At 39.7% G+C, this 144,179-nt stretch overlaps 8 protein-coding genes and 1 long non-coding RNA gene across 9 annotated transcripts; 4 read left to right on the forward strand and 5 right to left on the reverse strand.

The window, feature by feature from the left end:
- Positions 1–3,544: 3,544 nt before the first annotated feature.
- On the reverse strand, positions 3,545–14,953 carry usp44 (ubiquitin specific peptidase 44). The gene is made up of 6 exons (XM_044343279.1): positions 14,855–14,953; positions 8,214–9,924; positions 6,946–7,144; positions 6,011–6,119; positions 5,647–5,900; positions 3,545–4,326 (listed from the first exon to the last, which is right to left on the reverse strand). Exons 2-6 carry the CDS (start codon positions 9,771–9,773, stop codon positions 4,202–4,204), a joined length of 2,247 nt encoding a protein of 748 aa, XP_044199214.1. The 5' UTR covers positions 9,774–9,924; positions 14,855–14,953; the 3' UTR covers positions 3,545–4,201.
- Positions 14,954–24,947: 9,994 nt separating this feature from the next.
- On the reverse strand, positions 24,948–54,004 carry ntn4 (netrin 4). The gene is made up of 10 exons (XM_044343268.1): positions 53,469–54,004; positions 51,327–51,880; positions 45,063–45,341; positions 38,655–38,781; positions 37,146–37,331; positions 30,626–30,839; positions 29,054–29,148; positions 28,513–28,581; positions 27,731–27,904; positions 24,948–26,166 (listed from the first exon to the last, which is right to left on the reverse strand). Exons 1-10 carry the CDS (start codon positions 53,512–53,514, stop codon positions 26,027–26,029), a joined length of 1,884 nt encoding a protein of 627 aa, XP_044199203.1. The 5' UTR covers positions 53,515–54,004; the 3' UTR covers positions 24,948–26,026.
- A 5,858-nt stretch (positions 54,005–59,862) lies between these two features.
- On the forward strand, positions 59,863–62,829 carry snrpf (small nuclear ribonucleoprotein polypeptide F). The gene is made up of 4 exons (XM_044343864.1): positions 59,863–60,000; positions 60,990–61,115; positions 61,862–61,926; positions 62,525–62,829. Exons 1-4 carry the CDS (start codon positions 59,998–60,000, stop codon positions 62,589–62,591), a joined length of 261 nt encoding a protein of 86 aa, XP_044199799.1. The 5' UTR covers positions 59,863–59,997; the 3' UTR covers positions 62,592–62,829.
- A 195-nt stretch (positions 62,830–63,024) lies between these two features.
- amdhd1 (amidohydrolase domain containing 1) lies at positions 63,025–69,716 on the forward strand. Its single transcript, XM_044343862.1, has 9 exons — positions 63,025–63,240; positions 64,501–64,607; positions 64,721–64,785; positions 64,860–65,137; positions 65,222–65,447; positions 66,029–66,153; positions 66,244–66,337; positions 66,432–66,592; positions 68,931–69,716. Exons 1-9 carry the CDS (start codon positions 63,104–63,106, stop codon positions 69,034–69,036), a joined length of 1,299 nt encoding a protein of 432 aa, XP_044199797.1. The 5' UTR covers positions 63,025–63,103; the 3' UTR covers positions 69,037–69,716.
- On the reverse strand, positions 69,507–75,456 carry LOC122975429 (tetraspanin-9). The gene is made up of 9 exons (XM_044343863.1): positions 75,232–75,456; positions 73,006–73,047; positions 72,688–72,767; positions 72,343–72,534; positions 71,928–72,002; positions 71,739–71,840; positions 71,317–71,448; positions 70,036–70,119; positions 69,507–69,933 (listed from the first exon to the last, which is right to left on the reverse strand). Exons 3-9 carry the CDS (start codon positions 72,748–72,750, stop codon positions 69,862–69,864), a joined length of 720 nt encoding a protein of 239 aa, XP_044199798.1. The 5' UTR covers positions 72,751–72,767; positions 73,006–73,047; positions 75,232–75,456; the 3' UTR covers positions 69,507–69,861.
- Positions 75,457–77,954: 2,498 nt separating this feature from the next.
- LOC122975514 (endosome/lysosome-associated apoptosis and autophagy regulator family member 2-like) lies at positions 77,955–98,313 on the reverse strand. Its single transcript, XM_044343972.1, has 22 exons — positions 98,053–98,313; positions 92,929–93,049; positions 92,093–92,282; positions 91,827–91,974; positions 91,284–91,373; positions 91,087–91,192; positions 90,789–90,938; positions 89,947–90,035; positions 88,959–89,139; positions 88,160–88,288; positions 86,316–86,406; positions 86,113–86,215; positions 85,802–85,939; positions 84,750–85,022; positions 83,937–84,110; positions 82,822–83,011; positions 82,648–82,744; positions 82,468–82,569; positions 81,957–82,083; positions 80,841–81,019; positions 79,860–80,022; positions 77,955–78,416 (listed from the first exon to the last, which is right to left on the reverse strand). The coding sequence occupies exons 1-22, from the start codon at positions 98,155–98,157 to the stop codon at positions 78,345–78,347; spliced, it is 3,018 nt and encodes a 1,005-aa protein (XP_044199907.1). The 5' UTR covers positions 98,158–98,313; the 3' UTR covers positions 77,955–78,344.
- Positions 98,314–103,263: 4,950 nt separating this feature from the next.
- On the forward strand, positions 103,264–108,286 carry klhl42 (kelch-like family, member 42). The gene is made up of 3 exons (XM_044343987.1): positions 103,264–104,450; positions 105,159–105,352; positions 106,874–108,286. Exons 1-3 carry the CDS (start codon positions 103,687–103,689, stop codon positions 107,326–107,328), a joined length of 1,413 nt encoding a protein of 470 aa, XP_044199922.1. The 5' UTR covers positions 103,264–103,686; the 3' UTR covers positions 107,329–108,286.
- Positions 108,287–110,806: 2,520 nt separating this feature from the next.
- nrip2 (nuclear receptor interacting protein 2) lies at positions 110,807–142,828 on the forward strand. The gene is made up of 6 exons (XM_044343803.1): positions 110,807–111,408; positions 129,606–129,920; positions 136,699–136,781; positions 137,459–137,565; positions 140,863–140,915; positions 142,089–142,828. Exons 1-6 carry the CDS (start codon positions 111,253–111,255, stop codon positions 142,203–142,205), a joined length of 831 nt encoding a protein of 276 aa, XP_044199738.1. The 5' UTR covers positions 110,807–111,252; the 3' UTR covers positions 142,206–142,828.
- LOC122975379 lies at positions 128,842–142,903 on the reverse strand. Its single transcript, XR_006400642.1, has 4 exons — positions 142,822–142,903; positions 134,756–134,761; positions 132,718–132,722; positions 128,842–128,852 (listed from the first exon to the last, which is right to left on the reverse strand). It is a non-coding gene; the product is annotated as an uncharacterized LOC122975379 (long non-coding RNA).
- Between the last annotated feature and the right edge of the window lie 1,276 nt (positions 142,904–144,179).

A 144,179-nucleotide genomic window follows, 5' to 3' on the forward strand; every position in this document is an offset into this window, starting at 1 on the left:
CAATGAAGAAGGACTGGCTTTCTGAAATTGCTGAGTTTTCTATCTATGTGTTTGAACACGGCTAAAGAAAAAGTGTAAACAAGGCCAACGAGTTTCTGTCTGTTGGAGGAGGCGTTGCCGTTTGCTCTCACTGTCCTGCGGACCTCATTTTACAAAAAAACATGAAAAAGTTAACTGTCAAACAGTTAAAAAAGTCTATTTAAGCTGCCGCTGCGTTTAGTGCGACCCCAGTATTCCAACTGATGGTGAGCGTAGGAAACCCCTTCATACCTCCCTGTTCATTTTCAAAGTTTCTATGGCGCCCCACTGAGCCTCCAGTGCTTCGTGCTTGAGTTAAATTAAGCACAAACGCTACTGACGGGTTTAAGAAGTGGTCAGGCCAAAATGCATGGCCACGTATCTCTCCGCAAACAGACAATTCCTTACATTTAAAGCTCGGGGTGTCGTCGTCGTCGTTAACAATAACAAATAAACGCCATCTTCTTACAGACACCGTGCATCTGCAGCTGTATGTTTGGCTTTCTGTCGCTACAGGAGGGAACTCTGCACTCTGGCCCTCCAGTCATCGTTTCTTTGATATTTGTAAAATATCTTTGGAAATGGCTGCTGCCACTGTTCCCAAAAATAAAGAAATGCTTCATTTTGAACTCCCTGAAAATGTTTTTTGTAAGAAAAAAAAAGAAAGATGAATAAAATAATTTTGCTCATTGTCTGCTGTCCTCTTCTTAAGTCTCTTTAATTACAGGGAGGAAATCTAATCACAAGACTGTATAATTAGTGTATAGATATACATTTATAGCTAAAATATAGTTAATTTTTTTTAGTTTATTTGCACATATATATAAAAAAATAGACTAATTTAAAACAATTTGAACATTGTGCCGAGAGGTTTGAGGCCAAAAATGGCTTGTGAAGGTACCTCCCCCATATAAATATCAATAGTCATACTTAGAAAAAAGAAAATTTATTTTATCATTGAAGTTTCAAGACTAAGCAATAATAGAAAATTGATAGAAATGTGCTATTTACATAGAAGTTTGTTTACAAGTTGTGATATTTTACAATGAAGTCCATGAAGTGTTATAAATCTTTGCTAATTAGTCTTTTTCAGATGTTTTTTGAAAAATGAAAATTATTTGAGCAATTAACAAGAGCCAATTTACAGAAAAACTTATTTTTCACAATTTAGGTTACTGAAATATTGTTTGTCCTTTTTGGGGGGGGGGGGGGGGGGGGGGGGGGGGGGGTAGTTTTACATTTCGGGGAACATAGTTAATTCTCTTTCTTGCTAAGTGTTGGATAAAATAAATGTCTGAGTGTTAAATGTGAACATAACTGAAAATGGGGAAACAGCTCGTTTGTCCAAAGACCATCTGAAAACCGCAAATTGTTGTTTTTACACTTCTGTTTTTTGTTGGGTTAAAAATAACAAGATATAACGTTACAGAAGCAGGCTAGCAGTTTCCCCTCGTTTCCAGTCCGTCTTTGTGCTAAGCTAAGCTAACAGGCTGCTGACAGTGGGATGAAAGTGAACACGTATATCAACTAAAATGTCAAAATATTCACATTAATCAATAAAAGGCAAAAGCTCAGAGGTTCTAGCTTCTCACATGTGAATATTTGCTGTTTTTCATTCCCCTAAAGTAAAAACAAACACACTATCTTTGAACTGAAGACTCAACTTGGACTCTGCGAAATTATGCTATATTGAAATTAAATTAGTTACAGCCTTAATGTGGATTTATGATCAACAACTAGCCATTACGTGAAACTAATAGTATTGACGCGGGGAAAAAGCTTTCTTAAAGTACTGTATCGATATTAAGCAATTATATTAAAAATGTTTAAGTGTTTTGAAGCATTTCTGCTGAACTATTGGTATCACATTTGTTTGGATTAAATCTGTGACCGTTAGTCACAATATAAGTGATTATACGGCTTTCCTTATCGTTACTTTGTTCAATAAAGTCTACACTATTAAAACTGATCACTTTTAAACAGTCTACAGCTCTTTTTTAGATATTGAGGCAGATAGAGAAGAAGCTGCGGTATCCAAAAACATCGTAACACCTCTGTGATACGAGTGTGACGTAAGAAGGCCGCGTGTAGGGTGGTGACGTCAAATTGAAACGTTTTGCTGCCATATTTTAGCGCTTCCAGCGTAACATCACTAACTGCTAGTTTTAGCAATTATACATTAATTTTATTTGATTTAAAAACACTACAGCTCCTCAAAATACTGACATATAAACCCCGACTGGCTGTGAAAAGTGACTTATAAATAAGAAAAAACAAGACACCAGCATCTTTTGTAGAAAAATGAAAAAATATTCTCATTTATTGAGGTAATTTTCTCTAGAAAAAAAAAATTGAGGTAACAATTTGCATAGTATAACTTCCATAAATTTACACACACCAAAAAGTAGTAGTCAAAGTAATAGTAAACAGAGTTACTACTACTTTACTAGTACTACTACTAACAAAGTAGTAACCAAATGCCAACAAACAATGTGTCACAATGTCTGACAATGAAGTAAAAAGAAGATGAAGTGTGCTTTGAATTCCTCTCGGATAAATCAGAGGAAACATAGTTGAGGCGGAGAGGGTCTTTTTTCTTTTTTTGTGCAATTTTCTCCAGTATGGAGATAAATATCACAATCTGTATACACTCCAGAAATCCTGTTTAATCTGGCTTTTTTTTTTTTTACTGACAGATGGTAAATAAAATACCAGTATATGTACACATACAGTACACACACACACACACATACACACACACACACACACACACACACACACACCTACTTAATGGTGAATGACAGATCTGTCGTAAACTGCTGGTGGAGTTGAACAATCAGCAAGAAAAGTAAAATCAGCGGTTGTATAAAAACTTTTTTTCCAAAAAAAAAAAAAAAAAAAAAAAAACAGCCAATGGCCTTTTTTTTTTTTCTTCTAAAAACCTCTGAGAAGAATTGTATAAAAATACATTCATTATCTAAATGCTGGTCTGTGTGTGTAGGACAGATTCCCACGTCGCTGAATGTGATATGAACTATAAAAATATATCTGCTTTTCTCAATAGAAGGGCACTTTTTTTTTTTTCTAGTTATCTGTCGGGGTTCAGATTTTACATTCTGGTGCAGAGAGGTGGCAGCATTTCGCTGTAAGAAAAAAACCTCCCGGTAGAAGCTTTTTTTTCCCCTCCTCTTCTCAATCCATCATTGAAAAAGAAGAAGAAAAAAAATAAAAAAACCAACCCAGCAAATGTTAAACCGTTTTTGGAAATGCTGAAACATTTCCCTCCAGGCTTTGGCTTGAGGTCTGCCAATTATTCCTGACAGACCCAGGAGTACTCCAGAGTGAAAAATACACTTCCTGCCCTGCTTTTTGTGCACAGATTTGGATGTTTTAAACCAACACTGAGAGTCTGAGTAAAAAAAAACAACAACAACAAACAAAAAAAAAACACAATGCTGACAAACCTACTCTGTAAAAATTAGTGCATTCTTGGCTGTGAAACCTTCCCAGTTGAGGCCATTTCTAGTGATAGTGAATGATTTTTTTTTTTTTTTTTAATATAACAACCCTACATCCAGTTTTGTGTCGACTATCTAAAGTGACTGAGAAACATTTCAGTTGATTTAAAAAAAACAAAAAACAAAACAACAAACAAACAGCATTAATAATCATCAAGCCACCAAACGCAGGCAGGCAGACACCTGTACGACTTGTAGAGGACACTTTGTTATGTAATGTAGTCATGCCTCGGCCAAAAGTCTGTTGGCTGCTACTGAGACGCATCTTGGCTGATACTCTCTCTCTCTTTATAAAATACGACTGTACACAAAAAATCACAAACATCACCATCTTTTTTTCTTTTAAAAAAAAAAATACCTACATATAAACACCATATACAAGAAGTTCACAAAGCAGAACTGTTTTAAAAAGGAGTTCTTCCTCTCTTTTTTTTTGTTTTCCTTATTTAGAAAAATAGACTAAAAAGACCCATCCTCCCAGGATATAAAATGCCCAAAGAAAGAGAGAGGGAAGAGAGAGGGAAGAGAGAGAGAGAGAGAGAGAGAGAGAGATAGGTGGGGCTGTGCTGATATCTTCTCGCTGAGTGGTCAGGCTGCAGCAGAAGAGGAGGAGGAGAAGGAGGATGAGGAGGAGGATGAGGAGGTTCAGGGGAGGGATTGTGGTCCTATAGCGGCCGGTCCTTGTCCTGAGTTACACGCTGTGTGTAGAAGAGGATGTAGGCCTGGGCACGGCACACCTCCTCCACAGAACACACATTCATCTTAGAGTCATTACAGTGAACCCAGAAGCCTGCAGGAGAAAAAACATGGGAGAAAAAAACGGTTTAATAAAAAAAGGGAGGAAGCTGAGGGGCTTTCAAGTTTCATCAGGAGTCATTAATAACAAAATCAAGCACATCAAGTTTAATTAGGAAAGTAGTTTTAAAAAAAACACGCACACACAAAGGGGGAACATTTACTGCCGTTAGAAACCGAGTCCAATTAGTTGATGATTAACCTAATCAGCCACCGTCAGTAATCAGTACAAACACACGTTATTAGACTGTAAACCATTAATCAAACCAGTAACTAACAACAGTCAGACAAACTTATCATACTGAAGCATTTATTAACCTGATGTTTCTGTAGTGATGACAAAAATATACACATTAGCTGTTTGAATTAAACTGAAGGAGTTGTTTGTGCAGATTACGCTTCACTAAATGCGTCACTTGTGTGCGTCTTGGAGTCTGTTTGGATTGATAGATTTAATAAAATTGAAGTATTTCTGTTCTGTGAGTCAATAAGTAATCATGTTAAATAATCATGATCTTAATATCAACTAATATAATCGTGACTCTGCAGCCCTACTCTACAAACACAAGGCAAAAGGCGTCGTATGTCGACAGTCTTCTTGTCATTTGGCATCAATATAATCCATAAAAATAAACTGTATTTCTGTACAAACTTTACATTTTGGGTTTTGTCGCCTCAACTCGCTACCAGTTTGTTAGCTGCACTATTTCAGCAGGAGAAGACGGTGAGAATGAGAGTCAAACTGTTTCCAAAATTAAGATTTCTCATCAATATATGCGCTGGTTGGTGCATCAGATAAACATTAAACACTGACTCATAACACAGTTTCTTCACCGTCTTATTTTATGTGTGAGAGGGCATTTTGGCCGTTACCTCAGTAACTACATGGTTTGTTGCTTCCTGTTTGGTGCTAGAGAGATATACACGCACAGACGGTAAGAAAAGGGGTTTTTTGACAGTGAGGTTTCAGTTGTTTATTTCTATGATTTCATTATGGATTTGTTGTTCACAACGTAGCGTCATCGAGGATGCATGACACCTACCTATCAGCATCATTGCATATCATTAACAATAACCCAAATTTTAGTGTTTTATTGTGCTAAGTCAGATTTTTGCCATAAAAATGGTAAAGTTTTCACTTTAAGGGTTACTTTAACAATTACGTGTTGTACTTTAAGTAGTAATACAAGTTAAATGGTAGTAAACAAACTTCTAATTAACAGATTCTATCTAAAAACAAATGAACTGCAGATCTAAAAACAAAACTACTTGTTTTAAAACATGTATTTCAGTTATTGCAGTGCTCTCTCCTCACCTCCTCCTGTGTTGTAGCAGTAGGCAGTGTAGTGGCCAGAGCCGAAGCCCTTCCCATGATGCATCACCACAGCAGAGAGTTCGTAGAGGAAGTGCTTGGGGCGCGGCGAGCCTGCAGAGCCGGGGCTGCTGGGACTGGAGCACGGCGAAGCTTTCACGGGTGAAGGCTCTCTGCAGCAGTAGGGCTCCATGTTGAGAAGCTGGTCGAAGCTGACGTGAACTCCGATCTTCTCCCGGTGGTTCCGCCCAGACCACCTGAGGACCAGTCGCAAGTCAGAGAGACAAGTCAGCCACCAATCACAGCACTCCTCAACAGGATTCATTATAGCCAAGCGAGTCAGACTGACTGACTCTGGTCATCATACCTGAAGCGTTTGAGGTGAAGCCGCAGCACCTGAGGCAGTTTGTGGACCATCAGCTGTTTTTGTGCTTCGGTCAGGATGACGGGTTTGGAGGAGGTCCGCCGTCGAGCAGCTGCAGACAAGAGGAGTGAGTTTTGATACAAGATAAACATCTGTGTTGCCAAGGAAGATTTTAAGAGGAAGATACTTTTAAGGAAGATACTTCTTTTGCACAACGCCCAAGAGGAGAGCAGCGTCTGAGACGGAGCTACAACAGATCTGACTATCGGTACTAACAGAGCAAAGAGAAATACAGCGTTTATGTTACATACAAATGCTTGGGGGGCTGGATAGTTGAGCCCAGATGTTCTTTTTTCCTGCAGTCCTCTGCTTTAGCACCCTAGTTGTGCTGACAGACTGGCTTCAAATGAAAGAGGGGGCTGCTTTTATTCACACAGGGCTGAAGTCACTCTTAACGGAGCCTCAAGGGCATCCTGGTAGTCCAGTGTTTAGACCCCTGTGCCCTGTACCATGTAATCACAACCCCTGTGCAATTCCACCCAGTTTGTCTCATGTCATCCCTCTTTCCCTCTAATAATCTTTCAACGAGTTCACTTGTAGCTTGATGATCTTTTCTATCTCACACAGATATTTTACACATTCTCTTTCAAAAAGGGGAAGATTTCTATTTCTACTTTTTCTCCCTGACATGTTTTACAGACATCTCAGATTTGGGATAAACTGCATGCTCTGGTGTTTCACGTAGACTTAGATGAGGAGATAAATATTTGTTTAATCTCCATCACTATCAAAAATATTTCCAGGACATGTTTATCCAAGATCTAGCCATATTTATACAGGGTGTAAATGGGTTAATATTAACTAAATCCTTTGTCTATGCAGTTAATGTAGCTGAAAAGTGTGCGTGTGTTTGTTCATGTGTGCATTACTGGACTCACAGTTACACTGGTCACAGGCATAGATGTTTCCCTCCAGTGCTTCGGTCTCTGTGAACTTGGCCAGCATTTCAGTCAAATGGCACGAAGCCTGTGCAGCCGACTCCCTGCTATTACTGTGATACCGCTCAGGGAACTCCAGGGAAAGATCCCAGAAAGGCTCCACAGTGTTGGAGCGATGATCGCAGGCCAGACACGTCACCTGCATATGTGAGTGAGGGGGGGAAAAGATGAGCGGGTCACAGAGGATAATATGGTGATACATTAAAACTTTAATCTTTATCTAACCCTACTTGTAACTGCGTCTTGAAAGGATATGCAAGTTTCATGTCCCCCCCCCCCCCGTTACGGCTTCCTACTGTCTCAAAAAGCATAAAAAATAAAACACAAAGCGGTGAAACTCCGAGATACTCAAGAAACCCCAAAAAAAACCCTCGCAGACACAGCCCTCTATTCAGCAGGAGCAGGTGTCACAGTGTGTGCTCTGCCTCTACAAGTAGACACTCATCTCCTGTCCTCGAGCTAACTCTCCGACGCTCGCGCGCTCCCTTCGTCCTCTTCTGTTGATTACACGAAGCGATGCTGAACTTTGCTAGAACCCAAACTGTACATCCTCACGCCCATAAATCTGAATAATGTTCAAACTAAATGTATGTGCAAGCAGTAAACCAGGTGTCACAATAACATTTTTAGGACATAAACTAGAGGAAAGTAGATTATTTTTCGTTCATAAATAAGTCCTGTAACTTATTCTTGAGAAACTGAAATGGAATTATTCATGTGATATTATCCAGGTAGTAAATATAGGTATGTTTACATCTTTAAAAGGTGTTTTTGTTAGTTTTAGTAGTTAGTTTTTTTTAAATATAAAATGGGAAATTCTGTTCTATTCCTTTTTGTTTATGTGCTCTATGATTTTGAGGACTCTTTTGTCAAGCAGTTACAGTGAATAGATGACACAATTACCAAAAACATGAATTCAGTTCAAGTTAACCTTAAAAAATAGACTCACAATGTAAAATTCATGACAGTGTTGGAAGCTTAACCTCTACCTTTAAGTGACATATGAACACATAAAAGTCAATTCAATCTGAGTTATGATACAGTTCAGTCGGAGCTGATGATGTTTGTCCGAGTATCAACGCAACTGGAGTGTGTGGGCAGATTTGAGTGGGTGCGTGTGTGCATGCATGAGTGAGTGAGTGAGTCAGCGGAAGCCCAGTTAGTTAATGGTTGGAGAGTAAAGGTGACTGCAGGTGTGTGTGTGGTACCTGGCTGAGGAGCTGGCCGTGAAAGATGGTGTTGACCACACTGAGCACCTGTTTGATGAGTCGTTTCTGTGTCTGCGGGACTCCTGCGGTGGTCGTGTACTGGCCGGTGCTCTCCAGCTCGTGCTGCACCTTGTCCAGCAGCTCACACAGGAACTCCTGAGCGTCCTGCTGAGCGTAGCCCCGGAAAGCCGGGATCAGCTGCCACACCGAGTGGAGCATAGCAAAAGGCGATACCAGCGCCCACTTGCCAGACCACATGACCTGGAACAAGGTGTGCAGCTCGTGGCAGAGAGAGATGTGCTTCGAGCTGGGCTCTTTGGGTTGTATCAGCTCCATGCTGCGGCCCCGTGAGGCCCCGCCGCTCAGCCCGGCCCCAGAGCCCGAGCTGGCTTGGAATCCCTTCCTTTGGGCTAGGGGGAACTGGGACGAGGTCTTGCCTGTCAGTTGGCCGTGGACGGCAGATGCCAGTAGCTCCAAAGCCTGGGTCAGATCCAGGCGCAGGAAGCACTCCCTGAAGACGAGCAGGTGGCTCAACACCTGCAGGATGGAGTTCATATAACAGGTGTTGCCCAAATTCCTCAAGCCCGTCACTCCAGGAGTGACTGTGGGACGCCGTTTGAAGGGTGAACCACCTTGTTTGGTACTCTGCTTGTGGCGGACAGGAGTTTGGGCATGGCGGGGGGTCGCTGATGAAGTTTTGGGTTTAGATTTGGTGGTAGAAGAACGGCTTCGGGTCTTAGGCGTTGGTTGGGTCTTTTTCGTGCGTCCAGTTTTCTTGGGGGTGGGAGTGGCGGGGCTTTGAGTCCTCGGCCTGCGGGTGAGGGACGAGGGCACGGGGCTTTTTGTCTTGTTACGTGGCCTGCGAGATGTTGGTGTTATGACTGCCGCGTCCGCAACTCTCTGGCTCTTCCGACGTAAGCGCCGACTCTTCCTGAGAGGCGCGTTCTCCAGCTCCTCCTGCAGCTGCCTTTTGAGAGCTCGCCTCCTCTCCCTCGCTTCCCTTTTCTGCTCCTCCTCCTCCTCCCTCTTTCTCTCCTCCTCTTCCCTCTTCTTTCCGCATTCAGTCAGTCCAAACCACAAGCGGAAAACACGTCCCATAAGCGCCCTGCGGCGGTGCCAGAGGGCGGTAAACATCCTGTCCTCGTCTCTTAGCTGCAGCTCGCGGGCGCCGGATGGCATGAGGGCATCAGGCGCAGCGCTTGCGGAGCGGAGGGTGCGCCCGCTGCGGGTGGTGACCTCATAGCGTTGGCTCTGGATGGCGCTGAGCGTACTACGAAGCAGCTTGAGGTCTCCGGTGGCATTGTCATTCAGGACATAGTCGTCACATAAGTAGCAAAAAACATAAAGTTCATTAACCTCCATAGCCAACGGGTGGTGTTGCTGCTGGAAGTGTTGCAGAGCGTGTTCCTCGATATAGCGTCCGCACGCCACATGAGCGCAGCCCAGACAGGCCCATATAGACTCTGAGGTGTTGCAGTCCACGCAGTGCCACTTCTGGGGGTTGAGGATGGAGTGGTCTGGGGCCAGGCGCAGCCGCCCCACATGCTTACACCTGTCCATTACACAAGCCTGCCCGCCGAGCTGGCTGGCTGGCTGTGTCAGTCAATAACTGACCGTCTGTATGTGAGTCTGTGTGTGTGTGTCTGCGTTTCACACTGGCTTCATATCACCATGGTGACCATGGTGAGCTGAGAACAGGGCATGGTGTTGTCTACGGGGGGACAGAAAGAACACATTTGGTTAGTCAAGATGAATAAATTGAATAAAAAGCAGGTGATGGGAGCTGACTGTTTAAAAGAACATAGACATAGAGAGAGAGTGCAATTAAGTCCCGTCTACTCTGTAGGGGAAAACAGTTCATCGCTTGACTTTGTATTGCGTGAAGTTGCCTCCTTGTTACTTCTGTCTGCTATCAAACAACAGAAAAATGCTTAAAAGTTGCTGTATGGTAGGATGCACTACCAACAGGGTGAAGAACCTACAACTAAGTTTTTATAAGCTGCCGAACCAAAAAACTGAGCCTTTAAGAAGACAAAAGTGGATACAGGGTTGTGTGCCGTGTGGTGGGAGAGACAGACCCGACCTGAGCTGCAGCCTGCAGCTCAAAAACCTGCGTAAAAATGACACATATACCTGGACACGCTGCAGAGAACATGCAGGTTGAAAGTTAAAACAGAACAGCTGTTTAACTGAAAGGCATGCATTGTTTGTAATAGACGTTTAGATCACAGAATAGCTAACCTGCATACAGCTGAAACTGTAAAAAAAAAGAGCCTGAATGGGAAATGACTGCATGTCTGTGTGTGTAATTTCCCGCCTTTATTAACAAATTGTATTGGTCATATCTGTTGTGAGCAGCCCTTGCAAGTCATCAAAGCATATACAATGTAACAGGTTTCAGGATATGCTATAAACTAGCTTTTCCTCTCTAGTAGACACAGGGTGCTAAAATAATCCTTTGACATGTTAGCTAGCTACAGGCGTTCTGTTAGCGTTTCAGCCCTTGGTTGCTTTTATGGCGCCGAGTGTTTTCTCCTCTGGTGGTTTTCAGACTATGACGCGTTGCGCTCTCTCTCTCTGTGGAAAGAAGTGTGTTAAGACATAAACGCTCTAATACATTTTTAAGTTGATTTTTCTTGTGGTCCTGTTGTTTCCACATTTACCATTTAAAGTCCGACATAAAGAGCATTTGGTGCATTTTCATATCCTAATAACATCCTGTTCTTTATTATGTAAACATATTAATCTGAATAAGAACATTAAGACCCTCCAATCTACACATCTGATTTTTATGAGGCATAGCTACACACAGTAAGCGATGGCAAACTGCCAGGTAGCGAGCAGGCGTTAACATTTCCCAACAGCGACGTGGGCCAACAGTAAAACACCGCGTTGATAAACATGACTGTACTGAGTGTTGCCAGGCACATCAATTCAAAAACAGAAACGGCTAACAGAGACTGTTAGACCTGGATGTGAAAACACCAACAAGAGAAGTCTTGGAGCTTTTCCAAAGATAGTAACAACGAAATAAAAACTCAGCGGGCGCAGGGTGATTTCACAGGGATATGAACATATTTTACTATATAAAGACTGTGATGGACAGCTTAAACGGCACAGAAGCTCCAGAGCCTCTTCGTGAAATCCCGGTCTTTATTCTTAAGCTTCTGGAGAGTCGTTCAAGAATATTTATTGAATTATGGATTTTAATTTAATTAAAATACCGAGGAAACGACAACAATCGGTCTCCACTCAACCTCTTCCTGCTTTTTATTCACATCCCTGGGGTTGGTGTACCTCAGCTGAGAAAGTGGGGATCCTTGAGTGGGCTGAGCCCCATTAAACCCCCCTCCACCCCTCTACCCCCCCACTGAGGTCAAAGAAGAAAGATTATCCAACAAAAGGGGGACTGAGCTTGCAGAGTGGTGCACCCTTTGTCTGGGTACAGGACTACCTCTGCTGGGGAAATGAAAGAGAAGAAACTAACGGAAGAAATCTAACTGCTAGGAAATGGCTTAGATAACAGAGGGGGAAAGTGATGGATGGAATGCGATAAAGGGAGGATGGGTGGTCTGCTGTGAGGAAAAACCTCTTTCAGAGTTCATACGGACACCTGACTGCTGTTTTAAGACACACTTGGAAAAACTGTGAACTCATCCTTTAAGTTTCTTAACTTCAAGAAACATCCAGTTTTCTTCCTGCTCCGCTCGCTGTCTCTTCATTTCATAAACCACTTTTTTTAAAAAAAAAAAAAAAAGCAAAACAAGTGTGACTCAAAAGCGTACGGGTCAACGTAGGCGTTTGTTTACCGCTTATATCGCGCGAGTGGGCGTTGTTTGTTCGATAAGTGCTCATCAGAGTGTGTTTCCATGAATATGTGCAGCCGCTGAGATATATAAATAAATAAATAATCACTGCTGCAAAGGGTCCAAGACAGTCCCCACAGGAACAGATATACAAGCCAAAGTTAAAATAACTAAATGATAGAGCGTTAAATGCTTCGAGCTGAATCTTCAGGTGGCATCGTGATGATAATAATAACGATAATAAAGTTTATTTATTTGTTTTAAATGAAAAAGCAAGAAAACACATGCAGACACATTTTTCTAAATTGAGGGAATTAAGTTAAAATACATTTTCAGAAGCAAGAAACAAATTTTAAATAAAGCCTTTTGAAAGACACGTGTTCTTTCAGAAGCGATTTAAAAGAAGACGCTGATTTTGCAAGTCTGACTTCATTGTTCTGAAGTTGAAGTGCCCTCTAACAGCAGAAAGCTCTGTCCTCTTCAATCTTACATCTGGATGTGGGAACCGCCAACTAGTTCCTGTCTGTGCAGGCTGATAAGGAGCAAGTCATTCAGAAATATAGCCTGGAGCCAAGCCATGAAGCGCTTTAAGAGTCAAAAGTAGAATCTTAAAAAAATCGATTCTGTAATAAACTGGTAACCACTATAGAGTCTCTTCTCTGCTGCGTTCTGCACAAACTGGAGTCTATGAACTGTTTTCTGATTTATGACAGTTAGGAGAGCAGTACTGTTATCTACATGTGAGGAAATTAAAACATGTTTGATAGATTATGTGTCTCTGAAGCTCAGATATGAACAGATTTTAACAATACTCATAAGATGATAAAAGCAAGATCGGACAATCTTACTAACATGAATTTCAAAATTGAGATTAGATCAAATAAGACAAGAATTTGTGCTGCTGGAAAAGACACCAAGTGAAAATTTTTAAATGTACATGCAGATGATAAGGATCTCAGTTTTATCTGGATTTATCTGGAGAAAGTTAACAGATATCTGGTTTTTAATGTCATGATGAGAAGCAGCAGCACTTCTGTTTAAGTCTCAATTCAAAAATCCACTCAAAAAATGTGTTTTTATTCTTGCTCATGCGATCGGATGTTTGAGCTTCACCGTGCAGAATGATGTATGTGCAGAGTTTGACACTAGAAGGCTGTTTTCACATTTATCTGCTGAAAGTGGAAAGTTTATCTTGTGCTCACTGAAAATCCAATTTTAAGGAGCGAGCCTAGAAGCATGATTTGAGACATCGCAACTAGTTTGGTCCAATATTTAATTTACACAAGTGTGATGTGGAAACTTGAAGCCTGCAGTGCACAAACACTGAGGATGGACTTTAAGAGACACCTTGAGTCCAGCAGTTCAACTTTAGAAATGAAATGTATTTGCATATTTATAGATTCTGGAAATTTTATATGAGGGAGAAGGAGAAAATGTAATTTTAAAGAATTTAACAAGACAATTTAAAGATCCCCTCCAGACATGTGCTAAGACATGTCGAAATACTCTGCTTGGAACTATAACGTGTGTCTGTCATGAAGAGAAGGTATAATTATGATCTTAAAATCTTTAAAATTACATCTACTCCTTCTCCCTCATTAAAAAAATTCCTGAATCTATAAATATGCAAATATATTTCATTTAAAAAGTTGAATTGCTGGACACAAGATGTCTCCTACTTCACTGTAAAGTCTGTTCTCAGCGTATGTGCGCTTGAGGCTTCACGTTTCCACACCACACTTGTGTAAGTTGAAGATTGCACCAGAAATGGCGCCGTGAACTGTTTGTGATGTCACAAATCATGCTCTTTAAGGAGGTACACCTCTTAAAGAGAAACTTTCCTCTTTCAGGGAGATGAAAGTGAAAAACAGCCTCCTGGTGTCAAACTCTGCACATACATCATTCTGCACAGTGAAGCTCAAAGACTGAACTGTAAGAACAAGAAGGAAAAACACATTTTTTTGAGTGACATTCAGAGTGTTTTACATATATACTTAAAGCATGTCTGCAGGGGGATCTTAAAGTCAAGGAGTAACTTCAATGAACACATCACAACCTCCCTCACCCAGAGAGCACTGTAATGATTATCTAACTTACACCTTGGAGCGATCACCACTCTGACCTTTAGATATAAAGCGATTGAGCCGATATGTTAAAAGGGAGTGGCGTCAAATATGACAAACAAGTGTTCAGACTCTCTTGGGGGAGCTGTTTCAAGAGTTTATAATGCCTCTGAAGTTTTATCAGCAAGTTAGCGCGCCTTGCCTGGTTTGTCCTTGTGGCTGCGTGGTCTTAAAAGTGGCTGAACACTGCACATTATTGCGTTAACTCGAATTAAATAAACCACTACAAAAGCAGCACCAACTAGTTCACACTTTCAACAATCTGCAAGGCATAACAGCAAACCGAGACACATGATAAACTCAGTGGAAACAGCAGAACTTATAAAGGTTAGCGTGTAATTGATACAAAAATACTAAAATCATGCACAAAGAGAGGCTAAACTGATTAGAAAAGCGCACACAATACGTGTCTAAAATACAAGCAGCACATAGACATACACGACTAAGCGCCGTTAATGCTGGCGCCACCGTTTTTAATGTATTTATTAAAGAGATTAGTGAAGCCTTTAGCCGCTAACGTTAGCCTAGCTTAGCTTCAGGCTAACCGCGATAATCCCCAACAAGTTAGCCGGAGGTCAGCTCCCGGCGCCCGGGTTAGGCTTCGCAACCGACCCGCTGAGTGTGTTTTCAACCGGAACACGTTCACCTCCGGGCACACCGTTACACCTGTAATGTGAAAAGACTTCCATGTGAAATAGGTAAAACAGCCTACCGAGCCTCTCCTTCACGGCAGCAGCTCCTCTGTTTCTTAAATGATCGCCATCTTGTCAGTCCCTGTCGCGTGGTGCTGGCTCGAGCGCGTCCTCGACATGTGACGTCATTGTTGTTGTTGTTGTTGTTGATTTGGAGGATGGTGATGTTCACTTCACATATGAAGTTTAACTATTTCTACCTATTGAAAGTAGTAGCCAGTGGTGGAAAGTACGTTCACTCAAGTACAATTTTGAGGTACTTGTACTTTACTTGAGTATTTCCATGTGATGCCACTCCACTACATTTCAGAAGGAAATATTGTTCTTTCTACTCCACTACATTTATTTGACAGCTTTAGTTGCTTTCCAGATGAAGATTTGACACAATGGATAATATAACAAACTTTTAAAATACAACACATTGTTAAAGATGAACCCCTAGGTTGGGAACCACTGGACTTAACTAGGTAACTGTATATAAAGTAGTGTAAACTATCTCCACCTCCAGCAGCTAAAACAGTAACATGCTGCTCTAACACTGATGCTTCACTATTAATAATCTAATGATGTCATACATAATAATATATCAGTCAGAGGGACCAAACCACTACTTTTACTGCAATACTTTAACTACATCAAGCTCATAATACTTATGTTCTTTTACTTAAGTAGGATTTTCATGCAGGACTTTTACTTGTAATGGAGTATTTTTACATTGCTGTATTGGTACTTTTACTCAAGTAAAGGCTCTAAATACTTCTTCCACCACTGTAAAAAAACTTAACTGTAAATACTGTATGACCCAGTTACACTAGTAACAAGGATCTGAGTACTTCTTCCACCACTGGCAGTCGTGTTTGCTTTTAGTATTAAAGTCAGTTGTTGCTTTGTGCTACTACATGTAGCCTAGTACTCCCAGTTGTGTTTTACTGTGAGTTAGTTTCAGTTAACAATGTCAGTGTCACCTTTTTATGGAAACAGCCAACGGAGGAACAAATAAAATCACTGCTTTGCACTGATAGTGAAATAGAAGTAGTTTAATTTTATACCACTAGATGGAAGTGTCTCACCATTTACATTCACAGTCTCAATGACTTTGTCACCATGGTTTTTATCCACAAACTTGTACACAAAAATGCAGATTTAAAAAAAGTAAGAAGCCTCCTCACATGATGCAAGGTGGAAAGTAAGACCTACCGTAAGTGCATACAAGTACACTTTTGAGGTATTTGTACTTAATCTGAGCATTTAATACTACTTTATACCTCTGCTTCACTATATTCTACTTTATTATTGTAGTTTTTTCTCCACTACATTTATTTGTTACTTTGCAGATCTATATTTTACATGCAAAACAGATGATCAGTTTATTAAAATATGACGTCATTTTATGGATTAAACTATCCAACAGTATATAAAGTAGTTCAAATAAAAAATATCTTTACACATTGATTAAGAATATGATATATATAACACTGACAGGCACCATGCTGCTGCATAATGACTACTTTTACATGTAATATTTTGACTATACTATTTTTAACATATTGAATGCAGGACTTTTGCTTTATATGGAGTATTTTTTACTTGGAACAGCTACTTTTACTGTATCTAAATGCTTCTTCCACCACTTAAGCCACACTTATGGTGAAAAAACAACTTTCACCTATCTTATGCCTATCTTTTGTATGTAATGTGATCATGTAAATCTGCTAGTTTTGTCTCAAAGCCCTTTGTCTATCATTTTCAAGGATCACAAATGTGTGTGTATTACCTGTTGCCCTATGTCCCTGAAGTTGTACTTTTAGGGTAGTAGGTATTTTAAAGTCTTGTGTGCTGGTGTGGGATGCAGGTGTAGCGCTTCATGCTGGTTAATGGGGGCTGGTGGCACTCAGTATGTACAGTAGATCCTATCAGTGTTTTTCATAAAACAACACTTTACTGTCTGCTGTGCAGACTTAAGTCTCAACTGCAACCCTGCCAACCATAACAGCACAAACTATGATCATTATATGCTGTAACGTACATGAATATTGTGTCGCTATTAGGGCAAAAGATTAAGAGAGAGAGAAAAGTTTAAAATGAAGTTTATAGAGTGTCCCTGTATGAATATTACAGTCATTTCTCATTTGGTAAACATCTCTATGAAGAGATGAAGGGAGTAGTAGATTTTCCTTGAGGAAATTCTGCCTGAAGGCGCACTATTAATCTCAACACACGCACCTCGACTGCATATAAAGAATCCCTCTCATGTACTGATTAGTGGGCAACTGATCCACACAAGCCTTCTTAAACCCCCATTGAGCAGCAAGAGAGTGGTAATAGTTGTGTGTTTTAATGCAAGTGTGTGTGTGTGTGTGTGTGTAACGTGTGGTGTGTTATTGGCAAGGAGAAAGACGACAGTTTGTGTGAGAGAGATTAAGGGGCGTTTGTGAGTGACTTAGAGAAAGAGGTATGTGTTGATGTGCCATGCGATGCCTGTGAATGGACTCTAATGTTTTTCTCCCTCTATGTCCCCGGGCCTTTACTGCCGTCATGTCCACACATGCTACCACTCCCTCCCTCCCTCCCTGTCCTCTTTTCATCTGTACCCTCTCCCTCTCATAAACACACACACACACACTTTTGTGTTACTGTACCCAGTGGTGGAAAGTAACTAAGTAAATTTACTCAACCACTGTTCTTAAGTGCAGTTTTGAGGTACTTGTACTTTACTTGAGTATTTCCATGTGATGCTACTTTATACTTCCACTTCACTACATTTCAGAGGGAAATATTGTACTTTCTACTCCACTACATTTATTTGACAGCTTTAGTTACTTTTCAGATGAAGATTTGACACAATGGATAATGTAACAAGCTTTTAAAACACAACACATTGTTAAAGATGAAACCAGTGGTTTCCAACCTTTTTGGCTTTTGACGTCTTATAAAAAGCAGTGTGTAGTCAGGGTCACATTTCACATGTCTATGAGTTGTTAACAGCTCCACCAAATAGTGATTTTTCCCTCTAAACTCCTCACATGGTTTCATTTCAGCAATATTTCACCAAAAATCAAAGATTAGAGAAAAAGTCCAAAAGCTGAAAACAGATTTGTGTATCAGAACTTTGTTTTTTCTTCTTTCCTCTCCCATTAATCATCTCACGACCACTCAGATTTATCTAATGACCCTTTGGAGGGGCCCAACCCCTAGGTTGGGAACCACTGGACTAAACTAGCTACTGTATATAAAATAGTTGAAACTAGCTCCACCTCCAGCAGCTACAACAGTAACATGCTGCTCTAACACTGATGGTTCAGTATTAATAATCTAATGATGTCATACATAATAATATATCAGTCAGAGGGACCAAACCACTACTTTTACTGCAATACTTTAACTACATCAAGTTCATAATACTTATGTACTTTTACTTCAGTAGGATTTTTCATGCAGGACTTTTACTTGTAATGGAGTATTTTTACATTGCTGTTTTGGTACTTTTACTTAAGTAAAGGATCTGAGTATTTCTATATTGAACTTCTAACTTTAAAGCTGCATTAGTCACATTTTTTATTTCAAGATTGAATCAAATGACTAAATCTAACGTAACCATTGTTGATCACAGAGATTTATCACTCAACATTGCAGCTGGATAGCTTTTGAGCCTCTTTTGGCTCATTGTTTTTGTTTTCCGGCACATTTACTGTATTGTTCAGTGTCACTTTTCTCACGAATCCTTGTTTTCAGCAAACAAGGCGATGAACACGCTGTACTCACCTGCTCAGCACCAGACAGCTCCTAGATAAAGTTATCAAACAGGTGGTGAAAACAGTCAAACATTTAGCAGGAAAAAAAGCAAGATATTTTTCCCAGCAGTTGGTGAGAGATTAAAACAAAGATACAGTGCCAGTGAATATTGGACTTATATCTGTCAGCTGGCCAGAAACGTGACTCTTAATGGGATGATAATAATAATGTTGTTGTGCGACTGTTTGCGTGGAGTTACAGCAGTTATGGAGATAACACATGGAGTCCACTAGAACTGTGATTAGTCAGCTTTGGCTGCTTGTGTTTTCTCTCCCACAAGTTTCTGATGCCAGGAAAGAGTGCAAGGCTTGTGCTCAATGTAATTCCTGCTCTCTATCATAGTGAAACAATGTAAATACGGGAACTGCATGTAGAAGACTCATACTGAGTAATCAAGCAAAGCATACCCTCCCACCATCACTCATATCACAAAGTGAATGGAAGATTGTAAGCACGTATAAAAGCACAATACTGCCTGATCATGTATAATACATCTGTCTAGAGTTGTGGTGATGCTATCAACAGGTGAAATCAGATACTGGATTACAAATCAAAACATTCCTTGCTGTTATCTACAGCAGGGCTCCTATTTAATCCCTTGTGTCAAATTATAAATCCAGTTTTTATTACTTGTTGGCACGTTAGCCATAATGTGAAGTTTTCTGCCCCCTAGTGGCCGGAAATTAGGTAAAACACCTTTAAAGGGTTTAGCTGGTGATAATCTGTATTTTTATTATAGTCAACAAATCTCATGAGCCAAACCAGCAATGAATTTATCTACTTACAAGTATTGTGTGTGTATCCAAAGCCTGATATATCTTGTTGATCTGTGCCATAGACCCCCGTCGTTGTCCAAAAACTACTAAAAACACATCCTTCACCATTCATTCGGTCATGTTAGTCATCTCCGCCAGGGGTAAGTAAGCCTGGGGATCACGTGTTTGGTCATGCGTGTGCGTGTATGCAGCTAATCTTGCATACTACTGGACCCATCAGCCTAATATTTTTTGTGCACATTTATGACTGTATGCTGAAGGATCTCTCATGGTTGCGGTGATTCACAATTTTTTGAAAAACCTGTTTTATAACGCTATTGACTCCTCTTAACCAGAGTTTTTTATTCCAGTTTGGAATCTTGTTTCCGCCGGTGACAACCAATCATGCCTCGTTGCCACTTTAGATCAATCGGTACCAAATTTGGTACCTTGAGAGCTAGTTATGTTGTGAATTCAATTAAATATTGATAATATTCCTTATGAGCCTATTGAAGAGCTTAGACTTTCGTCTTTTCAGCAGTCCTCGCCATTTTACGATATGCGTTATGATATAACAAACAGTTGGCTAGGCTAAAAACAAGGTTTAATTAGTCTGTTGCAGGCCACGTTTTTGTAATCTTTGCTGCCATATTGACAGTACACACCTGACGGAGATCTGCCCTCTACTGAGTTTACTCTTCCAGTTTGTTTAGAAACAGCTCCAAAGACTAATAACAGCGATCACATTTCAGTCTCCAGAGAGTAGCTCTGTGAAAGGTGGATGCCACTGAGTATGTGTGGCTCAGTTTCACTAGCTTGTTGTGCTACGTGTCACAACCTCTTGACTTTATACTGAAGTTATATACTGTTCAGTGTAGTAAATATGTGCCCAAAACTCTTTGGGGCCAAGGAACATGTCACCCAGTGCAACAGTGTGCCTTATTAACATGTTTTTAATAATGTTTGGACAATGAGAAAAATATAGAAAATCACCAGCCATATCCTGTAATGTAAAAGTTTTGCTGTTCTCTCTCAAGAGAGTCAGTGAAGAGACGGTACCTGTAGCTGGTCTAAACACCTGGTGTCTGGTGGGTCTTTCTACTAGGATCAAAGGTTATTTACGTCTGCAGCAACTGTGTTTCCTTTTGAGTACATTTTTTTAAAAACTGGCTTGTTAGCATGACTGAACACAATGAATAAATCAACCAACATTTGATTAAAAAGAAGGGACTGTTTGCTTGGGAGGTACAGTAAAAGAAAGAGTCTTGCAAAAGTGTGGACCAAGAAAATTGCATCTAAATTAGTTTAAAGGCTTTGTTCTCATCTTTAAAATATGAAAGGGAAAACCTGGACCTTGTAAGGATAGAAATTCATAAACACACACGCAGGGAAACATGCAGCTTTGCAAGCTGTTTTCATTGAACGGTGGTGGATATTTAAGTGAAAGGAAGCCATTCCGGTGGTTTCACGGTGGTGTTAATGCAGCTGGATACGGTGTTGGTTTTGTGGCGGGTGAAAACACAGGTGCTGATGAAGCAGGGGAAGTGCTTTACAGCCTGTAAATAAACACATCACCTGTAATTTCTGCTTTAAAGATTTTGCGGCCTGCCTGCTCTGGTTGGTGAGGCTGAATGTTACCGTTGGCAACACGACAGCTAACTGATATTTTAATCTGTTTTTTAAAGAGTGTCCCAGCTTGTTGTGATTGCCTGTTTTCCGTCCATCTGCGAGCCAATCCCTCCAAACTGACAATGACATCAGGTCCTTGTTTGCAGGTCCTCTCTGTTGTGGCTTGCTCTGACGCTCCTCTAGTGGAGAAACATTCCTGATACATGTGTGCCTGCATGTGCGTTTTTGTGTGTAATGAAGTACAACAAAAGAGCATGGATGGTTTCTGAGGACAGAGCGTGACTGGATATTTTTAGGGTGCAGGCCCTGAATCGAGGAATTGTGCCTTCAATTCATTTTAGTTTCCTACGACTCAATCTTTTCATTTCCTCTGTAAATGAATCATAGCTGATGGGATAATACTGACCACATGACTCACTTATCCAGCACACACTTCCTCTGAACATATTGCTGAGGAGAAATCCCCTCTTCTCATATTTTCTGCTTTTATTTTCCTCCCTATGTCCTCCGCGGGACCTCTGGGTGCTGGTTGCTGTGTGACACCCATAGCGGGCCTGTTTCGGGGCTGTCTGTCTCAGGGTGATGGGTGCTGCCGAAGAGGGGCATTGTGACTCCCAGCGAGAGGAGGGGAGGGGAGAGGGTTGGGGGGGTTATTGTCCCCAAGCCTGCGGGAGCTGCCATGCACTCCGGGGCCAATAGCAACACAAGAATGCTGACAGGACAAAGGCCATAACTCCATTCTATAGCAACACAAGCGGGGCATTGTGTTCATACAGGCACGCACACACTCGTACACGCACATGCATGCATTTGCCGTTACTACAATAACACACACACACACATACAAACTATACCGGAGCAAACTATGCATCTATGCAAGCATGCCAAACACTCATTCATCAACTAGTTTCCCACACCATGCAACCCCCCACAGGACATCTCCATCACAGGCTGAGAATGGCCAGTCATTCTGGGGACAATGAGTGAGCCAACGAGTAAGAGAAAGAGTGAGAGAGCAAGAGAGCAAGAGAGAGAGAGAGAGAGAGAGAGCGATGAGGTCCCCGGTTCAGCTGCAGCAGTGCATGTGTTTGTGCCTCCCTGTTGCGTCTATGCTTCAAGGCCAGTTCCTACCACATAAAACACCTCCTTCTCTTTCAACCTGAAGGTCTGCGCTGAGCAGTGGTGGAAGAAGTATTCAGATCCTTTACTTAAAGGGGACGTATCATGCACATTTCCAGGTCTATATTTTTGTTCTGGGGCTCTATTGGAACATCTTTGTGTGATTTACAGTTTAAAAAACTCCTTATTTATCTTATACTGGCCCTTAATACAGCCCCTCAGTTCAGCCTCTGTCTGAAACAGGCCGTTTTAGGTCCTGTCTCTTTAAGGCCTTCCTACTGATGAGCCCACTCTGCTCTGATTGGTCAGCTTATGGGGGTTTCCTGGAGGCTACGTGAGCGACTGTAAAAGGATTTCACTTCTTTTTCTCACCTTTTACTCTAAATATAAACTTCTTAAATACATCCTTACATGTTGGAGCCCGCGTCCGAATCCCATAGAACAACTTTAGCGACAAAGACTAAGGAACGGACAGCTGTTTGTCGGCATGTGCGAACAATCTGATGTCATCACGAGGAGGAAGTAGAGGTAACATGAAACCCTGGCTTTTGACTTGCAAGGAGCATTTTTACATAGGTTCACCTTAAGTTTTGGACCTTTAACATCTAACATCATTACAGCATAAAAATAACAGAAAACCCACAAAAAGCATGATATGTCCCCTTTAAGTAAAAGTATCTGTACAACAATGTAAAAATATTGTACTTTTGTTAAAGTATATGAGTATTATCAGCATTTTTGGCATATTTCAAGTATCTAAAGTAACAGTAGAGGTGGAGCGAGTTTTAACTACTTTATATACAGTTCAGTAATTTAATCCAGTGGCTCCCAACTGAGGGGTCGTGACCCTTTCAGTGGGTCATTAGATAAATATGAGGGGTCATCAGATGATTAATGGGGCTGGAACATTTTTTGTACTATTCTCTAAACTTTGCTGTTTTGGTGAAGTAGAATTGATATGACCTCATTTGGCCACAAACCATTATTTAAATGAAACCAGCTGAGAAGTTTAGAGGGAAAATGTGTTTTTGGTGGAACTGCTAACGACTCATGACAAGGAACCCTGTCTAGACACAACTTTTTAGTAAAAGTTGGGATGCACTGGATGGATTTTTAACAATTCATTTTGTTTTATAAGTTTATAAATCCCTTTTTAAAATGAAATCTTTGTCTTTATCTGTTTATCAAATGTAGTGAAGTAAAAAGTGCATTTTTAGAAGTGTAAAGTAGCATAAAATGTAAATACTCATGTAAAGTACAAGCGCCTCAAGATTAAGTGCAGCACATGAGTAAATGTACTTAGTTACTTTCTGCCAGTTGCACCGAGGCATTCCCCCCAGTCACATTCCTCTTCCCTGTATGCACTCGTTCAACCCTTCCTCTGCTGTCTGGAAACAGCCCGGCAGAAACTAGGAGGAGCCGTGACCCCTCTGCCACAAATCTGTGAATGGACCGTGAATGAGGAAATGTGGGTACAAGAGGCTATCCGGCCTCGGCTGCGAGAGAAAACATCCATTCCTGCTCACCTCTCGCTGTCGAGGCGAGGCCGGCAGACAGGTGAGTGACCTTCGACCTGGCCTGCTGCAGAGCGCCGCTCGACGCGCCAGGAATGTGTCCACACCTCTCAGCCAACCACGTCACGGCGAGTGGGCGAGGAGGCGGCAGAGAACACGCACTCCGCCTAAACCCAAACAGAGTGTGTGTGCTCGCCCCGGCCTCTCTGTTTTGGTCTACATTCTGTGGCGCTGTGTGAATGTAGGGGAGAGTGTTTTGGGAGCGAGAGTGATGGATGACTTAATCTGAAGGGACACAGCGAGAGGAAAGAGAGGTGTGTGTGTGTGTGTGTGAGAAAGAGAGCAGGGTGATAAGGATATTTTTGTCCAATTTATGTGAAGTATTTCAAGGCCCGGGCAGTTATATCAACTGTTGTTGAGAGTCGGTGTTCATGTGACTTGAGTGTGTCTGGAAATAGTTCTGCTCAGAAAACAATGTTTCAATGATAAGGAGAGGCTGCTGCAAGCTATTAAAGGATAATTCATTGCAACTTGGGTCTTATTTTCAGAGTTTTGGCAATCGCTACTATCAGTGGAAATCTTGTGCTCATCAAGTTAATTGCTGAGATGTGATCGGATGTAGCAATAAACACAAGCAGTCAGATGATTGCACAGGTTGTAAACAAACTCTCAGATATTAAAGGGGACATGCTTTCTGTGGTTTTCTGTTATTTTCATACTGTTATAATGTCCGATGTCTGTGTTAAACATGGTCAAAGTTCCAAAACTTGAGGCGAATGTGATGTGAATTGGTTGAAAATGCCATCTCTGTGCAACTGGTTTTAAAACGAGAACGGTGTAAAAGGACCAGTGTGTAGAATTTAGTGGCATCTAGTGGAACAGACTTGGCAGAAATGGAACATAATATTGATAAGTATGTTTTAATTAGTGTATAATCACCTGAAAATAAGAGTCATTGTGTTTTCGTTATCTTAGATTGAGCCCTTTATATTTACATAGGGAGTTTCTACAGTAGCCCAGAGCAAACATTGGCTCTAGAGCGAGAGCCTTTCGCGTGTTTTGCGAGTTTCGCTGCCACTGTAGGTTCTCCTACGTGCTAGGAAGGAGATGGGAGGGGCTGCAATCTGCAACCTCACCACTAGATGCCACTAAATCCTACACACTGGTCCTTTAATGTGCAAAATAATGGCTACATACATGATATCATGCTAAAAGATTGACGCTAAAGCTGTGGCTAAACCTTTAAAATATAAGACTAAGTTGTCATACACCGGATTAGTTTTGATATTACCATACACAAGGACAAAGATGAACAATAATATTTATATAGATATATACAAATAATACTGTACATGAGCACAAAGGAAGGAATAACAAGAGTTTTCTGAATTCAGCAGTGGAGTGTAATATGATGAATCAATATACATAACGCTGTATCATAAACATTGGAACGGCTGTTTTTGATGAGTACACAAACCTAAAGAAAAGCTGCAGAGCTGGACTGAATCTGGACTGTGCTCGTAATATACGTCTGCGTTCAAACATTCTCTCTCACATGCACACACACACACACGCACACACACACATTCGCAGGCAAATACATTCACGTTGGGGGTAAAACCCATTCACTCTGATTTCAACACAGGCACACCTGGACTGGCTAAGATTTAACCACCTGTAGTGGCTTGTATGGCTTGTTCAGCGTCACTCTGGGTGCTTTGCACATTACGTCTGCACACACACACACTGCTGCCACTGCTGTGAGTGTGTGTGTGTGTGTGTCCACTGTAACTGAGCACACACAGGGAATGGATGAGCTCCATCCACAGTCACACCACACATACTGTGATTATGTGTGTGTGTGTGTGTGTGTGTGTAAATCCTCCTCTCTTTTTGTGTCCATATGTCCTCAGTCCATCTTCGGCTAAAGTGCTGCAGAGAGGAAGAGAAGTTTTGTGTGTTTTAATGTATGTCAGTGGGTTCTGGGGGGCATTCAGTCACTCAGAATAGAGAACAAATTGGCCATAGCGCTGAATTCCTCAATTTCTTGAGCTGCAGCAGCGACAGCAAAGGAAATTTTTTGCTTGAATCTTACACGGAAATGTAAGAGTGACAGTTTGCTCAGATGTGAGACGGATATGTCTTAATAAAATTACGTCCTGTGTGCTTTTAGCTGACACAATCCATCAGCAGAATCATGCTCTCATTGGACAAAGCAGAGCAAAGGAAGGGTTTCAATCGTCAGTCCGGTCCTCCAAAATCTGCCCCCGCCCAGTGCGACTTAATCCACATCTGGAGGACAAGATAACACGAATCCAGTTTTGTCAAAAACAGTCTCATCTGTCCATGTGTCCGTCCGTCCTCCAGTGCTTTCGCCGTCCGTCTACCAGTTGCAGTCTTTCTTGAGTAGCGCGAGGACTTTGCGCCCCAAGCTGGCTTTCCAAGGCTTGACAAAGCTCTTCATGTTGACCAGGAGGCGACCCTGCTTACGGTCCGAGTGGCCCGCCACCAGGTACTCCACCCCTGAGAAAAACAAGGTCAACAGGTCAGACATACTTTGCCAAGCAGAAGGAATTTAAATTTAAAAAAAGGCTGCCAGATATCAGGATGTTATTGGCCTTGATGCCAAAGCCAAGAAAAACACTTGTTCCTGTTTCTTGTTTTCTCTGTAAGCCTGCACACTGGCAACATCTTGACACCAGATATTGTCCTATTTCCTAGCTGCAGCGTTCTTCGACATTTCATAACATTTTTTTTCTCACAGATACCGACTGCTTTGCCATTCGAGTGCTGCTGGGATGAGTTTTCTTTGGGCTGCATGCAAGCAAACATGTGTCATTAAGAGATGTAGCTGTTTCTTTTCTACTTGTACAGATGGGGGTACAATGTGAATGTGTTTTTTTGTTCTCTGTTTCAAACCCAACTGCCAACAGGAGGTTGTATCAACAAATCGGCTTGTTTGACACATGTTGTCGTGAAGGATTTGAGAGCTTTGTTGGCTCCCCTGAAAGCCTTCATGACTTTAAACTACCTATTACACCCTGTTCTGTACAGATCTGTAGATCTTTAAGTGCGTCTTAGAAACACAAGAATTCCACCTTGACACTTGACAAGTGTGTGAGGTATATCCAGCTGCAGGTATCCATGGCAACAGCAGCTGCTGCGGTTACTACTTGCTGACAGTTAAGCTATTTCCTTTTTTTGACTCAGCTTTTGACTTTTTTGACAGCTAACTTTAGGATCAAACTGAAGGTGATGCAAAATAATATTATTCTGCATTTATCAAATGAATCTTCTCGAACTCTGTTGAATGCGATGAATTCAGAAGGATACGACTGCTGCCAGTTCAGCTCAGAGAAGAAAAGTGTTCATGTAAAGTCCTTCGAGTAATTAATGCAGACAGGTGTTTTTTTTTTTTTACTTTGGTGCCATGTTGTGGACAAACCCTCCGCTACACATCCAAATAACCTACAGAAATCAGGTTAGGACTTTATTTATGGAACAGGGTCACAGATTTATAATGAAATCTTCGACGTCTTTAGTTAAGCTATCAAATTGTCCTTGTTGTACTTAGTTATGTCGATGTAGGCGTTAATATTTTTTATTTAAATTGTGGTGATGTGTTTTTGGATTTCAGGATTTAATTGCTTATTTTGATGTTGAATGTCTGGTGCTTCTTTATGTTTCTTTGTATTTTAAACATCTTGGGACCATGTTGATTTTGTGTTATCCATCAATAAATCATATCATTTATCCTTCTGGTCAAACAGATCAAACAGCACAGGAGTTTTCTTATCACTTAATCAAAAATCTGATATGATCCAGACACACTCGGATACTGTGTAATAAATACAATAAAGCTTGTTTGATTTATTGTTGACCCGATAAATCTGATACCAGCATCAAGACACATTTGATCATATTTTTTAAAACATATACATGAATATATCGTCCTTAATTTGTATCCATTTCAATCCAAAATATCTCATATCTGTCTTTAAAACCTGGCAGCACCTTAATCTTCACATCCGAGCTGCACTGGAGGAGGGTGACAGTAATAATAAGTGAACGTATGCGTGTGTCTCACCTGGGTTGAGGATGGGGCAGGTGCAGCCCCGTGCCGTCCAGGACTCGGGGTAAAGGGTGACCCGACCCCGCTGTATCTTCACCTTGGCGTTCTGACTGAGCACCTTCTGAACTTTGACCTCCACCTCAGCGTGGGAGCCCTTGTCGTGGGCCGACAACACCTTCACCTTCAGCACTGATAGAGGGGGAGAGGAGGGGAGGAAGAGGCGAGGGGAGTCAGGTGAAGGAAGAGCCAAGATGTTAGAAGAATGAAGGTGAACTACTTTTCTCTCCAAGTGTCAAACTAATGATCACTTTCAACCCAAAAATGAAACTCCGTCATCCTGTTTATCACTTGCCAGCTATCGGAGGAGATATATTCTACACAAGAGGATGAATTAAAGGTGGATGAAGTAGAAATACAGCTGCTGTGTGCTTGATGTGTTTGGTAGCTGGACAAGCTTCAAAGGAGTTTTATCTGATAATGACAGCTTTTTTAATTGGAACTGTGCTGTTTATTTATTGCTATTGCTCATGTTTTTATTACCAGTAGCAGTGATGGCCAAAACTGCAAAAGTAAGATCCAAGTTTTAAAAAAAACAACAGAATTATCCTTTAAGTGTCATCCGGGGGGAAAAAAGTTAGTATATTCTAATCACAGACACAGTTATTTACAGTCCAGACAGTATTTCTGAATTATTCCATTAATTAATTTCATTAATATATTTGATTTTTGACACTTATTAAGGTCTTGGAGTGAAATCTGGCTGATGAGTTATGTGTCGAAGTGTGTGGAGTTCTTACCGTACGCATAATTCATGGTGCAGAAGAGTTTACTGTTGGTCAGGGCTTGCTCTTTGCACTCACACTTCTCTGCAGGGGACAGACACAGGAACGCATTAATATTTGTACCATAACTAATGTGTTGTGTGTGTGTGTTACTCTGTGTGTGTGTGTGTGTGTGTGTGTGTGTGTGTGTGTGTGTGTGGTCTTAGATATTGTACATGGTGTCCTAAGGATGCGAGCACAGTGTGTTTGTGTGTCCAGTGAGGAATGTGCCTATGAAAGCTGCAGTTACACGGTGGTGGTGGTGGTGGTGGTGGTGGTGCGGGGGGTCTGAGAGAAGGGACACTTGGAAACAGTCCACACACGCACACACACGCACACACACACAATCTTTGTTCCATGTCCTTCTGAGGCCCTATCAAGACTTTCATTACTTAACCATTAACGCTTAGTCACTGGACTGTGGAAGAGGATGAATACCACCCACACACACCCCCCCACACATACACACATACATACACACACACACACACACACACACACAGTTTCTGTATCTCACCTGAGTAGTGGAGGGCAGAGAAGAGTTCATCCGCTCTGAAGATCCTGACCGGCTCACTGGAGTTTCCATCTAAGTTGTACAGTTCCAGATCAGAGCTGCAACACAAACACACTATTCCATTAGCACACACACAAATCACATCACAAATGTTGAACTACCATATCTATTATATGAGAATGTTTGATAAGGTTTGATAAGATCTAGCCGGTGTTTGGTTTGTCCAACATGTTGCTCCGGAGCAAGATATCTCAATAACTACAGGCTACAATGTCAGATCTATATTTTCCTTTGACAAATATGAATTATTTCAAAACATAATAGCCACACTCCCATGATTCTTCCATGACTTTTGGGGCATTTTATGTCTTAATTAGACACATTAGAGAGATGACAGGAAATGAGGGAGACCAAGAGATGCAACAAAGATCCCCTGTAGGATTTGAATTATGTTGCAGCTTATGGTAGGTGTCTTAAAGGGGACATATCATGCACATTTCCAGGTCTATATTTATATTCTGGGGCTCTACTTGAATATCTTTGCATTATTTACAGTTAAAAAACTCCCTGTTTATCTTACACTGGTCCTTTATGCAGCCCCTTAGTTCAGCCTCTGTCTGAAACAGGCTGTTTTAGCTCCTGTCTCTTTAAGGTCGCCCCTCCTGATGAGCCCACTCTGTTCTGATTGGTCAGCTTCCTCCGACTCTGAGGCTACATAAACTAACAATAGCAGTAGGATTTAACTTCTTCTTCCTTATTTTACTCGAGATAGAAACTTCTCAAATACCTCTGTACATGTTTGAGCCTGAATCCGATCAGAAATATGCGAGTGGACAACGTGAATGACCTTAGCAACAACCTTAGCAACAAAGACTACTGAACGGACGGCAGTTTGTGTGCATGTGCGAACAATCTGACATCATCACAAGGAGGAAGTAGAGGTAACTTTGCAAATGAAACGCTCAGAGAAGGCTGTTTAAGCAATGTTTAACATAGAAATCTGACACCATGACATCATAAAACAAAAAAAAACACAAAAAGCATGATATGTCCCCTTTAATCCCTAAGCCAACGGGGACGCCAGATCTCTGTAAATCATGCTGTGGGCCTTCATAGAACCCAGAGCATTAATGCTAACTGGTAAAACAGTCTCACCATAAGGTCCATTCAGTAACTGTTCTTGAACTTTTGACTGTATCACACAATGTTCGTTAAAATTTGCAGATGTTTACTTTTCTATTTTCTGTCAGAACTTGTGTGGCATTTGTTTTGCCAAGTCCTGTTCCCAACGTCAAGAATGAACTAGCACCACAATAAGGCCAAAATTTCCACTTTTACACAAGCATTATTGTGGTCAGATTGCAATAAATTCTTTTGAGCCTTCAGGGAAAAACCCGTCAGGACAGACTGCAAGAATTTAAGACACTGAACTTTTTGTCTTTTATTTAAAAACACATACAACAGTTTCTGCACATGAGAAACAGCTTTTATAGATTTGCTACTGCTTTTAAATCTCTTTTCTATGTTTTTGTCTCCTATGTAGTGCATGCATCATTATTATTTTTTTTTACTCACCCAAACATGCAGTCTCCAGTGAACGGATCACAGTCTCCTGCACAGTCACATGGACGGCAGCCATATTCGTGGAAACCCCAGTATCCCACCATGCACCTGTCGCAGTGGGCTCCACCTACTCCAGGTTTGCAGATGCAGTTTCCGTTGGAGGGGTCACAGAGCGAGCCGTCGGCCAGGTGGAAGGGCATGGAGCCCAAGGGATGACAGTTGCATGCTGAGAGAGGAAAAAGTTGAAACCGTAAATATAAACTTGTTTCTACATGTAGCATTTTATCATCGTTTTTCTGGCATTTTTGCCTTTTTTTTTTTTTTAGATAGCTGTCAGCGGAGAGTAACAGGAAATATGAGGAGAGACAGACAGACAGAGGGATGGCGTGTTTCCAGGGCGTGAAAGACAACTCCCTTCCTTATTCAGAAGGTCCTGGCTCCGAACGGAAAAGATGAAACCGACTAAAATTTCAAACCGGCTCGAATCCAAACCAACGGCTCAATTTCTCATTAATAAACCACAACTTAGTATTTCATCAGTCATCAGTTGTTCTATTTGTCTTTCTGGTTTTGTTGCCGGAACTTCTGATACAAAAGGTCTGTAATCCATAAATAAATCATATATCCTACTGGTGGAACAGAGCAAACCGACAAAAACAAACACTCTTTTGGCCTGTGGTTGGCGGCTATGATGTACTATAAATGTAATAATACACTCTGAGTGGGGCTGATATTGGACTAGGAGGAGAAAACATCTCTCATCTGCCTTGCCTTTTTTTTATATCAGAAGACCTAGTTGTGTTTTATTACCACTTAATCAATCAGACATGGTCCAGACTCTGATACTGTGTAATTGACATGATAAAGCTTGAGCTATTTATTGTTGACCTGATTAATAGTATACCAGCATCGAGTCTGATTTTTAACATATATGCATGAATATATTGTCCTTAACTTGTGTTAAGCGTTAAGTTTCAAGGTGATTATTTGTCATAAATTATCCAAAATATCTTGTATCTGTCTTTAAAAGCTGGCTGCTAATCTTCACCTCTGAGCTGTACTGAAGGAGGGTGACAGTAATAATAGGTGAGTGTATGCGTGTGTCTGAACTGGGTTGTGAATCTTATTATACCGTTTATGTTTAAAGTTTCTCTCGTCTAAACTATTAACTGCTCCAGCAACAACTCAATTTATCATAAAAACTTTCTTACTAAATCTATATATGAGAAAACAATCCGGACGTAAAACAAAAATCAAACCAGATGAGTCCAAAGGTCCTTTTTAGCTAATAGTTTACTGACCTGCGAATTCTAATTTATCACCACAATTTAGTATTTCATCACTCATCACTTGTTTTATTTGTCTGTCTGGTATTGTTGCAAGAACTCTTAATACAAAGGCCCCTCTCTTTTTCTTATCTCAAACACACCTCTCCAGCTTTCTCCCTCCCACATGTCCCCTCTAATTGTGTGCTGATATGGTGTTCCTTAAACAACCTCCAAAAACAATATACTTGCTCTGCACGCACACACAAACACACACACACACACACAGAGTACATAACACTCATCCGTGTTTCCCCCCCTAGCAGTCTGAGAAAACTAGCGTCTGCTGTCTTTTTCTTTTTTTTTTTTTTGCACTGTTGTGAACACAGAGACCCTTGCAGGAGGTGTCGGGCCTCCCCCATAAATCTGTCCCTATCTCGGGGGCAGACGGGGGAGGGAGGACGAGGGTGGGGCGGGGGGGTGAGACGTGGTGACGGAGAAGCAGAAGACGAGGAGAGAGAAACAAAGAGGGGGTGTTGTTTTGGAGCCATTTCTCTGCAGTTTAATGATGCTTGAAGCCTCACTGGCAGTAAATGACTCCGAGTTCTTACAGTAGACCCAGAGCCTCGTCTCCCTGCGCTTTTAACTCCTTTTTTAAAAAAATGAATGCTCTCTTTGATTTTAGATCTAAGTGGAAAATATAATAAAAAATCAACTTTTAGTCAGACTTCTAATTTGGGAGGTTGTGTTTTATCAAACCAAAGTTCATTAAGTTCACATGACATTCAACTGTAAACAAATAACACAGGCTGAGATTGACCTTGGAAACAGTAGCTGACAAAATAATCTCACCGCAAGGTCCATTGAGTAGCCGTTCTGACGCTTTCATTCCCGTCACACAGTCGTCTTCGACAGATGGAGTTTGCCCAGAAGTCATGAATTCGTAGATGTTTAAACTTTTTTTGGGACACTTTAACGACTTCTCGCACATGTTGGCTTAAAAGCTTAAAAGAGAAACTATGAAGTCTTTTTAATTATTGTTCCTATACCAATACAGTGTCGCTGCATTGAACCTTTACAGTCTTTACAGTGCCTGTCCATGTTTTTCCTTAACATGGCAGCTCAAACGCACAGAAGTCATGAAGGAAACTCATATTTTCTAACATTTGAAAGTTAAGTACTCCTGCAGTGATTCCACAGATAAGTTTCTAGATAAACAGCAACACTTTCGAGCCTATTTTAATACTTTATAAATGGATTGATTTAATGACTAAAATGCATACGAGTCTGCACTGCAGAGCACAATCATTGAGGATAAAAACACAATAAAGCCTAATGCTGTATTTCCACTGTTGTTGTACCTCCAGACTGATCGGCTGATTATGACTTTAGTACTGAAACAATTAGCCGATAAACAATCAATTACCAAACTTACTTTTCTGGTTTTTATGAGGCAAAACCGCCAAACATTTCTTGTTTCTAGATTCTAAAATGTGACTATTTGTTGCTTTTCTCTATTTTATATCATTGTAAATCAAATATCTTTGGGCTTTGGAGTGTTTGTCGGACAAAACAAGACATCTAAAGACGTCACCTTGGACTGTATAAATTAAGATTTTTTAGTATTTTCAGACATTTTATAGACTAAACTACAAATCAGCTAATAAAAATCAGCAGAGTAATCGATCATGAAAAGAACTGTTACTTGAAGCCATTTGGGGGCTGCAGTTTTACAAAATATGTGCAATATTATAATTATATCTCCTGAATTTAAGATGTGCTGTACTTCTGTGTTGTACAGGGTGAGTTGAGGGTTAAACTTTAAAAATATATGGATGTAGAGTTGTATTTTTTTGCAGAACTTCCTCAATAAAAAAGCACTTCTTACACATATAAAAATAAAGAAGTCACATCGGTCCTACTGAGTTCCCCGACTTTTATTAGGCGAATCACACGGGAGAACAAAGATAAGATAAAACGTATCATAAGACTGAAGTGAACAGTATCAATAAAATCATAAAGATATCGCATTTATAGACGAGGTCATGCGCAGAAGCAGACACAGTCGTAGGACTACTGAATACACACTGACCCTTAAAAGGCAAGAATTTAATTTCCAGACTGAGAGAAGCTAGAGGTCTAACATCAGTCTGAAATGTGTGCTTAGTTTGTGTGTGTGTGTGTGTGTGTGTGTGTGTGTGTGTGTGTAGCTATACTATTGTTTAGTGAGTAGCCTGCTCTGCTAATAATTAACAGCAGCACCTCAGTCCCATGTAAAGCCCAGACACGTGTGACTATGTGTTTGGTAAGTATGTGTGTTTACATAACTGTGTGAGCATTTGAAGGGGTCACCACACAAGGACTCCTGTATGCAAATCTGTGTGTGTGTATATATATGTGTGTGTGTGTGTGTTCAAGAAAGCTGCGGGATCTCTGACAATGAAAAATTTATGAGCGTGTCCTGAGACATGACAGGACACCTGCCTGAACAACCACTAAAAAAGCACCCAGTGTAGGACAACAAACTCAACACACACACACACACATACACTGTAACTTTCCCCTGCTTAAGTGTTTTGGTGTGTACGAGCTTGCGTGGAGTATTTTCTTTCCCGGGCCCCTCGGAGCCTGGTATGAAAAAAATGTTCCTCACGACCGAGGGAAATTCCTCCATTGTCAGCGAGTGGCTGCAGTGGGATTTCACAACCTGCACCTTTGTCTCAGGGGTTCTCCAAGCATGCCATCGCTCCTTTTTTTTTCTATTAATCAGACATCAGTGATGGTTGTTAGCACTCCAGCCTCCATAGTTACATTACAAATGAGTTTTCAGGTGCAAAAAAAAAACCCTTCATGGAAACCACCACAACTCTGACAGATAAAAATTGGATGTTTCCACGCAGGTGTTTTTGTATGGTCTGGTGCAAAATGACAGTTGTTTTAAATTTAAAGGACATGTTCACAATTTTTCAAGTGTGTTTTAAAACAACAGTCAGGCGTCCATATGTACAGTGAAAGAGGTTTTCCTCGCTGTAATCAGTCCTCCTGTTTATACTGGCTATTAGAAGATCCTTCAAATGTGCTTTCAATGTAAGTGATGGAAGCCAAAATCCACAGTGTGTCCACACAGTCATTTAGTGCAAAAAATTTAAGTTTAAAGTTGATGTGAGGCTTATATGAGGCTTCAGCAGTCTGTGTTAGTCATATCAAGTGGATATTTGACACATTTACAGTCTTTTTAGCATCAAATTCCCTCTTTGTGTTTCCTCGGACAGTGTTTCCCTGTTGAGCTGTGGTGGAAGTATGGAACTAAAAAGACTGTAATGATAAAATATATCTACTTGATTTAACTTATATGGACGCTGAAGCTTCATATTAGCTCCAGATAAACTTTTAAATACATTTTAGCACAGGAGGAGGACTGTAGATTTTGTCTCCCATCACTTAGATTGTAAGTGCATAATGAAGGGATCTTCTAATGGTCAATATGAACGGGAGGAATGATTACAGCAAGAAAAACCTGTTTCAATGTTGGACTCAGACTTGAAAAACTGTGAACTAGTCCTTTAATGAGACATGTGTGCGCATAAATGAATACACACACACACATTCGAGCGCACAAGTCCAGCATACCTGCAGGACTGAGCTCACTGGGTCAAATCTGACAGATAATCGGAGGGAGAATGTAGCCACTGCTCTGTGTTTATAGATGAGTATCTCGTGTTTACTTAAGACTCGTCTCATCACTGGAGGGCAGCACGCCGCGTGACCCACCCACCCACTCATACACACACACACACACACACACACAAAGAGGACCCTCACACATTTACTACCGATGATTACCCTGAAGCTACTCGAGCTGTGAGTCACACGTGAAAAACGGCAAAACATGCTGAGATGGACAAGCAGGCTTGTGTGTTGAGCTTTGAGTCAAGACGAAGGTATGCCGCCATCTGATGATTAACTATGGTGTAAACCTTGGACGCAAGCGTGGGCCGTCTGCGGTCTCTCTCTCTGTCTCTCACACACACACGCACACACGCGCGCACACACACACACACACAGAGGGCCAGGTGCCCATCAGGAATCAGCGTCATCCAGCACGTCCCAGCTTGCGATCGCAGTCCTCGTACATTCCTTGCGAGGATGAAATTGCTGTGCCAGTGTAGTGTATATGAGGTTAATGTTATGATTCACATCAGCAACATTTTATCAACACTGATATGATTAATTGCGCTTCATGACATTTTACGATGTGTTCTACACGTCACAGTTGTGGGTTTCACAGTTTACTAAAACGTACGGTATGGCAACGTCCCTGCATCTAATGTTACCAGTGAAATTCCTGAAGTGATCTCATACAAATAGCATCTTGGGTGCTTAATGGAGCAATGACTGAGATCATTAATTACATAATATGAGGTAATCTGATGTGAGATGATTTTTTTTTTTTTAGATATGACCGTATTATACATTACCGGAAAAGTTTGCTCACTGTTTGAATGATGAGAGTGGAAATATGTGGCATTTCTGAACATAAACAAGAAATTTCAGCCCACTAAAACAAAATCCTTTCAAAATAAAATTAAACAAAAAACACATAGTTTATCTTTCAGGTTTCCTGTACTCATTGTTTAAACAATAGGAAAATGATGGATGTCATGGTTACAGCAGATGCAATGTACTGCACTACATCTACAGTATATGTGCACTGTCAGTTGTATTTGAACAATTCATTCAGCAATTTATGAGTTTTAAATGCCAATTATAATTGAAAATTAGACAAATTTCAACACTGGGAAAACTGGTCAAAGTAAATTATTTCACAGTATGCCCATTTCTTCCTACTAGACTTCATCACTGACTGACAAATTAACTGTTACACCTTGATGTAAGTTCAGTAAATTTACCACATTGGTGGTGGTCACAGTCTCACACCAGGGATTCCGTTATTGCTGCTTCTCAAAATTCAGACCACATTTCCCATAATCCCACATTGCTCGCTGACGAATTAAGGCTAGGCTATTTTGTCCTCCTCCTTGATTATTTTTTTCTCTTCCTTTATTAAAAAAGATGAATATATAGGAATGGATTTTTCCTCTTTCACTTCTTTTCACTTCTTGTTCTGCTTTGTGCTATAAAACAAACAGCATAAAGATCCAACCCAGATGTATAAAAGGTCAAATTTAGTGCAGCAGTTGGCAAAGGTTTGCTGATTCATGTTTCGTAAGAGGTACATGATGTCTGTTTTGGCGTGTGTGTCTTACGTTTGCAGGAGTCGGGGGCGGTGGTCGGTCGCTGGGGGTCTCTGAAGAAGCCGGCCTTACAGTTCTGACACTGGCGTCCTTCGGTGTTGTGCAGACAGTCACACACGCCTCCGCTGCGCTGGCCGGACTCGCGCCACGCCGACCAATCAAAACGGCAGCTCTGAGCGTGTCCGTTACACTTACACTCTGTGTAGGTGAGAGATCACACATCGTCAGGAATCTGCTGTCAGTAAGTAGTAGTTTGCCATGTGGTGCAATATCCTAGTAGATATTTTTGTTTCTTACAGCTCCCTCTTCTCCCCAAATACATGTCAGGACTTGGATATAACATTATTTTACTGTTACAATAACAGCCCTCTTTGCAGTAGGAGTAGTAAATAGTGGTTGTTGTATTTTGTTCGTTCTCGTATTTCTTTTTGATGTTGATATGATGCAATATTTGCTCAACCAATCATGACTGACAAAACTGCTTTCACTGACTGAAACCTGAACGTTGTATCATCCTGAGCAGTGCTGAGACTTAGCTTCACAAACTTCTCCCCAAAAAAGATTAAATAAAAGCAGGACAAGTAACTATGGCTACGAATTACATAACATTTTATTAAAGGAGACCTATTATGTTCATGTCTAGCTCTATACTTCACATGATTCATAGTTCAAAAAACTCCTAATATATATTATACTGGCCCTTTATGCAGGCCCTCAGTTCAGCCTCTGTCTGAAACAGGCAGTTTTAGCTCCTGTCTCCTTAAGGCACCCCTCTCGATGAGCCCACTCTGTTCTGATTGGTTAGCTTTCAGGAAGCTGTATCAGAGTCGTGTTAAGTTACCGCTGATGCAAACTCAACAAGTCCTGCTTTACTGCTTCATATTAAAAATTACTAAATAATGGGAGACTTTTACTATGAAGAATTTACAGGAAATTAAACATGTTCCTCACTGAATTAGCAGAGCTTTGTAAGCGGTGCTAAAAACCGGGCGACAAAACAACACATGGAGATATTTGGAGCTCTTTGTTCAGCAGATCAGTTAGAAATAATGCAGAGACAAATAGTACAAGCATAAACAAGCAGCTCACCTCCAAGAGGTAAACAACTTATTTTACTTTGCCTTGCTGTGTAATGGAAAAACACTCACAGCGTGCCAGCTCAACTCGAGTCATGGCTCGGTGTGACTACCCTCAAAACAATGGAAAAACACCATAACGTTAGCGGAGCGGAGCAGTGAACTCGTGCGCTGTGTGTGGATCAGATGACCATATATAGAAATCACGAGCCGAAGACAGAAAAAACTGTTGGAAACCGAGTTTTCAGAGCAGTCTGAAGCCGGTGCCTTTTGCTCACAGGGATTACTTCTACATACATTTACCTCATTATTTGCCACTTCGGTCACGTTTAATATGAACATCCGACATTGTAACATTATATATATATATGACTGAAAATAAGGAAAAGCATAATAGGTCCCCTTTAACTTCCTGTAGTGGAAAAGGTGTCAATGTTCGACTCACTCCGACATTCTTGCGGAGCCCCCGTCAGTCCGTCAGCGGGCTGCCAGGGTCGGTCGTTGTAGAGAGGAGCGCATTGCTCGCAGTGATCACCTGCAGTGTTGTGTCTGCACACACACTTCCCATGGACCTGAGAGAGAGAGAGAGACAAAAAAGAGAGAGAGAGAGCTCATTAGCAACAGCCGAATGATAGACAGAGGTAGAGATGGAAGGATGGGAGGAACAAAGAGGTCAGTGTGATGGAAAGTTTCCCACGTGAGAACAAGCCTGTTGGAGGTGAGGACTTCCCTCTTCCTCTTGATTTAACATTTCTTCTTCTCTCTCGCCTTTTCCACGACTCTCTGTCTCTTTCTCTTCTTCTTCTCTACTTCCTCTGATTTTCTCACTCCATCCCTCTCTCAGTCTCTCTCCCTCGCCAGAAATTAGTGAATGGAGATTGATTGTTTGGCTTCATCACTGGAAACAAGAACGGGCCTCTGGTCTGAAAAGCCTGTGTGTGTTTGTGTGTGTGTGTGTGTGTGTGTGTGTGTGTGTGTGTTTACAAGTGTGTGTGTATGAGACGAGTGCAAGTATGCAGCACTGAGAGCACAATAACAATCTCCTTGTCATTCCTGCGAGCTGGAATGCCATGCATGCTGGATAATGATTGAAGGGGGGGGGGCAAGGCATCTGAGGAAGCTCTTTATTTGTTTGTGTTACACCGTGCAACTGTAATGTAGGACACACACACACACACACACACACACACACACACACACAGAGTTATACAATGATTACAGAGGTAGACACACACAAAAATGCTCGCTAATTTCACTAAATTCGTTTCCCACGGTGTGCGTTGTGTCATTACCTCACAAACAGCTCTGATTCACACACACACACACACACACACACACACACACACACACACACACACACACACACATAGAGTTAAACACATCCACATGCTATAGGAATACAACCAACATGTCCTCTGCCTGAACTGACCCCAGATCAGTCCAGCACTGTGCAGGTGAACACACACACACACACACACACACACACACACACACACAAATATATGCACACATGACTGATTTTACACACATCACACACCATTTCAATCACTCTAATAGGGCAAGCAATTGCATAAATGAGAGGTAGGCAGGAGACCTAATGACACATATCGCAAAAAACGGAAGAAGGAGAAGTAATTAATGAAAGTTGAAGAAGTCCAGAGTGGAGAGAGAAAAGGAGGGGCATGGAAAAAGAAAAAAAACATGACAAGAAGGAAGGAAAAGAAGGGGAAAAGGCCAGCAGCAGCTGGCTCAGATCCAGACAGCTGGTATTTCAACCCATTTCACATGTTTACCATACCGTGATACGGGACAATTAACACATGTACACACTGAGAGCTGCACACACGCAAACCATGTAAACTTGGCCATACAAAAGACAGAACAGGGCTGGACTGATACAGGATTTTCAGTGCTGACAGATATATCTCTGGAGGCTGGTGATAGTTAGTATGTTTAAATTTCACCACTTCCATGCCTAAAAAGGATAGTTTTGTACTAACATAACAAAATCCAAACACTCTGGGCTTTTTGTGTGTCAACTATGATACACTACATGGGATGAAACCATAAGTTGTTGTGCCCATTTTGATCCCGACACCCTATATCTGCCATGTTGGGCTCATGAAGTCACCCACTGGTTTGCATTGGAGCCGTTTGAAGCCAAGAGTTGCAGCTTATGGTCGGCATCATCTTTTCCATTTGGAGCCAGGACCTTCCTAATAAGGAGTGCAGGGTGTTGCCTTTTATGCTCTGGAAACATGCCCCGCTACCTGGGACTGAAGCTAACACGGGGCACACTCGGGCTAATGTTGTGCTAACGGAGCAGGTATCATAATCAAGTAACATTAAACTTAGTGAAATATTGCAACAATGGTCCAACTCAGTGCGAGTGCCAGAGCCAACTGTCAATCACAGCTGTCAATCAACACCCACACGGCACACATCAAAGCTAGTGTAAGTCTTCAAATCTTATTAACGGAACAATAATTTCCAAAATGACCACCAGCACACTTATTAGAGGGCCTGGATTAAGCGATTGAGACCACAATGACTCGTTGACTTAGTATTTCTGGAGAGAAGTTGAGGCTTTTTGAATGGGAGTCAGTTGGAGCATCTAGTGGCCGTCGGTGACACTCTAAGGTACTTAAACATTGACTTCAGCCTCGAGCTGTGGTAGTTGCTGCTTGGTTGGGCTATTATCGGGCGAATAGCATGGCGTCTGAACCTGGTACAAGGAGAAGAAATTGAGAAAATTAAGTGCAAATCAAATGAATCAAATAGTAAAGAAGATGGAAAAGAGAAAGAGATGTGGAAAGAGAGGCAGATTGTGAAACAGAAAAACACACACACACACAAAAACACACACATCCTGGCTGAACTAATTGCTGCTAACGCTCCAGTAGCTGTCCCTGGACGTCATTATGTGTGTGTGTGTGTGTGGCTTTGTGGCAAACTAACAGACAGTGTAATCACCCTGGACCACAAAACCCCATGTGGGGGGACAGGAGCGCAAAAACACAACAACAAACAAACTGGTCCCTTCGTCCTTGTTCACACTGTCTGGGCAGTAATGACTCGACGTATCAGGGCCACTTTCACACACACACACACACACATGCGCAGACACACACACACACAGAGCAGACAAAACATTGCATGCTTAAGCACACACACCTCACACATGCAGCAGACCAAACAAACATAGTGTACATATATGAATAGAACAGAATAGAAGCCTGCATTGTATGTTCAGTGTATACACATGTATGAAAAGCCCTGAAATACACACACACACACACACACACACACACGCACATACACACACACATTCATGCCCTTCCCATCCCTTCCTTGAGTAATCTCTGCCCTCATCTCCTGTCTTGTGCTGCTCTGCTTGTTTGGGTTTTGCTAGAAACGTCGGCTCTGGCTCGAAACGGAGACACAAAACAAACTGCTGATAGGCGGGAAAAGGCACTTATATAACCTCTGTGTGTTTACCGAACGCTCCCGCATGGCACATAGCAAAGCGACACTCCGATGACCTGAGGTAATGTTGTCAGCACAGTCGAGAGGGATTTACTGTTCAAACTTTAAGTCTTCTGTGCAGTTAGACTAATATTTGTGGTTGATTTATGTCGAGAAGTGAACTGGTGTTTTATATTACACACAAATAAGCATTAAAATGTTTTATCATTATTATTAGCATGGTGCGCAGAGGAGAGTTTTACAGTCTCGTTGTCTAAATACGGTTTAAGAGGATTTTCTATCCCTCAAAAGAAGGAAATCCTGATGAAAACACTAGTAGAGCTTCTTGGAATTTCTTGGCATGGAAATGCTTAGATTTTAAGATTTAAAGAGCTTCAGCATCCTTCCAAAAACACATATGAATCGACATGTTCATTCATCATGTAAAATACCGAACATATTCCCTGTTTCATATCAGTATAAAATATGAGCACTTCAAGATTTTTCCAGCTGTTGGGGCTGGTCTTTTTTATTGTTTCATACACTAAATGACTGAATATTTGAAAGAATGAGCATTAACAAATTTAAAAATAATCATTACCATGAGCTATATCTGCATTATTCTTCATAAACTGGATGTTATTATTGTTAGGGATGATCCAGTGAAGGTTTTTGGCCCTGAGTCTGACTCAGTACTTATATTTACCTCAATAACACAGCTGCACAGTGCATACTCTAGCTACATCCTGAAAAATGAGATAAGAAAGAACATGACCTGGATGTCTGACAATCTTCAAAGACAAGATAGAACGTAATTCATCCCGAAAGAAATTTTTGTGCCAGAGATGATCAGCTATAAAAATATACATACATTCATAACAGCAGAAGACACGCAACACTGATCGCAGCTGTAGCTACTAAATTTGGCACAACTTATTCTTTACAAGCTACTTGATCCAAATACTGCGAGTCCTGGTTCAAAACTATAAAGTCGATTATCTTAAATTATTGATATGATATCAATGAAAATGCAAGTGGGAGAATGTGACTCATGAAATTGATGTGAAGGCTCCTCACTGTCTGGTCTTGTCAGAACAACAAACACAATCAACTTGCAATTGTACAGCATTGTCAGAACGAAATGATCTTTGGCCGAGTACAGACGGCATCTTGCAGAGAGCAAATGTTTAATTTTGGGCTTCCGACAAGTTACTCACGGAATTCACATTAATTAACGACAGCTGATATAATCTACCGCTGCAACAGTTTTTCATTTTAACCAGTGAAAGCGACGGTAAAAATGAGAAGCTGCAACACTAATGTTTTGCACACTCCGATAAGACAACAGAAAAAAAGTTGGCAAAAGAGGTTAGCTATCAGTAATTATATGAGATATAGCTACTGATAGCTACCAAGGAAAGCAAAAGTGATATCCTCTTCCTCTTTTGTTTGTGCAATCGTTGGCACACTACCTTTGTTTCGTAAATCGAGCCTTCATCTTCCCGAGAGATCGTACCCGGTGGCAGACAGGATTGCATAGTGACGGCGAGATTTATAGGGAAACAATCTTAACGCTGATAGTGTCAGTAGTCTTTAGCCATTACACTGTGCAATCAACATTTACATCATACTGATAAGTTAAAGCAAAACAAAAAAGTCTATTTCCACTTTAATCTGGGAGTACGATGTCATCATAACCAATATAAATGATGAAATGCTGGAAATAAAACCCAGATACTTTTCAGGCTGTAAATTCTGTGAAACACTAAAAAAATATTACTTGTTAATAAATTGCATCAGAATTAGTTCAGGTTGAGAGTTTCCCATAGAGATCCAGCCACAAATTGATCAGTTCTTCACTAAATACAGACTAAAATGAACCTGCATCATATTTGTCATGTCAACTCTGACTGATTTCTCATAAAAGGCCCGTATCCATCCTTCTGTATATTGTAGTACCGCTATTTATCTAATGTCTTTGTTTATAAATGTAAAGGAAACTCCTTGTTGACTCTCACTTTCCCTGTCGAGCTTCACTGATTGCAGCTGAACAGGCACTCTGCTTCAAAGCCGTCCAGCGATTCTGTTTGTGGAGATGGCTGCGATAGGAACCCGGCTCTGAAACACTTATGGTTGATCTCTAGCAAAAACACTGTCTGTTCACACCTTTATCAACGCGCACACACATCAACACCATCATTAGCCCTCAGATGAGTCAATATCTACATCTATCTGGTTTGTTCCTATCAGGAAAGGGGGCTGTTTATCTGACCAGACAGAGCTAGAAGACCAGAGGAAGCAGGAGAGAGAAAGGTGATCCCCCTCCACCCCTCCTTCAGTCTGTTATTAAGACGACTGCCAACACAAAGAGACCGAGAGGCAGAGCAAGCCATTTATTCTGGTATCAAGCTTTATAATCTTGATTTACATAAAACAAGTGAAAAAATCTGCCCATGGGGTGTGATTACTTCGTGATGATTATCAAAACAAGTGAAACTTGAAGAATGGAAAGAAATGTCTAAACAAGGCAGCTTAAGGACAAGTGTTGAATTGTTCAAACTATTTATCCACTGCTGAAGACAAAGATGCAGTTGAAATCTCAGGAAAAAGCGAGTAAAAAGTTTTATTTGGTCAAACAAGTGTGTCTAGGATTACAAATGAACATTCACACTAAAGTTATGACAGATTCAATTGTATTTTTATACTTGTAATTTTTCAAAAATCATTTTTTTAAAGTAAGTTTTCAAAATTTAAAAGCAGTCTTTGACCACTATTGGTGCTATGGAGCAATAGTGCATTCCTATTTCGTTTGTTTCTTGTGCTCTACTAGCATGTGCAAAAGGATGCACACATACTGTACATGTGCAAGTTATGTGAGGGTAAATGTGTACTACATGCTATTCCACTGAGTGCAGTTGGTGGCGGTAAAAAGAATGTAGCAACGTGCTAGCAAAAGGCAGTTAAGACTGCTAGCTGCTGCTAAAATTTTAGCCTTACAAATGTTTTATAAAAGAAGAAAATACATTCAACTGATTTGTTAGTGAGAAATGCAGAATTTAAACAAGTGTTTTAGTTTACATGGAAACTCCACAGTGTACCTTTAATAGTAAAGTACGATTTGGAGAAATATTCTTAACTCAAGGTCCGCTTACCCGCTTTTTGTGGAGCTCTCAACTGCAACTCACAGTCTTAATGAGAGGACGGAGTTCGGATGCCATAGAAATATACAACCACCTTATATCATGACTCACGTTCCATACTTAGGTTATGTGATAATAACTGAACCATCTCCATGACAACTGAGCAAAGTCTATCCATTGATAAAGACCATGAGATGTGGTTGTGTGTTTTTTTTTTTCGATACACTCACTCACTGCACTTCTCTTACCACGTGGTTGGTGCGGTCTCTCATGGGCTGGTACCCCGGCGCAGGAACACACTGCTCGGCGTGTCCGTTACAGAAGCAGCTTCCCTTCACTATCAGGTCATAGATGGCAAAGTGTCGAGTGGGAAGGGCTTCATGTGCGGAGGTGGGGTCTTTGGCCTGGCAGGGACACGACTGGCGCTTCAGCAGCCGGATTCGGATGTTGGTCACCCTCAGCTGTTGCTGACCCTCCATCCCGAACGGATCCAGGGACTCCCACTTTGGGAGGGTACGGTAGATCACCTGTCAGACAAAGAGAGAGAGAGAGAGAGAGAGAGAGAGATCCAGTGTCAGATATCACAATGAATCAGCTACATATGGAGGTTGTTTCATCTTCTGATTTTACGGGAAAAAGTTCTTTGTAGAATTGGTGTTAATTTAATAGACTAAATATTTTCCAGGCATCAAAAAAACACAATCGAGACCTACAATCTCACCAGAAAACACATCACAATTTAGTTCACAAAACCAGACGTCTGTTTTTTTTTTTTTTACTTTGATGAATGTGATTTGATGCAGCCTAATCTGCATTTTTTAGCAAGTAGACTGTAAAACAGATGGTTGCTGGAGCGTGCCACTCACTGAGCCATCACTAGTCTTTGTCTCTCAGTTTCATACAGAAAATGTTTCTTCTTAATTATCCAGCAAATTTGGTTTGTGAATAAATTTGAGACTGGAAACAAGCCGTACAGGTGCAGAATCATGTGTAGCTTTATATAGTTTAAATAGTTCATTAGATTTGGGAGTTTTAAGAGGCAGGAAGTCAGGATCACTCTATTAGATTATTGCTTCAAGCTATAAATTTAAATCATTTCTCAGGGGATGTTTTCCGGGAAAAATTTGCAGGCACATCAGTAGCCAGTTATATCAAATCAGACTCCAGGTTTCTTCAAATAGAAATGAACTGAAACTCACTATAAAGCTCCATAAAGCCGAAGGGAGCTGTTAATTCTCTGTAGGTTCATCACTACAAGCAACATCTCTGACACTACACGTCATTTGAAACCTTGTCAATAAGAAAAATATCAATTATAGCTGTTTTTATAGTACAAAGAGGACATTCAAGGTTCTTCCCACTGCAGCCCCACTTCATGATTTAGAGGGATCAGGCGAGTTTATTCAGTGACACAATTGGTTTCATTGATGCTGCTCATGTTACTACATCTGTCATGTTAATGGCGTTTATTTTGGTGCCATTTGTGCACAAAACTATGGCCTCACACCCCGTCGTCATTGACTACATCCTCACGTGACCATGAGGGTGCTGGGTGTCCTTGAATGAATGCACCCAACCTTTCTCTCTCTCTCTCTCTCTTTACCCTGTCTGGTCCAAGACCTTCAAATCGAAGATCCCTTTATAGGCTGCCATCTCCATGGCTACTGCTGCCACTAGCAACCAACACCGCTGCTGTTGTCGGGGTGAAAAAGTTGGTGTCTGCCCCAACTCTCGCTGTGAAACAAAAGTGTGTGTATTTGCAGTGTGTCTCTTCACCAAAGTGTGTGTTGTTGTCACTGACTGGCTGTCATTGATATTATTGGACAAGTATTGTGTGTGTGTATGTGTATGTGAGTGTTTTTGGTGGAAGGTTAGGGGGAGATGCAAGCGAAGCCCCCATGCTGATCCCTCATTGGCTAGATGACTGGCCGAGAGTGTGATGGGAGGAGCACTATTAATTTCCCTGTTGTTGGAAAAGGTCACGGGGTCACGGCATTGTGGTCTGCAATTAAGAGAACACGACAAATAGGACGAGGGGCGCCGGTCCGCGGGAGAGCACGGAGAGCAGGACCAGACAAAGACAGGGACGGAGATGCAGCTTCACATAACTCAGGGCCGGACAAAAGGCCTGCGACAGCACGGCGACACCACAGCAACACCAGTACACACACACACACACACACACACAGACATACACACATACACATCCACACTGGCCTGCACACAGTAACACATCAGCGTTTTGCATTCCTTAACACAACAAACATTCCACATGAAGCCTTCTTAGAGCTTTTACTACATAATCACATCTCATAGTTTTCTTTTGAATGTGGAAACAAAATATTAGTGTTCGCAGATACGCCGACGACACCCATGTTTATGTAACTCTGTGTGCTGCAGAGATGTGAGTCCAGGGATGCCCAAGAGTTTGTAAAATTACAACTGAGAGAAGTTTAACTACCCTAGGAATGTATGTTTATCTTTAATTTAAAAAAAAATGGGTGACATTTGGATCTAAAAAAAATAAATTATGGTGAAATTGGATGATGAAAGTACCATTTGAAACAGAAACACTCAAATGTTTGGAGGCACTGCTGTTCATGATCAGCAGCTTATTTGTGTTGTCTTGCCCCTTTTTGTCTTTTCTTTTTCAATTACATGAAGCATTTTCTGAGCTGTGTTTGTCGCAAGAGGAGCTAATTTAATAAACTAATGTGAACATTGTCTCTTGTAGCAGATAAGACAACTTTTGGAAGTTTTGTGAAATAAAATCTGGGAGAAAATTAGTTTGAATGAATCTGCTCCTTTCTAAAAAATCTGGATATTTTTGGATGAAAATCTGTAGAAATCCCCAAATATTAAGCATTAAAAGGTACAGTGTCAAGTTTTTCAGCACTAGTGGCTTTATGAAGCGATGTTTTGATGAGCCAATCCATTTTTTGTTTGTATCTCATGCTCTACTAGCATGCACCCAACAGTGCACATGTTCATACATGGATGACACAACACACATTCCTAACAATTTATTGCTATTCCACTACTTTTCCACAGAAAAATAGTGCCACAAAAGGCGGTAAAGACGATGACAGTTGCAAAATGTGGATATAAACTAATTCAAAATGTTCTTTACAAATGTTTTATGAGGAAGAAAATGTATTAATTGGGTTTGTTGGAACACAAAGATTGAAAAAATGCGTTGTGGTGAGAATCACTGAATGTTAACATAAATGTAATTTACAAAGAAACTCCGCAGGGAAACTTTAATTAAACTTTAATTCACTGTAACATTACAAGCAGAGAATACAAAGCGTCAACTATTATTAATCTACCTTCCATCACTACTGTATAACTACTGTGTGTCTAGTGTGGGAGTCTAAAAACATCTGCCCTACAGAGGATATTAATCATTACCATCATGATGGAGGTTGGAAACATCAGAGACACAATGGAGGTGCAGAGTTGAAACCACACGGGTGAAAAAGTTCAAAAATATGTAACAAGTAAAAATATGTAACAGGCTAAATGAGCCATATTTGAATTTAGTCTCACTGAGGCCTGAGGCAGTGGGCTCACTATGGGCCATGTGTTCACTCATAATCGTTCTTCCTGTTTCAGGCTGAAAACTAAAGTAAGTCTGGCTTTAACAGCCCTAATTCCATCAAAGCACTGTGGACTGTAATCTGGTAAACAGGCACAATGGGCATTGATGGAAGGAGAAAAACGGAGAGAGAAACAGAGAGGGGGGATGGGTGTCTAGCCAACAGTACCGACATCCATCAGAGCAACGGCACTTCCTTCCCAGCAGACAGACGGAGAGCCGACTGTATGTGTTTATTTGAAAGGGCATGGATGTGTGTGTGTGTGTGTGTGTGTGTGTGTGCTCGAGGAAAAAAGAGAGAGAATATGTGTGCTGCCCTCGCTCCCTTCCCTAAGGAGGTCAGTCTCTACAACAAACACTCACATTCTTTCAGCCCAGCTGACCTCATAAATAAGACAAGGAGCCCTGCATACTCACTCACACACACACACACACACACACACACACACACACACACACACACACACACACACACACACTCACTACCTTTTCCCCACATTACAGGTGAACATGAAAAGCTTTCAGCGCAAGAGATGACATGCTTTCATGTTTGCGGGAGAAAGAAGAGAGGTAGAAAGCTGAGAATACCTGCTCCCTGTAATCCCCCCCACCTCCTCCTCCTCCTCCTCCTCTTCACCCCGCAACCCCAAACCTTCGCTGCTATCCATCACAGCTCCCATCATCTGATCACGGAAAGCTCAGACGCTCACATGCAACCCAACATGCTTTGATACACGCTACAAAAATGCACGTGAAACACACTCAGCCAACAGCGATCCCACACATGCACGCATGCAAACGTGAAATCGAGTTATCAGTCAGGTGATGCACCTTTTGTTTACTCTGCTTAAATAATTCAGTACATATTGTTAATGCAAAGATATTTTGACAACTTAAGTTTTTAGTCTTTTAATATATTTGTCATAGTGTGCAGGGTAATCTTTCCTAAAATGAGCAAATCTGCCTTTTTATGAGGCACAGAGCTGACCCCTTTATTAGGCTTTGGGATGTACCTTCATAGTTCAAGTTGCCAGTTTTGATCAGTCAATTAATTTTTTACTCTGTATATTGTGAAAAATGTCAATCACAAGTTGGACCAAGAGTCCCAAACACAAAGATATCCAATTTACAATGATATAAAAGAGAGGAAAAACAGCAAATCCTCATATTTGAGAAGCAGAGAGAAGCAAATGTTTGATATTTTTGCTTAATAAATGACAAACAGTTATGAAAATTGCTTTGGTGTCATTTTTGTTTAAAAAAAACAAATTATTGGTCTTCTGATAAATGATTTTCATTGACAATCTTTTGATGGATGATTGTGGTTATGAAACGATTAGAGGTTCATGGTAATGTTGATACAACTCCATCTGCTGATGGAAAAGCTCTGGAATTTTTTGTCAAAATAAGATTTCCAAAGCCAAAACTGAATCTTAAGAGGTTACATGCTCTTCATATTTGTGCATTAAACAAAGAGGAGGTGAGTTATTGTAGCCAAAAAACACTAAAACTCACACTTAAAACCCCTAAAAAATACCATGTTTTAATCACCTTTTGCAGGCCACAGACAGTAAAACTGTCAGCATAAGTGATGTACAATCACAACAATACACAGAGGCAGAAAAAGTGTGAACAGCTGAGCAGCTGCAGCAGCAGCTGTAGCAGGTCTGTCAGAGCACCACTTGACCTCTTTTGACCTCTGGGTCACTGGTGGAAGGGTTGGAGAACAAAGGTTGTGCTCCTAGCACAGGTGGTTGAGTTGTACAGAAACCAACATGCGAAGCTTAGAGTCGGAGAGAGAATAAAAGGAAAATAAGTTGCTATTTTCACACCTTCATGGACAAAAAATAGAGAAGAAATCATGTCGTAAATGCACAAAAAGTGCTGGTTTCTTTCTCAAGCACAAACACAGACGTGCAAACATACACACATATAGAGAAACACAGCAGGAATACATATAGAAAGATTTATGTTACAGCAGCAGAATAAGGCCATAAAAGCTGTCAGGAATACTTGGAGGGAGTCGTAACAGGGAGAGCCCATCAAAGAGGGCGTAAACACACATTACATATGAGAGCACCGCAGGGAGCCCAGAGCTTCACCACGCTTGGCATGCGCCTCCACACACATCTGCAGAGCAGCTCCTGACACACACTGCTTCAATTAAACATCAATGGGCTTCAGGAAGCCCTCTCGTGCTACAGTCAAAGTACGCCTATTAAACACTCACTCATGCACATACACACACTCACAGTGCTACCCCCACCTGGTTGCTCAGTGTGCTAAGTACGTCGTATGACTCTCGCATGTTGCGTGACTTACTGCAGAGAGAACTGAATTTGTTCCAGCAGGAGGGGTGATGATAGAGAGGGTGCACTTTAAATCATCTGTTTAGAAAAGAATGAGCATCCATCTTGCTGTCCGGTAGCATGGTTTACCTGCCATACATTGCGTGTACAGTATGATATGACATCATTTGCAATTTGTAGCACAGCGGGAGAAGTGGTTGCCTACTACTGAACAGGAAACTCCTCTGGTTAGCCCCTCCAGCAATTCACTGCAGATGTGTATCTGCCCTCCTTTCCACCTGCATTAACCTGCTTTCTGAGGGATCTGACTGTGTTTGGATTGAGGTAAAAATGTATAATATCCAGATGGGAATGTGACTAAAATAAATCGGATCATGGCACCTCTAGAAGGTTACACGCCCCTTCACAGCTCATTGTTTGGGAAAGTGGTGAAGAAAATCTGCTGTTGCAAGTTTAAGTATTATAACTTTAAAGAGTTTCTTGTGAAGAAGGTGGGAAGATTTTAAAGCTCTTTGACACAAATTTGTGATTTTGATAAATAAACTTGACTTTAGACAGACTTTGACATCACACAATCTGGACCAGACACACAGCTTCCACCTCACCTCTCCACGGTTGCAGGGATAAGCCCCTGAATATTTGGAGGTGCAGGTGGCTCCATCCCGGCCCGCGCCCGCCTTTCCCTCCTCCAGCCCGAAGGCGGCGCTGCAGTTACTGGCGTAGTACTGCAGCATCTTCCACGTTCGCCCAAAGTCCTGCGAGCGCTCCAGGGTCATGGCTGCAGGCCGCGGCGAGCGAAACACTATGATGAGATGCGTGAAGTAGAACTCGGCCTCCAGGTCCAGCTGCACCGTCTCGGACTCCACCCCCTCAGCTGACTGCCACCAGGTGTTGGGGTGACGGAAGGAGGAGTCGGACATGGCGCTGGCCAGGTGGGACATGAGGGGCAGGCCGGCGTTGCACTTAGCACACTTGGCTGAACCGCAGGCCAGGTTGGCGTTGGGGTCGGCGTAGGAGCAGTAGAGCTCGGTGCCGTTGTTACCGCAGACGGTCTGGGTGAGGACGCGGCGGCCCAGAGCCAAGTTGCCCATGCGGGGGTTACAGGCCCGGCTTTCACAGCGAGGGGCCACACCTGCGCGAAACACGTCCCCCGACAGGCCTGAATGAATGGATGGAAAGAAAGAAAAAAAAAAAGAGAAGTTTACACAAGTACTTTGGCAAATATGGGGTGAGGTGACATAACGGCTTTGTAGAGAAAACAAGAAAAAAAAAAAAAAGAGTGAAAGTGTGGGTGCGGCAAGGTGTGGCACTCAGGATGCCTCAGCTTAAAGGGTCAGTTCATCCAAATCACTCATCTCTACTGGAATCTAGCCAGGCAGATGGTTTTGATTTGCCCATATTTTGTCTCTGAGATGTCTGTCTTCAATGGAGGTGAATTCACTTCAACCTCTGGTGTTCACAGAATTTCTTTTTATATATTCAATAGCAACATATCTTTCCAGACACAGCACCCTGGTTACTCTAGATAAACCAGAGGATAATTTTGTGACTTACGTCTAATAATTGGCCATATTAACCAATAAATGATAACTTGTTAGAGAGAAATGATTGACTTTCTATGCAGGTTTAGAAGTTCTGGAGATGTTGAGATGTTCCAATTCTGTGAACTTTAGTGAACCGAAACACCTGAGTTATAGTAACAGGATGTTAGTGAGAGTGAGTGGGTGAGCTGTGAATAAGAGTGACTCACTGTGTGTGTGCATGCGTGTGTGTGTGTGTGTGTGTGTGTGTGTGTGTGTGTGTGTGTGTGTGTGTGTGTACACAAGTCAAGTGATTTACCTCGATCGGAAATGTTATGCAAAAAAGGATAATAGAGGCATTGTGCACCTGCCTGCCACAGACTGCAGCCAGCGTGGACTCTGACACAGATAAAGTTTGGCAGCTCTGGGAAGATGAGCAGCATTCAGACGCCTTCCAGACGCTTTGCAACCGCCTCAGGGCCACAGTGTCATCTTCCACTGTGGATTTATTATCTTAAACCTGGAGCTCTATTTCTTTTTTCACGTCAAAGACCTCACAGATGGACTCATATTAAACCACTGGGCCTTAATTATGAGGTTTTGTACTAAGGAGCTTTTTCTGATGGTTTTCTTTTTTTGTTAGACTGGAGTTCATGCTGAATTACATAACTGTCTGTAGGTGGGTAGGTCACACTAGGAAGACTGTAACATTTCATGTAATTTGTAATCACTCACCCATTGTGCTAATTACAAGGGAGTAAACAAGTGATTAAGATAGTACAGTAATGTTAAATTAGGGTATATTCAATTTAACAGGAACTTTGATACACCTAATTTGGAAACTACTCATCTAAATATAAATTCAAATACAAACCACGACTCTTACAATGTTTTTTAAATACCAAACCTCCATTAAAATCTGTGGCAGTGAACAACAATGAGACTCAGACATGTTCCCTGTTGTTCTGTTCATCCATGAGGTTAATATGAACACTGGAGCTTGATAATTAAGTGTATTATCGTATGATAAACTTCCAGCTTTTAATATAAGCGGCCTCGTGTGTCAGGAATCTGTAACAAACGCTCTTCTAGGCAGATATTAAATTGCATAATAATTCAGGCGAGTTCTGCACTGCTGCACTTGTCCCTGAGGTGGAGGATCAGCGACAGTAACTGTGACAATGGGATGTTTACGCATGTGAGTTATAGATGTGAAAACACACTAACCTGCATCTGACAACACGGCCAGACTGATCACAACTAAAACCAACATACTGCAGCTCCTTGTTTCTTGAATAATCCAAAATATGTGAGGAAAACTTGAACCGGAGAATCCGCTGCTGTTATTCAGACATCAAGTATGCAAAGACCTCATCCACAGTGGCTATGGGGGAAAAAACAAAAAAAACAACAAGTGCGCAGGTTCAAATCCAGTGTGGACTTTCTCTTTCACTCAGCTGCGATCCAATAAGGCAGAAATAACTCTGTCTGAGGAAAAAACATGATCCCGCACGGTGTATGGTGTCCCGCAGAGAGAGGAGGAGGAGAAGTGAAGTAGTGAAGGAGAGGTGGTGAACGGCTCTGCTCAGCTCGTCTGCTGTTGCTGCTGCTGCTGCTTCGGGACCTGCAGCGTGTTTCATTTCCCTGCAGTGTGAGCCTGCCGCCTGCTCTATCCCCGCACATCTATTTCTAAGGAGCGCAGAGAGAGAGCTTGTGTAGTGACAGCGCCGTGCAGCAGCTCCGCCTCTCCTCCGCCGCTTTTCTCGGACTTAAAGGAACATTCCAGTTTGTGCAAAGCTGGCATGGATGGAGCTCACATCCTGCTCCACAGGGCCGTAATTATAATATATAGCCTGTAGAGGGCCCCCCAATATTGAAATATGCTCAAAATTCCCCCCTCCCCCAATATATTGATATAAAAAAATATGAATTAAAAAAAGTTCTCTGCTACGACAGGCAGCCACACACACCTGTCTGAAATACTAATTAGCAAATGTAGTCATAATCATAACTAAACTTAAAGGACCAGTGTGTAAGATTTAGGGGGCTCAATTGGCAGAAATGGAATATAATCTTCATAAGTATTATTGTATAATCACCTGAAAATACAAATCATTGTGTTTTTGTTACATTAGAATGAGCCCTTTATATCTACAGAGGGAGCAGGAACCCGCCATGTTGCACTGCCATGTAGAACGGACAAACCAAACACTGGTTCTAGAGAGAGCCTTTTGCGTTTTTTTGCAAGTTTCACAGCCAATGACCAAAATGCATCTCGCTTGTTAACCTGCCGAGTTCAAGTTCAAGTTTATTATTTGTCCCAAGTGGGCAGTTTGTACTGCAGCAAGCATAAAAACACATAACAAAACAAAACACAACAATATGCCACAAAAACACACAACAGTTTACATAGACAGTAAGTATCCACCGTAACCCCCCAAAGACATCGGCGGTATTAATGATTGAGGTAGCAACAAGGTAACACCAGCAGCAGTTACTTCCTCCTGACAACAACGTTTATGGGAATTCATAGGAATGAAGGAATTTATGCACCCATATTCTGTGGCCATAAGGGCACTAAAATGTAGGCCAGATGGTCACGGCTTGTACTCTGAACACTTTCTAATCGAATTCTCATAGCTTTATTAAGCACATGCTTGTTGAATATATGATCCAAACTACTGAACTGTAGCCTACTCCCACTATCTTACTTGCCACCTTCACGATCTTATCAAGGGCATTCCTCTCTTTGGTACCAAGGTTGCCATACCAGCAGATAATAGAAAATGAGATAACAGACGCAATAAAAGCTCTATAGAAACGGTGTCATTAGAGTCTTATCAATCTGGAATTTAGTAAGTTTCCTTAAGCAAAAAAAGGTGTTGCTGACCTTTCTGACATTTCAACATTTCAACATTTCAGTATTTGAATCAAGTTTCAGGTGGTTGTCAATCATGTTGCCCAGGTATTTATAATTGTTTACCATATCCACTGCCTGACCTCTGACAACACTGCTCTGGCGAGTCTATACACATATCTTTTGCTTTAGAGATATTAATTTGTAGAAATGCATTTTCACACCAAGAAACAAAATCGTCAACAACTGGGCCATGACCAGCTTCATCATCACCAAGAAGGCTGACAATTACAGAGTCGTCAGCAAACTTAACAACGTGTCTGTTGGCATAATGGCTGCGACGGTCGTTTGTGTATAAAACGTACAAGAGAGAGGAGAGAACGCAACCCTGAGGCGAGCCGGCGGTCTCTTAGCCCTATAAGCAAAAGCAAAAGGGTCCAGAAGGCACTCAGTTTTAGCTAAGAGCTCTCCTTTAACTAGTTTTTCAAATGATTTCATAACCAAGGGAAGTTAAGGCAACAGGCCTGAGGTCATTGAGGGCTTTAGGGTGGTTACCCTTAGCAACGGGCACCAAGATGAACGCTCTCATAAAGATAGCACCTTCTGCTGAGTGAGTGACAGTTGAAAGATGAAAATAGGACCTCTGCACATACTATAAGCAGACACCTACCTATATTATCTGGGCCTGGGCTTCTCCTCGTTCTACAACCTTTAAAACACTTGATCACACTGTGCTCATCAAAGGAGGGATTAAAGGTCAGGAAACAGGGATTGATATTTCTCACCATTTTCTGGAATTTTATACACCAAACAACTAATGATTAATCAAAAAAATAATCAACAGATTAATCGGTAATGAAAATATTTGCCAGCTGCAGCTCTAGGAGGAAATATTCAGACATTTTATTTGATTAAAATATTAGGTCGCAACAGTTTTCATTACAAGTAAAAGTCCTGCATTTAAAATATTCCCTGAATAAAATAAACAAATTAAATAATATTAGCTGAAATCAATATTTCTTATGTATCAAATGTGATGTGTAATGTCAGAGGTGTTGATCGTAATGATGAAAACAAACTGAGTGTTTTTTCGTCAGAGGTCAAAAGCTAAAAATGTCTGGAAGCACTAACCCTGCCAATACATTACATTTTATAAGTGTATCATATGTTTTTTTTTTTTTATTTAAAATGCTACATAACTAGTAAATACAGCTGTCAAATAACTGTAGTGGAGTAAAAAAAAGTACAACCTTTCCTCTGAAATGTAGCAGAGATGAAGTATAAAGTAAGATATCGCTCACTGCAGGTTTTGTGTGACTACTCAGCTTTATGAATGTATGTTTGTGTTTAATACCACTAGGTGGCAGCAGAGCACCGTTGACGACAAACCTGTGAGCATCAAATCACATTTCCCCCCTCCTGAACAAGTCCTGAACTCAAAATGCAAAATTCCCTCACTGACACTCAACCAACAATAAACCTCTGTGTATTAGTTGACATACTATTGTAAAACAGTTCATATTCATTTTGTTTAGAAAAGGATGGATCAGACATACATTAAACTTCTTTCCCAAGCAAGAGAGGACATAAGGTGTGATATGGATGAGAAAGCTAAACATATGTTATGTTACATATTATTAATTAATCACAAAACGACAAATCTCTTAAACAGTACAATCCTTCAGAGCTGAGCTTCCCAACCTGGGTCCCAAGATAAAACTGAGGAGTCACAGGATTATTACAGTAAAGAGATAAAATAAATTAAAAAAAAAAAAAAAATCAGCTACAGAAAAATTTATTTTCCCTAGTTTTCTGTAATTGTTGATTTTTTTGTGAAATACTGGATACTTTTAATTCTTCAGGCTTCTCAAAATCACTTCAAATAAGAGAAATACTGGATTCTTTAACTTCTACAGGCCTCTAAAAACCTTTAAATAAGTGAAATACTGAATGTTTTAAGTCAAGTCAAATCAAGTCAATTTAATTTGTAAAGCTGATTATCACAAATCGTCATTTCCAACTATAATTTCTTACTGAAATGTGTTGGTTGTAACATTTTTAATTAAAAGCTCATAAATCAGCATTTGCAAACCCACAGTCAGTGTGATCTATAAGGTAACGTATCGACTCCCAGTGTTTAGTCAGTAGTAATTGAAGTAGTATTATATTATATATGAGGGAGTTACAACAATATCAACAAAAAAACACAGCCAGAGTCAGACTTTAATGTATAAAATACATCAGGAGAAACTCCTCACATTGAACCACTAGCAGGAGACAAAAAGCCATGAATTGTAACTCATTTTTAGAAAGATTTTGACCTTCCTAATATTCAATCTGGATATGGGTTGCAACTACCGGTTACTCTCTTTATTGATGAATCTATTGACTATTTTCTCAATTAATCGATTAGTTGTTCCCAACCTAGGGGTCAGGCCCCTCCAACGGGCCACGAGATAAATCTGAGGGGTCATGAGATGATTAATGGGAGAAGAAATCTGTTTTCAGATCTTTGGACGCTTCTCTAATCTTTGCTTCTTTTGTGGAAGATTGTAAATATTAGACATCTGAAAAATGACAGAGATCCCCAAGACACAGCTTTTTTTTTTTTTATAAGAGGTTGAAAGCCAAAAACGATGGGAACACTTGTATAATCTTTATAAGCTTATCATTTGTTTTTATATGTGAAATCTTATCTGACAAGTAGCAAATAACTATAGCTGTAAAATAAATGGAATAAAAGTACAATATTTCCCTCTGAGATTTGGCATAATGGAAGTATTTCAGTTGTACTTAAGATACAGTACTTGAGTAAATGTTCTTAGTTACTCAGCATCAAATCTGACTTACAGTTTTGAAATATGATTAAAACATGCATGTTGATATTTCACAGCACTCTTAATCAGAAAGCTCCTCTGCAATGAGCAACAAAGCATCAAGATGCATGAGGAATATTTCAAAAAGACAAGGTTTCAAATTAAAAAAAAGAAAACCAAGTAGCTATACAAACAACTAATGATACAAACATGAAGAAGGCTGCAGCAGAAGGTTATACAACTTGTAGGAGTTAATCATTTACACTCACGCAGAGCTACACTGTCTGTCTATCTCCCTGCTCAGCACACACTCACACCCACATTGTCATCATACCGTATCTGACACGCTGACTGACTGACGGATTAGTTAATTACACAGAAGGCAACTCAAAAGGAGCGAGAGAAGGAAAAAAAAATAGGCTAAATGATGTAAGGACACAAGTATTTCAAACATGCAAGGAAAAGCTCTAGTGCAATTTCTGAGGAATTTACAGTCAGAACCCAACCCTTTACTGTAGGAAGTTAGATGTTAGGTTTATTTAAAGTATCAGGTTCGAACTTGTCAGATGCTTTAGTAGCAGATGAACACTTTAGAGCAGAGAAATGAGGGAAATCTTCAGACTGTTTGTGCCCGGAGAGAAAAAAGCTGCCCAGACAGAGAGCCGGCATGACCCAGATATGACAGTCATTTCACTTTTTTTGTTCCTAAAATAGGCCACGATTTTCAATTACTGAATAATTCTTTGCCAAAGTTTGTGTTAAAATGAAATATTTTATGGAGCAGGTGTTGTACATGCAGTATAGTGTAGTTCAAGTAAAGGCAGATTGAGAGATTCATAGAGAGGCTGGATTGTATTTGCTTTGGACTTAATGATACAGTAATCTTAGGATAATTTTAGAAACCAGACAAGTTGAAACAATAAAGTCATATAAGGTCAATATTGAGGATCACAGATTTACTGTGAGTTGTTCTTGGTAGATCTGTAATGATGAGTTGTTTAATCTGTTTGTAGATACATAAAAATAATCTGCAACAGCTTCTCAACTTGTGAAGTTTTGCTGCTTTTCTTTGTGTAACTTATCAGTAAACTGAACATTTTTAGGGTTTGGAGTCCTGGTCAGAGGAGACAAGCAACTTGTGGACATCACCTTGATGAAATTTAAAGAAAATTATAAACATATGAATCAATAATGAAAAATAATTGCTAAAGTTGTTGAAGTTAGAAGTTAGTTATATGGATACTTGAGGGTCAAAGTTCATTCTTGATCTTAGAAACATCTGAACTTAAAGTCCTCTTATAAGCTTCCTCAACAGTTGGAGTTCATTCGGTTGTCATGGACACAAAAAGGTTTATAAATATATATAATGTCAGTTTAAAGTAAACTGTTGTGATTACTGGCTAAGGTAGAATATTTAAAAAGAAAAGTTATATTAAAATATATGTGTATATAAATATATATACGAATGTATAAAAAAATGTGTTATACTAATGTTTAGGGCTGCAATTGGTCGGATTAATCAGTCGATTATTTTCTTAATTAATTGATTAGGTGAAAAAAGAAAAAAGAAAAATGTCATTATTTCACAAAGCCCCCATGATGCAGCATAAAATGCCTTGTTTTGTCCCATTTGCTATCATAGAGGACTAAATAAACCAGTAAATATTGACATTTAAGAAGTTGGAACCAGAGAACCATTAATTGATTATCAAAATAGTTGGCATCTATCTATCTATCTATCTATCTATCTATCTATCTATCTATCTATCTATCTATCTATCTATCTATCTATCTATCTATCTATCTATCTATCTATCTTCAAACATACATCAAACATCCAGCTGTAGGAACATGGAGAACAACCCATTTTTTGAGTGGACCGAGCCTTTAAATGACCTGCAGTGTGAAACTCGGGCCAGTAGGCGGCAGTAAGTAAAAACATGAAAATCTCGTCAAGGGTCAAAGTTAACATCCGGTCCGGCGGTAAAGCGTGTGTGCAGTTTTTGTAGAGCAAACGTTATTGTGACGAAAAGACATCAAATCCGATTTATACCTTTCCATAAAATAATAATACTAAAGAAAAATGGTGAGTATAACGTACTTATGTTTGCTATCAACTCATTAGGCACTTTTTAAAATGTATTTGTCTTCGTTATCACCGCGCAATGATAGCAGGTTAGCTTGTTAGCATTAGCCACGTTAGCTTCTCATTCATAATCTCGACCGAATGAATGAAGTCCTCACATTTACGCACACAAGTAGTGTTATAAGTAATATTTACTTACTTAAACGGTACTTATGTGGATTTATTACCCCCCTCTTACGTGTATGAATGTAATTATGCTGCCTTTTGTTTGAGTTTGGCTCATTTTTTGTGCGGGGAACAACACACCAAACTTCATTTAGAAATCTTGCAATTCAGCTTGTAACGTTATGTGCTTAAATGCAAATAAAACGTGTTGTACTTTTTAACATTTGACTTGGCTCCACTTTAAGTCTCTAATGTTATCCGTAAAGCCTGTTACTGTTTGTGTTGTTTGGCCTGTGTGAAAGTTAGTGGAGGAGGAAGTGTTCAGATCCTTTAAGTAAAAGTACCAATTCAGCAGTGCAAAAATACGAAAATACTGCAGTATTTCAAGTAAAAGTGCTGCATGAAAAATCCTACTTGTGGTTTGGTCCCTCTGACTGATATATTATTATGTATGACATCATTAGATTATTAATACTGAAGCATCGGCGTTAGAGCAGCATGTTACTGTTGTAGCTGCTGGAGGTGGAGCTAGTTTCAACTACTTTATATACAATTTTTATATAGTTTAGAGGGAAAAATCACTATTTGGTGGAGCTGTTAACAACTCAAAGACGTCTGAAATGTGACCCCGACTATACATCCATCAAAGCACATCTATTCCTCAGATAGCAATGTGATCTATGAACTGTGAATTTAAAAACAAATGTTTAAAAGGGAAGAACTTTGCAGACAGCTGTTAAATGCATAGTTATGTAACTTAGCTAAAGTGTCTTAAGCAAAGTTCATGTAATGTTTTCAACCGGTTTCATTTTGTTTGTCTGTAGAGTTTACCGCTGAACCCAAAGCCATTCCTGAACGGCCTGACAGGCAAGCCAGTGATGGTGAAACTGAAGTGGGGTATGGAGTACAAGGGCTACCTGGTGTCTGTGGATGGATACATGAACATGCAGGTAAGAGAGTAGTCATCATTAAACATTAAGTACCATACTTCTTGCATGTTCCAATAAAAATGTGCCTTTTTTTTCTCTCTGCTTTTATTAAGGAAGATTTTAGTAAAGTTGAATTTGTAATTTCCATTTGGCTTTGAGTTCAGTTAACTAGAGCTGCAACAGCTAGTTGATCAGCATTTGGGTGTTGCATCTTTGCACATGTGATTATTTTATTTTCTGTGTCACATGATAGTTGATGTCATTGGATTTTAGACGAGACATTTGAAGATTTATAACAGCATTTTTCACGATTGTTCAGATATTTTATAGACAAAACATTAACAGCAATTTTTTCAGCAGGATAATTGATGATGGAAATAATCATTAGTTGCAGCTCCACACTCAACACAGTCAGAATAACTTCCTTTACTTGATCAGCAAGGTTATCGGATAAAATCACAAACATAATTTTGTTTGAGGGATGATGCACTTGTGGATTTTCTTCTCACAGAGGCAGACAGACAACTTCTTTCTAGCTGTCCTTAATATAAAGAGCCTACTAGTGACTATGTTTTGTGTTAGTATGAACTGCTCAGTGTACATCCTGTTTTTATCATTCCCAAACTGTGCCTCTTACCTCAGTGGAAACAAGTATCAACCTTCATATTTCTGGGGTTTATTTTTGTTGCTAAATGAGATTTAACGATGCAAACAGACCTTTTATCGGTAGCCTTTTGACTCTTCTATTATACATGTTTTCCTGACAGCTGGCGAACACAGAAGAATACGTGGATGGAGCGTTGGCGGGTCACCTTGGTGAGGTGCTTGTCAGGTATGTTGAACATCTGCTCATCTTCATTCCAAAACTAGATCAGTGTAGCTTTTATGTTTTACTAATGCTGTAAAGTAGATGGACAGAAAATTAATCTGCAGTTATTTTGATTATCTAATACATGTTTTAGTCAAACATTTGCTGGTTGCAGCTTCTCAAATGTGATGATTTGAAGCTTTTATGTGTCATGTATGATAATAAACTGAGTATCTTTGGGTGTTGGACTGTTAATCAACAAAACAAGACATTTGAAGACGTTACTTTGGGGTCTGACAAGTTAAAACAGGCTTTTACAGACAAAATGATTAATCAAGAAAATAATTGGCAGACTTTTAACTATTAAGATTTATGAGACCTGTCAAACAGCAGTGTAGATACACAGAAGTACAATGAAGCACATGTGCAGAAAATCAGATTTTGGCTGAATAATGCAGAGAAAGTTGTTTTTTTTATGGCCTCTAGGTTCTTAACTACCTTAACCAACCTGAGGCAATAATTAACATTTGTTCAGAGAAATCAGTGGAGTTTTACCTGATAAATGCACTCTTCTTTTGTCTTTTATTTCTGAGAGTAAATTCATGTTTTCTCCCCCCCACAGGTGCAATAATGTTTTGTACATCAGAGGTGTAGAAGAAGAGGAAGAGGACGGAGAAATGAGAGAGTGATGTTGGTGAAGAGGACTCAGCCCCGATGTTCTGTATGAGTGTGACTGTACCTTTGTAGTTTGAGTTAATGTGTGTTTGTGTTTTCACCATGTGAAACAAATGAACGCTTGGGGGTTTAGGTTATTTTTTCCAGCTTTTTTTTGAGAAAGATTTTTTTTTTTACTGTACATGAGGCCAATGTAATGTTTTGATGTTATAATACAAAAACAATAAAATGATTATTGTACTCTTTCTTAAACCGGAGTGCTGTGGTTTTTGCTGTCTGACGGTAAAAAGATAAAGTAGAAATTGTAAATCCTGCTTTAATTATTACACTGAACAGTGTAACTACAGAGATAGACTCACAGTTTGAATGGTTTTCTCTCTGATGCCTGTGACAGGAGCACCGCCCCTCTTTGTGCACTTTAAACTCTGCTCTCCTGGATAAATATTTGCCTGTTTCCAAACCGCTAGTTAAAGCCAGTCAATCTGCAGCAACAGTCTCTGAAGAAACCGTGTTGGATGAATTTAAAATGTCCAGAAATTACAGACTACTGGTGAAGAACGCCAAACAGGTGGTACTGATCTGCAACAATGGAGAGAAATACCTGACGAAGAATGGGATGCAAAGTCTTTGTGTGATTGAAAATGGGAGCGTTGTAATAGGGAGGTAAGAGAAAGTCATATATATACATGTGATGCAAACTTCAGGCATCTGAGAGTATTTCACATGTGACAGTCCTGATTAGTAGTGATAAGCAGAGGTTTATCAGGCTAAATCAACCAAAACTAGGCTTTAGTTAAATTAAGAAATGTGATGATCTGCAGAATTAATACTGTCACAGCTTTACTTGATCTGCAGGTTTGGGAGGTTTTGTTAAATAAAAAAAATGGAGGGAAAATTATTCTACTACAGCATTGATGTAGAGTAAACGCCCCCCCTGAGGCTGCAATGACTCATTACACACCAGAAAACTAAGTGAATGAAAAAATGAATTGAGACAACTTTGCTATTATGATTTCTTTTATCATTATCTGACAATTTTCTATTATTAAGTATCTTTAATGAGACATTATTTGAGTTCAGTGTCCATATTTCTGGGTTCACAGCTCTAATTTAATCACGTTTCACAAGTTTTATGTGCAATAGTGATAAAAAATCATCAAAAATATTACATAATTGTGATTCATGTAGGAAAAAAGTAATTATATAAATAAAATAATAATAGAATAATATAATGAAGCCATGACAGCGTCTATGAGTCAGAAAAGACTGGAGATATGCTGTTTACCTACATATCTGTTTGCATGCACACACAGACAACTTCTTACTGTTAGTGGGGGCGAGAATGTATGAATGTACAAAATCTATATTATTGAAATTGTTACTGTACAATAGTCATATTTTCAGATTTACTTTAAAACTATCAGCAACAGCAGGTAGAGCTGGTTAGGAAACAACAGCCAATAACTGTCAGTGTGCCAGTTAACTGCTCAGTTGCATCAGTTAGGCTGATGATGTCACAGGCCTTTTGAACATCAACACCCGTTGCTCTCAGTGTCATGTAAAGTTCATGAGAAACAAGCCATCAAAAGCTTAAAAGTGTAAAATATGCTACTGTCTTTTTTATGTATTCTAAATAAAAGTTGAGTCTCCTGGTTGCAGGAAAATTACTTTTCTTATACCAGTTACTACTCTTGATATTTCCTGACCACTACTGAGGCAAAAAATGGAAAGTTTGGCCTGAGGAAAGGCCACGTTGTTACCTAAATCAGCGAGGTTTATCCTCTGTAAGGACATCTCAGACTCATCCTGTCAGGCTCAGTTCAGCTTTAATCAGTCTAAACTGTGCATCGTCAGGCTCAGCTGTACTTTAAAGTCAACCCTGACATTAGTGTGTTAATTAAATGAACTAATTTCTTCTGCCAGTGATGGGCTGATTAAAGCCGTGGGGCCTGCTGACACCATCAGGACTCAATATCCAGAAGCATCTTTTGAGAAAGTGATCGATGCAACAGGAATGTGTGTCCTGCCTGGTGAGTATCACACCACACACAGGCTCAGTAGAATCTACATGCAAGTAGTAGTTTTGGACGCTTACATAATATTTAAATCAGTGTTTCACATCTAAAGAACCCTCTTCTTTCAGGATTGGTTGACGCCCACACCCATCCAGTCTGGGCTGGTGACAGGGTGCACGAATTTGCAATGAAGGTACATCATTACGACCGATATGTTTTGACTTCTACGACTGCATCTAAGTGATGAAATGCTTGTTACTCCTGCAGCTGGCAGGTGCCACCTACATGGACGTACACCGGGCCGGAGGAGGGATCCACTTCACGGTGGAGCACACCCGAGCTGCAGAGGCCTCAGAGCTGCTGGCCTCGCTGAGCAGCAGGTTGGTTCGGATGCAGCGGACGGGTACCACCCTGGTTGAGTGTAAGAGCGGCTACGGCCTGGAGCTGCAGACCGAGCTCAAGATGCTGGAGGTGATCGAGGAGGCCAGACGCACCCTGCCCGTCAACATCTCCTCAACATACTGTGGAGCCCATGCGGTGCCCAAGTATGGCCTTAAAAATGATCTCATTTCACATCCTGAACGTTACTCTTCACTCTAATCTTTACTGTTTCTCTGCTTCCTATTCAGAGGGAAGACAGTTGCAGAGGCCACACAGGACATTTTGCAGGTTCAGCTGCCTCGGCTGAAAGAACGTATGTCTGCTGGGACTCTCAGAGTCGACAACATCGATGTTTTCTGTGAGCAGGGAGTGTTTGACCTCAGCTCTACGCGCTTGATCCTGCAGGCTGGCAAAGACATGGGTCTGAACATCAACTTCCATGGAGATGAGCTCCATCCTATGAACTCTGCTCAGGTTTTGTTTACTCTTGCATTTATTGATATTTTTGGTGATACACTTGGAGGCAGACAACTCCACACTAAACTGAAAAACCCCAAATGTCTCAGATACTACTTTTCCTCCAAGACTATGATGCAACAGCAGCACAAAATACAGCCTCCAAAATGATTATAAAGCTGAATCAACAGCTCTCTAAAAACTGTTTTAACAAAAAGGGAACATTATATATCACTCAGTGTGGTTGTGGAAAGGATTGCCTGGTATTTACACATCCAGCAGACATTAAGCAACATTATTTACTCTGTGTTGGTCTCCTGTTTGCACCAGAAAATAGTAAAAAAAAGTCATCACAAGTTCTGTGTACAAATTGCTTTTGCAGATATTCGATTTAAAATGGTATGAAATAGAGAAAAGCTGAAGTTTTCACATTTGAGAAGCTGTAATCAGCCACTATTTGGCATCTTTTCTTGATTAAGGTCTTTAGATTATAACTTATAACTAAGTTTAAACACTACACTGCAATGTATTACAATAATTACCTTAAAAAAAGGACTACTGCTTATTTGATTGTCAGCTTTGTTAACTTATGTGTGTAGTTGGGAGCGGAGCTTGGAGCCTTAGCCATCAGTCACCTGGAGGAGGTCACAGATGAGGGGATTACTGCCATGGCAAAAGCAAAAACCGCTGCAGTCCTTCTACCAACTACAGCTTACATTCTGCGGTATTTTAACACACACATGCACGCTAATATTCCCACACACTAAGCCTTTACGGCTGTGAGGTGTCTAATAATCTGTGTGTGTGTGTCCAGGCTGCCCCAGCCCCGGGCCAGAGACATGTTGGAATCTGGAGTAATTGTTGCCCTCGGCAGTGACTTCAACCCCAACGCCTACTGCTGCTCCATGGTGAGTGCAACAGGAGAGGTGTGAGGTGTCAAGAAACACGTCTCTATCCTCGGTTTATGCGCTTCCCATCTCTTTAACTTGTGTCCTTCCCCAGCCAATGGTCATGCACCTGGCCTGTGTCAATATGAGGATGTCCATGCCAGAGGCTTTGGCGGCGGCCACCATCAATGCAGCCTACGCCCTCGGGCGCTCCCACACACATGGCTCCCTGGAGGTCAACAAACATGGAGACCTGCTGGTCCTCAACGCTACACGGTAAATCAACCACGACAGAAAAAGATGTCAATGGTCATATTTACACACAGAAAAATAATCTGTCATTTGTTCAAAGATTTGATGTCTTTATTGTCTTGTTTTTAGTATAAGTTGAACACAGATATGATTTGTGTTTAGTTGTCAGCTACAATTTTAAGTCTTATCAAGGAAAACCACCAGAGAACCATGCAGAGTTTAATGTTCAAGATAAAAAAATGTTCCTAATATTTTGCCCCCTTTGTGTAGGGTGAAGTTAAGTAATGTGGGACATCAGGTAAAATGGGACAAATAAGATTTTACATCTTGGGCTCTGAAATATTAGCAGCCAATCACCAACCATGGTATTGTGTTGTTGCTACAAATGTCCCTTACATGAAGCAATCATTTTGATTGGTCTGAGATAACTAAGATCAGCAGAGCAAATATTAAAAAAAATCACTGGTCCCAGAATTTGCAAGGTGAGACATGCAGCATATTGATTTTCTCTTTTTGGTAATAAGAGTATAACATAGTATAGTATAACACCAAAAATAGTTGTGGGATGTTGCATTTTATTAACTGTTTGACTTATAATCAAAAAAATTTCACAATACACTTTACTTTTTATGGGAAAGGGTTTTGAGTGACTGTCCCATTTTACCTGAATGCAATCAGGTGAAATGGTAAAATAAGCTAAAATGGGACATTTTTCTGAAGTGAAACTGGCATGTTTCTGGGTACCAGGTTCAAACATGAAACACAATTGTTCTTCAGTTAAGCGCAATTGTTTGGTGTCCTTTTTAACCATCAGTGATTGTCCCATTTTACCTTACCAGCTGTCCCATTTCACTTGAACATGTCATTGGAGTGAGGTAGGGGCTCCTGATGTGTTTGAAGGTCCAAAGTTTCTAAAGTATTTTACTTGGCAACATATTTTCTTTATAGAAATATAACAGAGATCCACAACAAGTTCTAAAAGTAACACTTAACGTAGTCTTCAGGATTTTAGATGGTTTTTGTGGTAATCTACCACAAAGTGTCCCAACTTACCTGACTTCACCTTATATTAACAGGGTGGACAAAATATTTGGAACATTTTTTAAATATAATGCTCTCCAGTACACCATCACCACCCACTACGGCCTCAATAATAAACATAAAGTGAAATTATCAGCTTTTTGAAAATGAAAATGTATAAGCTTCATAAGACTAGAATCTATGGCAGAGCTGTTGTATTGGATTGCATTAGATTTAAACAGATGTCCCTAATAAAGTGCTCAGTGAGTGTACATTTAGCTCCTGCAAAGAGGAATAGTTAAAGCTGCACATTCAGTTTGACCTGAGTGCACTTCAGTAAACATCCAGTAGAGGGCTTCACATACCTCAAACTAAAATGAGCAGTCGGTGAGACCACTGAGATCTCTGTGTGGGTCAGACTTCAAGAATTTGATATTACATTACAACACATGAATCTGGAGGAGAGTAATATTAAGAAGATCAAAGTCTAAGACTGAGCCTATGAGAGGCAATTTATCTAAAACTGTCTGTGTGATTTAACTGTAAAGTGGTTCCAAAATAGATCATTTCCTCTTTTGATCTCTCATCTCAAGGAAAGTTTTTGAGACTCAAAGTTCATTTGGCCATAAATCGCAGCTTTGCAGAGATCCGGCTGTGTAAACTTATCTGTTTATTAAACATTTACAAATAGTTCACTTCCTTATTACTAGGAAATGTGCAGGTTTTCCAGTCAGGCTGAACAACAACAACACATTCCTAGTGACAGCAGAAACAGCAAACGGTGCAAAATAAGTGGGATATTTTATTAGCTGTTATTTTAATCGGATGTCCCAAAAATATGAAGAGGTTGCACATCTCAAATGTACAAGTCAAGGAGGACAAAATACTAACATTTAACTTGTTTATTTGGCTCACATCACAATAGAAAAAGCCAAATAAACAAGTGAAGTGTTATTTTGTTCTCCTTGACTCAGATATTTGAGACGTGCAGCCTTTTTATATTTTTTGGAACATGATCACTGGATTTTGGGTTTAGCCCTCCACTGAGAATCCCATTGTTGAAGCATAACCTCCTTTTCTAATTCTGTTTTAATAAGATGTTTGGACCTCTAAAATGAAAATGTAATGAAGTCCTCTCAATATGGCTTTAATTGCTGAATGAACTGAGTTGAACTAAAACTAAAGTATAATTATGTTTGTGTCTGAACCACCACATCAGCTCGTACAGTTTTTTTTTGTGTCAGACACTATTATTTATTTGTTATACAACTGCATACCTCACATGTTTATATGTTGTATTAGTGTGTGGAACAAACGTTGTCCTCTGGTTACTTCACTGCAGATGGGAGCATCTGATCTATCAGCTGGGAGGACATCAGGAGCTCATCCGTTATGTCGTCATCAAAGGCAACGTTGTCTACGATAACGACAAAACCGTGGACTTATAACCAGGGGAAAAAAGAACGTTCTGCCTATAAATCGATGCGCTGAGGCCGATGAATCAATGTTACCATCTTTACAGTATTAATGAATTGTCCACAGAGCAGTGTTTTTTAGATAAAACATCATGTTTGATGTCTCTCTGTGATGGATAACAGAACTTAGGTCAACTTATTCATGGACTTTACATAAGAGGAATTTCATTATCAGCACAGAAGCAGGTTAAATATTTGGCACCTCAGATGATCAAAGAGTTTATTGATTGCAGTGATCTGACCTAGAATATATGTAACGTTGCAATGACCTGACGCTCACCCTGCTTTTATCTGTGTGACTGAAGAGTGTTTGTGGTGAAAGCAGATAACAGAAACTACAGAATAAAGATTAATGAAGCAAAAGAAAACAGCAGTAATGAAGTCAATGAGTCAGTCACTAAACACTGAAACAAAATGTTATCAATTAACCATTCACACACGTGTGAAGAGTGCTCTCTGCTTTTATTGAACACGTTGACACACACACACATGCTCCGTTTTTATCTAAATGGATCCACAGGCATAGCTTAACCAGCCAGATACTGACAGAGACCAATACTTACCAAATATTTTACATAAAAACACTCATTATATAATGTGATTAAAAAAAAAAAAAAGCTGACGATAAGAAAAACTAGTTTAAATGCTATTCACAACAATAAATGGGTGCATAGATAAAAGGTTGTAGTGGCACACACGGCTAACTGGCTTGTTTTTATTATAAACAACAGATGAAGGTAACAGATATGATGTTTTCTGGGACTTTTATGTCACCAGGATTGACTGTTTGAAATCCCGTCAGGCTTCGTACTTCTTCCCTGCTCGGTGGATCTGTTGGTAAAGCGTCATGGAGAAAGCCATACCAAGGAGCTGGAAGACCAAAACCACACTTGGTCAAAATATATCATCATCATCATGATCTAGTAGCTGTTTGAGAGTTTGAATGTAAGCACCACGTAAAGAGTTGTTTACCTGTATGACCAACACACACATGGCGATGGTTCCCAGAAGGTGTTTGTTGTCATCCAACCATTCCTCTACTTTCTCATAGCAACCCTGGAAACAAACAACAACAGTATTTAGCAAAGGAGAAAGAAAAGCAGATTAGAGGAATCCAGTTTGAAACCCAATCAAAAGGTTTAACTGGGAATGTAAAGACTTTTTTAAATGCTGAATAAAATCACAAATACATTTAAAGAAATTGATCTGTGACATCCTTGTTTTATATCTTGTCTACTGTGGTGTGTTTTTAGTTTAATTTCACTGCTGATGAGGTCTGATAGGGACATGAAACTCCTTTAGTAACAAATTCACACACATGTAGAAAAGATGCAGGTTATGGTATTTATAATAATGTATCAAATGAAATGATTGTAGTGATGAACCTACAGAGAATTATCAGCGACTCTGCAGCTCCTCTCGGCTTTACGGAGCTTTACAGAGAGTTTCAGCTCATTGTTTATCTGTTTGGCTGCAACTTTACTGTTCTGGTTCACTCTCAGCGCTCTCATAGTGTCGTTTTCGGCCGCAGCAGGCAGCTGTTTTCAGAGAAAAATCTCTAAAAACCAACTGTACACTTCCTGCTGAGGACCTAACGGCAACACAGTTAGCTGCAGACTAGTTGGTGACTATAGTGGAGCATTTAGCAGCTAAAGAGTCAGATATTTCCCTCAGGAGTTGGTGGAGAGCAGAAACAGCTAAAAGAGAGTGAATGCATTATGCATTGATGTTTATGCAGAAATTTTAATGTAGCTGGTCGAGGTGGGGATCATTTTTATTACTTTTTATAGTGTTGTTTAGTTTTATTTAGAGCAATGGAATGTAATTGGTGACTACAGTATAGCTGCCAAATAACCTCAGTGGAGTAAAAAGTGCAGTGTTTCAGCTTATGGATCCCTTCCAAAGTCTTTATCTTGTGTGCACAAGATATGGAACTTGTGGTAAATAACATTTCCATCTGACATGTATTGGAGTAGAAGTATAAAGTGGTAGAAAGTGGAAATACCCCGGTAAAGTACTTAATAAATGTAATTAGTTACTTTTCATCACTGCCAACATTTCAACCAAGAATGATTTTATCAACTTGACAAAATCAGTTGTTGGTCATAAGAATGCTAATAACGTACTGGAGCTGAGTGAGAGGTTAAATTGCTTTTTCTTGTTGAAATTTGATAAGAAATGTCGTAGTTTGCCAGTTTTGAGACTTAATGACCACACCCACACACCCACACACACACACACACACACACTGACCCGTGTCCAGAAAGCATTGGAGGCATTTCGTCCGCAGCCCTCATAAAACTGCTGGCAGCAGAGGTCGGGAACCACATTGACTTGCAGGGCAGTGTACCAGTCACTGTGGCTCATCACTCCACAACACTTCCACTGGTGCACAGGCAGGAGAGGAAAACACAGTCAGTTATTAATAATAATAATAATAATGAGAGCTTTATTTACCTGTAAAGAGCTTATAAAGCACTGGAAAGACTAAAAACAAGTGCATACACTTAAAAAGAAGAAAACTGGATAGAAATAACTACATAAAACACAATATAAAACATCTAGAGAACTTATTTTTATTCTTAAACCATCTCAGGACTTAAAATATACCTCCATGCTTTTCCAAACCTAAACTTAACCTTTGCTATGTTGTGGTATGTGTGTGTAAAACATACTCCTCCCTGTATGGTGTCCCACGCATCCTTCAGACCAGCGTTGTTATCCGTGTTGTACAGCACCAGCCCTTCTTTCAGGTCCTGTCTGGCATTTTCGTTCACCTGCGAGGACAGAGGTGAAGAGGTGGATCACGGGACGTGTAGACACATTCGTCTATAACGCTCATTAATAAACATAAACGTTCCTACCTTGTCGGTGTAGACAAAGAACAGGATGAGGAGGATGAGTTCGGCCAACAGGATGATCAACAGAACGATGAAAAACTGAATAAAATCACAAGAAAAAGAAGAAAAGTTCAGTTAAACATGACCAGAAACACGCATGATGTACTGATGTTGCATTTAAGTCAATGCAAATATGGGAAATATGAGCTCCTTACTTAATAAGACACTTCATTTTAGCTTTTTGGGGTAAATCACAAAAAATAAACTGACTTTTCTGATATCAGCAGCACAAAAAAGCCAAAATAAATAAATTAATTTAGAACGTCAGGTTGTTACAAAAGTTATAATTCCCATGCACCCTGAACACAACATCTTTTAAGTACTCTGATTCAGAAACCAGCACACCAGTGACACATGACGGGTACTGTATTATACTCACGCTCAGCAGCAGGCACTTGTTCTCCTTGATTGCACCCAGGCAACCCAGGAAGCCCGTCACCATGACAACGGTGCCGAGGGTGATGATGAGGTTGGCGGCGGAGAGCGACGGGAAGGAGGGCGACAGCGTGGCAAAGCTGCCCTGGGAAACCGACAGCCACACACCGACACCCAACAGTCCACACCCGCCCAGCTAGAAAGGCACACAGGAAATTAAGCAACTTCCTGCCGATTTAATGATAACTGAGCGCTTTAATTGGCATACTGATCTTTCTGCTGATTCATTGTAACATCAAAAGTACATTTTTCTGAGTCAGTGTGCGTGGAGCTCATATGTTATAATTACCCAAAAGAGCAGGTTGAAGAGGAAGAGCATGTATTTAACGCAGCAGATGCAGCCGCGAGCCATGATTGAATCGACAGGCGCTGCAAAAAAAATGATGAAGAAAGAGAAATGACAATATTTTTTAAAAAAAAATGGCATAAGATTGAGTTTTATAACATCAAATTATCTACTGGATGATGTTTGGTTGTTCCATGATCACAAACCAGACATCAGAGCTCACCAACCATCTTTATCTCCCCTTTATATCACAGTAACTGTAAACATTTTGTTCTCTCTGGAGACTCATACTGCAGCCACACCAGAAGGAGATAAACTCACCACTTCAACACGCAGATGAACCAAGAAGCTCGAGTGGTGAACCTGCAACAGGAAGTGTACAATAACATTTATACGATACTGTATTTTGTAAACAAGTTATCATTGAAAACGATGTCTTAGGTTCACAGGGAAAACTCAACTGACTGTTATTGTTGTTTCAAGATTAACACAACTGCACAGAGATTATTCATGTTCAGGGTCATTTTTTAAGAAGAAAATTTCCAAATTCTCTGATTCCAGCTCCTTAAATGTGAATACTTTCTGGTTTTGTTTAGTCTTTTATGACAGTAAACTGAATATATTTGGGTTGTGGATAAAAGAAGACATTTGAGGACGTCATCTTAGGCTTTTGGAAAACAGTGATTGACTTTTTTCAGCATTTTATGACATTTTATAGACCAAAAAATTAATCGATTAATCAAGAAAATAATCGTTAGTTGCAGCCCTACTTGAAAGATACTGTACCAAAATCAGATAATGACCAATATTCATTTATTATATATACACACACAACATTTTTAAACAGACAAATATCTCTTAAAAATCGTTTTTCTTTTAAGAATTGTGATCGACATATATAGGACACATAATCTTTTAAGTGTTGGTGGCCTGTAACACTGTTTCTACATGATCTCAAACATATATTTGGCATTTGTTGACTGTAATTTCTTGTAACTTAACAGCCAACATATATACAGATAAATATATATCTGCAATTAGCTAATTAGATTAGTTGATAAACAGCAACTGTTTTGGTAATTGAATCATCTTTTCTATTTTCTGACATTTTATATCATCAACAATTATTCAGTTAATCACAAAAATATTTAGCAGATTAATCGGTAATAAAAAATGATGGTTAGTTGCAGCCCTAAAGCTAATATTAACTGATATAAGTGTGCCATAAAGCATAACACTCCGCTAAGTACTTTAGCTCCACTTATTATTATCAGTGGTGGAAGAAGTATTCAGATCTTTTACTTAAGTACCACTACAGCAATGTAAAAATACTCCATTACAAGTAAAAGTCCTGCATGAAAAATCCTACTGAAGTAAAAGTACATAAGTATTATGAGCTTGATGTAGCCTAGTTAAAGTATTGCAGTAAAAGTAGTGGTTTGGTCCCTCTGACTGATATAATATTATGTATGACATCATTAGATTATTAATACTGAACCATCAGTGTTAGAGCAGCATGTTACTGTTGTAGCTGCTGGAGGTGGAGCTAGTTTCAACTACTTTATGTACAGTTAGCTAGTTTAGTCCAGTGGTTCCCAACCTAGGGGTCGGGCCCCTCCAAAGGGTCACCAGATAAATCTGAGGGGTCGTGAGATGATTAATGGGAGAGGAAAGAAGAAAAGACAAAGTTCTGATACACAAATCTGTTTTCAGTTTTTGGACTTTTTCTCTAATCTTTGATTTTTGCTGAAATATTAGATCATTTGAACATTTTTTGAAATGAAACCATGTGAGAAGTTTAGAGGGAAAAATCACTATTTAGTGGAGCTGTTAACAACTCATAGACATGTGAAATGTGACCCCGACTACACACTGCTTTTTGTAAGACGTCAAAAGCCAAAAAAGGATGGAAACCACTGGTTTCATCTTTAACAATGTGTTGTATTTTAAAAGCTTGTTATATTATCCATTGTGTCAAATCTTCATCTGAAAAGTAACTAAAAGTAACAAATAAATGTAGTGGAGTAGAAAGTACAGTATTTCCCTCTGAAATATAGTGAAGTGGAAGTATAAAGTAGCATCAAATGGAAATACTCAAGTAAAGTACAAGTACCTCAAAATTGCACTTAAATACAGTACTTGAGTACATGTACTTAATAACTTTCCACCTCCGATTATTATTATTACAGTGATTATAATTATTACAGTGATTATAATTACCACAGTATTATTACTACAGTATTATTATTACTACAGTATTATTACTACAGTGTCCTCCATCTCCATCTCGTCTCGACGTGACGTCACTGGATTGAACTTCAGTCTGCGGTTTTCCAAAAGTTTGCACTAAAAAACTGACAAAATAAGCAGTCGTAGGCTTACTAAAACAACTAATATTATACTTTCACGATAACCAAACACGAATATCTTTGCCTACGGACAATGAAAACACTTCCTCGCTGCTCAGGCCGTCATTGTTTTCATGCCCATGCCCTCGAAAACGAGACAAGAGAAGGGGGGAAAGAAAAAAGAGGGATAGTTTCCTACCGTAGGCTACAAACTGGAGCTCATCGTCCCGCTTAATGTCTCAAGTTTCTGCCGCAGGAGCTTTCACATGCCTCCCCTTCACAGCATCACCCGGTATGAAAATATAAACCCGTCGTTTGCAAGCTATGAACTCGGCTTTTAAGTTTCGACGATGGTTGGAGAAGAGGAGGGTAGTTTCTTTAGAGAGGGCGGAGCTCAGCGGAGGACGAAGCCGACCTGGAGGCGTGACTGTCGGTGGGGTAGAGAGAGACCCACCGTCTAACGACCCTGGTTGTGAAAGTCGGATCTTTAAAAATAGCAGAGCTGGAGAGTAACTAAGTACATTCACTCGAGCAAGTACTTAAGTACAACTTTGATCTTGGTGCTACTTTATACTTCCACTTCACTACATTTTAGAGGGAAATATTGTACTTTCTACTCCACTACATTTATTTGACAGCTTTAGTTAGTTTTCACATGAAGATTTGACACAATTGATAATATAACAAGCTTTTAAAATACAACACATTATTAAAGATGAAACCAGTGGTTTCCAACCTTTTTGGCTGTTGACGTCTTACAAAAAGCAGTGTGTAGTCGGGGTCACATTTCAGATGTCTATGAGTTGTTAACAGCTCCACCAAATAGTGATTTTTCCCTCTAAACTTCTCACATGCTTTCATTTCAAAAAATGTTCAAATGATCCAATATTTCAGCAAAAATCCAATATTAGAGAAAAAGTCCAAAAACAGGAAACAGATTTGTGTATCAGTTTTCTTCTTTCCTCTCCCATAAGTGTCCCTTATCTGGTGACCCTTTGGAGGACCTGACCCTCCCAGTAACATGCTGCTCTAACACTGATGCTTCAGTATTAATAATCTAATGATGTCATACATAATAATATATCAGTCAGGGACCAAACCACTACTTTTACTGCAATACTTTAATTACATCAAACTGCTAATACTTATGTACTTTTACTGAAGTAAAGGATCTAAATTCTTCTTCCACCTCTGAAAAATAGGTCACATGTTTGTTGTTTTTGCCTGAACCAATTTGAGGAAGTCTCCCCTGGTCCAAACCAAACAACAAGGCCGGATCAACTATGGGGCCCCAAGGCAAAAACGAGCTTTGGGGCCTCCGCTGACCACCATTCCTTGCTGTTCATCCTGTACTTTGTTGCCTTTAAGTTTTTTTGTGATTATTGCGGCCAAAAAGCTTGATTTTTCATTTTGAAATATGACAATAGGTACAAATCAGAAGCGATCTGTTGATTTGACTTTTCATACAGAAAATTGTGGTAATTTAGCAAAACTGCAAACTCTTGCAAATAATTCAGAGATTTCTTGAATTTGCATTAATTACTGAAATCGCATTTTCCTGGAGGGACTGATTAGTTTGTGGTATGACTGTGTTCGATTAAACACGTTTGTTTACGAATATGAACCATTTAGTAGCAATAAACTAAAATAAGCATCTAAAAACTAGCTGTTACACTGATGTATGACCTCTGTATAAGACAGGGCCTCGACATTAATCACAACCTTGTTGATTGCTACTTCTCAACCAAATTTGTGTTTACTTATAGGAATATTTCAACACTTTGGTAAATAAACTGACTATTTAGAGGTTAGAGGTGTTGGTAGGCAGGCTTTTTAACCTTTTGACAGAGCCAACCTAGCCGTTTGCTCCTTCTTCCACTGTACACTAAGCTAAGATGAACTAAATATGAGAGTGGCATTGATCCTCTAATGTAGCTTAACTCTTGACTAAAGTGTAGTTCCCAAAATGTCAACACATTGAAGGGCTTTAACAATAATGATAATACTAATAGTACATTTTATTTATAGAGCACTTTTCAAGGTACTCAAAGACTTTAGAGGCCCCTTGGACAGTTGTTATGCTTTGACAAGGTGTAAATTTATTGTAATGAATGGTATGGCACCTTGAATGCTGTTACTCTTCTAATTTTGAACTTTTAAACCATGTAGATTTCACGTATTCACTTGTGATGTCTTTGCAGTATGAAGACAGTATTCACTTCCCAGTCCTGCTTCAGGAACACGCAACATGCTAAAGTGGTTAAAGGTGAAAACCCTTTCAAGTCTGCAAGCATGAATTCTCTTATGACACATCAAACTCTCACTCATTCAAGAAAGGCTGGTGTCACACCTGACCTTCTCTCAAGACTCCATCCCCCTTTTATTAGGCAGGTAATGGGTCTGGATCCACCAGGAGCCACTTAACCTTCACAAGCTCTGTTTTACTTCATTATTATATTACCCTGCTAAAACATTTTCTAGGTTTTAATGAGATTTCTGATTCAAAAGAAAGAACAACACATTTCTGATCTTGTAAAATATCCTATTAATTTACACACTTTCACTATATGCGCAATAACTTTTATAAGGCTGTTTGATCTACAGATTGGCAACTGGTTTGTAACACAGAACCTGATTTGTGTGCAGTCTGACGTACGTCTTTGATGATTATTTTGAAGACAGTATATCACATAGGGTCCTGCTTTTAAGTAATGTGTTAGTATTTATTATTTTTGTGTTTTGCTGTGATTGGTGGACAGTCCTCTTATCCCTGCTGTCTGTATTTTGTTGTTTTGTTTATTAAGTATATCTTCATGCCTGCTGACAAACATTATGATTCTCTGAGCCACATTTCCAAGATAACACAGCCTCTATATCTGTCACACCTGCGTTTTATAAGACCTCTAATCATGTACAGACAAATCCCAAAGCCAAACAGGATTTTAATAAAGGTTCATCATTATAACATTGATATAAATACACGACTCTGAACAGAAAACCTCAAATAAAAGTACAAAATATACAAAAAACATTAAAAGCATGTTTCTCTTTCAGTTGCCTGCCTTATAGCATCCATGGCATTAAAGCAGGAGTGTGTTTCCTGTGTATTCTAGGGTCGAGGAGTAAAAGCCGTTGTCCAGTTTTTGCCAGCATCCTAGTGGCGACCATTCTCCAGTGAAAACTGGGACCTGGTTGGTGGGGTGGGGGGGGGGGATCAAAGGACATATAAGGAGGTGGACAGTGATACTATCACTGACTGACTGTTCCTCCATTATTGAACTCTGTCGCTCTTTCTCTCTGTTGGTATCTGTTTTATCCCAGAACCCATCGATCAGACTGGGAGGAGTTCAGCTGCACTGACTCGCTTCTCTCTCCGTCCTCGTGCTGAAAGATACAGATATTAAAGATGTTATTTGGAATATCTGTTACTGTTCAACAAAATATACATGTTTGACAGTGTTAACAAAGATTGGGAAGGTAAAAATGGTTGTGATTTTCTTGATAATTTGGACTTTTTTTGTATGATTTGGGCGATTTCCCCCATTGAAAGATCAGGCTTCATTCCAATAAAATGGCCCCTCCAATTATGATGGAGACTGACAGTTCATGGTCTGATTTCAGTGCAACTGACACGTAATGATGGGCAAGTGATGACCGACAAAACCAAATGACATATAACATGTAAGTAAAGACGTTTAATGTAAGGTAACCCAAAAGACTCAGTGGAGATATTTTTTTCCACATTGTAATAGTGTTTTTGGTCTTACGTAAATGTAGTACAAGCATGTTTTAGGATTATTTTCATACTGTAAAACTGTAATCAGGAAAAAATGAAGAAAAATAATTGGCTACTTTTAAGTCGGGTTTGAAAGTCTGATTTGTAGGTCAAATCTCACAACAGTTCCTTAGAGTGTCATAAAAGTGACATATTGCAAGTACTATATCTTATTATCATTAACATGCAGATAGGATGGCCCTAGATTACACTACAAAAAATTAGCACCTTTACATGTAATTTACTTTATAATTGAGACCTTATTCTTATTTTATTAAAAGTTAAATTAAAATTTACATGTTCTTAATGAGCAGGACATTTCTCTCACACTATGTGGTCCATATAAATATTTGTTTCTCCATTTATTTGCATTTTTTAAGAATTTTTCTGCATTCTTGCTGCTTAGTATTAATATAATTGTATGCGAATTTTGCATTTTTCTTTTAATTTACACTCAGTGAGCACTTTATTAGGAACACCTTTGCAATCTAATGCAATCCAATACAACAGCTCTGCCATAAATTCTACATTGACGAAGCTCATACATTTCATTTCAAGCAGCAGCACATTTCAAGCTCATACACGTTTTTGTTCATCTAATGTTGTGTATTTCAAGCTCTGCATGGGAGGTTTGTGAGGACAAGGCCAGTGTGAGTCAAGCTTGAACAGATTTGTTCTGGAGCAGCACATGATTAGAGCCACACAGACTGTTTTAAAACGCTGTAAAACCTTGACTGAAATGATTTCATGTGATTCCAGTCAGCTCCTTTCAAGATTTTTTTTTTTTTTTACAATCTAATGGTAATTTCTTAATAAAAGTGCCTAGAAAACTGAAGGCGTAAAGCTAGGTGGCTAAATGACTTGTTAAGGCAGGTATGCTTTAGTTATGAGCTACACAAGTCAAATTATAACTTACATCTGGATGTAGAAAGTGAATCTAAGAGACACTGAACACATAAAGTGAAATAAAGTTATTGGAGGGAGCAGGCAGTACATGCTCAGCTCAGTCAACCTTCTTAAATAAAGTTTAAAATGAAATAAAAAATACACACTTTGTTGGCGATAGCTCGGAGCTTTCCCAGCAGGGAGGGTTTCTGGGTGTAGACCACGTCATCGTCAGGCTCCTCTCCTTCAGCCAGGGCACAGCTGTCTGCAGCTGGCAGCTCACACTCCTTGTTGGCAGACATCACCAGACGAGAGTACTTGTACTCCAGCCTGGCCGCAATTCACAGAGACAACGTCATCGTGAGGCAGCATATTATTATTTGGCACAGACAGCTTTTAGTGTAGGTGTTTGAAGGATACAGATACAGATATTTTTGGACTGATATTTTGTGAAAGTGTCTAAAAAGCTTAATCCAAGAATCAAAGCAATTGTCCCAAATTTTAATTTTTCTGTAGTCACAATTAAACCAGTGGTTCCCAACTTGGGTGTCAGGACACCAGAAATGGTCCTAAGATATGTCTGAGGGGGTCATAAGATTATTTGTGTTACACAAAATTATGTGTAATTTTAATAATTCTAATTTGTGCTTCTTGTGAAATACTGGAAATTTTCAATTCCTCAGGCATCTACAATGCCTTCAAATGAGACAATATATGAAGTAAAAACAACTTTTTGGTTACTCATACTGTAACTCAAGTTATGAGACGGCCATAAAAGTGCCACAAATAGACTTTAATTTGTCACAAGCTAAAAAGCCCATAACCAAGTGACACTAAAACTGTCTATTAAAACCCAGGATTATATAAATAGGGTTACTACTAGTGCTTTTATGGGCTTTAGGCTTCAAAATCATTCATACTTTTTTCATTTGCATGTACAGTAGTAACCAGCAAAAACAGTGTAAAAACATGCCTGACAATGTTTAAAATCTGGAAATTGAAAATATTATCATCCTTTACTGTCACTGACAATCATCTGCTGACATCTCTACCTTTAAGTAACAATTTAAGCTGATCTTAATGACTATGTTGAGCTGGGATGAGATACAACGGGTGTTAGTGTGTCCTTGTTGTCTGATGCCTCTTACCTCTTGTTTTTCTTCCAGAAATAGCAGGTGAGGGAGATGAGCAGCACAGCCACGAAGGCTCCGCCGCCAACCCCGACCTTCAGCCACAGAGCGATGGCCTCACAAGGGGAGGAGCTTCTAGCAGGCAACGATACACCTTTGGTGCACAACTTTGGCTCGTTCCACATGTACAGAGTTTCCTGGAGAAACAGGAGTGAGATACACAGAAGATTTCCACATTTTTCTATTCAAGCAGAGAGTAGCTGCATGAATTAAATTAAACTGACAAATGTGTGATGTTTATTTTTTTTAAATTTTATCCTGTTATTGGTCCTCATGAAAATGAACATCTTGCAGTGTAATGTAGAAAGACATTTTAGTGTACTTTTAATCAATAAACCTGTGATTTGAACTTGTGAATGAGTTTAGATGTGACTTTTTTTGGTCAAGTTTTATCTTTCATTAAGCATCCAGATGTGTTTTCATTTGTCTTGTGAGGAAATTCCTATAATTGCGTAAACTGACTCATGCAATTAATAATTACCTTTCATTCAGTTAAGCTAAAACATTTACACGATGACTTGGCAAAAAAAGAAAAAATCAAAATGGTACTTTTGGATTCAATTTGGGGTTAATATCACATTATTGAATCAGAATCCAGCCAGGCCTCAGCTGATTGATTACTTACTTTATTTAAATTACTCTTTTAATAAATGTGACAAAGTTTTAATAAATTAGGTACTGTAGATTATATATTTGCTACTTAGCTAAGTGACTACCTGAGTGTTTTGTACACCGCTCTTTAATAATGAAAAAAAGAGTGTAGACATCATCAATTTACAATTTCAAAGAGGTTTAGCCTGCTTAATGAATTGGAAACCCTTGTTGGATTTGTTTTAGATTAGGATAATGTTAGAGAATTAATGCAGGTCTCAAGTATTTTAATACAAATTTATGTGTGAAAGAGTGAATCAGTTTGTGTCCGTAGTGATTTATTTCTGTCAGAAATGTGACAAAAAGTGTAGACACTGTAGTGTCTTTTGTCCCCTTGAGACAAATCATGTCAGGAGTTCAATAGTAGAACTGTTAATCTGAAGCTAATGAGGTATGAAGCGTGTGTGTGTGTGTGCGTGTTACCTGGACGCCTCCCTTGCATGCTCCCTCTATCTGGTGGTAGTCATCCTCAGTGCATTGTGGACAGGCGCTGGCGGTCTCCCACAGGAAGTGGAATGTACATCCATCACATGTTCCTGCAGGACAGGAGCTGCACAAACACACACATGCATTCACAGATTTTTTTTCATATTCTTATATTTTCAATTTTTTAATGTACTGATACGTCATATAACTCCATAACTTACTGTAGTTCAGTGTGAAGTAGTATTTTCATATGCACATGCTTTGAAATAGTGTATATTTGCATATCAAACCCATTCACATTTTTTTCATTATGTTTTACTACTGACATTTTATGCAGTCTGCATATGTGTGAAATACATTTGTATTTCTATTCATATTATATTGTGGGTTGTATTCTGTTCACACTCATAATAATTAATCAACAAAAAATTAAAGAATTGAAAGAATTTGAAAGTCTTGCACTAAATGATGCACACACACATACTCTATACAGAACATTATCACCCACCTGGGCACAGAGAGCTCTCCACGTTCAGACTTCTGTGTGTTACAGCGAACAGTGATGACCGAACTCCGACCCTGATCACAGGAAGCTGTTGCCTGCGTTGACCTGAAAGAAAATTAAGATCACAGTTAGGACTGAAATACTACAAAAACATAGACCAACTCTCTGACTTTTATACTGTACCTGTAGAAGAAGTTGATGTCTGGAACATTCTTTGAGTCTTCTGGGAAAAGTTCTGGTTTAGCGTTCATGCCGTCGAGGACGGTGTCTGCTGTTACTCCTGGAAAATAAAAACAAAAGACAGACATGTCAAAGCCGTTATGATCAGCTGATGGTCAAACAGCCACGACGTCTTACCGACGAAAGTGTCTGCGAGGCTGATGGACTGGGAGGAAATGGCCATCCTGAAGCCCCGCCCATCTGCCGGGATGATGGTTGATTGACAGATGAAGCTGTCCACTGAGTTGATGAACTGAGCCGAGTCGCTCTGGTCGTCTTTGCTGGAAACGTCGGTGACATTATCTGTGCAGATGGCGGCTCTCTTCCCCTGTGGCAGACACATGCACATGCAGATAGCATGAAAATCATCTGTCAGTTGCTATGGTTACACCTGATGTTTCCATGCAGCCTTTAAATCATTTTTTATCACACTGGGTGTATGGGGGCCCAAAAGTGACACAGGAAATAAATAAATGAATAAATAAATGAATTGCGGTTATTAATTAAAAATAAATGAATGCATTTATATTTTGCCAAAAAAGGATAGATTAAAAAGCTATTAAATTAAAAAAGTGGAAATAAATGAATATATAAATAAATGAAGAAATATAGAAAAATATATTATTATTTATTTAGTTATTCTTTTTTGGAAAAAATATTTATATCTATTTATTGATTGATTTTTAATTAATCATGGTCATTTATTTATTTCCTGTGACACTTTTGGGCCCCAGCAGGTGTAAAGACATGAAGAAAATAGATTTTTCACATTGCAATTGCAGTGAAACATTATACTTTTTCTCATTCAAGGGGAAGGTGTGCCCAAACTTTTGACCAGTACTGTATATCTTCAAAACAGTATTTATAAAGAGATTGAGAAGAAAAATAATATAATGCTGATGAATATTTGAATATGTCCAGCTGCAGAAGGCTCAAAATACTCATTTCTAAGTGTGGACATAAAAATAGATGCAATGCCATTAAATCTAACATTAAAAATCTGTTCTAACTGACATTTTAGGCACCAAAGTGATGCTTTGAAACAGGACAGCTAACCCTGAGCATAATAAGCCTCAATTCCTACATAACCAACTCCATACACAACAAAAAATATTGAGTAAAAAGTATAAAATAGTAAAAAATAGAGTCAGATCTATGGAGTGATAGTAACAAGGACACTGACAGATCTCTAAATCTGCATTGAAATAGTAGCTGTAGTTAATATGACATAATATCAGGTGTGTGTGAATTACCTCGTGGCCACACAGGCTAATGTTGAACAGGTGAAGGTACTTTGTGCCTTTAGAGGTGAAACTCGGGCCGATGGTCATCGAGGCCACGTCGCTCAGAGCGCTGAGGTCAAAGGTCATCGTGCGGTTGTTGTCCGTGTAGGAGAAGGAGCAGTCGCTGTAGCAGCGAGAATGTTCCTGACAGAGAAGAAAATACAATCGGATCAAATATTATATTATTAGATGTACTTTGGACAGTAATACAGACTCAGCCTTAGTTCAGAGGGGAAATAAAATGGTTTTAAAATAATGAATAAAAACAATAAATATAATTAATGATAATTTAAAAACATTTAGCACTCATGTTGGTCGACTACCTAATCTACAGAGTAGTGTGATGAGATTATTAATATAACAGACAGAAAACATCACTTATATACAATATTTCTTAAGTGACAGCTTGTTTTTAGCTGTTATAGTCTGTTACCATTGTTTTATAAAAGGAGAATAAGCCTGTTATTGATTTAAGTCACTGTAATTTCTGAACAACTAACAAGGTTTTTAGATCTAAGAATATGTTCTATGTCCTGTAAAAATATTTGTTAAGTAATAAAAGTAATAAAAATTATTTCTCCTATACATTTCAGTATGCCATACATTTGTATTTTGTATTAAAATATGGCGAGAACTCCAAATGTAATTTATGGATATTAGGACATACAGTATTAATTATCTTTATTTAGAAATAAATCAAACAAACACCAATATATCAGTCTTATCGGTATTGTGTTCCCCTGAGAGGGAACTAGAGAGAAGAGCTTGAGGAACTCTCTCTACCTTGTTGCTTATGCTTCCTTGCCCACATGGGACGCAGGCGTCTTGGCCGTAGGTGTGGTGTCCTGCCAGGTGTGTGTTCGGCGGGCACTCCTGGCAGCGGTTGGTGTCTCTGTCGATGTAAAAACCAGCGGGACAGGGAACGCAGGCGGACCCGGCCCGCTGGGAGTTCTGGGGTATCAGAGCGCAGGCCCGACACGCAGACGCCACCCCGTCCAGGACGTTGGTCACACTGATGGAGTACAGCTTCACCATGTCACTGACATAGTGACGCACCTACAAACATACGCAGGAAAATGACAGAAACATATGTTAAGATATACATAAAATATGTTCTTGATATTTAGTTTAAGTGCATATATTTTCACATTTTGCACACGTCAAACTTTTGTCTTTGTTAAAGTGTGCTGAGATTTTATTTTGCACACCATTATAATGCTACAATGTATTTTTATACATATATGCATACAATTCAAATCAATATATTTTAGTACTGGGATTGTGGGTAATACGAAATTATTCACGGTTTTTGAGTAGCTGAAAACACAAATTACACTTGCATAAAATAATAAAATAATAATGGGAATGACATGATTATTAACAAGATTAATCAGTGAGACTGTAACAACGACAATGCTAACATGCTGCTATTTTACGCAGGTATTTACCATTTTCACCATCTTTAGCATTTTTAGCACTAAACACAAACTTAAGCTGAGGCCTGCAAATCTTTTTTCATTATTAAATCACAAAAACATTTGGAAGAAACTACATTTTTGACCTGAGGACGATGCTAAATGAAAAGTCACTGAACAATTACAATTCCTGAGCGAGACATGAATGTCTGAAAGAAATGTCATGGCAATTTACCCAGTAAATATCAGGACATTTTAATTTAAAAACTACAAGAGGAGAGGATCACCAAAGTCACAAAATTTCATGGAAATCCATCAGATAGTTGTTGAGATATTTCAGCCCAAAGCGGTGCTATATGTGATAAAACATAACATTACATTAAAAGGAACAAGGTGTTTTTAGTGTGTGTGTTCACTCACGTCCAGAGCGTGGTTAGTCCTCTGGAAGGCCCATGTATATGTAACAGAGGCGTTCCTGGTCATGCTGTGTGAGTACGACTGTTTCCCCTTACTGCCTTCCCACGACTCCACCACCGTGGTGCTCTTCCTGTTCACATCCTGCAGGGGGCGTTACAGTGAAACAATTCAAAAGGAACATGTGGGATAGAATACACTTTATTTATAAACTGGACCACAGTGTAACAGTGTCACTATTTAGGCTTAGTGGTGGAATAAGTCACGTAATTATGACCTTCTGCTCAAAACACACACACACAAAAGCAAGCACACACCATCATGAAGTAGAGCTCACAGTCGGAAGAGCAGATGGTCTCAAACACAAAGGTTATCCGGCCGAACTCACTACCAGTCATCCCTGACAGTGAGGCTGGGACCCTGCCGCAAAAAAAATACACACAAAAGCAGAGGTTTAGTTAACACACACACACACACACTAACTGATTCACAGCATCTGAGAAAACACAAGCATACTTACTTGAAGCCGGGTACGTGCAGGCTGAGGATGAGATAGTCGTTATCTGAGCTGCCTGCCCCACTGCGAATGTGGTCTCCTGCTACCTCCCATCCTGAGAAACAGCAGGTGTGACGCACATGTTATTAATCACACGACTCTCATGTACATCGTACCTCATTGACATCTGGATTACAGATCTGTGCATATATTATTATTATTATTTTATAGCATAAACCAAAACTGTCTCAGAAACAGGTGGTGTCTGTGTGTGATTGTTATTCTCAGGTGGACATAAAACATTGTGTTTATGTCGAGAAAACAAGGTTTATTTTACATCCAGTAGCTGCTCTGCTGGCTTTCAAACTATCACATGATTGATTTTATTTGACAATTTCATTTTAAAAACACCAGCTCTGCCGTGGCATTGAGTGCTTTTATCAAAAGGAAAAGTCAGGATAACACAATAAAGCCCAGAGGTTTATTTCCATTGTGGTCCCTTTGGGGACGGGGGGGGGGGGGGGGGGGGGGGGGGGGGGACGGGGGGGACGGGGGTCATGACGGGAACAGTCAGGATCTTTATCAGAAGAGTTTGAGAAGTTTGAAAAGTCTTCAAAGTGATCAAATGGAAATTTAAACATCTACTATTCTGTCAGCTGGATAAACTCCATGTGCTGTTGAAGATCATGTGAGAAAATTCAAAGCTCCAGAACAGCAACTAAATGCACCTTGTGGTGAGATTTTTTTCTCAAGTGCAAAGATCAAGAATGAACTCGGACAGACCGATGGACAATAGGTAGGTAGTCAGTTACTCAGTTGGTTAGTTAGTTGGTTAGTAGGTCGTCATTAGTTAGTGGTTGGTTAGTTAGTAGTAGTAGTTAGTAGGCTGGTCGTAGGTAGTTGTTGGTGGTTAATTACCCAATTAGTTAGTACGTATATAGTGGTTAGTTACTCTGTTAATCACTTAGTGACTTAGTTAGTATATAGTATGTATATAACAGTTAGTTAGTTAGTTAGTTAGTTAGTTAGTTAGTTAGTTAGTTAGTTAGTTAGTAGGTCTAGATACATTAGTTAGTATATATGGATTAATTAGTTAGTAGGTATGGATCAGTTAGTTAGTTAGTTAGTTAGTTAGTTAGTTAGTTAGTTAGTTAGTTAGTTAGTTAGTTAGTTAGTTAGTAGGTCTAGATACATTAGTTAGTATATATGGATTAATTAGTTAGTAGGTATGGATCAGTTAGTTAGTTAGTAGGTATGGATCAGTTAGTTAGTTAGTTAGTTAGTTAGTTAGTTAGTTAGTAGGTCTAGATACATTAGTTAGTATATATGGATTAATTAGTTAGTAGGTATGGATCAGTTAGTTAGTTAGTTAGTTAGTTAGTTAGTTAGTTAGTTAGTTAGTTAGTTAGTTAGTTAGTTAGTTAGTTAGTTAGTTAGTTAGTTAGTTAGTTAGTATGTTTAGCTAGTTAGTTAGTAGGTCTGGATTAGTTATTTAGTTAGTAAGAATATCAAATTTCACAAATTTAATTCTTGTTTTTGTGAGGTATGAACGTTTCCTAGTAGTAGTCAGTAGGCTGGGGGTAGTTGTTAGTAGTTAATTACTCAGTCGGTTAGTTAATGCATATATAGTGGTTAGTTAGTTAGTCAGTTAATTAATTACTGAGTGACTTAGTTAGTAGGTATGTATCTAGTTGTCAGTTAGTATGTATTGTTTAGTTAGTAAGCTAGTTAGAAGATATGTGTTAGTTAGTTAGTTAGTTAGTTAGTTAGTTAGTTAGTTAGTTAGTTAGTTAGTTAGTTAGTTAGTTAGTTAGTTAGTTTCATTCTGACTCAGTTTCTAAAGGTGTGAATGTCTCCTTTGTTCTCACCATTCATGTCGTCACAATTCGAGTTTCCCACGTTGAAGCAGGAAGTCTTCATGTTGGAAGGCAGCACATTCCACCATTTATACTCGTAACCTAACACCGGCTCTGTACCTGCGGGGCACTGGGCACATACTGGTACACACACACACACACACACACACAAACACAAATGCTTTATTGTGATACTACAATGACATTTTCTTCCTTGGTACAACATTATGTTTGCACAAGAAACATGCTTTCAGGAGAGGATTATCAATCTGGGTCACCCCCCTCTTTTAGAATACATTTTAGTGGATGGGGTGATCAATATGTGACCAGACGGAGAGGATATTTTAAGTATATTGCTAGCATGAATTGAACTGGCACTATGAGGGAGTGCAGGAAGTCAGGACTTTGAACGGAGTATGCTGAAGGTTATAAAAAGGACTTAAACGTTAGATGATAGAATGGGTGCAATGGAAATAAGTATAGCTATGTATGTGAGCATATACTGTATATTTATGTACATACATATGTGTATATGTTCAGTATATGCATATATAAATATATATGTGTGTTTATGTGTATCTTTTGTTCTGTATTTTTATTTGTTCTGTATTTATTTGCTTTTATCTACATTTCTTTTCTGTTTTGTAATTAACCTATTAATACATTTCTGTATTTGTCTTTATATCAAATTCATTTAAAAATAGAAATAAACAAAGGCCTTAACTGATAATTAGGAGAGTGTCTTGGGTGCTCTTTAGTTGACTTTTGTTCGATAAATAAAGATTTAAAAGAACCAAGAGGTCAGGTTTACCGTAGGTGCCGTCAGAGTGGGTTCCAGGTGGGCAGGGCAAACAGGTGGAGTCGTTGCTGTTGTAGTAGCCGGGGTTGCAGGGAGGGCAAGGCTCTCTCTGCCCAGTGGCAGGCAGCTCCATGGCCCCGGTGACGTTCTCCACACAGATCTTTGGTTCCACCCACCGATACAAAACCTGCGTCTGTAACCGGCACAGAAACAGAGGTCATCAACAGGAGTGGAAGAGTACTGCAAGTATTTAAATCTAAGCTTCGAATATATAAAAGGAAATAACACACATCAGCAACCGAAGGATGTGTTTCTTTTCTGATAATTTTCAATCATCACTCTTACTCAGGGCTTTTCAGAAATGTGAATCAAAACAGGGCCAAGGTCGTGGACGAGCGCCAAGAAAGGTGACTTTGGATCAGATGACATGCAAAGCTTTCACTGAGCTACTCATCATTTCCTTCCTCATCACACTGTGTCCCTGCTCTGGTGCCTGATGCAATCTCTAAAGAGAGCTGACAAGTCACTTATTATTATTCATCATCAATTTAAATGTAATGCAGTATTAATCGTTAGGTCAAAACAGAAGATATCCTCTTCTTTCTGCATGAATAAGCAGAGGTCTAGGACAATGTGCGGAAGGGTGAATTTAAACAGGATAAATTATTAGATGTTCTTTGGTATAAATCAGTCATGGGTATTTGTGGTTGTCTTGTATGTACAATATAGTCAAAAATCTGCACATGTTCAAATTGTCTTGCTCTAATTTTGACATATTATAAAAGAATTGAAGCTAAAAACAATTACATTGTCAATTAATCTTTCACAGATTATTAAATATCACCCTAAAATGTTCTGCTAACTTGTATTTAAATGTTCACCTTTAATATACACTGCATGATAAAGGGCGTGTTTATCAGTATATACATCTGTCCTCGTCTAGGTGAAAAGGTGAGGACGTCTGTGTGTGCGAAATATGAAACGTGTGGATGCTGCTGACCTTCCCTTCGCTGTCGCAGGCCGTGTGGATCTGGAAGTAATCCTTCTCCGAGCAGGGCGGCCTCACTTTACACTCTGCCCATCCCTCATCTGAGAGAGAGGAGTCAAACACAGAGCGGAAGGAGACAAGAGGTTAAAATCAATTTACCTGCCTTAATCTTTATAAATAAATTTTAAAAAAGTATGAAATATTTTAAACTGTAGTGAAAAGCAGAGCAACATAGCAGCAGGCCAACCAGCTCATCACAGATATATTGGTATCATGTTTGCGTTAAAAGGATGCTATAATATGCATCATACAGGTGCAGAGCTATTAATAAAACAGCACCAATGGAAAAAGGTTAATGGTCGCACTCTTTCTCCTGAGCCACGACTTTAATTCAAATAGACAACGTTTCAATCCAAGTCGGATCTGAAAGATCATAAAATATTCAAAAACATTTTGACTTGATGAAGATCTGACTTGGATCGAAACATTTTATATGAATTAAAAGTTGTGGCTTTGGACTAAGTGGGAACGTTACTCTATCTTGTATGTGTTGACATAAATACTGAAGGCTACATATTTTGTATTTTGGACTGTTTTTCAATTCAAATTTTTACATAAAGTAGTATTTATATTTTTAATTAGAGCTATTATTTATAATCAGTTCATTTCCAGTTGTGTTTACTGTACAAAATCTCTTTTATTTACAGTTACATGACAAGGCCGCTGTTGTTCACACTGTATATAACTAATTAAGCCAACAACAGGACCGCAGCTCGTAACAGTGCAATTATTGAGACAACAAGTCTGAGCTTTCATGATACACAGTTATATACTGTTGTCACATGTGTGCATACGTGAGTAGTGGTTTTCAGGGCAGGCGGTACATGAAGACGCCCCCTTTGTGGAGAAGGTGTTGCTGGGACACGGCTGGCAAGATGAGGAACCAGGAGCCGGGCTAAACCAGCCGGGTCGGCACAGAAAGCACTCCGATGTGTAGGCTACACCTGGACACACATTCGGACATACAGGAGAAACACAATATGGACACACACACACAAAAATGTCACTTTTAGTCTTTTGAACTTAAATTCAGCAGTCTACATCTGAGAGGGGATGCATCACAAATGGTTTTTGAGTCTACATTTGCTTTACCTTCAATTTGAATGTTCTTGAGCAGCACAGGTTTGACCATCTTCCCTCCCACCAGGATGCCGGTTGTTCTCCAGTACAAGATGTTTGTCCCAGACTTCAGATTGACCTAAAACAAAGACGAACACGCACACAGTGAGCCGCACATACAGTACATCCTAACACTGTTGTCATGAACACAGGCGGGATGACGTACTCACCGTGTGTGTGTCCCATTCTCCATTGTTGGTGATTTTAATCCACTTCTGGTCATCGGTCTGGGCCATTTCCTGGCATTGCTCATTCTGGACCTGAACATATGTTAATGTGGAAGCCATTACCCACAAAAAAAATCTTTTCCAAATAACAGCTGCTGCTCCTCACTCATCCACAATAAACCTCCACTAATTAATTAGCTGTTAAATCATTTTAGAGATTTTCGAAGATGACAATTTTTGGCAAAGAGCTGAAAATAGGGGCTACTTTGAGCCAATATTCAGTGTTTTATTCAATGTATTATTTTTCTAAGGTGCAAAAAGTGCCTCTACAAAAACATTTTAATCCATTACGGGAACTTAAAACTCTTCATATATTAAATAACTTGGCCTGGGTAGTTCATTAAAGCAGAGATTTCCCTGTTTTTACAGATTGTTCAGGAAAATCCATAACACTTATTGCAGCCAATAGGTGATAGCACTCTGATATATTGACAAATGATTATATCAGTATATATTGATTTGTAGGAGGCAATTAGAAGCACTTACATAAAACTCAAAGAAGATGTTGTTGTCGGGATATTGGTAGGTGAAGGAGACGGAGCCCTGTTTCTCCAGATGAACGGCGTAAACCAGAGACACCGTACACTCATCGCGGTTTGACTCCAGATACACACCCTGCGGCGTCCATGATGAGCTGCAGCACATAGTAAACACACTCAGCAATCCGCACCTATCTCCATCTTTATCTGTCTAATGTGTGTGTGTGTGTGTGTGTGTGTGTGATTAGTAGTGTCTATGAGAGTGTGTGTCACCTGTTACAGGCCTGAATGTCCTCTCCAGACGGCCCGGGGTCCAGGAAACTGGCGAGGCTGGTGAAGCCTGCAGGGATGGCGTCCCATTGGTCAAAACGAAGGCCGCTACCCAGCGAATAAGAGCCGGCTGCACAGGGCGTGCACTGCTGGGTAGACATCTCTAAAAACTTCCCAGCTGGGCAGGAGAAGGCTGTAAGACAGGGAGAAAAAGATGGTCAAGTTAGATGGTTTTAATGACCCCGACCTGCCAAACTCTAAACCTATTGGTTGGTTCTGCGTTGCTTTTCTATTGTATTTTACAAACCAGTAAGGATCAGATGTCTAAGTTAGACATTGTAAATTGAAATTACAATAAAGTCCTGCAAAAGACAAATAGAAAGGACAATAAGAGGAATAAATAAATACAATAATACATTAGAATAAAATAAAGTAAAAGCAGATTAAGTTCTGCATTTTTGTTTTGAGGAAATTTCAGAGAGTTCTGTAAAATATGTAAAATCATGAAGAAAACGTGAACAAATTGATAATCTTTTTGCAAAACTGCTCCCATTATAACCATTATATTTACAAAAATATCCATCTTAGAGTCTTTGCATTTAAATATGTTATAAAATCAGTTATAATATCCAAATGTGGTTGTAAGGTTACAATTTAAAAAAGTGTTGAATGTGTGATTCGATTGATTTTCTATAAAAACTACAGTTAACATCAACATCAGCAAAATGTGAAAAAAAGCATGTATGAGGTTCATGTTATGTAGGATTTTTTATGTATTTCTCTTGCATTATTAGGTATGCAGAGTTTATATGGTAATGAAAGACACTGGCAGTACTCACAGCAGTCTGTTCCTCTGCTTGGAGGTGGAAGGTCTGAGCAGGAGCCTGGATTAAGAGGGATGGCCACCCTCCATCGTGACCCTGTGCTGTCACACTCTGTGTACTGGTAGTAGTAGTCTGTCTGCAGAACACACACATGAACACACACATACACACATACACATACATAAAAAGATACTTCTACAGATACATACAAACACTCACATACAGCATTTGTCTTGATACAAGCATCCATGACTTTATATGAAAACAAAAGCTGGTCATACATAAGAGACATTTGAGGAGGGAGGAGGGGGGTGCTCAGGGTGAAAACGGTGGCTGACCCGATCACCACGGCAACCAACTGCTGGAACGCTAATGGTCCATTAAGAGCACAACAACAACAGCGGGTCATCTGCACGGTCGCTCCTTTCCGAGGACTGCTGGTTGTGACATTATGTGCATCATGTGGACTGATAGAACATTACTTTACATTCATTTAGCAGATGCTTTTATCCAAATTGACTTACAATGAGTGTAATCAACCTTCTTTAGAAATCGGAGCTGGATGTCATGAAAAACTGGAAGTAACAAAGTGTTCAGTGCTTCAGTACAAGTACAGAGTTATGTCACATTTCTTTGTTTTTCAGCAATGTTTGCTAGTTTTGTTTCTGTTTTAAATTATAGTTTATATGCTGTGTCCGTTGCTTTTAAAGATTCTTGTAAAGCACTTCTTTTAGAGGAATCCTCGCTTGAATGAACTCCTGCACAATGTTTTGCTTTTTAGCTGCATTTCATATTATTTAAAACACAGTTTTGGTTTAAACAGCCTTCATCACGTATATTGTTTAGAGCTAACAACAAAATAAATGTGAATAACATGCGAAATAAATCAGCAATAATGAGAAAGTGTGCAGAAGATTTTCGAATTGTGCTGCCCTCCAACTAATCTGCAACATATTCCGGTGTACAAAGTTAGTTTTTAATGATTTTGAGGAAATGCTGTCTAAATACACCTAATTATTTATTCTCTTTCTTGTTGTTCATATCTGTGGAGTTAAATTAGAGACACTCGTTCCTCTGAGGGACTTTAAAGTTTTGTTAGCCTGCTCCCAGGTCTCTCTTGCAAAAGAGATCTTGATCTTGATGAGATTTCCTGAATAAATAAAGCTTAATAATAATAAAACAATAAATATGAAGCTAAAGCTGGTAGCTGGTTAGCCTAGCTTAGCATAAAGACTGGAAACAGAGGTAAACAGCTAGCCTGGCTCTGTCCAAAAGTAACAAAATTTGCCCACCAGCACCTCTACAGCTCATCAAGTGACATCCTGCTACTATTGTTTGTTTATAGGAGCTACTGTAACCAATTAGAGCAGAGTGGGTCACCAGGAGGGGGGGTCTTAAAGAGACAGAAGTTAAAACGGCCTGTTTCAGACAGAGGCTGAACTGAGGGGCTGCATAAAGAGCCAATATAAGATGAGTAAGGAGTTTTTTTAAACAGCAAATCATGCCAAAATGTTCCAATAGAGCCCCAGAATATAAATATAGACCTGGAAATGAGCATGATACATCTCATTTAACTTAACAATGTATTACTAACCACCAAGGATTTGTAATCTTGACATTTTAATGTCTTTCACTTTCCTGTGGATATATTGTATTTCACCCTATAAATCAGTTTCCCACCATATGCAACTACTGTAGAATTAAGACAGTAAAACCTGTAAGCAAATAGCTCTTACGTTGTACTTTTAATGCTCTGGCAGAACTCCATCTCCTCCCCCAAACCTGCTGCTAAACTGGGCAGACAGTCAGCAGAGCGCTCACATCTAAGTAGCAGCTAATTGAACTGGAACAATCACAGAAATGACCTGCGATGTGCGGACAAAGAATTAATCAGAGATTGAGAGAGGTGGTTTGCAGATGCTGTGTGTGTGTGTATGTACTATATATATGTGTGTGTGTGTGTGTGTGTGTGTGTGTGCAGATAAGCTTGAGCTCTTCTACATGACTAATCACCTCTCTGAAGCAACAAACATGGCCATTCATGCTGCACCCCCTCCCTCCCCCAACACACACACACACACATACAAATTGTGGCGAGGCGGCAGTAGAGACCACTTCATTAACATGTAGCATAGCAACCTGCACTGAGGTTCACCTGCCGTCTCTCTCTCTCCGCACACGTGGACAAACAGGAGGGCCGTTGCCCGCACTAATGTGTTGACAGTGGAGGGAAAAGGTGAGGCTGATAAAAAGGACACGGGCTAATGTGTTCCGCCGGTCTCCTGGGTGACTCACGCCGGTTGTCATGGAGACTGATGAGAAGAAGAAGGGGGGACAGGGGATAAAATCTCCGCCATGACAAGCCATATACTGTGACTCAGGAGATTGTAGGACTGGATGGTTTTGGGGGTTTTACGCAGATTTTATGTGAGGCTGCAGACGGCTGATATGTTCTACTGAAAGTTTGATGCCAAGAAAATCTTTTTAATCCCAGAATTTAACTGTTGTCAGGGTGAAAAAGCCTCTGAAACAGAATTTACCACCATCACTCACTGAAAGCTTGAATAATAAAACTGGTTCCAGATGGGGTAGCATCTCCTAAGGCGAGTTTTATTGATTTCTACATATTGACAACAGTGAATGATTGGTAATATAACTGAAAGGCCACGTCAGACAAAACTAAAAATACTGTTTCATGTCCTGCTGGGTGAACAAACCTGGATTTTCCTCTTATTTGGACTTGTTCTTTCATTCAAAAAATAGGAATTTTCTTCTGACATTTAACATTTTTGTCTGATGAATTTACGCCTAAATGGCAGATGTGACTAATGGAGCGTCTCTCTCATAAACTGGAGCTCACGGGTTCATCAGCCTCCATCCATCCGACTGGACTGTGCTGAGGAAGTTGGACAATTTGGGAAATGCACTTATTCACTGTCTTGCTTTTCTTTTTCTCTTATGTTGTTATGAGTTTTTGAGAGAAATGCTCTCTAAATACATGTCATTATTTATTAGAATAATAGAAATATGCTTATTCTTTTTCTTGCCTACAGTTATTTTGTTCAATAGGAAGCTGGAGTCAGGAGCCAGTTAGCTTAGCTTAGCATAAAGACTGGAAACAGGGGGAAACAGCTAGCCTGGCTATGTCCAAAGGTAATAAATACCAGCTTTGTGTTCAGACTCAATGCAAAACAAATTCTAAAGGCGATGCAAGTACATATAAAGTCAATGGAAGGACGTAGATATAGCTAAGTAGCAGGGCAGCAGTCTTTGTTGTTATGATTTGGAGCGGACCAGGACCACTATGGAAATAGGTTATTTTTAACTTTTAGTGTTTTTATTCTGTCATGACTCAATTTTATGCATAACACTTTGTGCTCTTTACAGTTTGTTTTATGGTTTTTGTATGTTACGCTCATGGTTTTAACCTGTGTTTTTATTTTCCTTTTGAAAAATGTGCAAAATGTGTTATGTGTAGGTTGTTTTTATGACAGAAGACAACCAAATCAAACCAAATGGAGCGAAAAATGTGTGTGTATCCCGGGGCTTTAAGAATGTGTTTCATAAACATACAGAGGAGAGGAAATAGGAGAGAGAAATAATAGAAAGAACCAGAGATTCTGGTGAGTTCTGAGTTCAGTTTGAAGTTGAGCTGAAGACATAAACACACAAACACACTCCTACAGACACAGTCGATGTGTCTGTTGGGCTGTTTGAGGTGAATAAACACAAACGGTCCAGCAGTCAAATACGCACAAATGACGCAAGATGAAAATTTGCTTCATGTTCTGTCTGAACACACAGTAAAACTAATTAATTAGCAATTTATATCTTGTTTGTTTAATCTGTACAAAACTAAAGTGTAAAACAACATGTAGCAGTGTTAAAGGTGATTATGTGCCGGACTATATCTTGGCTGGGAGAAGTGACTTCCTGGAGTCGTCTTGTCATCACTGTGAGGTGGAAAAGAAACCAGAGGAGGTGCTCTGTACTTTTGGACAGAGGGCTAGCTGTTTCCCCCTGAAAAGTTGCCAACTCTTAAATTAATCGCCAACTATTCTTATAATTGATAAGTCATTTTTGAGTCATTTTCTAAGAGGAAAATATCCATATTCTCTGATTCCAGCTTTCAAATATGAATATTTTCTGGTTTTTTTGGTCCTCTATGATAATAAACTGAATATTTTTGGGTTGTGGACTGTTGGTCGAGACAAAACAAGACATTTGAGGGCGTCAACTTGCGCTTTGATGGACATTTTTCACCATTTTCTGACATTTTACAGACCAAACAACTAATCGATGTATTGAGAAAATAATCAACAGATTAATCAATAATGCAAATAATAACTAGTTGCAACCTTATTCCAGTCTAACTGGCTGCTGGCTGTAGCTTCTCATTCAACTCTGCAAGAAAGCGAATAAGTGCATTTACCAAATTGTCCAACTATTCCTTTAAACCCCTGGATGTCACGTACATTTCTGTAAAAATGGGAAAACAGAATTGAACTTAATACAATATAATAAATCTCATCCTGCAACTTCCTCATTTTGGCTTATAGCTCCTAAAAAAAGACCCCCTGGAGACACCTGAACTCCCAATGATACTGGCTGCTTTATTGATCTGCCTGGTTAACAGAAAGGACAGCCCGGTGTCTCCTCCTCTTCCTCAGCGGGTAATCCTGGCCCGTGTGGCCGCTGCAGAGAGGCAGGATGGAGGCCAGCAGACGGTCTCAGCGCGGAGCTTCATCTTGTTATGGAGTTTTGTTTGTATGTCAACATGAACCGCATTTTAAGCCGATCAGCGGCGTGAAGAGGATCGTATGTTCTCGCATATATACGGAACAGTATATCCAGACACTGCTGAGCCTATAAAAGACTGGAAAACGACTTATAGCCTAGTAGTGTTTTTTTATTCTGCATTAGGAGCCTTTTGCATTTGATCTGTTTGTTTCTGTGGCCATTTTATTGGCTGGATCCCCGCATTATTTATGGGTGATAAACAATTGTAAGATCAAGATAATAATAAAAGAGAGCAATAAAGAGCGAGATGTCTTTCCTGCACAGTCAAATTTTAATGTAAAGTGCAGGATAATTTGCGGGTAATACTAACAATAAGCGGGCGGTGGATATGCTACTCACCTCATGGCACGGCCGCAGGTCTGTGTCCGCGGACGCTGATGTGTGAGCGGTGATGATGAGTAGAAGGCAGCGGGGGAACCAGGAGGCCCACACCTGCTGCCGCATCCTCAGCTCGGATCACAAACAGCCCGCTGTCCGCTGCCTGGAGCCAGAAACATGGAACAGGCCGAGCGGTGAGTGTTTGTGTGGTGTCCCTGTCATTGATGCGCCTGCCTGGCTGTCCGTCCGCCTCTCTCTCTCTCTCTCTCTCTCTCTCTCTCTCTCTCTCTCTCTCTCTGTCCCTCTCTGTCTCTCTCTATCTCTCCCCACCCACACAGGCATCAATTCACACACATCACTAATTGCATTTCCGGCCCAGGCTTTCAAATTAAAACTCGCCTGTTAGAAACATGTTTATTAAAGTCGCCCCTCCACTCAAAAAATGTGTTTTTCTTGTTGTTGCATTAGTTGAATGTTTGAGATTCACTGTGCAGAATGATGTATGTGCAGAGTTTGACACTAGAAGACTGTTTTCAACTTTCATCTGCTGAAAGTGGAAAGTTTCTCTGAGCTCATTGAAAATCTGATTATAAGGGGCGGTCCTACGAGCAGGATTTGTGACATCAACTAGTTTGGAGCCAATATTCAATTTACACAAATGTGATGTGGAAACTTGAAGCCTCCAGTGCACAAACACTGAGAATAGACGTTACAATGAAGTAGGAGACATTTTTTTTAGAATTTAAAACTTCCATACAGAAATTAGATGCTCAATTGCATCAGTATCAATTGCAAAATGTACTTTAAGTATCAAAAGTGAAACTATTCATTATGCAAAATGCCCCTACTATGTTATATTTGTATATATAAACAGATATACAGTGCCTGTAAAAAGTATTCACCCCTCCAGCTCCAGCACTTCAGATAAGTCTGATACTGGGTCAGTGGTATATTTTTATATAAAAAAAATTACAACATTGAATCAAAAAGGATTGAATGTCAAAATGAAGTTCAAGTTCAAGTTTATCTTTATTGATCTCTACAAAGTAATCTAAATTAATAAACAGGGCTAGGCTATAAAATACATAAACTGTTTTACATATAAGATCTAGATCTGAAAAGTAACTAGCTGTGAAATAAATGTCGCAGAGTAAAAAGTACAATATTTTCCTCTGAAATGTAGTGGAGTAGAAGTATAACCCATAAGAACCCATGGTGACACAGGTGTCACCAACCCTTTCAGTGCTCTGGAAAATTCCTTATTCAGCTTTATCCTTAACTTTAACTCATGAAGTCCCTAAGTGACATCTACTGAACATCCTGGTGCAGTCATGTGACAATGTGCGAATCTGTGAACCCATGACATCACTTCCAAAATGGCAGTGTGCTTGGTCTGCAAATCTGACAAAATTAGCTTATTATAAAAAGCTTGTTTTTTGTTACTGAAGGTAAGTTTCAACCCATTTAACAGTTCTGATGCTTTAATAAGACGTCCTGTATTACATTTAACCTGTTCTGACCATATTTCTTGAACAAATTCATATAAAACAAGTTAGGGAAATATCGTTGTGACATATACATGACATTACAGATTTTTGACACTAGGGGGTAGAATTTAAAAAAAAAAAAAAATCAGAAATGTGTTCCTTGTGGTCCATTTGGTCTGTTTTATATTCCCCATAATTTTCCTTTAAGGAGAATTGGGTCGGGGTTCTTATGGGATAAAGTACTGTAGCATAAAATGGAAATAGAAAATAATTAAGTACAGTACTTGAGCAAATGTACTTTGTTAGATTCAACCACTGATAATCACATATCATTTGATATATTATATGATTTACTATTAGCCTAATTTAATTACAGTGGTGGAACACAGCCAAGTACATTAACTCAAGTACTGCACTTATGTCAGGGATGGATGACTAATGTACTTTTTTTCCCCAGGCCAACAACAGACTGATGTATCCACAAACAAATTAAATATAAGCTGTGTTTTTACACTCTGCTCTACTTGTGTCTTTTATTACACAACCAGCATTATGTCTGCCGTCATTGTGAAAGCACCGCTGCCTGTCTGACTCGGGTTCATTCTCGGTGCTTTCACTCATCTCGCTGCTAAAACTCTCACTCACTCAGTGACGCCACGAGTGTGATAACACACGTTATCTTGATTGACAGCTAGAGATGGACAACAGGCTTGCTGGCTGCTGAGCTTATTATAACTCTGATAGAGGAGGATGAGCCTAAAAGTAACACGTCACATGCGAGATATTATAGTTTAGATTAAAAGAAGGGTGCAGGAAAAAGAATTTTGTATTACATTGAAATATAAATCCACATTCAGATATGTATATAACAATTGTGTCGATCTTTAGTCACTGTCATTTGTCACCAGAACTTCCACACACACTTATACTGATTGTTTTTAGATTCTTTTTAAATGTTTGGTCTTTATTTAATGATTACAATTTTCCAAATTTAAATAATAAAGCCAGCGGATTCAGAACAATGGCTCTTAAACAGCAGGTTTTACTGACTGATTGAGTCATCATGTGAGAAAATGAAGATTTCAAATGAATATTAAAGACAGAGCAACAAAAAAGACACAAAGGCAATTCAAAGTGCAACATTTAAAAGACAACAAAAGCACAATAATGAACTAGAAGGAGGATAAAATTATGCATATGGAACATTTCTGCCTTTCACTGTCCAGTGTAATCGCTTCGCCTGCAACAAAGGCTCACGTAACACCTCTCAGCTGGGGCTCATTGGCATGAAAACATCATAAAATCTCTGCGTAAAACCCTGCGAACGCACTTGCAAACTGACGGTGTTGACAGGAGAGCACTGCATGTTCTTTTAGGACACTCATCAGGCTTACACTTCCCTCATGAGTCATGTTTCTGTGGAGCGTGAGGAGCAAAGAATGCAGAAATGTTTAATGACAACAAAGCTGGTTTTAAAACCCGGTGATTCACCATCTTTCTGAAGTTAGATCACATGCCTGATGAACTGTGAAATTTGAGACATTCTTTCCTTTAAACATTTGCAGGTCAAGAGATGCAACTGACAGATTTAAAGTTTTTTTTTTTTTTAACATCTGGGTAACATATAAGCATTGTTTCAACAGCATGTAAATGACCATATCTCACTGTGAAGAAAGTCAAACTATATGTTTAGATATAATCATTTAAAATGTGCTGGAAAAATTATTAAAATATACCCCGAGGTCCAAAAAAATGTTCACTTTTCAACCAACTTTCAAGGCATCAAATCACCACATCAGTGCTCAGTGAGTTGACAGTTAGTATGTAAATGATGCTGAAAAACTAATGTGGTGCATTTTAAATTGTTGCTAATTTACATAGTACACTGTCACTGGTGTTTAAAGCAAAACTAGCAATATTTTCCACACTTTGATGAGGTATAATACTGATAAATATGCAACCATCTGATAATGTTGTTTGTGCTGCAGAGAGACGTCAGTATTCGACTGTAATTCAATATATTTTTTAAAAAACAGGTGTAATTAGTTGAGATGAGTGGATGTATTTCATATTTTACTGTTGGTATACTGTGTAAAAGCTGAATTTGAGTGGCTTTTAAAAGAGCTGTATGAATAAAATTTATTCAAATGTATAAATATTGTCTGTTATTAAGTCTATTAAGTAGCATAGGCACACCATTTACTGCTGTTATCATGATGTTTTATGCTTCAATTTAATGCATTTATAGTTTGTTTTATTCAATTCTTCAATTAGATTTTATTTTTGTCTGTGCAGGTCCATCTCTCACGACGTGTGTATTTGTTTTTGTTGTTATTTGTTTTCTTTTTCTTCTTGGGTTTGTGTGATTTTATATGAGAAAATATGTTGTCATGGAAAGGCTGACTGTCTCCCCTCTTTTCTACGATGGATCAAGGAGGTCATGATGTGTCTACAAATTGAGAAGATGAGATCTGAAAGGCTCACAGAACCTAGTTTCCCTTTATTGATTATGTGGAGAACCTTTACTTTCCAGCAGCTTGATGATACATTTTATACACCAGTTGACTCTGACCTGATTCCAATTTTTCAATTTAATTTTTTTTCCCTTAAGCGCAAATAACTTGTGTACATTTCCTGTGTAGTACAGCTGTCGTTGTTGTCTAATATTTATTCTTTTAATTAGAGCTGCAACGATTAATCGATTAATTGAGTCAGTTTGAGTCTTTTTTAAAGAAAAAATTAAAAATTCTCTGATTCCAGCTTCTTAAATGTTAATATTTTCTGGTTTCTTTAGTCCTCTATGACAGTAAACTGAATATCTTTGAGTTGTGGTCAAAACAAAACATTTGAGGACGTCATCTTGGGCTTTGGGAAACAGTGACCAAACAACTGATTGATTAATCGAGAAAATAGTCTCATTGTCATTTTCATTAAATATGGGGGGTCTAAAACTGTCCAACATTCTTGTATTTATCTCTGTTTTTGTGTTTTTCTTCTTTTTGTCTGTTTTGCTTTATTGTATGTGGAAAATGAATAAATTAAGTGCTCAAAAAAAGAAAATGTTGTCAAATAATTGAATAAAGTCAAATGGGATGAGGAGTTATTAGTCTATATACCAGCAGGTAGCAGCAAAACACAACAGCTCTGCAAATATATATCTGTGAATAAGTTTTAGACCTGGAAATACATCAGAGTTATGTGCAGCATTAATGACTTTAAAATTTTGCAACTCCAGGTATTGAGAGGATTTATGTTTGACATACTACAGTCGTTATTCAGAATTCACCAAATGTGATTGTCTGTTAGTTTGGTGTGGGTCCCTGCTCATACTGGAAGTGATGGGAATGAGAAGGCGGATAAAGCAGCGGTAAGGGCTTTGAAGAGTGGGAGTAGTCACATAAATGTAAATATTAACAATTTAGAAGCTAAAGTTGTGATTTAAATGACAACTTTAAATGATTCACTACTATCAGTAATAATCTAAAAAGGTGACAAGTGTAGGAAACTCCTAGAGTATTTAAGATCAACAAGATTAATGAATAGAATCTGAGAAATATTAGTAATAGTTATTTGTTTATTTTTATTTTCATTTGGTTCCCTTTTATTTATTTCATTATGACTATTTTGTTTATTGTTTTGATTGTAATTCTTTGTTTGGTAGAAATAAAGACTCCAGATCAGTGGGTGGCGGTAATGCACCCGAAAGCCTATAAAACCAGAAGAAGAGGAAGCAGCAGCAGCGGCAGCAACAGAAGAAGAAGAGGACCCGGAAATGACGCAAAGAGCACAGAACCAAAACAGTTAAAATCTGACAGCTCGGCAGCTGACCGTCCTGCTAAAGGTTTATAAAATGCAATGGAAAATGTTACTGCCAGTGTCCGAAATAATTTACATTATGTAACCAACAACTTTAAAAAACAGGAGAAACTTTTTCTCGGACTGTGGAGGAATGCTACAGCGAGGAAAATGCTCTTTGGGCTACTTTATAGCTGCAGCAGCTCTTCTCTAGCTTGCTCCATGGCGATCTATGGGCTGAACATTACCATATATAGCCCGGCCACAGACCTCCCTCGCCGGTGAAATGTAAACGGTGAGTTACTCCGGAGGGCAAGCAATAACAAAACCACCAGTAGAAAAGAAAGACAAGAAAAAACACCAAGCTTCCACCATGTCATCTGACCAGATTATCGCCATCGTCATGGATGACAAAATCTTCGAGGTGAATAAAAAGAAGCTAATAGAGAAGAGCGACTACTTCCGCGCATTGTACAACTCCGGCATGCGGGAGTCCACGGAGGACTGTGTGCAGCTGCAGGGGCTCAGCGTCCCCGGCCTGGAGCTGGTCCTGGAGTTCATCAACACCTCCAAGGTGCAGGTTGTCAACGAGACTCTGGAGGACCTGATTGAGACCGCCTCCTTCCTGCAGGTCACTTCCATCCTCAAGCTCCTCACCTCAGAGATCCGGCAGGACAACTGCGTGGAGCTGTACAGCCTCTCTGAAGTGTATGGCACTCATGATCTGCGTAACGCCTGCCTCAAGTACATGACCTGCTACTATCACCCCATGCTGAGGCGTCCAGAGTTCAGCAGCCTGCCCTCTGCTGTCAGAGAGCAAGTGAAAGAGATGCGCATGAAAGGCACTGCCACCCTGGTGGCCATTGGAGACTTCACCTGCCTGTCCCTGGACGTGCCAGACCAAGATGAACCCTGGTCCATGCTGAGGTACGGAGAGGTGGAGCAGCGCTGGAAGCCGCTTGCAAACAACCTGCCTCCAGACATGATCAACGTCAGAGGGTACGGCTCAGCTGTCCTGGACAACTACCTGTTCATAGTGGGTGGATACAGGATGACGAGCCAGGAGATCTCTGCGGTGCACTGCTACAATCCCTGTAGGAACGAGTGGAACCAGGTGGCTCCGCTCAACCAGAAGAGGTGAAATACATGCGCACATTAGGGCTGCAACAATTGTTTTCAGTATCAATTATTGTCTTGATAAATAAAATGTCAGAAAATATCAACATCATTTCTCCAAAGCCCAAGTTGATGTCTTCAAATGTCTTGTTTTGTCCTGACCAACAGTCCACAACCCAAAGATATTCAGTTTACTGTTATAGAAGATTAAAGAAACCAGAAAATATTCGCATTTTAGAAGCTGAAATCAGAGAATTTGGACATGTTCTTCTTAATAAATGACCTAAAATCGATTATCAAAATAGTTGGAGATTAAGTTAAAGTAAAGTTAAAAGTTTGAGCTTCTCTGTGCAGAATGATTTATGTGCAGAAGGGCACAAAATTAGCAGCAGCCACCAGCCAAATGCAGGTAAAATATGCATAACATGGTTGGTAGATTTGCTTCACTCACCAGCCAAAAAAACAATGATAATCTATTTAGTGGCTGGTAAAATTTGAACATTCACTAAACATTTGGCCAGTGGACAAAAAAGTTAATTTTGCACGCTGATGTGCAGAGTCAGATGCACATTATAGTTCCAAGCAGAGTATTCTCATATGTCTTAATACATGTCAGGGGTTCTTTAATAGTTGGCAACTAATTGACTTATCATTGCAGCTCTAAAATAGATGTTCACATGTCCTCTCACAAATCAGTCGTATGTTAGCTGTCATGTTTTTCTCTTTCAGGTCCAATTTCAAGCTGCTGGCGGTTCAGGGGAAGCTGTACGCTGTAGGAGGCCAGTGTCTGGGCACGGTGGAGTGTTACAGCCCGGAGCAGGACTGGTGGACCTGTGTGTCCTCAATGCCCGACCCGTTGGCTGAGTTCTCCGCCTGCGAGTGCCAGGGAATGATCTACGTCATGGGTGGATACACTGCGAGAGGTCGAGTATAGTTTGGTTGATATTGAAGTATAAATGTTCCACTGTTACCGGTGTGTGAGTGTTTCTGCGTAGGTGAATGTGAAGCTGTTCTCAGATTGTAGTGTGACATAAATGCAATCTATTAATCATTTACTTATTTAATAAGAAATTACTCTGAATTATTATGGAGATACACTGAACTACTGTCAACAACCTTAAACCACTGGATGCCATTTACCACAGTTCACATTCAAGTCATGACAGCTAATTAAAGCTGGATGATCATCACCCACATGCAGAAGGTGTCAGCATACCTGATGTTTACCTGAGATATTTAACATCCTTAATTCAAACTGACTAACCATGACTTAGTTTTAAAAGCTCTTTCATACCAACTCTGAACTGGGTAAGACTGGTTTCTGCTGCTACGCACCTCACTACTGGAATGAACTGCAAAACAAAGTGACACTTATTCCTCTGAGGGAATTTAAAGCTCTACTGATATTTTGTTAATATGCATTGTGTTCTCAGGTTTCTGATGTAAAAGAGATTTTGATGTCAATGAGACTTTCTGATTAAATAAAGTTCAACTAACTAACTATCAAAACTTATTAACTTTTACATCCTGAAGTTGATAAAGCTCATTATCATGGTATTACGTATAAACTTGGGGAGTCAGGACCCCTCAAGGGGTCCCAAGATACATCTGAGGGATCATAAGATGATTAAAAGGATAAGAAAGAAAAACATATATCTCCTCCACAAAATTATATAGAGTTTTTTCAGACTTTTCTCTAATTTTTGCTTCTTTCTTGTGAAATACCTTTACCCTCGTTATGGCTGGTAAAATAAGACAGGCAGAGCAAGGAGAGAAGTTGTATTAAAAGCCTTTATTTAGTTAAACATATTGTTAAAATGCAGACTGTTTTCGACCTCACAGGATCTTCACCAGGGTGGAAAAAGTCACTCTTTGGTTGAACCGCCCACCAATCGTTGTCCATACTGGACATACTGTAATCTGTGATTAGGGTGTCACCAGTAAACATTGCTTAATTTTTGGGGGTCGAAAAGGTTCAAATGAAAAATGTCATGCAGGAAAAATAAAGGAATAACACAAAAATTTGTTATAACAATGTTGACTGAACATTTAAATCCAACTTGAGTCTCAAAACTCTTCCATACAGTTCGTTTGGAGGCCGTTTTTCTGTGCCGACCTGCTGCTGGAAGATCATCCCATCGTCCTCTAATAATCCTATAAACTGTATTTTTAGTGGTTATATCTTGATGCACCAGTCAACAACAACAACAGCAACTTACCACTATCACCGCTCTGCACTGCAGCGTTCTTTGCTTCTGTTTCTGTGTTTGTTATCAGGACACCTTGTTGTGTATTATTGCTTATATAACTTTAATTTGAAGGGCTTTGGCATTAGTGGGTGTTGCGGTACTTCTTGCTGCTATATTTTACAAGTTGGTGGTAAAAAAAGAAAACCTATCACTTCTGCTTGTTTGAGATTAACTTTTTTTTCCCGTGTCTGACAGACAGGAACACAAACCTCCTCTGTTACTGCCCCACCTCCGACACCTGGACGGTGTTTCGATCCTGTTCGTCGCACATCCGCAAGCAGCAGATGCTCTCAGTGGAGGACACCATCTACCTGGTGGGTGGCTACACCCACGAGCTGGAGCCCGGTCGGCGGCAGCGGCGTCCCAGCCAGACGGAGGACGTGCTGACGGTGCAGTCCTACAACGTCACCACCGGGGAGTGGATCCAGCTGAAGGAGAACACGTCCAAGTCGGGCCTGAACCTGACGTGCACGCTTCACAACGACGGCATCTACATCATGAGCCGGGACGTCAGCCTGCCCACCAGCCTGGAGCACCGCGTCTTTCTCAAGTATAACATCTTCTCCGACGCCTGGGAGGCCTTCAGGCGCTTCCCGGCTCTGGGACAGAACATGCTGCTGTGTTCGCTTTACCTCCCTAACACGCTATGATCGTCGGGGCTGATGGGAAGAACTTCAGGGGACACTAACAGGGAAAGTGAAGCCCGTACAGCATTAATATTGGCCAGAGCGTGGCTTGCTTGTTCTTGCACAGAATGTGGCTCTGTGGGATTAGTGGGAACAGTGTGTGGTTGCCAGGTTGAACGCCTCGTGACCTCTGTGCCTCAGAAAACGCACTACCATTGTACATACTGCTGTGGATGCAAATACAAAAGCTACATTGACAAGTATGACACTGATGAATTGCCATGGCCTGTAGATCAACAGCATCATAACAGCATGCTTCTACATCTATAGGCCGCAATATTCCTGATGTTTACACTCCAAATATGGCATTGACACATTACATATTTATCCTTAATTCACTACCAACCTTAAATTATCTCAGAAACAAAACACATTCTTGTCTTTGTGTACTGTACATAGCAGATAATCATGAAAAATGGCTTTGGTTTTACACTGCCAGTTTCATGGGATTTGAAAGTTATTGGCTCATGTGTTATTTGCACATTTGTTTTATTTTTCAGAGATACACTAAGCAAAGCTTAATGCGCAATTCCATGAAATGAAACGATGCACATGTGCCTTCTGCAACCTCAGTTAGGAATTTGATACAAATAAAAATAATAATAATAAAAAAAAAAAAAAAGCACAAAAAGCAAGACTTTGTTACATTGCCAGCAACTGACCAAAACTGCTGTGTTTTATTTTTCCTCTGTGCTAGAAGCAGATTTAGGGTACTTTTCAGTTCTTCTGTTGAATAATTAGTGTATGCAGACATGAAAATACACGCCTCAAATAGAGATTATTTTCTGAAACTCTTGGGAGTTTTGAGTAAATACAACACTTAACAATGTTTTATTTGGTGGATTAAAGCTTCTCTCTGCGTTACTCATATGTTTGACACTTTGGAAAATTAGGCCATGACAATAAAGATGATGTTCAGGGGTCTGTTTTGTGTCATTGATCCTCATTCCACTCGTGTCTTTTGACGTTTTTTTTTTCAACATCCACTGAGAAGACAGGCTGTAAGATGTATATAATGTTTGATGTGACATCTTCCCACAGTATCTGCCTCGTTGTCAGTCCATGTGACCGGGAATATGACCCCAGAGTGAGCCCTCTCTCTGGAGGTTACTGCGCTCTGTTCCTTCCCAGGAAAAGCTTGGTACAAACGACCCAGATAATCTATATTCATGCTCCCCCTCAGACCCCGATTGGATGCCTGCTGTTGCCCCCTGTAGGGAGTCTGAATCCCCTGCTCCTGATTTTTCTGGAGCTGGGAAAGTTATAGCATCAGGCAAATGAAAAGTGGCGGAAAGTTACAGAAAGTATAGTACAATTTTGAGGTTGTGTTACTTCGTCTACACTACATTTCAGATGGAAAATTTTATTTTTTAGGAGGTAAGTGGTAAGTAAACAAGTTTATTTAGAGTCTAATACCACAGAAGTCTCAGTAGACTTGAGTTAATCAAATAAAATGAATATTTTCCACAGTTAGTTTTTTTTGGTAAAATTTTCCCTCTGTGTGTCCACAATGTTTTCCAGTTCAGCTGCAGGGGAAGTATAGCAATAGATAGAATAGATATTGACTTGATTTGACTCATTTGGACACTGAAGCTTCATATTAACTTCAAATAAACTTCTAAATACATATTTGCACAGAAGGAGGACTGTGGATTTTGTCTCCCATCACTTACATTGTAAGTGCATTATGAAGGGATCTTCTAATGGTCAGTATGAACAGGAGGAATGATTACAGCATGAAAAACATGTCAATGTTCATTTGGGCTCCTGACTGTTTTAAGACAGACGTGAAAAATTGTGAATTTCATTATCTATTGATTTACCGATGATTGGATTGAATATTTTGTCCATGAAATGTCCCAGAGACTGAGGTGATGTCTTTAAACTGCTTGTTTTGTCAGATCAACAGTCAACCCCCCCCCCCCAAAAATATTCAGTTTACAGTGATATAAAACAGAAAAGCAGCAAAATCCTCATCTTTGAGAAACTGGAGCGAGGAAACATTTGACAAATGACTTAAATGATTTTTCCACTATCAAAATAGCATCATCCCACATCCCAAATCATTAAAATAAGTCTCTTTTAGAATTTCTGTATCCAGAGTGTGATCAGCATCAGCATCAGAATACACCTTCCATAAAGAACATCCCCAAAAGATATCTCTCTTTTCTATGAACTGTGACTGACTCAACACCTCCAGAGCTGTGTAGCTTTTAGAGATACAAAATATACAGAGTGTTTGGCAGAATTTGAGTCAGTTCAGGCTGCAAAATCCAAGAAAAATGACCAGCAGGGGGCAGCATATGCTTTAAAAAAAAACAAAACAAAACAACAAACTGATATCTCAGCAGGCACATTTTCCACTTCACCTTCACAAGGACTCCCTCCTTTAATAATACATATCAAAACTCTTTCAATTCGATATTAAATCTGTTCAGTGTTTAAAATGCAATTCCATTCCAGATATGGCTCGACAGTGAGGACACGAGCACAGTTTATTGTATTGTATGACACCTCCCATACCTGTAGGCTGAATCATCACTGTTATAAAAAATGTGTCATCATGTGGAGGTCATGAACACGGATAGATGTGATTATTCATAGTTTTTTGTTGGATGGATGGACGGACGGACGGATGGTAGAAATTGCATTCTTTAATTCACGGTAGCTACCACAGGGGAGGCAGAGGAAATCAATTGTGGCCATCAGCGGTCCAGATTGATCCTCTGTAAGGGGTCAGATCACAGTGATATCTCTCACACCTCCACAGCGGGGCAGCTGAGGCCAATCACCGCTCCGAGGGACTAATGTTGGCAAACTATCAGGATTAGAAACGAGATACTGAGTGTGCTGCAACATCACTTTTAATAACTAGATAGACAAGATGATCTGATGTTAAAGGATAACCGTTTCACTCAGCGTTTAGATGACACTGCAGTGGAGTGAGAAGGTTTAATAATTAAGAGTGAGAATGTAAAACACAATGACTGTCCAGCTTACCTTTAATAAAAGTCTATGGTATTGGTGGAGGCTTTATTTATAAGTTAAAGATCCTTCATTAAATCATGGATTAACCTTTTATTTTTTATTTTTTATCCATCCTTATTCTTGAAGAGCACCTGTTTTTTTTAACTTCAGCATTACCAACACTATTGTTCTTGACACAGTGCATCACTCCTTATTTTTTCTTCATTAATAATTAAGAGTGTTTGCTTTTTTTTTCCCTTTATGCTTCCTTTTCTGAGAGTCAAACTGAGAAAATGTGAGCTGTATTCGGAAGTGAGCATGCGTCTGTGTCGAGTGTGTGACGGAAAGAGGAGGGCTCAGAGAGGGGGGGAAGAGAGAGAGAGAGAGAGAGAGAGAGAGAGAGAGCGAGAGAGAGAGGTCCAAGGACAGACGGCACTGAGGGGAGGGGAAATAAAAAAAAAAACACACTCACTCACTCTCAGTCACACCTACCCAACAGCCTCGCACAGCCCTCTGTGTGTGAGAGACAGAACCGATCTTGACATCCTGAGGAAGATGATGCATGTCTACACCAGAAGAGCATCAGCATCCAGGACAGGAATATAGCTCCTAAACCTGCTGAGACAAATACATGCCAAGGACTGCACAGACAGACAGAGAGAGAGAGAGAGAGCCCTGAGGGAAGGACAGCAGCAGCAGCAGCAGCAGCAGCAGCATTTCAGAAAGGGCAAAGCAGGGTGGAAGAGGCAAAAATTTGCAGGTTTATTCTGTTGCTAAGGATCTTTAAAGAGGACCTATACAGCATCGTGGGAACACAGACATCAACTCTCTCTCTCTCTCTTACTGTCTGTCAAGATTCTGCTGCTGCTGCTCTTATAGTAGAAAAAAAACCCTATTAAAACTGCTTCATAGTCTGAGACCATGAGTGAGGCGAAGAAAGGTGAGCTAGTCATCCGGGATAAAGCCATCCTGCACCAGCAGAGGCGTCTGAAGCAGGCCACCCAGTTCACACACAAGGACTCAGCTGACCTCCTGCCCCTGGACGGGCTGAAGAGACTGGGCACGTCTAAAGACTTGGTGAGTGGACTCCAAGGAAAATGCCTTCAGAGACGATCAATGAGCGCTTAGGCAGTTAGTTTGTAATTTATTTGATTGGAGAGGCTGATATCTGTGTGGGAAGGTGCTTCACTGAGTTGTTGAGGGATGAGTTTGAGTGGAAATAGGTGTCAAAATTGTACGGCGTCCAGTAGCATGTCTGGCAACGTTTGAGAGAAAGATGGTACTTAATCACCTCGTTGCTGCTTTGACAACGGATCATCTGCTCAAGTAATCAATTAATCTTTTAGTCTATAAACTTGTCAGAACATAGTAAATTAATGTCCCAGTTTCCCCAGAGCCCAAGGTGACGTCTTTAAAGGCCTTTTTATTGGTCAAAAACCCAAAGATATTCAGGTTACAGCAATATAAAACAGAGAAAAGCAGCAAATCCTCACATGAAGGAAGTAAAACTGTTGATTTTTTGCTTAAAAAAAACCAAAATGATTACTGTTTTTCTGTCAATTAACCAACTAATTGTGTCCAACTCTAGTACATCCTGGCTGTCGATTGTGCAATGTCAATTTCATGCATAGGGAGCTATTTAGAGCTGCAATGATTAGGCAATTAATTGATTAGTCGATCAACAGGAAATTCATTGCCAACTATTTTGATAACTGATTAATCTTTTTGAGTCGTTTTTTAAGAAAAACTGTCCAAATTCTCTGATTTCAGCTTCTCAAATGCATATATTTTCTATTTTCTTTAGTCTTCTATGATAGTAAACTGAACATCTTTGGGTTTTGGACTGTAGGTCAGGACAAAAAAAGACATTTGAGGATGTCACCTTGGACATTTTTCAGACAACATTTTGTAGACCAAACGAATAATGGAGAAAATACTGGACAGATTCATCAATAATGAAAATAATTGTCAGTGCCTAGAGCTAATTGACTCCTAATGCATGAGTATGACCATCGTTTCCTGTAAGCTTTTATGCTGCTACTGTATATATTGTATGCCAGAAAGTAAGTGCAGCCTTTAAAAGGAAATACGTCATCCGAAGGGTCATGAAAGATTCAGAGTCTTGCACTCTGCATGAAGGGGAGGGAATGTCTTGTCGAAGCGTGTTACAGTACTCTGTGCAGGGGCTCTGAAATAGAGTGTGATGTCAGTATACATTCAGGAACACACACACACATATCAGACCATGGTCACTTTTGGGGACATTACATAGACTAGCATAGACCCTAACCATGACCACTACTTGGCTAACCCTAACCCTAACCCCCCCTTAACCCTAACCCTAATCTTAACCACTGACCCAAAAATCAGCTTTTTCCCAATTGAGGACACAGCTTTTGTCGCCAACTGGACAAGCCGTTCCCAATTAACTGGTCCTAAGTCTGAAATTTGTCCCCAAAAGTAGCTTACGACAGACCACACACACGCACAATTTAGGGTTGACATATGGGGTGAAAGACAGTGTGATACACAACCTCTGCACTTCCTCCTCCTCCTCCTCCTCTTCTAGCAGCCTCTGAAACTGAAGCTGTTATACACTCTGGAGGAACTCCCTGTAATAACGTGAACAATTTATTGCTCCACCTCTCCTTTGACACAGTTTTTGGTTGGTTTGATGGCAGCTGCCCAGATTCCCCAGAGCTTTCCAAGAACCTCGACAAAATCACTCTGGCACCGGGAAGCAGCACAAGCAGCGCTCTGTGCTCTGCGAATATCACACTGTGCATTCATGTCTGCCAGATTTTAAAACCAACATTTGTTGCTAGAAAAAAAAACATCCCACCACCTCCCCGCTTCTTCTTTGACTGTTCTGTAATCTAGTGATAGATATATTTTTCACTCTCTTCTCTGCTTTGGCTTTCCCACCTCATTGTCTGAGATAACATATTTCAAAAACTGCAAGTCTCGCAGTAATAACCAGATGTCATTTAAGGTATAAATACCAATTTCTCAGAGCTTTTTTAGCTAGCAGTGGCTCTATGGATACAGATTGGTCTGTCAGTTAGTCGGTTGGTCCAGACTGAAGTATTTCAACAGCAACTGGATGGATTGCCATGACATTTTGTTCATACATTCATGTTCCCCAGAGGATGAATCCTAATAACTTTGGTGAACCCCTTACGTTTCCTCTAGCGTTGCTATTGAGGTTCACATTTGTGGTTTTGAGTGGAATATCTCAACAAATAATTGTTGGATTGCCATTAAAATGTCATACAGACATTCATGTTCCCCTCAGGATGAATTGTTATAACTTTGGTGATATCTTCTAGATATCTAGCACCACCAGCAGTAGTCATGTATCCATATGACATATCTCAATATCTACTACATTTACATTTTTTCACTTGGCAGACACTTTTATCCAAAGTGACTTACAATCGAAGAAAGAAAGTCAAACATTAGAGGTGTAAATTCTCAAGTAGCTGATCAGGTACAAATGCAATGAGAAAGAGTGCTAGACAGAAGGTTGTTGTTGGTTTTTTAAATTATAAAGTGAGCAAGAACAGAAGTAGACAAGTGCGTAACAACAAGAGAATAGTGCAACAATCAACAAAGTGCTAAACAGTTGAAGGGGCTCAAGTGTTGAGGTGTTCACAGAAGAAAGCATCACTTACTGGATTGATTAGCACAAAAATGAAATTGTTTTTGACATTAAATTTGGTACAGACATACATGTTCCCCTCAAAAAGAAATGTAATATCTTTGGTGATCTCTTGACTTTTTATCTATCACGATTATCAGGCCAAAATTTCAATTTGTTCAATACTTTGGTTTATGACTGAATACCTCCAAAACTAATGACGTTCTCATCAGCCTCAGCTGCACTTTAGTAAATGTCGTCCTCCCAAGAAAAATGACACAATAGGTCGTGATGTCAGCTGCCCAAAAACAACATGTAGTTACGTTTGAGTGACAGATGCCACCTAGTGGTCGTAGTAATTATGACCTGGAGCAGTGGTGCAGTTCAGATGACAGGATACATATATGTTGACGAATTTCCTCATTTGTGGAAAGGGGTGGATGGAGGCTATAACCCAACATTGGACTTTGCCACAGGAGACTGTTGTTTGTTTCCTGTTTCTAACCATGAATCAGGACAGTAACTACAATTGTCCCCTAACCTTAACAAAGTGATAATTTTAACCCAAACCATGATCTTCCCCTAAACCTAACCAGGTGGTTCTTGTGCCTAAACCTAACTAGACCTTAACCACAGCGTTGTCACATCATAAAACATTATTATTTTTTAACAGTGATTTGTAGCAGTGTTGGAAAGTGCAGACAAATGTCCTGTTGTTTACTGCTGATAGAGGCATCATGTTAGAAAAAGGTTCCTATGCATCGTTCAGGAATGCACATTGTCAAACCACGTATTTGGTTGTTTAATTTGAATTTATTCCTGTGATGGCAGCCGGGGGCAGCAGGTATGACTCCAATAAACATCTAAACACAATAAAAGAAAAAATGGAAAAAATAATCTAAGCGGAGATGAGATTCCCCAAAACTCTATTACATTAAAGGAGCTTAATGTACAACTCATCTGCTGGCAGCCTGGGATTCAACATCTCCTGCAGGGGCCCGAGACCCTCTTATCATAATACCAATTATCTTCTCTTTGACGACAGAACGGAGCTCTTCTCAGTAGCTATCAGAAACCCAATCTGTGGCGCAGACGTGGCCACAGGGAGCACAGCGAGATTTACATGGAATCTGTGACAAGTAAATTTTTGATGTCAGAATAGCTTTGGGAACTTGAGCAAGGAGTACCTGGAAATTGCCAGCACTCTGCCATCATGCCTGTATCTCCTCTCTGCAGACAGCCAGCAACATCAGTCAGGCACTGAATAGATATGGATACACTAAAAGAAAGAGAAAGCATGAGTTTCTGAGATGCATTGCATACAAAACATTCACAGACAAAAGATGAGATCATCTGGATATGACTGTCAGATGCATTTGTACGTCTGTCGTCTGTTTGGCTACAAATCAATCTGTTGTCTCCATTTTTCAGTGTGTATCTTAATGTTTTTATCTGATTATATTAGATAAAAAATACTGTTTTTCTTTTTGGCTTGTGGCCTTAAATGTTAGACCTTTGACAGTCAATGATAATTTTTATATTCCCTTTTCTCATTAAGCCTATATGCAAATATTTGTAATTTCAAATGAAAAAGCAATTAGTTTAGCTCTTAAAAAGGGCTTAATATACTTAGTTTGGAAATCCAGATTCCAACATTTACTCCTGAAATCATTCAATTGATTCCAAAACCGTGTTGTTGTAATTGGTCATTTAATTGATACAAAATGAATCGACAGTCGCTCAATTTAGCCTCTCAAATATGAGGATAAGACTGACATCTCGCTGTTTTCTTGGTGTTTAAATCAATGGTCTGCTTCACACTGCCCTTACATAAAATTATTTTAAAAAATGATGCATCTACTTTTTTATCTACTGATTTTTATCCTCTCCCGAGAAAGCCCGAGCTGCGTGCAGACCTTTAAACTGTAACCTCGTCTTTCTTCTTCTTAATTTCTGCTAGCTGGCCTGTCCTGACGTGTGTGTAATTCAGCATTGGAGCCTGTTATGTAAGAGTGAATTTGTTTTGCTGCTCTTTAGCCTGAGGTCCTCTCAGTCTCAGCAGCAGCAGCAGCAGCAGCAGCAGCAGCAACAGCAGCAGCAGCAGCAGCAGCATCATCATCAAGCAGCATCAAGCAGCATCACTCCAGCCATGTTGTACTGCAGAGTGAGAGGAGCTGTGAGCATGAAAAGGACAAAATCCACTGTTCCAAAGTGACAGCGATGGAGGGGAATGAAAGAGATGGCTGGAGATGGGGTCGAGGAGGACACTCGGCTGCTTTATGTAACACAGTGTAGATACACGGGTATAAAATGTACAAAGAGCAAACAGGACGAGAGGGAATTGGTTGCAAACATCTGAGCCCAGTGACATGAACACCTGAGCTCAGCATTGACTGAGTTATTGTGTAACCAATGTGTAACCTTGCTATTCTCTACTGTACACTATCAACATTTGCTCTGCAGCGCTGCTGCAAAATGAAGGACAGAAGAAGAAAATGATGGCTTTGAAACAGCAAGTTAAATGCAAATGCAAAACAAGGCAATACTATTATGTGCTGAAGCTTACCATACATATTTTTTTCCCCATTATTTTCATTTAAGGTTAAAAATTAAAGACAAAAAATTTGATTGTTTTCCGAGAATTTAAATCTCAGGTCAGCAAAGCACTGAGGTTATCAACCGCTCCAGTGAAACCCATACAAGTTAAATTCTCCAGGAGGGGTCGCCGCTCTTGAACACTGATCAATACAGGTTTTCATGCTGGTTTTTAAAGGGTCAGTTCAACCAAATTACAAAAAATACAACATATTCTCACTTGCCTTTAGTTTTGAGCTTATTTCATTCTTGACTTTGGAAACAGCATTTCACAAAATCTCAGCTCAAGGTCTACGTACTCGCTTGTCTGGGAGCTTTCAGATATATCACATGGTCCTCATCAGCAGATTGAGTTCGCTCAGTTGCTTTGAAACTGGCTTTTATTCTGGGCACCTCCAGGACTCGAGCTTGACAATTCATTCTTGGAAAAAGCAGCCGAACAATCTCATTTCAAGGTCCACGTATTCATTTTTTCACCTTGTTTTTGTCTTTTTTGTTCAGGTTTGAGATTCAGATATCGCTCTGCTTTGCTGTTGAATTTTTTAAATGTAATAAATGGTAAATTCCATTAATGGAGGAAGAGAGAGATATCTCAAAATAAACAGAATCAAAATGATCTGCATGGTTAATACTACTAGAAGTAAATGAGAAAATATGATTTTTTGTAATCTGGGAGAATTGACCTTTTAAACTTTGCCAGTCCTCAAGCTGTCTGACTAAATCAGACAGATTTCAGTGGCACACTTAGTTTTTAGTGTCACTCTTTTTGATAAGGCTAATTATGATCATCATGATCAGGCTAATATTCCAGAAAAAAACATTAATCTTCTAGTTCTGCAAGAATATATGGTTTTAAAGTGGTAAAATATCAGGTCTAAACACACGTATTGACTGTAGGAAGCTTTAACATTTAAAATATGCCCTTCAAAATCTCATTTTGGTCCAATTTCACTGCACACACTTCATCTGCCGCTGCTGCAAAGCCTCCCTCTTCTTCTCCCTGCAGCTTAGCTGTCCGTTTGCTCATGTCCCTCTCTTACAGATGAGTGAATCTGAAACCTGTGTGTGTGTGTGTGTGTGTGTGTGTGTGAAAGAGTGAGGGCCTGTCTAATCGAGAGGTTGGAGTCTCCAGGTACTTCTGAGGATGATCAAAAGCTACAGAACTGGGCTTGAATATAGAAGAACTGCGGCATAGAAGGAACTGTTTGTTTCCTTGTGTGCATCAAATACAACTTATTTACAACAGATTTAGTAAACATTATGTTCAATATTAACCAAAAAATCTGCAAGTCATTTAGAAGACATTTTAAAAATACTGAATATCCAATTAGGAAACGTGCTATGCTTTCGTCACACCAGAACTTTACGAACTTGGTGATCTACCGCCCTTTCAAAAAGTCATGGGTTTTAAACAGCAGATGGTGTACAGTGCATCTCATCCTAGAACGGGTTTTTAAATCCATATGCATCTTGACTCGCATCCTACGAGCTCTCGGTTGTTTACAATTTTCACCAGAAGGCCAAGTAGCACTTCAAAGTGACAAGCAAACACGACACTGTCACTCAGCGAAATCCCCTCGGTGCTCTTGGGAGTTTGTTTCCCTTCGCCTTCTTCCCTCCAGAACAAACCGTGTTGAATCGGTTCGGGTGCAGGCTTTATTATTAGCTCCGGGACAATTAGGTGGGCTGGAGAGAGGTTAGTGTGAACCTGTCTCTCTCTCTGTCATCTGGAGCTGTGGATGGGCGGTAACACTCTCCCTCAGCTGCTCCCTCGGGAGGCTAAAAATACCCAACACAAACAAATAGGACAAAACAGCCTCAACAACAGTGGAGAGGAGAGAATGCAATACTGAGACGGAGACGGAAAGCAAGAGAAGAAGAGCGAGTTCAGACATCAGTATTTGTTGGATATGGCAAGTGGCTCCAACTTTCTTTGAATAATTCACATATTTTTCATTGAATTTTCAGAATAAAAGGCATCCAAACCATTCTCACAGAGTTAAAGCTGCAACGATTAATTGATTAATCGATAAGTCGATCAACAGAATATTAATTGGCAGCTATTTTGACTGTTTATATATAATAACATTTTTAAAGTAGAAAATGGCCAAAATTTCAAGACATTTGTGAGGATTCGCTGCTATTCTTGGTCTTGTTTGATAATGAATTCAATATGTTTGGATTTTGGACAGTTGGTTGATCAAAGCAGTCAGCTTGACAGACATGTTTCACTGTTTTCAGGCATTTTATAGACATAACGATTAATCGATTAATGGAGAAAATAATCGGCAGATTAATCGATAATGAAAATAATTGTTAGTTGCAGCCCTACACAGATTCACTTCTCACATACATAAGCATTAACACCAGAATACACCTGTCCTATACGTAAATACACATATATTAGCTTTCCTGCTAAAGTCTCCTTCTTATCTAACTTGTAAACATGAACACACGTCTTATCCTGCAGCCAACGAGCCCCCAAACAAATATTCACCAGGGGAAAAGTGCACCGCTAACATCAGTTAGCAGGCTGAATAGCTAATTAGCTGCTTAGCCACAGTACATTAAACAGGATGTTAACATACCTGCAAATGTCACTTCAGACCCATACGATGCTGGTTTGGTCGTTGCTCTTTAAAATCCGTGGGTGACTCTTTATTATAGAGACCTCTTATTTCCTGTTAATTATCTGAGTAATTTGCTGGTTTTAAACAATTATTTTTTAGGACATTTTACAGAGAAGGTGGTGCAATTATGGTACAAATTATAAGAAAAACTAAATCAAAAAGTTGTTTCAGTTGGTAAGTACAAACTCATTATATTTGGGTTCATACGCAGTTGTTAATTTGCAAAAATTCTTATTAAATTAGACTCTTAACAATTCTTGAACAGACAGAAATGACTGAAAACTACATATTAGCATATTAAAGTCTATTAAAAACTCTAATAGAAACATCCTAACATGCTAATATATTGAGAGTCCAATTTATGAAGAAACTACATATTAACCCAAATATACTTAGTGGACATCAACTAAACCAACTTAACACCAAGTTTCACTGCCCTTGTTCTAAAAATGTATCCTTAAATACTCTGAAAATTTCCAGGAAAAGACACACTGTCTGTCCATGACTTGTAGCTACAGCAGTTAGTTTACTTTGTCTGTCGTTCGGTGTGAAACTACATCAGTAACCTGCCAGCTAATGTCAATCAAACAAGCCTCTGACACTCTCCTCCAGCCAGCTGAGAAAAATTGGAGCCTTTCTAGTAATTTTCCAAAGAGCTTTTTTCTTTATCATAATTTAACAAAAAGACACGTTGACATTAATTTTGAATGTAAAGAGGGATGATTAAATGTATTTTCAGAGCCAGACTAACACATGGGATGAGATTTGTTGACCATAAGAGCTTCACTTCCATAATTACACTTATTCATTCTTATATGTTATTGTTGCTCTTCAATGGAGCAATAAAATGCTTTTTTTTCTCAATGTCTAGTCTGTTAAAGTGGGAAAAAGTCTAGGTAAAACTAGTTGCCAGTCTCTCAGATACAGTGTTCCTTTTTGTTCCTTCATACGTGGGCTGTTGTTGATTTTCCTGATGTGAGTCCTGCGGTGAGCCCCTGAACGCAAACCAGTCCAAACCGATCTCCTGCCAATCGGACAACTGCTAATGTGTAACCCAAGCACTCCACATCCATCCTCTGTAACTCTCTCTCTGTGAGTCAGATTAGAAGCTAATTGCCATGTGGACTAATTACCTGCTTGCAACAGGCTCCAGCCAGTCACGCGAGCTTTCTAATGCCCTCTTTCTCATTCTGATGGAGGTCCCCATGCGGCTGATTTCCTGTCGCACCGACCAGGAGGCTCCGGCAGCTACGCATCTGCCGCCTGCCTGCCTGTCTGCCTGTCCCTCCTCTTCCTCCCTTCCTTCATTCTCATTTTACATCTCTGTCTTTTATCTCTTTTCTGTCTACTTTCTTGCGTCACTGTTTGTCTCTTGACTAAAAATCATTTGGTTAGTGTGATAAAACAACAGCAGTGGTCATCAGTAGTGCTGAAGGCCTATTTGATGATTTGATCCCATTAGGGAGGGGCTTTGTTGTAATGCTGAAATGATTAGTTGTTTAATTGATCAACAGAAAATTAATCCACCACAGTTTTTATAATCAATTCATTGTTAATTAACTGTCTGTGTGTTGTCTGCCTGCAAATGAGCCTCTGTTTTAATTTGCTAGAGTATATCCTGATCTTTTTAATTACATTAGTGCCGAGCAAAAAGTCAATTAAAGCTACAGTGTGTAGAATTCAGTGGCATCTGGCGGAACGGACTTCGTAGAAATGGAATATAATATTCATTAGTATGTTTTAATTAGTGTTTAATCACCTGGAAATAATAATCATTGTCTTGTTGTTACTTTATAATGAGCCCTTTATATCTACATAGAGAGCGGGTCATCTTCCACGGAGGCCACCATGTTGCACCGCCATGTTTCTACAGTAGCCCAGAATGGACTACTGGTCCGATTACTCCAACAAGAAGTCTTCTTTTTGTCATTTTTATTGTCCCTTTTGTAGATGATCTGCAGCGTTCATCACCAAATGAAGCATGTTTGTTATGGTAAATGAGCTGCATTTATAGGCCATAACACTTTTCTAGACTCCCGACCACTCAAAGCGCTTTTCGACACATGCCAACATTCACCCATTCACACATACATTCACACACTGATGGCAGACGCTGCCATGCAATGTGCTAGACTGCTAATCAAGAGCGACACAGTGCTTCACAATGTTTCTAATGCTCACTCACCCATTCACACACATACACACACACACATACACAAAGAGTCATTTGGGTTCAGTTGGGGATCGAACCACCGACCCTCTGATTGGTGGATGACCCACTTTACCTTGTGATGATGATAAATAATCAAAAGGCCATTAGCTTAGTTAAAAAAAGGTATAATATAAATATGCTGAAAATCTGGATTTTACAAAATGTACATTTTTAGAACAATAACTCCACTAATCATCCCACTGGCTGCAAAAACGCAAAGAGCTTGAAACGACTCACTGTTTTAATCTATTAGCTGATCAACTGATCATAAATCAACAACAATTTTGATAATCAATCAATTGTTTTTATTTGTGGAAAATACCATTTAGATTAAAGTGCTATCAAGTCTGGTTGCACACCAGAATGTTTTTATTCAGTAGGCGAAGGATAAGAAGAAGGGAAATCATATCAAGCTAACAGTTGGACAAACAAAAATACTAAAACCAATGCTAAATTTGGACATAATCTGTTTTATTCTCATAAATTCCCAGTAGAAATTTAACATCTTTTGGGTTTTGGACTGTTGGTCATAAAACGTCATAAAAAGCTATTTGAAGACATCACGTTGGGATCTATAACCATTTTTTGACATTTTACATTAATCAATTAAAATAGTTGATATATCAATCAATAATGAAAATGATTACTGGTTGCAGCCATAGCCACCAATCTACCTTTCAAAATCACACATGCAGGATGTATATTATCACCTACCTGTGAATTATACATACTGTATGTTTTTGACCTGTCTATGTCTTCATTACTTTTGGATACCTTCTCAAATGTATGCGGCACAGTTATTGATCCTTACTCTGTGACACAAACTAACCCATATTTGGGGTGTTTCCGGACTACTTAAAGATCCCAGCTAACCATAACTGACTGATACTATGGTACTCTGATTCTCATCAGATGGACTGTAGCCTGTCTGTCTCATTGAACTCATTGACTTCTAGTGAAGACGTAAAGCTTTCAAGGATATATGGCTGGCAATTTGTATTTTTATTACTGTCAACAAATCTCATGTGCAGAGCCAAACCTGCTTACAACTTATTCTTCTGTGCCTTGGTTTTTGTTGTCTTTAAACTATTAAAAACACATCCATGAGCCATACTGTTGCACTGGGTGACATTTTCCTTCATTATGAAGATAATGTTTACTATAGTTTCTTGTGGAATCTGCCTTACACAGAACTACTCTCCAGAGACTGAAAATGTGATCGCTGTTATGCTTTGGAGCTGTTTCTAAACAAACTACAGTAATCATTGCCTTTGTGATGAAGGAACATGTCACCCAGTGCGACAGTGTGGCTCATAGATGTGTTTTTAATAGTTTTTGGATAGAGGTCTACGGCACAGAGGAATAAGATATATCAGGCTTTGGATACACACACAATAACTGTAAGTAGGATCAGTTGTTGGTTTTGGTGTTTTCATGGGATTTGTTGGCAATAAGAAAAATATAGAGTACAACAAAGAGTAGAGTATGCCATAGAGAATGGCAACAAATAACATATTTTGACTACTGCTGAGCTTCTGGCTCAAAAAGGAAAAGCACAACAACTTCTCAGCAAGGAAAGGAAAGATTGATGGCCTCGGTATTAAATCAATGCCTTTAATTCTCTGATAATCATGATGACTAATACTGAAAGCTTTCTTCAGCTGCTGTGATATCTGTGAAACATGTTACAATCAGCAGCAATGACTGTTCAAAAATGATATCGTCCTAAATCACTCTGGAAAAATGAACAAACAGATTACACCTCAGCGATGCCAATTCCACCTCAGCTGCTTCAACAATAAAAAAAAAAAATCACTAGCAAATGAGGCGTATCACCAGCTTGCATTGTGTTTAGTAGATAAACTGTTTATGGGACCATGCTGCCTGCTGTCTTCGTTGAATACAATAATACATCTAAAGGGGTTTATCCTGAGTTAATCTGCAACATATCATCATGGGAAAAGGCCACATGATTCATGCCGTTTCATATATTCTCAGCCTGTTAACAAGCAGTCACTTGAATGAGGTGAGAAATTTCTCGAAACCTCGAGATGCGTCACGATGGAAGAAACTCTTCTCACATGACATGACAGCTCACACAGTTTATCTTGCAGGAAGTGCACTATATTAAAAGGCAGACAGAGAACAAGTGTAAGGTGCAAGATTAGCAATTCACCCCTGAACTTTACAACAGAGCCGTGGCACATGTGGCGACACCGAACGCCGCCTGTTGCTAACATGATTTGCTGGCGAACTGGCCCTGGAGTAGTGAGGGTTCAGCAGAAACAGACGCCGACCATCAGAGGACACAGACAAAGAGGGGAAAAATTAAATTGTATTCATTGTCTATCAGATTAATCTCTGTCTGATGAGAGCACAGATGAGGAAAACATATCAAACAAAGAACCCGTAATCAAAATCTCTGGCTCTCGTCGTCCAACTGTTAGCTTGATATGATTTCCCTTCTTCTTATCCTTCGCCTACTGAATAAAAACATTCTGGTGTGCAACCAGACTTGATAGCACTTTAATCTAAATGGTATTTTCCAGAAATAAACCTTCATATGTCACTGTTTGCGTCCCCTTTCACGTGCTGGTTTTTTTCGCATTCGGAAAGGAGGGTAATTATTGTTAATAAATGTATGATTTGCAGTGCAGAGGTGGGAAAGAGGTCAAGTGATCTGCAGCATATTGAGAGCAGGAGAGAAAGAGAGAGAAAACTCTAGCCAGAGCTAGAGGTCATTGTTGAGATCTCAACAATAATAACATCAGTTCAATATAAAATTGGATCCAATCAGATTGGATTTGATTGGTGCAGATGTCAAGGAGTGTATAGTAAAGGCTCCCATTTTGGGCGAGCTCCAGTAGATGCGAGAGGGTTTTTAGGATTGGATTACTCTTATGTCAGGCTGGAGGTTTTGATTGGTTTAGGGAATGTAAAATAAGGAAAGAAAAGGTAGAGAAAGGTGGTGGAGATAAATCATAGGAAAGGAGAGAAAAAGAAGGGACTGTGGTGGAAGCAAACAAGGAAAGGAGGAGAGTAAATGAAAACAAAGGAATGGAAAAGAAAGGAAAGATAATTGGAGGGAATGAGAGGGTTATGGAGAGGAAAGCGAAAGAAGGAAATGTAATGGAAGCAAATGAGGAGAGGGGAAATTAAGAGAGGAAATGAGAGGAAAATGAGAGAAAGAGAATGAATGGTAAGGTGAGGAAACAGAAGAGGTAAAGACAGTAAGAAAGGAAAGAAAAGACAGGAAAATAAAAGTACAGGGAGGAAATGAGGAGAGGGGAATAGAAGAAAAATGAAAGGTAATGGAAGGAGAAAAGTAAAGGAAAGATAAGGAAAAGAAAGAAAGAAAGGAAGGAAGGAAAGGGAAATAATGGGAAAGTGAATGGAAAGTCATGAGAAGAGGAGAAACAAGGAGGGGAAAGAAAAGGAGAGAAAAGATAATGCAAGACATTGAGGAGAGGAGAGGAAACAAGAGAGAGGATGAGACAAGAGAGGAGAAGGGAAATGAAGGAAGGAAAGGAAAAGAAATGAGGAAAAGAAGGAAAGGGAAATGACAGGAAAGGTAACAGAAGAAAATGAGAAGATGAGAGGAAAAACAAAGAGAGGAAAGGAGAGGAGAGGTCTTCATCAGTGCTTGTTTATAAGCCAGCAGCTCGGCGCTCCTCAACCACAGCTGGAGCTCAGAGAGAAACCAATGGGCTAAATCGAACTCAGTGACACGGGTGGTGATTACTAGTGCTTGCTGCTGTTTTGCCGCCTGGCCTGTAAGCCTGGCAGGTTGATGGAGAGCAACCTATGAATAGCAAAACAATTTACTACAAAGCACTAAAACCTGATTTTTTTTTCAAATGAATGCTTTTTGACCTGACAGGCAGACAGAAATGACCCGTTGATGGCACGTTGAGGTGGATTGAGCTTCACATGACTAAGACTGCCCCCCCCCTCCTCCCCTTCTGTGTTCATTTCCCTGTGTCTCCTGTCTCCTTATTGCTTGCCAGTCCATGAAATTGTCCTTATCTTCATTCAAATTCTGCTCAGGAATACTTTAACAGCAGAATCTCACATTGCTGAACGCATGTTAATCAGAGCAGAACATCAAATAATGACCAGTAATGTGGAAAAAAGGGAGCAGGGTCTATCTTTGCCGTTCCATTTTGTCTGCCCAAAGCTTTCTCCTAATAGGGGTCAAAGTCACACAATCAGAGCTGCTGGATGGAGTTCCCCTCGTAGACACGAGGTCAGCATTTGTAATCAACCATTGTCATTGTACAACGCAATCATGCAGCACATTGTCTAAACTGTCTAAACACTGATGCCAACACGACGTCTAAAAAGACTTCTCACAACCAGTCTTATTCACAGTGCTCTCGAAAATATCTAAATTCAGCTACCATGCTACTTTATTCTAAGAAATGAGCAATCTCCTCTTTTATTTAACGAGACGGCTCATATTGTCTGCACATCTGATAGGGCTCAAAGGTCACTGCAAAGAATGGCCCAGTCTGTGGAAGTTGTCGTCATCGCTTACAATAGTAAGAGCGTCAAAGGCGATGTTTAAATGTTGTTTTCTACAAAAGGAACACTGTGAAGTGGACAGACACACCAATTTCTGTTAAAGTGTCATATTGCAGGTACAGCGGCCTGTTGATTGCATTAGGAAAGAGGTGAGAGATAACTGGATGTAGACATCTAAGGAGTAATACAAAGCATGTGAGAACAACAGGTGGGCAGATGGTGTTGTCCTTTATGGGATTGGCATTCAACCAAGATACTTAAACTGTGACCTCATGGTTCTTTGGATGCCAATGTTGGCTGGCAGGGTGGTTATTTGGTCAGTTTGTTCAACATTTTGGTCCAAAGGACAGGCTTAAATGACAAAACAAAACAAAAAACAAACAGGTTTATGCTTAGATGAATGGTAATATTAGTCAGTGTTTTGGTCACAAGTTCTTAAGTTAAACTCTTTGGTCCAGAGTGAAACATCTCATCATCTATTGGGTAGATTTCTGTGTCATCCTCAGAGGATATTTCCACATGAGTGCAGTTACATTTTGACTTTTAATCTAGTGTCTCAAATTTACACTTGTCCAACACAAATTAAACAACAAAATAGATAATTTGTCCATGCCCTCTAGAACAACACATATAAGTATTCGTCATCATCGTTACAGTCATAATCATGCGGTTAAGGTTCGTGGTTAAAAGAAAATAATGCTGACTGATGAACAGGAAATGGGAACTTCCTCTCTCTGCAGACTTTTTGGTTCCAAAACAAATGTCACGAAAGGACTGATGGTGTTGTTTTTCTTGCTATATATTAAACATTAGCATAATAATAAGCTACCTCTGAAGATTAGACTTTTTCACAGCAGACCTTTTGTTTTTGATTAGTCATAGTTGGAAAAACCACAGGTGTTACCAGTGGGTGATTTGTTAATTTTGAACAGGGGGGATGGTCCAACAGGAGGATTAGGTTTAGAGTTAGGGTTAACCTTAACCCTAATCCTAGGACTGCAGGATTTTCATATAGGCCTAGCCTAACTCTTGATATTACAATTGCAGTCCAGACCTGCTATTAGGTTTAATACATACTTTGTGTAAGCCTATTTTTTATCTGGATGTGGACATTAAGCATTTTAATAATGCTTATTTTTCAAAATACACTGCAGTATAAACTTTACCTTGAATTATGTCACTGTAGCAGCTGAGCACAGTGTGGTCAGTGCAGGTTCATTTCCTCAGTCACATTACCTGCTCCACTCCCAGGTTACACAAAACATCTATAGTCATAACTATATTTGTAGTCATGTCTCCCAAATATAACTAAATTATTTTGTTACAGAGGTGGCTTGGTATGAGGGTGTATTTTTAGCAGTGCAGACGCTACTGAATGATCATAGAAATATTATAGGAATATTATAGGAAGCAGTGTGTCTCTATGATCATCTCGCTCTTCTGCAAATACATGTTGCTACTTGTCACTTTGATCATGAAGGTGACACTACTCTATAGAGTATAAAGGCTGTAATATAGTATGGAATTAAGTATTTATAGTATATAGTTTAGAGAATATTATAGATCCAAGACGAAACTGACAGAAAGGCAGGACAGAGAGAAAAAATTGCAATTACAAATCTGTCTGCCATTTCAGCACCAGGGACAGCGCCATGGATTTATCAATACACAGCACAGTTAGGCTACTGATATTTCAGAGCCATAGATTCTAACTTGCACAAACCTTAGTCAGATAAAAGTTAAATGAGTCAGGCAGACTAGACTAACACCAACTAAACAACCCCTCTGCCCCTGTACTCTCTCTCTGCTACTAGGGGATGGAGAGGGGGTGCGGCCGGTTAAAAAGATGGATGCATTGTGGTCATTTTGGTCAACAAGGGGGACGGCATTCCCTGTCATCCTCCCTCAAATCGCTTACTGGGTGTTACTAATAACATTAACATCCCAGTAAGTGTCCCAGCCATGACATTGTGACATCCTCTACAGTTTCATCCTCTACAGGATTAGTTTTTAACATTTCAAAATGTATTTGGTATTCAAGTACAAACCTTTCATTGAATATATCAAAATTGATCCAAAAGATCCTTTTTACAACAATTGACACATGTTGATTCATTTGGACACACCGTTGAGCTGTATATCATCTTGGTGAACCTTGAAAGGAAAGCAAATGCTTTGTGTTTAATTAAAGCAGTGACCGCCTGGTGTTTGGTGACTGCTCTTTTCAAAGCATGCTGTCTGAAAGTCTGTACCCAGACTGTGCTGGTAGAACTGCAATGTGATTATAGAGGAGCAGGCAGCTTAAATATGATTTGCTTTTTATATGATCCAGAGGGAACAGCAAATCACTGGCCACGTGTTCTTTGGAAACAGTGGAAGTCTCGCCTTGAACAAGATAAACATATTTTTATTCGACATGTATGGCACAATAACACATACATGTTGTACCTTAGACAATATGTAGTTGAAATTGTGTTTGTGTAGCCATAAAGAAGACTATGTGCGTTTTTTTGCTAGTAGACTGGTTCAGTAAAGTGAAGACAAGAGCAGAAATCTTTTGATGTGTGCTGACCGTGATGACCTGAAAGTGTTACCATGCCCCTTGAATTGGCTTTCATGACATGATAATGTGCCCTTCATTTCAGCAAGATTAGAAAGCTTTTCTTTTTACCTTGCTGAAGCTAAAGTTAGCTATTTCAATCTGCATGGTTGTTATTTTGTGAGGGGGTGGGGGGGCATGAGGGAGAGGGAAAAGGAAAGGAGGCTCTGAAATATCAAAGCCTTGCTTAAATCTCTACAGTCAATATAGCCTCCATTTGCCACAGCATGATAAGTTTTGGCTTAAAAGATGGTTCTGTGTGACTGATCTGATTCTTCTTGCAGTTTCTTTGAGAAGAAAACAGACATATTTTGTCTGACACTTAAATTTAGCTACATCATGTATAACAGATATCTTACTTGCTGGTACTCCATGCCGATGGGTAATGGCTCAATCCAAACTAAATACTAAATACACAAATATATCAGTTTTTGTATAATCAAGCCAACATTTCTATTTAAATAATAACTCAACTGTGTGATATATCAAGCAGTTAGACTGATACCACTGGTTGTCTGTGTACTGTAGGAATAATCTAACCTGAACGGACTTTATCTGAACACATGTGTATAAACATGCTCAGTTATTACTATAATGGGAGAAAATAATGACTTTTCCTGAATGTACAAATGATCTGAAGCCACAAGGGTAATGATGACATGTTCGTCACACAGCGACCTAGACGCTGTATCTTATTTTTGTTTCTTTTAGATTAAATATATCTTGAGTCATGGTGTGTCACAAGCTATCTGTGACACAGTCTATTAAGATAATGCTACGAATTATCTCTCAGCATGCAAAGGAAGATAGACAAGAGGATGTTGCCTACTCTTTGACACACAATGAATTGACTCACTTCAGTTGCCAGCTCAGAGAAACTTCACTGAAAAATGACTCAACTCTATTTAATTATTGTGGATTTTATTGGGCTTTTAGTATTTTTTCCCTGTAAAGACTAAATTTAATCAGAATTAATTCAGAATCTTAGCTTTCATCAATGCTGAAATCAACTTCCATTTCCACTTGCACATGTTCCTGTCTGACTATTCTATTTCTCTTGTGTTCCCCCACCAGCAACCTCACAGCATTGTCCAGCGTCGCCTCCTGGAGGGAAACATCACACGGCTGCGAGGGGAGGCCCGGGACCCCAGCTCTAGGGTTCGCTCCCCACTCGCCGACACCAAGGACGGACCGGCCGACGCCGAGGAGAGGAGCGAGAGCACAGCTGATGACTCCACAGAGGAGAGAGAGTCTCTGGAGGAAAGCGAGAGGAGCTTACGGTCGGATGAGGAGGACGACAGCAGTGAAGCCGGGGCCAGACAGACAGCTGAGAAGACCGAGGGCACGGAGAGCTCGACCCTCCTCACAGCTCTGGTTGTTCAATGCAAGGTACCACACTGTGTAAAATGTCTCTCTTCGCTCATATTCAATGCTTTGACACCTTACTACTGCATAAAAACTGAAAACAAGAGTGGATACAAAGACAGCAGCATTCTACTCCTATGACTCATCATTTATAGCCGACACTTCATTTATTCTCCTTTTACAACACAACAAAAGCTTGGCAGGGCCCGGTGGCTGATTGACTGGATCAGAAAAACAGACAACTGAGTCATTTAGTGACTAAAAATCCAACCTTATCATGTCCACGTGGGCCCAAAATGGATTGAATATAGGTTACAGGGGTAACAATTGCATGGGCTTGAAATGGGCAAGGTGTGTGGGCCTCAGGACAAAAGGAGGAAACAAAACGTGAGGAAAATGTGTGCAGTAGCCTATTGAAACCCATGTTTAACCCATGTGGTAACCAACAGACAACCCTACCAATGGGGACCCACAAGTTTTGCCCACTTGTACCCCATGTTGTCCCCTTAAAGCCCCCTTGAACAGGTGAGCCAACTGTCAATCAACACCCACACGGCAGACATCAAAGCTATTATAGGTCTTCAAATCTTATTAATGGAGCAATAATTTCCAAAATGACCACCAGCTCACTTATTAGAGGACCCGAATTTAACGTTTGAGACCACAATGACTCTTTGAAAAAAATTTACTGATTTAGTATTTCTGGAGAGAAGTTGATGTTTTTTGAATGAGCTGTTGGTGATATGGCATTTTAAGGTACTTCCACATTGACTTCAGCCTCAAGCTGTGGTAACTGCTGCTTGACTTAAGCACAGGGACCATTACAGTTTGAGGTCGCACCAACTATTTGTGGTGTCAATCATCTGGTGTTTACACAGTACAATATTCTTTTGCCCAGCTTGCATGGTAACAAGTTCTTGATACGCTTTGAGCTAAATGGGTGACAATTTGGAGGTTCACTAGTCAAAATATGTGCAAACAACTGTCAGTACAAGCATTTTATGCCTTTGTTAGACATTAAAGAGCTGACAATAAATACAGGGAGAGGAAGGGGTCCCTTGTATGCAGGAATCCACTTATGACATAAAAGAATTCCAAGATGCCTGATTTTTTCCTCAACCTTCCTGGTGGCTCTCCAGTGGATTGCTATAGATTTTTCCGCAGAGCGTACTACAGTGTTGGAGTGCAATGGAAACTCCCTTAGGTACAAGAGTGCAGCAGTGAATGCAGACAGTGCAGAGGGGATGGGGCAGGGTCCATGCTGACAGCTTTAGACAGATACCATGTAATCACAATGTCCCTTGTTTAAATCCTGATGGGGAACTTTGTTGCATGTTATTTCCCCTCTAGCTCAACCCCCCAAAAATCCCATGATAATGTTTTCAAATGTCTTGTTTTGTCCGATCAACAGTGCAAAATCCAAAGATGTTCAGTTTGCTATCATGTATGACACAGAAAACCTTCAAATCCTCAAATATGAGAGACTGCAACCAACAAATGTTTGGTATTTTTGCTCAACAAAATGATTATACAAATATCAAAATAGTTGCTGATTAATTTTCTGTTGATCAACTAATCGGCTAATCATTGCAGTTCTTGTAGCCACCATCAAATAAAGACAAAAATGTTCAAAGTACATTTATTTTGGGTTAGGGTTAGGATTAATAAATAACCCTAAATCCAACCTTGACTGCAACTAGTGGAGTTAACCCTAAACACACCTAAACCACATGGGAGGACTTTAGGGTATGTTCAATTCTAAATCCTCACCTCTTACTCTGTGATTTATAGAGAAATGGCAGGTTATTCTCTGGCCCAAACTGTGGGTTTTAGTGCCAGATTATGGTGCATTTTAAACAACCACTTTAAATGAGACAGGTCTGAAAAAACAGGAAAACAGCAGCATTATGCATGCAGTGACTCAGTATTTACGCTTTTATTTGCTGCACATTAAGCATTATGGTTGCCTGGTTTCACATGTAGATGCTCACTGTGGTCACACATCACACAACACACTCAACACTCCAGTGACTAATATATACAGAAAAGTCACACAGAATAGTCATGTAATGATTCAGTCCATCCTCAGTGTCAGGCCAGCACCTCATGTGATACTTCATGTTTTCAACTATCAAACAGTGAGTACTTGCTAGGACTAGCAGCAGAGAAAAAAACAAAAATAGAGCTACAAAAAAGTGATTAAATCAAATAAACTGAAGACAAGTTATTCCCATCACACATCTGTGAGAATTTTAGTTTAAATAATATAATTTCTATTCTCTTTAGATGCTCTCATATACATTTTTTTTAAACAGAAATCTGCTTGTTGGTGCAGAAACAGAAGATAAATTTGGTGTTTGGTTTACTGACAACACTGCTATATATATATATTTTTTAAAAAACAACATATCAGATTTTGTCAGGGATTGAAATAATTGTCCTGAACTAATTTCCATCGATGTTTACTTGTGTTTTCACAGTCTACCAACTATTTAATTGACTGAAATGAATCAACAACAAGCTTTATCATTGATTAGTCACTTATCATGCAGAAATACCCCCCAAAAATACTCTTCAAGTCACTCTTTGCAGACTTTCTCTGCATTATATCTTTATATACTTTGGGGTTTTGGTTGGTAGACTTTTTTGGGGGGTCTGGGCGATTGCGATGGGGTTTACGGTAATAATTAATTACAGTCCCATAGCCTGTCTTATAACTTGACATCCTTTTCATGCAAAAAACATGTACTCTTTCATTGTTTTGTTCTCTATTAAATCTAACCAAGAGCAAACAAAGTAGATAGTAGATATAATTAAAAACATAACCTACTATGTCCACGGGCCAAAGAGGTAATATTTTGGCTATTTGAATTCTAGTTAGGCAGAAATGGGCATGACACCAAGGACAGAGCTGTTTCAACACCATGGTGCCCTCCAGGCTTGTTAGTAAGCTCAAGGATCTGGGCCTGAGCACAGCACTGTGTGATTGGATACTGGACTTTGTGATGGACCACGTCCAGGTGGCGAGAGTGGACAACCACAGGGATACGTCCTCCGTCCCCTCCTGCACTCCCTCTACACTCACGACTGTGTGCCGACAAAGACTACAAACACCAGCAGTTGTGGGGTTGATTTTCTGCGGCAACGACACGACCTTCAGGGAGGAGGTGACCATCCTGGAACGGTGGTGCCAAGACAAGCACCTCTCCCTGAACGTCTCCAAGACCACAGAGGTCTTTGTGGATTACAGGGGGAGGGGCACTCACCCCCGAGTCACCATTAATAGCACAGTGGTGGCGTAGGTAACAGTTTCAAATATTTGGGAGTTAACATCCACGAGGACCTGACATAGGCTCCAAATCCTCAGACACTTCTACTGGGGCATCATAGAGAGCCTGTTGCTTCATCACCCGGTACAGCAGCTGTACCAGCACAGACCCCAAGGTGCTGTGGAGGATGGGGCACACTGCCCAGCACATCAGCAGGTGTGAGCTGCCCAGCCTGCAGGAGCTATGCACCCAGTGGTGCCTCAGGAAGTACCTGAGGGTCATTACCCACCCCCACGCAAACACACCACACCACACACACACAGACACAAAGTGCAATCTAACCATCTGTAACATCTGATTAATGATTAAATATGCACATTTTACTGCTGTTATACCTTTCATTACTACTTATATTCTGTTTTTATATTTATTGCTTTGTATACTTTTTATTGCTTTTATAGCCTTTATTGCTATTTATATTCTGTTTTTATATTTAATGCCTTATACATATTTATTTACTGTTTTCTGTAATGGAGCCTCCCAGCCAAAGAATTTCACGAGTGTACTTGTACAACCGGAGTGACAATAAACATCTCGAATCACTTTTCATCCGTTGCAAGAAATCAATACAGCGATATAAAAGAATCCCTACTCCCGGAGGTGTTTAAAGTACGCAGCACAGCGTCTGTGGATCCTGTATGTGTGTGTGTGCATGTATTTAAAATCAGTAGACCACTTAAGACTTTTTCTAGTGGATTCAGCGTTTTCACCTATTACTCATTGTGCTTTGCTTGGTTTTATCATCAACTTATTAAATGCAAAGTGTTCCCCGGTTACTCATTCAGCAGCTATTTTTAAACTTCAACAAGAGAGAGAGAGAGAGAGAGAGAGAGAGAGAGAGAGAGAGAGGGATTTTTGCACCGGCGGGACTGAGACAAAAGAGCAGGTTTGTGGTGTTGCTGATAAGCCTGTGTGCCTGTGAGGACAAAGAGGGCTCAGCTCAGCCTGTACAGAGTGTGAGGGATCAAAACAAGGCTCATGGAAACTGAACGTGTTTATTTCCAAGGGGGGGAAATGTCCATGAGTCAAGTGGATAAGGTATTGATTTATGAATGATGACGGAAAGGAAAAAGATATACAGACATTGTTCTTGGGAATCAGGTTGTGTGCTGGACAGTAAAACCCTCAGATGTGAGAGAATCTCTTAATATAAAGCAACTATTTCTGACTAAAACAGACATAAAAAGGGCTCACCATAACTTCTATAATGCTCTTAATTTTTTTTATAAGATGAAAAAAAAGTTGTCAAATGACATTTAAGTAAATAAAAACTCAATCAAAAGATCATTAATGCTAAGGAATACAGAGATAATTATGCAACAGATATATAAAATATACAAAACATATCTCAAATATATCAAAAGCATACAGAAAAACAATTGTAAACCCCTTGAAAGAAAACATTAAAGTATCGTACATGACAAAAATCACTAGAAATCTGCACACATGCACTGAAATAAATCTATGTTATGGTCGAGACTATGGAGAGCTATCAACAAGAAGTTATAACCAAAATATATCTAACTGTACAAAATCCTCCTTTTTGAAGTTACAAGAAATGTTTTATCTCTCATTCTTGGTTCAGACCTCTGAGTGTCAGAGTTTGAAGTGTAAAGATGTAAAAACTCTCTCTTTGGTGAAGAGGAGCATTCATGTCCTCTCCTCTTCTTGGCGTACGAGCACGCTCGATGCAGATGTGACTCTGCGAGGGCATTGGATGTTTTACCTCTTTCAAATGCTCTGCCGCTGGGCTTCGCTGGTCCTGTGTGCCAATACAGCTCCTCTTGTCGTTTGGAGTCAGTGTGCAGGCGTTAAATCAATGCTGATTTGTGACTTGCACCTGTGATGTACAATTCTAAATATAAAATTGCATTGTATTTTCATTTTGAGTGGTTAAATTAATAACAATTTCAAAAATCTACTCAGTCAGTATAAGCTTGGTTATAAAACCATATAGTATCTATATAATATATAGTATTAGTAGCTCGTCAAGGTCCAATATTTTGACTTAAATGATCACGAAAAGTGTTTCCTGAACTGCAGTTTGCAGACAGTCTGAAAGTAAAACCATGCAAAAAATAACTATAAAAGACCATAAAGTAATGTAGCTGGAATGTATTTGCATCTGTAAGTGGAAAAATATAAAATGTATGCACAGCCTGATGCACACTTACCAGTGTGGGGGTGGTGCCTGCATACTGCTAATCTCACATGCATGCAGAGCTACCATATGTTCTGAATGTATTCCTCGTTCTTCCATTACTGTATTTTTTCCCCCCCCATAAATATGTCCTCTCATTTGTAGACCAGTTGCATGACATTAAGCAAGAAGATGTTGAAAAGGAAAAGGCCATTACAGACATTACAGACCATCCCCATAAACCATTACAATCTGCTGCACCATAGGCTTTTTCTTTGCTTCCCGTGAAACATGTCTTTGTGATATGAAGTGCCCTGAAGGCAGCAGAGCAACTGTGAGATGCAGAAGAGGAGAAATGTCAGAGAAAATTAGGACAAGCCGCCTGTTAGTTTTGCCACTGTAAAAATCTAGCTTCGATGATGGGAAAATCAGAAAAAAAAACAAAGATTAATGGAATAGTGTGGGAAATACGCTTATCTGCTTTCTTGCTGAGAGTCAGATGAGAAGATTGATATCACCCATGAATCAATCTTCTCATCTGACTGTAGGCCAAAAAAAGTTAATAAATCTCGTTTTCCCAAAACGTTTAAAGATGAAAATAATCGTTAAGTCAGCTACACTGTTAGTTCAAAGTTTGTAAAATGAATCATGTGACTTAGTGTTCATTTTGTACTTTTCAGAGTAGTTTGGCTGACTTATGAGTTTAATATTCACATATGACTGACCTGGTTAATATTTTATGCTCTGGTGATGCATTCAAGATCATTAAGTTGGTAAAAAAAATCAAAGCAGACTCAAGAATCAGCATTTTGTCAGGAAATGGAGCCAGCAACACGTCCATAATTGATCAGCAAATAATAAAAAACAACTCATGTGATCCTTAATAGCATACAGAGTGCCCTTGTTGGTTAATTTTTTAACTTGATTATACGCTGTAAGACTACTCAACCAAACACATGCAGCGCTTTACAGAAGACCAGTGATTCAACACAGAATCAATACAGATCAAGTTACAAACACAAAATAACATTAGGCTCTGAAAAAAACAAGTGCTGGCTTGGAAATACTTCAGCAGCAATGGGAGATTTGTTTTGTTGGTACAAAGTTGATTAAATATTCGCCTCGGACTTTATATTTCAATCTGGCAGTTTCACAATCATGCTGCAGCCGAATGGGTTTGTTCAAAAGAAAAGAGATCAGTGGTTTTCAAAGGCTCCACAGAGTTGCGTTAATGTGCTGTTGTGACTAGTTGTTTCCTTGCATGTGGGGGGGAACCAGACTGAAGTGAAAATTCACACTGTGACACCAAAATCCCCCTCTGTTTTCCCCACAGTGCTGCGAGACTGAAGTCAAGGCATCTATCAACACCGGCAGCCAACACAACCACATCTCCTCCTCCTGCTGCCAGAGGCTGGGGTAAGAAACACCATGCAAATGCATACGAACCGCCTATCTACCTTTTTAAAGCGGTTTTTAACAGTCGGATTAATCAAAAGCAAACACTTCACTCTAATAATAAAGAGTAAAAGTAAAACCAAGAGGAAGCCTGAAGATAAAGCGATAACAATAGAGGATAAAGACAATTCAACAGTAAAAGAATTTGTTAAAAATGAATCTTTGAGGTGAGATTTAATAATGACAGCCTATAAGCTTTTTGAGGCAGGTTGGTGTAGATCATAGGAGCCTCGATATCACCTTCATCCTAACATTAAGACTTCAAAATGACTGAAACAGCTCCGCCTGAAGATCAGAGGCTGTGCACTGGCTTAATAAGAGTATCAAAAGGATGTGACATTTTGTTCTCATCTTAATTTCAAATCAGATCTGAAGGTAACGGGTAAATAGTAAAAGCTGCTGAAGTTTCTGTACTGTTTGTCTTTAAAATCCTAGTTAATTTGAAATCCCAGCTGCACAAACTTTTGATCGTCTTTTTAATAGAAACCTAATGCAGTTTATCACAGAGTGACATATAATGAATAAATCTATTTCTGGGATAAATCAAATGAAACGTCCCAAAATGTTTTTGTCTTTGAACTATTGAAAAATATTGTTTTGTGTGTCTCTTTTGTGTGTGTGTGTGTGTGTGTTATCAGACTGGTGCCCAGTCAGGACAGCCCACCATGTGGTGGGACCAGTTCAGTGACGGGTCTGGAGCTGCAGCTGGGCAGACAGACGGTCCAGTGTTCAGCTTATGTCAAAGGTAAGAATGTTTGGTCATACTAGTGTAACCGGTGGTATCTAACGTTGTGTGCGTTGTGTTTTGACGAAGAACAAGAGAACAATAAAAAACTGGTGTTGCAACCAACACATTAAAACACAGAAAACATACCTGACGACAGAAGTAAATAGTGAAATCCTCCAGTCAATGGTGACGTCCAACTTGAGCTCCTTCACACATTAAATGACATAGAAATGTGTTAGCATACTGCACAATAAGTTTAAGCTAACAAATAAACTTACAACCATAACAGGAAGACCACAATGTTGCTTACCTCTCCCATGGAGTACGATAAAAAAGGGGAGACGTAAAGGTGGGAGACATCATTTACAGGGCGGCGGGGGGACCCATGAAGTGAACATTGGGGTACAGAAACTGATACTCAAACATATTGACCCTGGAGGAGTAGCATGTCAGGTTATAACTATTTAAAGATTTTGTGTAATTACAATTCTACATATTACTGCTGTATGATTGACTCTGTTACACTAGAATAGTGCTAAACTGGGGAAATTAAGTGACACTATTCAATGATTTGGATTTTTATTGTTTTGTTAGCAAGACTAGGAGTCTTGAGCTTTGCTAGCAGCTCTGTGAGGTTGTACTACAGTGGTGCTTTGAGCTAAATGCTAACACCAATATGCTAAAATGCTCAAAATGACAATGCTAATATGCTGCTGTTTATAATTAGCATTAAACAAAAAGTACAAATGAGGCTGATGGGAATGTCATCAGTTTTTCAGATATTTGGTCATAAACTTAAGTATTGGACATTTAAATTTTGACTTGATGGTGGCGTTTCCTCTAGCTTTAGTAACGTCAACAGGGATCACCAAAGTTATTACTATTCATTCTTGAATGTGAGTGCTGAATTTCATAGAAATCCATCCAAACTATTAATCTCAGCTGTCCATCAACATCCAGACAGCAGACATCAAAGCTACTATAAGTCTTCAAATCTTATCAACAGAGCAATAATTTTCAAAAAGGTCACCAGTACACTTATTAGAGGGCCTGTCTATTGGAGCCAGGGGTTTTTTGGAACCAGCATCTAGTGGCTGTCGGTGGCATCGCATTTTACTTCCGTATTGGCTTCAGCCACAAGCGGTGATAGTAGCTGCTTGGGTGGCACTAAGGCAAAGGCCTGGGATCACTTAAGTCATCAAAATTCATCCTTTGGGCACCATGGTGGACTGACCACAATTTATCCTGAGGGGGAGAAGAATACGTGTACCAATACTGTTTTTACTGTAGTGGATATTTGAGTGCTCCCAAAGGGTGCTGTCAAAACAAACTATGCATAAATGCAGTCACAGCTCTTGCAGAAAATACATGCTGTGTAATTTCTGTATAGTTGCTGTTAAAAGAGGTTTTGAGTTGTGCTTGTCTGTGTATTTAGCATTTAGACAGTGCACCCTTCCATCCAGACAGAAATTACCATTAAACAAAACAATAGATAGGGAGACAAGAATAGCAATATTTTCAGTCCAACAAATGTCTGTTTGGCTGCTCTGTGACACTTATAATGATGTATACACTGTTTATGAGTATTATGTTTACATCTGCTGTAATAATAACGTCAAGTACGTCTTTCCTGGGAAAAATCCCAATGCGTCAAACACTATTGGATGGATTGCCAAGAAATATTGTACAGACATTCATGGTTCCCATAGGATTAAACCTACTGACTTTGGTGATCCTCTGACATTTCACCATGAGGCTGACATTTGTGGTTTTGAGTAAAATGTCTTGACAACTATGAGATGGATTGGTATACAATTTGGTAGAGACATTCATGTTCCCCCCCAGGATTAATTCATAAAGTGATATCTTTAGTGATCTCTTAGTTTTTCATCTATAACAACATCGGTTGAAATTACAAACGTTTGCAAAACTAAGGATATTCCCATTAGCCTGAGCTTGAATTGTTGGTTTGTGCTAATTATTTAATGTACATCTAATGTATTTAACTAAGATATAGGGTGTTTCCACCACAGGAACTTACCCAGGGGACTAAGAAACTTTAGGGGAACCTAAGGACTAAACCTGCATTTCGATTGGAGGAACTAGGGACTAATTTAGTTCCTGTAGGATAGTCCTAGGGGCTACAAAAATCCCTGGTCTGGGTGTATTTTCTGAAGGTACAGGATCTTAAGGGGCAGGGTTTGTAGGGATGAGTGTTGCTGATTGGTTGAATACAGACACCACAGCTGCTTCAAATTGTGTAGGCTACCACTTCATTCATAAAACAAGGAAGTACTAGTATCAATATTAGGATGAGGGTAGGACATTTCTTATTGTTTGTTAATGTTAAAAGTAAAGTTAGGCTTTGCAAATTTACTTAATACGCAGTTCTTCAGACACAAAAACAGGAAAGCACGATAGTTCCTGAGATTAGTTCCTCTGGTTCCACAGTTCCTGGAACATTTTGGTGGAAAAGTTGCTTTAGGGATCATGGTAAACGGTATAACTGCTTAGCATCAGGATGTTAGCATTGTCATTGTGAGTATGTTAGCATTCAGCTCAAAGCACCACTATGCCTAAGTACAGCATAGAGCTGCTAGCATGGCAGTAGACTCTTCGTCTTCTTTTCAGGAAAGATGTATCCCGTCACGGATGTTTTATAGTTAATGTAAATGCTCTCATGAACAGGGACATCCTTGCTTCTAAGATAGCTGAAGATTAATTCGTCAAGCACATTTGTTCCATCACTTGGAAGACTTAGAACTTATTTTAGAGTCAAATCCTATTTCGAGAACCCCAAACCATAAAATTAGAGAAATATCCTCACATGGTCAAAAACATTGTTATACTCTGGAGACTTATCTTAAGCTTACCTTAGTTATGAGGACATTTGTTCCTCATAAAGATAAAAGACCACACACAGTTATTTATTTTGCAGTTCTTATCTGGACCTTCCACTTACTCCTTAATTCATCCTCTCCAGTGAATAATGACTCCAATTCAATCCCTAAACCCAGTGCTTGACTCTTTCATGGACATTAAAATCTCACTTGGCTCCAAAACTCTCACTTCGCCATTACAAAACTCACATCTCCCTCTCTCTCTCAAGTTCATATGCTTATCAGCGCTCATTAACACAAGAAGGAATAATTTAGTTGTGTTGATGACTTAACCTGGATTCAGGCTAATATATGCATGTTGAAAGTGTTAATGAGGGTAAATCAGTGTGGCTTTCATAATGCAGTAATAAAAAATTTCACTTTCTTTCTTTCCTGTCCCTCGCCGCTTATCTTCCTTCTCTTTTCTCTCTTTCAGAGGATGAGGCGTTTGAGCTGTGCCTGGGTCTTCAGACTCTGCTGGAACTTAATGTAAGGCCCTCATTTGCTTTGCTAATGTTTTGTGTGGCCTTATCATGTCTCTTTTGGTGTGTGCTATTTCAAAGAACCACCTGCCTGGCTTGAAATTAGGAGCAAAGAGAAAGTGCAAAAATACATATTGGAGGAAAAATTAACATTTGAGCAAAGACATACTATATGTGGTGTTATCACAGGGGGAAAGGCTAGGTAGTTATTTTGGTGGTACAGCTATCTGTTCGCTCCTCGCTGTGCGAGTGAAGCCTAGATAAGAGTGAATCAAGGACATGTGGAATTTTGAGTTTGCACATTTGAAAAACGCTCTTTAAATCCCATGAAAAGACTACCTGCGCTCTGGTTTCATGATTACATCTGCAGCAACTGTTTCATATCTTCTCAAAAATCTAATTAGAGTAAGACTTGAGGGTGTGAAAGGAATATGAGCTGTAATTTTGTAAATTAGCCCTTAAGGACTTTGTAATATAAGATTGAATTTTTCCCTCCGAGCTCATTCCTCTAGTTATCTCTGCTAATTTTCATGAACAAGTTTAGTAATTAATTATGATTAATGTCCTTCATGATCATAGTGTTTACATAAATGTTGTTTAACAGAGATGCATCAGATATATTATAGTCAAAAGTCTTCATCATGTTAAACCCACAGCTAGGTGATTATAGAATCAGTAAGTTATTTAAATTACTCTGATTTGTTTGTAGAAAAATGTAGAGCTGTGTAATTTCTGTCATTGCTTAGTGTTGATTATTTTTTTTGTTGAATCTACGACTTGCTTTGTCTATAAAATGCCAGAAAATAGTTAAAACTGCTGCTTGTTTTGCACGACCAACAGGCCAAAACCCAAAGTTATTCAATTTACAACAATAATGCAGCAAATCCTCAAATTTTTTGCTTGATAAACGAGTTTGATTATCAGATTTGTTGTTTATTACATTTCTGTCCACTCACTAATCATTAAAAACACACACACATGTTTCCTTGTCAGATTGGTTATTGTTTAATAATTTTTAGATGCCTGAAGGGGTGAGCTTGTGTTGCTGAATATATTTTTTATTGCTTTCTATCCTGTTAATCTTCTCCTTGTCCTTCAGATATGTCTTGTGGGTGTCCTGAACCCCCGGACTGGGAACTGCTGATATCTAATCATGTTTCCCGTTTATTTCCCCACACAGTGCTGCTTGGACCTGAGCAGTCGGGTGCTGAAGCTGCAGGGCTGTGACGAGGAGCTGCCCTTCCTGAAGCCTTCGACCGACAGCCAGTGCCAACACGACACCAACGAGAACCTGTGAGCCCGATTCGATGGCGGCGATCGCTTCCTCGCATCTCGACTGCTGTTTGCGGCGACGCGGTGCGATGCAGTTTGTGTCTGGACCGTCCGATCACAGTGTCTCCACACTGCCAGAACACGGATGAGCATTTGAGTTTACATCATTGTGTTTGTAGAAATGAGACATTCACCATGATTATCTTAAACAAAAATTAGTCTAGTTTACGGAGCGGATGAAAGCCTGTTATGGCTCAATCCGATCTCCGAGAGTCTGATCTTTCTGTCATGATTTATCTGTATATTCAAACCAATTTCTCTGTTGAGCTGCTTGAGTGCACTGACGCTCTCTAAAAAGGGAAAACCATTATAATCATCTTAAAGTGAAATTAAGTGGAATATTTTGTGATTTGGCTGTTCAGAAAATACTTTAAATGATCAAGTGAATGACTAAAAGTGGCGGTAGTAAACCTAAATTATTTCACTTCAGATATTAAAGGCATTGTTCGACATTTTGGGACATAGACTTATTTGTTTTCTGGGATGAAAGTTAGACAAGAAGATCAATACCACTCTTACGTTTGTAAGGTGCAGCAGCTGGTTAACTTAGCTTAGCAGAGAGACTGGAAACTGGCTCGGACTGACTATCAGCACCTCTAAAGCTCACTAATCAACATGTTATATATCTCTTTTGTTTAATTCGTACAAAAAATTAAGTCTAAAAATGTCAAGTTGTCACTCCTGGCTAAGAAACAGTCCAGCATATAACCCCTTGTGAAATCACAACTAGACATTTATGCACTTCAGTGTTTAAACAAATGAGATATAATGTGTGAAGTGTAGAGCTTTAAAAGTGCTGGTAGTGCAGTTTTGCTACCTTCGGACAGAGGCAGGCTAGCTGTTTCCAGTCTTTATGCTAAGCTAAACCTTACAATTAACAGACAGATCTTCTCATCTCTTGGCAAGAAAGTGATAAATGTATTTTTTTTTTCCTTTAAGAATCATCATGACTCATCTAAAAAAAAGTGTTGGTACTCAGGATGCCCTTTTGAGTGTGTTCAAAGGAAATTTTGAGATGCCTTGAAGTTTTTTTGAAATCTCGTGTAATTAAGTGTGGCTCAGGCTACCTCGGACGGATTCTCATCTAGAATTTTAAAAGAGATCTGAGGAAAATGCCCCCCTTTTTTTCCCGTAAGATGTACAGTCAGCTTTGTAAAGCCCCTTTTGCCCCCCCCTTTTTTTTCCAGGAGCAAACTTCCAGCCTGTCACGATGGCCTAGACGGAATTACAGTAGTTCCCTATAAATCCCCTCTAATAAAAATAGACTTCGGGCCAGCCAGCCAAACGTATTTGAGTCAGACTCAGCTACAGAAATATCAAAACATTCCATCTGCATGACTTTGTAAAGTTCAGCCTTTGTATAAGTCTGCATGTTTGTGTACTAGTCTGATTGTGTGTATGTCTGAAGGGTATGTGTGTGTGTGTGTGTGTGTGTTAATGTGTGTGTGTGTCGGGAGTTGAAGCAGGTTTTTACTGCCTTGTTATGGCTCGTTGTTTCACATGGGTGGGGGGGGGGGGGGGGGGGGGGTGAAGTGGAATGAGTCTTATCTCCCACAACCGGTCTACCGAGCTCCGGTCAAAACAAGCTGCCAAAAGCCGACCCCAGCTGCCTTCCCTCTCTGCCTCTTTCAGGAGATTTTAATCACTCGGCTGAGGCTGCACTCTGTGCCAAGGCCCCTTCTTCAAGCTCATCTTCCTCTTTATTTAGAGGGCCGCTCTTCTTTGTGTACGTACCACCTTTTTTGGCTGACGGTTTTCACTCCGAACACCTCACGTTTGCTAGGTCTTTTACAAAGCCTGTCACGAGAGAACGAAAACAAGCCCGTCTCCGCCCCACTACAGTTGCCACCCGCCTCTCTTGTCTCTCTTGTGTTTTTCTTAGTGTGGAGAATCAAGAACTGCCTCAGATGTGCTTTCCGAAAGGCCATCAACGCTCTGC

This window comes from Thunnus albacares, chromosome 23 (genome assembly GCF_914725855.1).
Source record: "Thunnus albacares chromosome 23, fThuAlb1.1, whole genome shotgun sequence".
NCBI lineage: Eukaryota > Metazoa > Chordata > Actinopteri > Scombriformes > Scombridae > Thunnus > Thunnus albacares.

What these genes read in the sequence shown, in the direction of transcription:
- amdhd1 (XM_044343862.1), top strand. Translation starts at nt 63,104, where the DNA reads ATGTCCAGAAATTACAGACTACTGGTGAAGAACGCCAAACAGGTGGTA. An exon ending in GGGAGCGTTGTAATAGGGAG is followed by an intron (nt 63,241 to 64,500) that starts GTAAGAGAAAGT and finishes TTCTTCTGCCAG; the next exon opens with TGATGGGCTGATTAAAGCCG. An exon ending in TGCACGAATTTGCAATGAAG is followed by an intron (nt 64,786 to 64,859) that starts GTACATCATTAC and finishes TTACTCCTGCAG; the next exon opens with CTGGCAGGTGCCACCTACAT.
- usp44 (XM_044343279.1), bottom strand. Translation starts at nt 9,773, where the DNA reads ATGGACAGGTGTAAGCATGTGGGGCGGCTGCGCCTGGCCCCAGACCAC. An exon ending in CTTCACCTCAAACGCTTCAG is followed by an intron (nt 5,901 to 6,010) that starts GTATGATGACCA and finishes ACTGGTCCTCAG; the next exon opens with GTGGTCTGGGCGGAACCACC. An exon ending in CTGCTACAACACAGGAGGAG is followed by an intron (nt 4,327 to 5,646) that starts GTGAGGAGAGAG and finishes TTTCTCCTGCAG; the next exon opens with GCTTCTGGGTTCACTGTAAT.
- klhl42 (XM_044343987.1), top strand. Translation starts at nt 103,687, where the DNA reads ATGTCATCTGACCAGATTATCGCCATCGTCATGGATGACAAAATCTTC. An exon ending in GCTCCGCTCAACCAGAAGAG is followed by an intron (nt 104,451 to 105,158) that starts GTGAAATACATG and finishes TTTCTCTTTCAG; the next exon opens with GTCCAATTTCAAGCTGCTGG. An exon ending in GGGTGGATACACTGCGAGAG is followed by an intron (nt 105,353 to 106,873) that starts GTCGAGTATAGT and finishes CGTGTCTGACAG; the next exon opens with ACAGGAACACAAACCTCCTC.
- snrpf (XM_044343864.1), top strand. An exon ending in ATGGATACATGAACATGCAG is followed by an intron (nt 61,116 to 61,861) that starts GTAAGAGAGTAG and finishes TTTTCCTGACAG; the next exon opens with CTGGCGAACACAGAAGAATA. An exon ending in CTTGGTGAGGTGCTTGTCAG is followed by an intron (nt 61,927 to 62,524) that starts GTATGTTGAACA and finishes TCCCCCCCACAG; the next exon opens with GTGCAATAATGTTTTGTACA.
- ntn4 (XM_044343268.1), bottom strand. Translation starts at nt 53,514, where the DNA reads ATGTTGGTTTTAGTTGTGATCAGTCTGGCCGTGTTGTCAGATGCAG. An exon ending in GAGACCGCACCAACCACGTG is followed by an intron (nt 38,782 to 45,062) that starts GTAAGAGAAGTG and finishes TCTCTCTCTCAG; the next exon opens with GTCCATGGGAAGTGTGTGTG. An exon ending in CACCATGAATTATGCGTACG is followed by an intron (nt 27,905 to 28,512) that starts GTAAGAACTCCA and finishes CCCCTCTATCAG; the next exon opens with TGCTGAAGGTGAAGGTGTTG.
- LOC122975429 (XM_044343863.1), bottom strand. Translation starts at nt 72,750, where the DNA reads ATGGCTCGCGGCTGCATCTGCTGCGTTAAATACATGCTCTTCCTCTTC. An exon ending in CCAATGCTTTCTGGACACGG is followed by an intron (nt 70,120 to 71,316) that starts GTCAGTGTGTGT and finishes GTTTGTTTCCAG; the next exon opens with GGTTGCTATGAGAAAGTAGA. An exon ending in TGTGTGTGTTGGTCATACAG is followed by an intron (nt 69,934 to 70,035) that starts GTAAACAACTCT and finishes TTGGTCTTCCAG; the next exon opens with CTCCTTGGTATGGCTTTCTC.
- nrip2 (XM_044343803.1), top strand. Translation starts at nt 111,253, where the DNA reads ATGAGTGAGGCGAAGAAAGGTGAGCTAGTCATCCGGGATAAAGCCATC. An exon ending in GTGTTCAGCTTATGTCAAAG is followed by an intron (nt 137,566 to 140,862) that starts GTAAGAATGTTT and finishes TCTCTCTTTCAG; the next exon opens with AGGATGAGGCGTTTGAGCTG. An exon ending in AGACTCTGCTGGAACTTAAT is followed by an intron (nt 140,916 to 142,088) that starts GTAAGGCCCTCA and finishes TTCCCCACACAG; the next exon opens with TGCTGCTTGGACCTGAGCAG.
- LOC122975514 (XM_044343972.1), bottom strand. Translation starts at nt 98,157, where the DNA reads ATGCGGCAGCAGGTGTGGGCCTCCTGGTTCCCCCGCTGCCTTCTACTC. An exon ending in ACATCTTCTTTGAGTTTTAT is followed by an intron (nt 91,374 to 91,826) that starts GTAAGTGCTTCT and finishes ACATATGTTCAG; the next exon opens with GTCCAGAATGAGCAATGCCA. An exon ending in TTAGCCTGTGTGGCCACGAG is followed by an intron (nt 83,012 to 83,936) that starts GTAATTCACACA and finishes TGTCTGCCACAG; the next exon opens with GGGAAGAGAGCCGCCATCTG.